Source organism: Equus quagga, chromosome 3 (genome assembly GCF_021613505.1).
Source record: "Equus quagga isolate Etosha38 chromosome 3, UCLA_HA_Equagga_1.0, whole genome shotgun sequence".
Lineage (NCBI taxonomy): Eukaryota > Metazoa > Chordata > Mammalia > Perissodactyla > Equidae > Equus > Equus quagga.
This window is the reverse complement of record NC_060269.1, coordinates 114,145,485-114,285,916: the sequence shown is the minus strand read 5'-3', so window position 1 is coordinate 114,285,916 and position 140,432 is coordinate 114,145,485. Positions and strand designations below refer to the sequence as shown.

Below are 140,432 nucleotides of genomic sequence, written 5' to 3'. Positions count from 1 at the left end.
CAGCTTATCCTCCTTTTCTTCTTTCTTTTTTCTTTTTTGTTTGGACCCTTTTAGTTGCAAAGATGGGAAAACTCTAACTAAAATTGCCCTTAGCAAAATGGAGAACTTGATTGGCTTCTAACACTGAAGAGTTGAGGCATCGTGGGATTTCAGGTCTCAAATGACATCACGGGAGTCAGGTCCATGTCTTGGCTGGACTTTCGCCCATGTTGACCTTGGTGTCAGGCAGGCCCTCGTTAGAAAGGTGAAGGCCAGCAGAGCAGCCAGTCTAATCTTCACAGCTTGCATTCAGCAACATAGAAGGTCCTCACTGCCTGGTCCCTTCAGCTCAGAGTGGGCCTGATCGGGTGGGAGGTCCTGTCTGAACCAGCCATAGTGGCTGGAGGTAGGAAGGGGGTGCGGGGTTGCTCCAATAGGCTGGATATTAGTCAAAGATCAACACAACAAGCTGAGACTGTGGTCAACTCCATCCATCTCAACTGTAGGGACTGAGAATAATGGGAGAGGGAATAATACTTCCAAAGACACAGGAGGGACCGTCTCCCCAAGAACGGTGAATAAGTGCAGGACTGGCGAAGAGAACCAGTATTCACATTACCCCACAACACGAACCTCTTAATTCAGAATAATAAGTGAAGAGAGACTGGGCAGGCAGAGGGGACCAGGAGACCAACTAGATATAGGTTGGATACTCAACCAACCCAAGATTGTCTTGTTCTAAGTACTGATCGGTCCAAGTATTGAATCTACTGTCTGCTTCTCCGGTTATCTTCATCGTGTCACAAGTTGGAATTCTTACAAATTCTTCAGAAAGCTCCTCCTTACAATGAGTACACAGTTTTACTACATTATTGTTTAAATGTTGAAAAGGGTTTCTTGTTTTCTCCCTCATTGCATTTTGGCTTTTCATAGTATGCAATTTTGTGGTATTTATAATCATTATGTACTTTGTTTTGCGAGAATGCATTTTGTCATAAAAGCTTTTCACACAACCAGAGGAACGATCGGCTTCACCATCAACATCCCAGCACAACCTGTTTTTTTCCCCCTGAGAAATCTTAAATAAGTTGCAAAACTCAGATGTATAGCAACGTAAAAAGAAAACTGAAACCAATTTGATTCTCTTAATCGAGAAATAATTAATTTGTGCATGACAATATTAGAAACTGTGAAAAAGACTCCATGTATTCCACTCCCTTTCCCTTTTACAAAGTTGCCATTTGAATCTAGCTTTGTTTGTGATATAATAACGTAGAGCTTATGCACAAAGTGAGACTAAACTAACGCAAAGACTTTTCTTATGAATAGGAAAAAATGAATGTTTTTTTAATTTAGAGGAAACTATTTAAAATGCAATTTTTGGAAAATATAATAAAGTCAAATATAAATATTGTGAACAGATGTTTCTCAAGAAGCTTCTGAAGTGAATAGTCACCATCTGGAGCCATTTACAATGAGAAGAAGGTAAGCATGCACCTGTTCCTTTCTTTAAAAAGATGTAATCTCTGTACCAAATTATAAACAAGTATCACAGTTTCCATAAAAAATGCAATATTTAATTTGCCAAACTGTTTAGAAAAATATTGATAAGAATGTGGATGGCTTAGAAAAGTGTGCTTCTAAAAGGCTGAGTGTGTTTTCAGATTTCTTTGCTTACTTGTAATTTTTTTTTAAAGATTGGCACCTGGGCTAACAACTGTTGCCAATCTTTTTTTTCTGCTTTATTTCCCCAACCCCGCCCTGTATACAGTTGTACATCCTAGTTGCAGGTCCTTCTAGTTGTGGGATATGGGACGCCGCCTCAACGTGGCCTGATGAACGGTGCCATGTCCACTCCCAGGATCCGAACCCTGGGCCGCCGCAGCGGAGCACGCGAACTTAACCACTCAGCCACGGAGCCAGCCCCCAACTTACTTGTAATTTTTTAAAGATAAAACTCTCCAAAGAGTTTTGGGTGCTTGTTCTATGTTTTTAAAGACATGCACAGGGCTGGCCCCGTGGCCATGTGGTTAAGTTCCCGTGCTCCACTTTGGCGGGAGGGCTTTCGCTGGTTCGGATCCCAGCTGCAGACACGGAACCACTCTTCAGGCCATGCTGACGCGGTGTCCCACACAGCACAACCAGAGGCACTCACAACTAGAATGTACAACTACATACTGGGGGGCTTTGGAGAGAAGAAGAAGAAGAAAAGAAAAGAAGACTGGCAACAGATGTTAGCTCAGGTGCAAAAAAAGACATGCACAAAACCTGAATGGACAGTACCACTGCCGCTGCCACCACCATCACCCGAGGTGTCTATTTGTCCATTATGACATTTTAGATACTCCATAATTTGAATTGAATCTATAATTTTTGCAACCTTGATAGATTGATTGCATTAGTGGCTCCAGTTAATGGTCTCCTGTGTCCACATCCTTTGTTATAGGGTATTGCAGCAATTTGCATCAAGGAGTAGAGTCTTTTCCCCCATCCTTTGCATCAGGGCTGAACTTGTGACTTGCTTTTGCCAACAGAATGCAGGAGAAGGGACAGCATGCTGGTGCAAGCCTAGACCGCGAGAGACTTTGCACACTTCCATTTTCTCTCATGGAACCCTGCCACAGCCATGGAAATAAGCTTGGGCTAGCCTGCTGGGGGATGAGAGACCTCCAGGACAAGAGCCATCCCTGCGAAGGCCATCCTGAAGCAGCTTGCAGCCTGCCGGCTCCCCAGTGTGTGAGGGAGCCAGCCAAGACCAGCAGAGTGGCCTGCATCCTTAGCCTTTTGCCTATAGCAGGAGAGTTTTGATTTCTCAATGACTAATGATGACGGGGTGATGCAAGTTGCTAAAGGACTTTGAGAAGTTTTGGCTGCTGTCCTTTTACCTCCTTGAGCTCTAGGGAGGTGGGTACAGCGGTGGGCACGCAGGTCACAAGAGAAGATGCTGGGGTTTACAGGTTGGTCTTGATGTGCTGGTTGGAGGCTCCAAGTAAACGAAATGAAGAAAACACACTGAGTGTAGGGAGATGGTTAACTTACTGAAGAGGATAATCTGTTTTCAATAATTTTAACGTTTTTAAGTATAATTACAAATGAGGCTAACCTCTGTTGAAATCCATCCTTCAAGTGAATTGTCCTTGGTTTAATAGTTTATCCACATGCTATATGTTCTTTTAAAATATTTAATTAATTCATTTATAAGTTAATTCTATGTTTCCTGGCTCATTAATCTTAATTAGAGTAGTTTTACTATATTTGAATTAATTGGGCTGTATTAACTCCATTAGAAGATTGACCTGATAGCCACTGAAGCTGAATTTCAAAAATAAGGCAGTCAAAGGTCATTTTTCATATTTGTGATGATCACTTATTGGTTACGTCTCTGGTATCCATCTTCTGCTTTTCCCTATATCTTTACTCCAAATTCCAGGGATGGACTCTGCTTGGCTTATGTCCCATGACCACTTGTCTTGCTTCTGGGTGAAGCACAACATAAGTAAAGCCAATATGGTACAAGGAAATCTTTGCTGGACTTCTGATGTGGAGAAGCTTGATTGTTCCCCTGCATCGTGTGAGATCTGGAATTACAGAAGTCATTTTTCTATAAGGAGAGGAGATTCTTCACTCTCCACAAAATGGAGCCTAAGGGTGAAGCCATACTATAGAAAGCAGAAAAGAGAGATACCAAAGAAGGGGCCCTTGGAAACCTTGTTTGAGCTGCTGGATACAGCCTTGCCTGAAGTTAACATTGCCTCCAAACTTTTCATTGCTGTGATTGAAAAATCCCTGTTATTATTTGAGTCAAATTGAGTTGTTTTCTTCACTTGCCACTGAAAGATCACTGACTGATGCAAACTCTATCTCTTATTTCCTAGTTTTGCTTCAAGCACCCTAATTCAGGCTCTCTTTCTTCTTGTCTTGACTATTGCAATAACCTCTTAACTACATGCCCTACTTCTGGTCCACGCTGCTCTGTTGTATACTTTGTCCCTGGGTTAATATCTCTTAACCAAAGCTATGATCACATGCCCGTGCTCGAAAACCTTCAGTGGTTCCCCCGTGCCTACTGCATCCAAAACAAACATATCTTTTTGACACCTCAGGCCTGCCTCAGTATGCCCCAGCCGCTCTCCTTAGGGCTTCCTGTGACCTCCATTGCATGTTGGTAAGGACAGAAGATATTTTCCACTCTTTCTTATTCGGCAGCTCAGTAGCGTTTACCATTGTCGACTGCTCTCTCCCACGGCGCTCTCTTCCCCAGTTTCTGTGATCCAGCACTGTCGTCTTTTAGTCAACTCCTTCTCCACCACTTAAGCATAAACGTTGGAGTCTGCCCAGCTTGTGTTGTAGGGTTCTTGCTCCTCTCAGTCCACACACGTCTGCTGGGCATCTCATCCACGCCCACGACTTAAAATTCCTTTTAGATGCCAATAACTCCTAAATCTAAGCCTGCAACTGGGACTTCTCCTCTAAGTTCCAGACACCAACATCCACCTGCCCCTTGGACATCTTCTTCTCAGACTTGTCACCTTGTCCTCAAACCTGCCCTTCCTCCAGGGTTCCCTACTGCCACGAGCGGTTACCACCATCTATCTAGGTGCTCAACCCGGGAATTTGGAAATTATCCTTGGCTCTTCCATCTCCCTAATCCTTCAAATCGAATGGAACACCAAATCCTGTCAGTTCTACATGCTAAACATCTCTTGACTTTGTCACCTCTCTCTGGTCCGTACTGTCACCCTCTAGTGCAAGACAGAATCCCCTGTCTCCTGGACTCCTGCAGGAGGCTCCTACCCAGATGCCTGCTTCCGCTCTGGCCTCCTTTCTTTCCCTTCTCCACCTGAGCATTATCTTTTAAACATACAAGATATGATCATGTCGCCCCCTTTTTACAACCTCTGAATGACTTCTCAATGCTCAGAATCAAGTCCAAATTCTTACAATGGCCCAGGAGGCAGGGTGAGCAGCACCCGCCTACCTTGCCATTGAGGGGCCTTCTCCCTTTCGCTGTGCTCACCGTGCTCTTCTTGGTCCTTAGGCTGCACCGGGGCTGTTTTCTCTGCTAGTGATATTCTCGTCCTCCTTTCTGCCATCCAAACCCAAGGGCACCAGTACAAGTATTCTTCCCTGATGCCCCCAGCTTGTCAGCAAACCTCTCCCCACACTGTCTCTCACTGCACTTCCCTTTCTCTAAGGCTCCTCACGGTTGTGACGACCTGTCCAATGCCTGCCTGCTCTCCTGGACCTTAAGCTCCATGAAGGTGGGGACTGTGTTTTGTTATCATTGCCTCTAAACTTTATTTTCTATTGGAAAAAAATCCTTTCTTCCATTGAAAGAAAATAAAATCCAGAAATTACCTTTGGGTGTTTAACTAAAAATAAAAGTGAACAATTTTTTTAAAATTTCATGTTTACATAAACACAAAGAATTCAAAATAAGTTTAGGGGGCCAGCCCCATGGCTGAGTGGTTCAGTTCATGCGCTCTCCTCGGAGGACCAGGGTCTCACTGGTTTGGATCACTGGTGCGGACATGGCACCGCTCATCGGGTCATGCTGGGGAGCCGACCCACATAGCACAACCAGAGGCACTCACAACTAGAATATACAACTATGTACTGGGGGGCTTTGGGGAGAAGAAGAAAAAAAACAAGATTGGCAACAAATGTTAACTCAGGGCCAATCTTAAAAAAAAACACAAGAAATAAGTTTAAAAGGAAGGTAAGTGTTTTGCATAAAATAAATTTGTATATATTTTCTTAAAATATATTCCCAGCTTGGGGCTGGTCCCATGGCCAAGTGGTTAAGTTCGCACGCTCCACTGCAGGCGGCCCAGTTTTTCGTTGGTTCGAATCCTGGGCGCGGACATGGCACTGCTCATCAAACCATGCTGAGGCAGCGTCCCACATGCCACAACTAGAAGGACCCACAGCTAAGAATATACAACTATGTACCGGAGGGGCTTTGGGGAGAAAAAGGAAAAAATGAAATCTTTAAAAAAAAAAAATATTCCCAGCTTGTAAAATAAAGTAGTGTATACAGATGCCCTTTTAAAAGAATATTTAAAACACATTATTTAAATAAGTCTCTTACAAGACAATACATTTGGAAAAGAAAAGAAGTAAAAACTCTCAAATACATTTCTATTTTTGTAACTATTTGTTACAATGGAGGGAATTGCTGCCAAAAAAAGTTAGATAGGTGATGTAAATAGAGAGGCAATCGCTAACCACAATGTTACAAGCTAAAAATTTGAATTATAAACGTTGACTGATTGTTATTACATGTGTTTCTTTTGATAAGATCCTTTTAAATGTAGTCTAAATTTTAGTTTAATGCACTTGAAAATAAAATTTATGCCACTTATCAAAAGAAAATGTGGGCTGATCCTTAGTTCAGCCTTTGTATTTGGGGTAAATGAGTCAGAACCTTCCAGCACCTCAGCTTTTCTTAGATGGTAAAGTAAGATTCTTGGAAATCTTTATTAACTCTTTCTAGCTGCATGAGCATTGTTCAAAAAACTACCGTTTGAGGGGCCGACCCCGTGGCTGTGTGGTTAAGTTCACGTGCTCAGCTTCGGCGGCCCAGGGTTTCACCGGTTCGGATCCTGGGCACAGACATGGCACCACTCATCAGGCCATGCTGAGGTGGCGTCCCACATGCCACAACTAGAAGGACCCACAACTAAAAGTATATAACTATGTACCGGGGGCTTTGGGAGAAAAAAAAGGAAAACTAAAATCCTAAAAAAAAGCTACCGTTTGAAAGCTGCGCTAATAGAGAGGAGGGGAGAGCCCAGAACTCGTAAGGGATTTCATCTTCCTGATTCACTCAGTAAACAGTAATAACCCTCGTCAGTCAGTTATCAGAGCTTTAGGATCTATGTCAAATACAGATGGTCAGGTTTTTCTTTAATTAGCACATTATAGTGGCATTTAAGTTAAAAAATATACTAAACATAATTTTAGATATTTTATGATTTTAATGATAATAATTGAGACTGACAAATAAAAATGGCAAGCAATAGGATATATTGGAGAATATGTAGAAGCCATTTGGTGTAAACCTAATTCGGCCTGACCTTGTCTTTCCAAAAGGGCCTGACTGTGGCTGTTGAGCATGCTTTGTATATCTGCTTTAGACATTCCCTATGGCACGAACAAAGGCCCTCGAGACAAAGGTGCAACTTCCCTCCCCCTCCCAACATTGGCATTCCCTTAAGGATTAAGCATCTTTCCTTAGGCTAGGAACTGATTGCTGCACTCACCTGTGACCACCCAGCTTGAGACAATAGACTTGCCTCCTGCTACGCCCTCTGAGAAAGCAGACCCACTACCTGCTGTGTCCATCAAGTGCTGTGCTGACAGGGCAATCTTGTGACTATTGTGGGAGAGACATTTCAATCATATGTGAAACGTCCTGTTTGAGGGTATATAACCACTCTGTATACCTCACTTCCTTGGTGCCCTTTCTTAGGCCCCGGGCCATGGTCCTCAGATTTCAGCTCAGAATAAACTCTCCCAAATTTTCATTTATAGATTGGTTATGGATTATTTTCCTCGACAAAACCATTCAGAGAAATATGCTAAGTTCCCTGTGTACATTATCTTGTTTAATCCTCTCAACAATATTATGTGATAGGTACTATTATTCTCTATTCCCTTTATACAGTGGAGGAAACTGAGGCTCAGAGAGGGTTAGTAACTTGCCCACAGTCACACAGCTAGGGGGAGCTAGAATTACAAGCCATATTTTCTGACTCCAAAACCAGTAGATCTAGCCAATGACGTACTACCACTTGTCAGATTGTGAATTTGTACATTACTCTTCTGGTAAGGCATGGCAATTATGATACCAGCTTCTGATTACGAAATAATGAAAAGTTTAATGCTATATTTCATTTTTCTAATTTCCAACAGGAAATATTTTTCCTCACAAATAAAAAGTTTTAGCAATCAGAAACATTTCTTTCTCCCAGGAAATAAGAGGACTTCTCTTATCTCAGGACAATTGATGGCAATCAGTATCGGTTTGATTTCCAAACACTTCTGTTTTAAAATAATTTAAGTTCTGTTTGTGCAGATGAGCCCTGCCCACCTCCCTATCATCATGAGGTCCGATATCCTGGAAGTCAGGCATCAGTCTGATGGGAAGAGCTGCGCAGAAGACAGCTGGGATCCGCCCCAGGGAAGGTGAACTAGATACACACATCAGATATAGGGAAATTTTCCAGAAAAGTAAATGCAGCTTGAGCACAGGATTGAGAAGTCTACAGCCCAATTCATCACAACAACTGTTGAGTACCTACCATGTGCCAGGTGCTATCCTCCCCACTTTTGTCTGGTTTTCCATCTATTTGCTGCCTGTGCCCCTCCCCCCACCCCCATGCTTCCTGTGCTGGTTGGAGTTGGGGCTCTACTGAAACATGCACAAGTCTCACTTTTTCCCTGCCTGTACCCAAAGACACAGCATTAGGCTCCTACTGGCAGCGCAAAGCAAAGCAGACAGGCCAGTCCCTAAGCCCAGGTCTGGATAGCAGGGCCATTAAATGGGTTTACATTACACACACACATCCCCCGCCTCCACCTCTATGCCTGCCTGGCCCTAGGCTGTTATCACCCCAGATTATGGCTCAGGACAGAAGTGGAGGGGGTGAGTGAGGGAAGAGATATTCACAGGCTAGAGAGGGCCAGCGAAAAATTCCTATAGCAGATAAGAGAAACAACACAAGCAAAGAGTGCTTGGGAATGTATGACCTGCCAGCCCAAGCAAGGTAATATTATTGCATTTCACAGATGAGGAAACCGAGACTCAAGAGAGGTTGGGACATCCATGGTCACAAAAGTAGGGCAGAACTGGGATCCCAAGTCTGAAATGTCTGACTTCAATCCAACACTCTTTCTATTGCAGAGCTGTCGGCCGAAGGCGAGCATGGAGACTGGAATCCAGGAACTCAGTGCCTGCCAGAGTCCCAGGATTAGGCAGCTGCAAGCCAGCACCCCGCGGGCTGTGATGAGCATGAGTCACTGCCCTCTGCCTCTCAGGAGACTATAGTCTCACTTCCTCTGGGGCCCTGAGTCCCGTAGTTATTCCTACCCTTGGTTGCATTTTTCAATCTCTTCTTCTCACTTACTAACAGGCTTAAGTTTTCTTTATCTTGAAAAAAAGATCAAAAACCTTTCCTTGACCTTGTTATGCCTTCAAGCACCCACCTTATCTTTCTACTCTTTGTTGTCCCACCTCTTAAAAGGGAGGGAGGAATGGGGAGTTACTGCTTAATGGGTATAGAGTTTCGGTTTTACAAGATGAGAAGAGTTATGGAGATGGACCATGGTGATGGTTGACGTTATGAACACATTTAATACCACTAAACTGTACACTTAAAAATGGTTAAGGTGGTAAATTTTATGTTACGTGTATTTTACCAAAATTTAAAAAGTTGGAAAAGCAGTGGTCTGCACCACCCATCACCCCTGGGCTGAACAGCTGCCCTGGTTCATTGGGACAGAGGGGTTTCCCAGGAGACAGGACTTTCAATGCTAAGTCTGAGGCAGTCCTAGGCAGACCAGGACAGCTGGGGACCACGGCACCTGCCTCCTTCATTCCTCACTCTGAGCTGTGCTCAGATTTAACCTTAGGAATCTGCCTTTCTCCTTCTCCATCCACTGAAACGGACACTAACAGCTAATCCTACAGCCTTGTTTTAGTTCTGCATCATTTGACTGGCTAATTTCTCCTTCTTGAAATTCCATTTTTTCTTTCTTTATCCTCAGTAGCCCACAGCTTTATGATTTCCTTTCTCCTAGCGGCTCCTTCTCTGTTTCCTTCACCGACTCCTCCTTCTACTACCAAATTTTGGCGTCAGACCACTTGAAGTCAGGCAGCTCTGGGTTCAAGTTCTCGTCCTTATTTGTGGAGCTCCGTGAGCATGACACATTATTGAATCCCCCTGAATCTCAGCTTTCTCCTCTGTAATATAGAGTTACAGCGTACTTACAGTGGACCGTAAGGATTGGGAAAAGAGTGTTTAGAACATTTAAGGTAGTTCTTGGCAGAATGTAAGCCCCCAGTAAAAAGAAGTTACTGTTATTACTTCATCGTCTCTTAGAACTCCAACATTCGTTTCTATGCAGCTCACTACACTGCAGCCTTAAGTACTCTCTCCAGTTCCATGACTGCACTCCAATTGCTACCTTTGTCAGGCTGTCCTACATCTCTGTCAATTCAAATATTAGAGACCAAAGCCATCATCTTCTCCTCAAGCCAACTCTAAGACACGGGTCTCTTCCTGTTTCCAGGAGTCCCAGGGATCCAGGTTCAAACACTCCTGGCTGTCTTTGACTTACCCTTCTCTCTCCTCATCCACGTCGTCAGTTCCGCATCTGATTAATTCTGTGTGCGGCACGGTTCTCAAGTGTTCCTCCTCTCCTTTTGATTCCCAGCATACTGCGGGGCCCCCGCCTCCCATCTCAGAGCTTCATTAGCTCCGCCTGGACTATTTCAGGAGCCTCTTAACTGACTCCTCACCCCATCAAGATCTTCTGCACCTGCTTCTGGCTGAATACCTTTCCCAATGCAAAACTCTGAAAGACCTTCAGCATCAGATAAAGTACAAACTCTTTAGTGCCACTTTCAAGGCTAAAGGTGCAAGCCTTTCTAAAATGGCTCCATAAACTGATAAGCCTACATCATTGGCTTAATAAATGTTTTTTGACTATTCAGATTCCAGCAAGTTCCAGAAGAAATACTGCCATTGTTTCCTCAATATGCTCTAATCAGGATTTTGTTCCCACCTTTCCAAAACATTGCCCTTTTCAAGGTCACTGATGACCCCACACTACCAAATCCTATAATCACTTTTCTGTGAATTTCTTGTTACCCTACCTCTTGGCTCTAGGGTTTGTCCTTCTTTACACACTCCCTCTCTTTTGCCACAAGGAATGATTCCAAGGTCTTTGGCCTGAGCAACCAGAAGAATGGAGGCCCGAATATGGGAAATGAGTGGAAATATAGAATGGTGGCTGGAGGGCTGGCCTGGTGGCACAGCAGTTAAATTCACACGTTCTGCTTTGGCGGCCCAGGGTTTGCTGGTTTAGGTCACAGATTCGGACCTACACACCGCTTGTCAAGACATGTTGTGGCAGGCCTCCCATATATAAAGTAGAGGAAGATGGGCACAGATGTTAGCACAGGGCCAGTCTTCCTCAAAAAAAAAAATAAAAAGAATGATGGCTGGAAAGTGGGTTGCTTGACTGAGACTGTGGAAGGATGCATAATAAAAGATTATAGGATGGCAAGATCTGCAGATGGCCATGGCAGTGAGTGACTGAGGTAGATGTTGATGCAAAATAATGAATAACCATTCTGTAGCTGAGAGAGAGAAGGTGAGTTTTACTCGAGTCAGGGTGAGGATTGTAACCCAGGAAGGCAGTTTCCACAAAGGAAGTGTTCTGGAGAAGGATGGTTTTCAGTAGTCTCGTAGCTTTTTAGAACAAAGAACATACATTAAACATGCCAAGGATACACATCTATCAAAGTTTCCAAGAGGTACTCAGTTGCAAATTAGCCAGTCAACATAACCCCGATGTCACGAAAGGACTAGTAAGAGGTGTTACCCATGGGGCATAGGAAGGGAAGGATGCATTTTTATCTTAAGAAAGTGCGTTCTTTAATAGATATAGCAGATGTACAATTTTTTTTTTTTTTTGAGGAAGATTAGCCCTGAGCTAACATCTGCTGCCAATCCTCCTCTTTTTGCCGAGGAAGATTGGCCCTGAGCTAACATCTGTGCCCATCTTCCTCTACTTTATACGTGGGATGCCTACCACAGCATGGCTTGCCAAGCGGTGCCATGTCTGCACCCAGGATCCGAACTGGCGAATCCCGGGCCACCGAGAAGCGGAACGTGTGCACTTAACTGCTGTGCCACCGGGCTGGCCCTACAATGTATGTTTGATAGGCCGTTGTCAGGCTTCTTTAGTTCAAGCTGAATCAGTTTTGAACCCAAATAGTTATCCTATATACCTCAATACATGAAAATCTCTTGTCATAGGGTAGAGACAGAATTATTACAGATGAATAGATTGAGAAAATGAGAGGCCAGGATATTGGGAGGAATATTGTAGATATTGAAATCAGCAAGTACTGTGACAGCACCACATAAAACCCTCAACATGAGTATAGTCAGTTAAATTGGGGAGGAAACATTTTGTAGAGACACCCTGAAAGGAGTGTTTAGACTAGAGCATTACTCTTAGGAGATATTCCCATGTTGCATGGTCTAGATCAGAGATCAGCAAGCTTTTGCTGTAAAGGACTGGGTACTAAATACTTTAGCCTTGTGGTTAACACAATCTCAGTTGCAACAGCTCAACTCTGCCACTGCAGCACCAAACAGCTGTAGACAATACATAATACATAGACAATACATAGACAATATGTAAATGAATGAGCAAGGCTATGTTCCAATAAAACTTTATTTATAAAAACAAGGGGAAGGCTGGATTTGGTTCACAAGCCATAGTGCCCTGACCCCTGGTCTAGATCAGTGCTGCCCAACAGAAATACAATTGCAGCCACAAATGCAAGCCCCATATGTAATTTCGAATTTTCTGGTAGCTTCACTAAAAATGTAAGAATCATACAAAGTTAATTTTAGTACTATATTTTATTTAACCTAATATATCCCAAATATCATTATTTCTGCATGTAATAAACATTAAAAAATATTGAGTTATTTTACATTCTTTTTTTCAAAAAAGTCTTCGTTTGAAGACTGAGTCTTCTAAATCTCACATATTTGCGGCACATCTCAGTTCACATTAGCCATGTCTCAAGTGACCAATAGTCACAAGTGGCTAGTGGTTACTGTACTGGACAGCGCAAATTTAGACTTTTTTCTAGCTTACTTAAGATCTCAAACTAAATGAAAAACAGGGAGAACTTTACTAAATTTGTATTGAACCATTTGCTTTCAGTCTCTAAAGCCTGTTCTTTTTCGGTAGTAAGATATTTTTTGCTTTTGGCAAAATCATGTTGGTTTTGATGGAGTATCAGTTAAGGCAGGCTATGACATGCTTTAATAACGAGCAGCCCTTGCCACTTAACATCAGCAAACATAATGTGTTATAACGTAGCTTAACATAACCAAGCTCTTAGGGAAGTGTTCAGTGTGGGTCAGTCATCCCAGGAGTCAGGCTGATGGAGGCTCCATCCTGACGCATGATTCAGGTCTCAGGGACAGGAAAGGGGCTGTTACTCTTAATTTCCTTACTCTTAAAATCCTCAGTTTGAAAGTGTAACCTGTTACCTTTCCTCACATTTCATTGACCAAAGCAAGTCACATGGTCACTCCTGACTTCAACGATGCCAGAAAGTGAAATCTTTCCTTGTGCTTAGAAGGCCAGGAATTTGTGTAATTAATCCTAATATCTGTCGCAATTTGGCAACCTGTGGACTTCCCAAATACCCAACGCTGAGTCACCATGTACCGGGTGACTACTCTCTGCCAGGCACTGTTGCTTTAATGTTTATGACTTCGGAAGCGGAGCAGGGGTTCATTGACTAAACAACACATCATTAGTTTGATGAAAATGTGGAAATTTTGTGCCATATTGCCAGAATAGTCATGTTCCTCTAGGATGGAGCATTCTGAGGTAGATTTCCTTTCAAGTTGCAGCACTGGGAACCAGTAAGATGCCAACGGAATCTGAAACAGAAGTCAATTTAACTTTCTTTTATATACCTGGTATGTAAAACACACACATTGGAAAACTAGGGTAGGAACTTTTCAATAAATAATGCTGGGATAATCGATTATCCAAATGGTGGGGCGGGAGGAGATTCCCACATCACACCATATTCAAATATCAGTTCTGGGTAGATTAAGGACAAAAGCAAAACTCTAAAACTTTTGGGAGAAAATATCTCTGTAAGTCCAAGGTTGGGAAGAATTTATCAAGACATAAAACGCACAAACCACTTATGCATTACTTTATTTAACCATTCATTTAACAAAGATTTATTGAGAATCTACTAGATGCCAGGCACTGATCCAGGCACTGGGAACAAGCAGAGGGTAAGACAGACACAATTCCTCCTCCCAGAGAACTTACAGTCTAGTGGAACCATGGAGGCCAAGGGTGATACATTTAATTATATGAAAGTGAAAAATCTTCTAAAGACAAAACATGTCATCAACAAAATGACAGTACAGACCACAGGCTGGGAGAAGATATTTGCAATGCACGTCACCAAAAAGGATTACTATCTGGAATGTATAATCAAAAAGAAAAAGACAGCCAACCCAATAAAAAAATGAGCAAAAGATATAGAAAAGGAAAGCTGAATGGTCGATAAACATGAAGATATTTTCAGCATCATTCATAAGGAGGGAAATGCAAATTACACAATTGCAAGAGTAACAAAAATGGTGTGTATTACAATACCATGTGTTAGCCAGGTTATGGACCATTGGGACTGATTATGAAAGGCTAGGGAGAGCTCAAATAAATGTTACTATTTTAGAGAGCAATCTGGCAATTTATATTTAAAGCTAAAAATATTCTTACCTTCCCTCCCAGTAATTCTACCTCTTGGTGCACACCCCAGTGAGAATCTTGCACACGTGCTCAAGAGCAGAGGCAGGGGGCTGGCCCCGTGGCCGAGTGGTTGAGTTGGTGCGCTCCACTTCGTTGGCCCAGGGTTTTGCCGGTTTGGATCCTGGGCGCGGACATGGCACCGCTCATCAAGCCACACTGAGGCGGCGTCCCACATGCCACAACTAGAAGGACCCACAACTAAAAATATACAACTGTGTATTTGGGGGCTTTGGGGAGAAAAAGGAAAAATAAAATCTTAAGAAAAAAAAGGAGCACAGGCAAAGTTTATTGTAGCATTGTTTGTGACTGTGAAGAAATGAAAATAATTTAAATATCCACCAATAGGAAATTAAACAAATAAATATGTTGTAATATATTCATGCTATGAAGTACCATTTAGCAATTAAAATGAATGACCTTGAGCTGTCTGCATCAAAATGGGTAAATTTCAAAAAGACAATTTTGAGTAAAAAAAACAAAACTGAAAACAGAAGCAAACACCATGATATGATGATTTAAGATGATACCATGTTATAAAGTTTTAAAACTTGCAAAACAATACCATATCTTGTTTCTGAATATAAACCAGATTACAAAAGGATAAAAACATACTTGTGAATGAAAATATTAAATCTCAGGGGGAGAGGAGACAAGGGAAATGGAAAAAGAGAGGGATCTGCAATTAATTACTATTTCAAAACAATCAGAATGTTACAGAAAAAAGTTGAAATTATAATATCAACTTTTTAAATTTAAATCATTTGAGAATAAGTGGCATGACAATGCCAATCAGATTCAAATACTTCAGTATGTATTTTCTATAAACAAGAACATTTTCCTACATAACCACAATACAATCATCAAAATGATGACATTACTAATGACATTGCTACCGGCTTATCTTCAGACCCCATCCAAGTTTTGTCATTTATATCAAAAGGATTTGATTCAGAATCAAGCATTCCATTTAGCTGTCCTGTCTCTTTAATCTGCTCCATTACGGAACAGTTCCTCAGTCTTTTGTTGACTTTTATGACCCGTTGCTTTTGAAGATTACAAGTGGGCTATTTTGTAGAATGTTCTTCAGTTTGGGTTTTTCTGATATTTCCTCGTAATTAGGTTCATGTTGCACATCTTTGGCAGGAATATCACAAAAGTGATGCTGTGTTCTTCTTATCGTATATCAGATGGCAAAAACTTCAATTTTTCTCGTTACTAATGATGCTCATTTTGATCAGGTGATTACTGTGATGTCTGCCAGCCTTCCCCACTGTAAAGGTGCTCTCTTCTCCTTTATAATTAAGAACTATGTAAATATTCCTTTCCTCTTCAAACTTTCAATTTATTCATTTATTTATTTACATCTGTATGAGCTCATGATTCCTATTTTATTAAATAGGTTATAATTTGTTACTATTATTATTTAATTTTATGTTCAAATCATGTTCATATTGACTGTTGGGAGCCCATGCAAGCTCACTTCTGTGTCCTTCGACAGGTCCTCATCACTGTTGGAGCACTTTCTTCATTTCTGGCACAAGATGTTCCAGGCTCACCTTGCACTTTCTTAGTCTTAGCTCTGGAATCAGCCAGTTCTCCAAGGAGCCCCCCTTCCTTTCAGTGGAGAACAGTATTTAGAAGTCAAGATCTGAGCACCAGGTGTGCTCCTTGTTATTGGAGTGTCACTATTTTCAGAAGACAGAGCTAGGGAATATACTTATATACATGTCTATATTTTTTGTTGATCTATATACATGGAAAACCATATGTTTTCACCAACGTATCTAATTCCAGTCCAACACCACAAAATTTATTCTAGTTTTCTTCCTTTCCATAGAAATCTGGCTCCTTATCATATTTATTCCTCTGATCAATTCCCTGGAGTACAGCTCCTCTCTCGCCTCTTCCATCACCCTTTCCCCCATTCAGAAGCCTTCCTCTCATGTTTGGACTCTGACTCCCCGTGCCAGAGGCTGCCCCTCTGCGTGGACACCCTCCTCACCCGTCCTGGGCTCTGACACTCCATAGCCTCCCCTTCACATCGGTGTCCAATGTGACTATTGAGCTCATGCTTTACTTCCCCATGCTGGGCCCATGTGGCGCCTCACTTCCCAATCATGGAGGTTTACCATGCTCTCTCCACCTAAAAGGAAAGAGGAAGAGATGAGAAGGGAGGGTCTGGGAGGGGAAGAAATGGGACGAGAGGGAAGGGGATGAGAGGGGAAGGGAAGAAAAGAAAAGGAAAGGAAAAAGGAACAGCAATGTGTAATATTTTCTCCTTAAAAAAAGGCAAAGGCAAATATGATGAAATATCAGATTTGACAGAGCTTGGGTAATTAACAGGTATATAAGTGTTTTTGATAGTATCCTCTGTGGTTTGCTTTTCAATCTATATGTGGTAAAGTTTTTTTCTTTTTAAATCTCCAATCCATCACAGCCTGATATCTTTGTAAATACAATAAAAATGAATATCTAGAAAAATAAAATAAAAAACCAAAGACATATAAAATATAGGCCCCCTAATTTTTATTATTAGATTCGACAGACATAAGGTGACTCTGTGAACGTTTCTAAATGCATTCTCTCAATCTCTGCACCCTTCTCACTGCTGACCAGAACAACAGTTGTGTGCACCACCAGCCATTCCTGGACCACGGTTTGCGTAGCATCGCGGTCCAGACTTTTTCATGCTTGACATATGACATTAAAAAATAAAATTAGGGGCCGGCCCAGTGGCACAGCGGTTAAAGTTCACACATTCTGCTTCTCGGCAGCCCAGGGTTCGCTGGTTTGGATCCTGGGTGCAGACATGGCACTGCTTGGCATGCCATGCTGTGCTAGGCGTCCCACACATAAAGTGGAGGAAGATGGGCACAAACGTTAGCTCAGGGCCAGGCTTCCTCAGCAAAAAAGAGAAGAACTGGCAGTAGTTAGCTTAGGGCTAATCTTCCTCAAAAAAAATTTAAAAAAATAAAATAAAAATGAGATTAACAAATATAATAAAACAAGGGGCCCAACTCCTACTTTGAACAGTCACAAGTGTGCTCTTGAATTTGTGGGGGTCTGGGTGAGGGCTTCACATTACCTTTGCAGGCATTCATTCCACTGTCAAAACATCTCCCCAAAATGATGGTGTTTGGGGGCCGGTAAGGCTGCTCTGAACTTGACTTCCCGGAATCTAGGGAGGAAAGGTGGAAAGGAGAGAGAAGGTCAGGAGAATGAAATGGCAGCATGGCGGCAGACAGATCCATTAGAAAGTCTCTTACAAAACTGGAGAACTTCTGCGTGGGGAGGAAGTGGGCAAGTACTTGTAAAGGGATTACATGAGAGAAACTGCATCTGTGTTTCTGGAGCTTTCCTAGACGTGGCTGTGTCCTTCCCAGTCGTGTTTCCAGTTCCTGAGTCTGAGTCACTGGGTGAGTGCCGGCGGCCACTCTGAAAACCCGCCTTTGGCTCCGAGGTCTGCAGGCAGGCCAGCTCCCTGGGAGTCTTGTCTCCTGTCATCCGTGTGGAGATTCAACAGTCCCTGTTGTTTCTGGGACCCTTGTAAACAAAATCCCTGTGGAAAAGGAAAGATAAGGAACAGATGTGATCATCACAATCTGAAAAACAAAACAGAGCAAAACGAAAATCCAAGGGGACTGCAGTGGATTTCTCCACTGGCCAACGTGGATAGGACTCAAGTCAGGTTTCTGCCGAGTTGGACTTCTTGGCACAGGCACTCTGCGTGGGCAGTGAGCGGCCCCGGCTCAGGAGGAATGGGGCTCTCTTCAGCGTTTCCTTTGAAGGTATATGTTTTTAGAGCAGCCATTTCGATTTGAAAATGTGTCTGGTTAATGCCCTCTCCCCAGAGCCTCAAGCACCATTTCTTTGAGTGTGAGTTTCCCAGCAAAACATTTACTAGATTTTTTTTGTTTTTGAGTACATTTAACTTAGAATTTTCTATAATGGTTGCAAGTGTTTTGTTTTTTTTTTTTTTAAATGAACTCTTTAGGGCAACCATGTGGAAAATATTATTTTTCATATTGCCTCTGCTAGAAGAGTTCAGATTGCATTTTTCTTCAGGCAAATGGTGTAAGCCTGCTACGGGGGCTGACAAGCCACCTTGAGAGGTGGCCCTGAGAATTTCCTGGAGGCCAGGGTGAACCCTGGACACAACTGCCAGGTGGTCTGAGAACAGGGTGTTCAGAAGCCAACTCTCAGCATGCTGCGTCTGGAATGGTTTCTCAACCCATTCCTCAGAGCAATGCTGCTTGTTCTACGAGACTGTTTTCTTTCCAATGTATGAACTGGGATTTTTGGCTGCATGTGCTCATTAAGAAAACCCATGTCACTTGTCACAAGTGTAAAAAGAACGTTTCAAATGTTCCTGGAAAACTTTCAGCTGGTTCACATCCATGCCTAGGTCCTTCCTACAATTTTCCCTATTGCTCCCCTCCCAAGATGTCGAGCAGTTATTTCTGAAGCAGAATGATTGCAATGTTTCAGCCAGGCCGACTGGCTGTGCGTAGGTAATGGATGAAGTCATTGAGGTGGATGACTAACCGACATTGTAAAGTTCTTTAGGGATGGGGCGGGGGGTTCCTGGGCTGGGTTTCTGTTAGTGTGGCCAGGAAATAAGATTTATAACAACCCATCAAGGATTTAATACCCTTTTGTGGACATGCTCCCAATGGAGCTTATTAAATACAGAGGCTTATTCTAAAGCAAAGAAACTTGGTGGGTGTAAAAGGAGAGGGGGAAAAAACCTAGCCTTTGTTTCCAAACATTTATTCAGGACAAGATTTTTCTTAATGAAACTCCATTCAGATGTTATTTTTTTCTGATGCTGTTTGAGCCTATTTACTCTAATTTCTAATTACAACAGAAAATGTCTGATGAGCTCCTTCTGCATTTGTAGCCAACAAGGCTACGAACACCCACAACTGAGGACTTTGAAACTGTTCCATGGTCTTTAGGATGTTTTTATCTGTTTTTGTCTCTTCCTTCTGTATTTATTTTGTGAAAGAAGCTTAGCACTGGTACTAAGGCAATGGCACAGAGGATACTAACCTGAGGGGATCAAGATGTATTAACTTGCATTAAAAATAACAGGACTCTGGGCCATCCCCGTGGCATAGTGATTATGTTTATGAGGTCCGCTTCGGTGGCCCAGGGTTTGCAGGTTTGGATCCTGGGTGCAGACTTACACACTGCTCATCAAGCTGTGCCATGGCAGTGTCCCACGTACAAAATATAGGAAGATTAGCAGAGAGCTCAGGGCCAATCTTCCTCACCAAAAAAAAAATAACATGACTCTTAAAAGAATGAAAAGACAAGCCACAGACTACGAGAAATCCTTTGCAAAACACATATTTCATAAAGGATTTGTATCCAAAATACACAAAGAAATTTTAAAACTTAGCAATAAAGAAACACATAATCCAATTTAAAAATGGGCACAAGATCTGAACAGACACCCACCAAGGAGGATAAGCAGATGAAATAAGCACATGAAAAGGTGCTTAACGTGGGGGCTGGCCCAGTGGTGCAGTGGTTAAGTTTGTGGACTTCTCTGGTTCAGATCCTGAGCACAGACCTACCCACTGCTTATCAAGCCATGCTGTGGTAGGCATCCCACATATAAAGTAGAGGAAGATGGGCACAGATGTTAGCTCAGGGCCAATCTTCCTCAAAAAAAAAAAAAGAAAAGAAAAGAAAGGAAGAAAAGAAAAGGTGCTCAACATCTATGCCATTAGGGAGTTGAAAATTAAAACAACAACAAGATACCACTATAAGCTTCTTGGAATGGTGAAAATCTAAAACACTGACAACACCAAATGCTAGTGAGGATGTGGAGCAACAGAAACTCTCCCTCACTGCTGGTGGGAACGAAAAATGGTGCAGCCACTTCGGAAGACCATTTGGCAGCTTCTTGTAAAACTAAACATGGTCTTACCATACGGTCCAGCAAACATGCTCCCGGACGTTTACCCAAATGAAAACTTACATCCACACAGAAACCTGCACACAGATATTTACAGCAGCTTCATTCATAATTGCCCAAAATTGGAAACAACCAAGATATCTTTTGAGAGGCGAATGGATAAACAAACTGTGGTATATCACACAATGAAATATTATTCAGTGGTGAAAAGAAGTGAGCTATCAACTCATGAAAAGACATGGGGGAAGCTTGAGAGTATATTTCTAAGTGAAAGTAGTCGGTCTATAAAGGCTACATACTTTATGATTTCAACTACTATATGACAGTCTGGTAAAGGGAAACTATGGAAACAGTAAAAAGATCAGTAGTTGCCAGGGGGTGGAGGAAGAAGGGAGAGATGAGTAGATGAAGCACAGAGGATTTTTAGGGCAGCGAAACTGTTCTGTATGACACCAAAATGGTGGATGCATGACAGCGTACATTTGCCAAAACTCGTAGCACTGTGTGACACAAAGAGTGAATCCTAATAAAAACTGTGGCCTTTATTAATAATAATATATCAATATTGGTTCATCAGTTATAACAAATGTACAACATTAATGCAAAATGTTAATGATAGGACAATCTTGTGCATATGTGGGAGGATTGCATGGGAGGTCTCTGTATTATCTGCTCAATTTTTCGGTAAAACCTAAAGCTGTTCTGAAAAGTAAAGTCTATTAATTAAAAAACAACAACAACAGGAGTCAAAACGGTCAGTTTTCATCACAAAGGAAAACTCTGTTCTGCTACATCTCATTTCCATGCTCATTCCTTGAGGGCCCTTGTCCATCTTGTTCACGACTATCCCCATGGCGCATAGTAGGTGCCCAATAAAGACAGCTGAATGAATACACTCACCAAGGTTTAGCCAATAAAACTCTCCTCCATTGTCTTTGTGTTCTGTTTGAACAGATAAACCTTGACCAAATGCAAACCACTGCAATAACAGTCAATAAGAATGGAATGTTCACTGTGTGTCAGGCATTTTTCTAGAGACTTGACATGCAGTAATTCATTTATTCCTCACAACAGCCTTATGAAATAGGTACTTGTCCTACAGGATGAGGAAACTGGGCCACAAAGAGTTTAAGTAATTGGCTCCAGGTTGTTGAACCAATAAATGATAGAGCCAGGATTTGAACCCAGCAAGTCTAGCTCCAGAGGTCACACTCTTTTGACAGCTCTGTTAAGATAGGAGCTGTGGGAATAAGGGGATGTATCAACAAATAATCTCCTCCCTTAAGGAGATTTCAATGCATGAGGACAGCTAGTCACGAAGACTGTAAACGATAATAGAGGCTGACCTCTCTCCTTTGGAATGTGCAGGCAGGCCCGGCCCTAACTGGCACACGTCAGGCTGAAGGTTTGTTCATCTATGTCCTGGGCTCAGTTTTCCCATTACACATCTTCATAGTCACATTCAAGAGCTACTGGCCATTCGACATTCAACAGTAAGCTACGGCCATTACCTACTAACGGCGTCTGCTGTGTTTGTCTCCTCCCGGTTAGACTCAGGCCTCTTGAGGTCAGGGATAACTTCTTTTACTTCTCTCTGTACCTGCATGGTAGATGGTTAATCAATACATTTGGATTCATTAACTGTTGGAAGAAGAAGCAGCAAGAGGATAAATTTAAGTCTAGTTTTCAATAAAAATTGAGCTCAAAAGTTATTGTGCATGTTTGCTTGTTTTTAAGGACTTTTGGTAGCAAATTTCCTCTTCATTTACATCTGATTAACTGTGATAGTCATCCTGTGTGATGTTAGCCATGTCTCTGATGACCTATTAGAGGGCAAATTGCTGAAGTAAACCATTAACATACAGGCAGAGAGGAGCTCATCTTTGGATCCCAGAGTTTATAGGTCAAGGGTCAGAAGTCACCAGACCTAGGGAGGGGGTCAGTCTTTAGGGAATTGGAAATCTGTGTTTTAACCTGATATGGTCACAGACTGTGTGACTGGGACAGATAATTTAACTTCTCTGAGCCTCAATTTTCCCATCCATCACATGAAGCTAATTCTGCCCGTCCTGCCTACTGCACAGGGTTTTTCTAGCCACCGAGGTGCTGGTGAGTGAAAGATCAGGATATTATATAACCTGAAAAAGGGAAGGTGGTGGGAAATGATAGTGATGAAATATTTTGTGAATCATTTTATTATATTCTGCATCAGAGGCTTATTTTTCGAAACAGGGCAGCATAAAAACACTTTTGTTTGCTGTTTTAGAATATGTAAGAGCTTCTAGAAGAGAGTTTTGATCATCTAGGTCAAGGACTGCTGAAGGATGCTAAGTGAATGCTCTCTTTTCTCTCTTAATAAATTGCCCTCTGATGGGCTTGAAATATTCGCAATCATTCCACTGTTGTGGACTTGTACCGTTGTAGTGAGAACCGAGGGCACGCTTGCTCCTAACGGCAATGATTTTAATAGTATGTCTCCCACTGGGGGAAAATGTTTAAACAAGGACAGAATCAGCATCCCATAACTTTCCAACCAGTTGATTCAAGGCCAAAAAAATACCAACAGCAAATAAGTCTTGATAAATCACCCATTTCTATTTCATATTTGTTGACAGCCATTAGAGCAGTTTACCGTCACTGGCACGCAACAGAAACAACTACTAGATTACCCAAAACAATTTTTTCTCCAAGGAGGCTCAATGCATCTCTAACAGAATTTTAAAGATACACTTTGATGCCATCCTGACTGCTCTTACCTCTGGAACCAGAAATCAGCATATAAGGGAAAGCTTTGAGAGCTAGAGCAAGGATAAATCAGGAGGCGTGAGAATGGGTGAAGCGAAGATAAGAGCCCCTTGCCAACTCATGCTTTCCACCATTACCTCCCATGGATACTGCTACTGGATCCTACCTGAAGGTATGAGGGCAACGGGGCAGAGAGCTCATCTATGAGCTCAACCATTACCATTCCCGCTTCCCATCCCCAGGGAAGAAGGAAGCAGAACACCCTTGACAGAAGCACCATAGGCAAAATCCACCAGCAGGTAGACTGCTGAGAACTGTCAGTCTCAAGGGACACTAGATTGGTCCTTTCCCCACTGCCTCCTCAGCAAGGAGGGGTGGCACCAAAGGTCACCAGAGAAGGAAGCCTTACAAGTAAGAAGTATTCCAATGTTGACAAATGCCCACTGTCACGAAATGAGCAGAAGCCCAGGTGGAGGTTGAGCTTACGTGTGTGTATGTGTGTTTCCAGTTTAAGCAGCGAGGCTTCAGAAAACCACTTTTCAGTTCTGAGGAGACACTTCAGCCCTTGGAAGACAGTTTGTCAGAGACAATTTAATTGTCTGAGCATGTGGACTCAGTGAGATGGGAGGGTAGGAAGTGACAGATGTTTTGGGGGAAGGAGGCGTTTCTGTGAGGTTGCAACTGCCTGACACCAAGCTCTGGGATCATTCTGCAGCCAGGACTATAGAGAGAGGGAAGAACTGCAGTGGGGACAGTGCCCAGGGCAGCAGCTGGAATAGGGGACCTGTCCAGGACCAAGTTCTGGGGGCCCTGACCCAGGCAAGACACCATTGCAGAATGGGCCACCATTCATCTTTGAGCCTTCGATTAGTTCCTTCAAGGCAGCCCAGACCCATGCTGGGCACTTGTGGCCTCAGAGACATTTAACGAGAAGGGGCAGGGGGCTGGAGAGGGTGGCAGCTGTTTGAGACCAGGTTACTCAATCTTTCCAGGTCTCATCTTCATCATTTGTAAAATAAAATAATAATAATTTCTACCTAATAACCTGTTGGGTAGGGGAAAGGTGAAATAAACAGCATGTGTAAAGCATTTAGCACGGTGTCTCACACACAGTAAGAGTTCCATAAAGGCTGGTTATTATTGTTTCACATGAGACTTATTCGCATATATGCAACTCACTCCCATTTAATTCTAAGTCCCTTGGGGGCAGAGTCTGAGTTTATTCATCTTTGTCTTTTTTTAGGAACTGAGAGCTCCTTTAAGGTAGGGACCTTTTCCTATTCTTCTAGATTTTTCTTCCTAGCAAAGGGCTTGGCCCCTGGTAAACAATGTAGAAACTATGTTTGATGAATGAATGAATGAGTGAATGAAGGAATGAAAACCATACTAAAGTGAAGAGAATGGAAACCTGAGAAAGGAGTGTGATTCGGGTGCCTGTTATTTTTGTTTGAAATTAATTCTCAGGTCTTCTCTGCTGAGATCTTGGCTGACATACATTTGCTGGGGTTGACTGGATTATATAATTGCTGTTTTCTGCCTCTAACTACTGTGATTATGACTCAAGTAGTGGATACATTTACGGTGCTATGTAAATAATAATTATTTTAATTATGGTTTGACCTGTACAATATATTCTAACAACATGGCTGACTGTGCATTTGTGTGTGTGCATTCTCGAGAGTGGTGGAGAAATCTCCTATTATGAAGGTACAAAGGAATCTCCCCTCAATGCACATGGTAATTTTAGAATTATAACGTGGAGAAGTACAATACCACTGTAATTATAGCAAGTTTGCAGAAAGAAATGGCTTTAAAGTAGTATAGAATCTAAGTGTATTATATTTAGATAATATAAAATGTAACTTTTTGACAATATTTTATTTTTGCCGGGAAAATGGGTAATGGTAATTTTTCAGGCTTCCTATAAGAGTATGAAAGTGCCTTGGAGAGTTAAGTGTGACTTAAGCAATAAAATTTGTGTAACATGCTTAGCCAAGTGCCTACCATGTAATGAGTGCTCAGCAAGCATTCGGTGTCATCGCGCAGCAACAGCGTGTGTCTAAGTAAGCATCTGACGTAAAGGATGCACTCTATGCATTTTTAAAGTGACCTGCATGAGGAATTCAAATTTGGTCCACCTGGCACCTGGGTGACCCTTATCCATGACAGCAAATGTTATTTTTTGTACTTGAAATGCACAAGGGACCATTTTAGACACTGGAGAGGGTGGGGAATAGTTGGAGCCTATGGGTAGGACACAAAGATGAACACCACGGAACCCGCTCCTAAGGAACTTACCATGAAGTGCAAGAGATAAGACACTCACAGAGCAATAATAGAACCCTCGCTGAGCTCTGACTACGTGCCAGCACTGTCCTAAGAGCTTTACTCACGCTAACTCATTTAGTCTTCATACAGAAGAGGAAACTGAGACACATGATGGTTAAGTAAGGTGTCACAGATAGTAAGCAGTAGATGAGATTCCAATCCTGGCTATGCGAGCCCAGAGTCGACACTCCTGACCTCTATGTTAAACTGCGCCTCTAAAGGTGTGCAAGTAGCAGTAACACAAGTGCAACCTGTAGAAAGGAGTACGAAAGCCCATGTGGGAACATTCCAGGCAAGAGGTTAGGAAGGCTTCTCTGAAGACTGTCATTTGAGTTGAATTTTAAAAGACTGGGGGAAAGAATGCCAACCAAGAGAGAAGAGCTTCCTAGAGCCTTTGACTGACAGCACCTCCCCACCCCCGCAATCCAGTCTGGAGTAAACTCCTCCCCTGGGCTCCTACATCAACTAAAGCCCCCTATTGTAGCCCTTAGCACATTTGACTGCAATTGCCTGTTTACCTGGTTTTTTTCCCCCATTAAACATAAGCTCTTTGAGGCCAGAGCCCAGCCTGGACATCTTTGTATCCTGAGCACCCAGGAGACCCTCAAGGCTTTACTGATAGGATCTACCAGCAATTATTTTTTCCTGAAGTTAGATACTTTACCCAATAAAATGTCTACATTAAATTTCAAATACCACATGCTCTATGGAAATGCAGGTTTATATGGTGCTAAGATACATTGAACACACAGCTCATTATTTGAAACATACTTTTGTGGCTAAATCAGTAGGATTATTGGAACCAAAGTAAACCTTTTAAATGCACACGCCATGGAGGATGAATGCCTCCCAATTATCTGGAAAGTTAATATGGCATTTCAAATGAAAATGGCAATAAATCTGGCTCTTGTTCTCATTTGAATACTTGGTACTTTTCTATTCTGCTCACACACGGAGGATGCTTCCCCTCTCTAGTCCAGTAGGAAAGATATAGTAACGGTTGTCAGATGGGTGCTATTTGATGGAATAGACAATAGAAGGAAATCAGGTCAGCACAAGAGAGGCTGAACATATTTAAGAAAAGAACAAAATTACCAACTTACAATTAATGTATTCTCAAATTTCTTGCCAAGAACACTATTTCTCACATTATCAAATTCTGTCCCTATTGTTACTGAAATGTGAGAATATTTGAAGCATATTCTTTCTCACACTGAATTTACTGGCTTTAGGATCTGAGCTGATCCTTACCAATCTAAATAATGAGGTAAACTGAGGCAAGCCCAAATGACCAGAAATTGAGTTCATTCAGGAATAGCAGAAGAATTGCAGTTCCAGAAATGCACACTCTAGTAAGCTATAGGCGAGTCTGTAGGGGGTTTGGAGTGAGCTATATTTATGGGTAAAGAGTGCAAAGTCCAACCAGAGTGGAAGCGGTAAGTGTATTAGCTTGAGGGTGGGGAGAGACTCTTGGCGGATGTTCATCGGTCAGGAGATAAGTCTCGGTCTTCTGTAACTCAGGCATTTATGGGAACTCAGTTTCTCAGATCTTAAATTCCATTCTCCTGAGGGTGCACGCTGAGATTCTCCATTACATAACCTCCAGTTCCATTTTATTTTATTTTTTAAGATTGGCACCTGCGCTAACCACTGTTACTAATCTTTTCTTCTTCTTCTTCTCCCCAAAGCCCCCCAGTACATAGTTGTGTATTCTAGTTGTAGGTCCCTCTGGTTGTGCTATGTGGGACGCAGCCTCAGCATGGCTCGATGAGTGGTGCCATGTCCTTGTGAAATTAACCATTCAGCCACAGGGCCGGCCCCCTCCAGTTCCATTTTAAACTTTTTGTTTGTTTGAGGAAGATTATCCCTGAGCTAACATCTGCTGTCAATCCTCCTCTTTTTGGGGAGAAAGACTGGCCCTGAGTTCATATCCGTGCCCATCTTCCTCTACTTTATATGTGGGACACCTACCACAGCATGGCTTGCTAAGTGGTGCCATGTCTGCACCTGGGATTCAAACTGGCAAACCTCGGGCCGCTGAAGCAGAATGTGCACACTTAACCGCTGTGCCACTGGGCCGGCCCCTCCAGTTCCATTTTAGAATGAAATGCTTTCACATTCCTAAAGCCTAAACCACTCCCTAGGAATAATTTCACCCTTAGAAAAGGGCATGCCTTCTTGAAGACACGGGTGCTTCCTGGGGATATGAAGGGCTATTTGATTTTTTTTTTTTAAAGTATTTCCAGGAATACCCAAACCTTCCCCCAAGGACGAACTCCTTTCCCCCTTCTTTAGGAAACCTCTTTGGATTAACCCCAACTCTGATTTTTCCTGAGATTCCTTGCTCATGAACAAGCCCTGGGCTACTTGTCTGAGTGTTTCTGGTTCATCCCTCAGGCCCACTCCACGTCCACTTTTGGCCATGTTTTTTCTGCGCACCCAGGCATAGCCTCCTTCTTTCAGTGGATGTCAAAACTCCACACTCAAAGATAATATAAGCATTATTTTACTCATAGTCTGAAATAGACTGGATCCATTCACTTGTTCTTTCAATAAACATTTGATGAGTGCCCAGTACATGCCAAGCACTGTGTGCCAGGCACAGAAGCTAGAGAGGTTCCCTGTCTTCATGAACTTTATAGTTTAATGGGAGAGACCAACAGAAAGGAAATAGATAAATATGTAACCACAAACTGTGGGAGTGCTATGTGATTGGTTCTGTGAAGGGAAGAACGGGAGGGAGTGGTCAGGGGCCTCCTGAGGACAGACTCTCCATCTGAGATCTGAAGGGTAGGAAGGAAGCTTGTGAAGAGGGTGAGAGAAAGAGTGGGATGGCTTGAAGTCTTCCAGGCTGAGGGAGAGCTGTGTGCAGGCCCAGAGTAGGAAAGAGATTGATAGAGTTGAAGAAGGAAAGGCCAGGGTAGAAAGAGGGAAAGAGAGTGATATGGGGGTGACACTGGAGAGGTAGGCATGGCCACATTTAAGAGTCAGTCTGGATTTTGTTTTAAATTCAATGAGAAGGCATTAAAGGTCATTTAGTAGGTAGTGACATTGATTAGATTTATGAAAGAGCACACTGCTCATAAGAATGGCTAAAATTAAAAAGACAGATAAACATCAAGAGTTGGCAAGGATACAAAACAAATGGAAAGCTCATACATTGCTAACGAGAGCATAAATTGGTACAAGGACTTGGGAAATTGGCAGTATCTACTAAAGTACCCACACCCCATGACCCAGCAGTTCCACTCTGAGGTATATTCCCAACAGAAATGCGTACATAGGGTCACCAAAAGTCAGGCACGAGATTGTTCATGGCAGTATTAGTCTTGATAGCTAAAAACTGGAAACTACTCAAGTATCCATCAACAGTAGAGAGGGTAAATAAATTGTGGTGAATTCATGCAATGGAATACTTCCCAGAAATGAGAATAAACAAACTACAACTACAAGCAAGAACATGGGTGAATTTCATTAACAGAATGTTGAGTGAAAGGAGCCAGACACAGAAGAGGACACACTGTATGATTCCATTTACATAAAGTTTTAAAGCAGCTTCAAACCAATCTTGGTGTTGGAAGCTGGGATGGAAGGGACACTCAGAAAGGGGGTAGGGTGGAAGGAGTGTGAGGAGATTTTTGAGATACTGTTGTGTTCATTTTATGGAAAATTGCTGTTATACATTTTATGTAAAATCACTGAGTTACACACTATGGTTTGTGTTCTTTTTGTATACATGTTATATTTCAATAACATATTTAACTTGCATAAAACATAAGAGTTTATATCTTAAAATAAAAGGCACAAATAGATGTAGATAAGCAATTGGAAGGTGATTCCTGGTGAGAGGAATCTCTTGGGACTGAGTGGATGCCATGGAGACATAGAGGAATGGACAGAGTTGAGATACCCTTGGAAGGTAAAATAAAACAAATTCACTAATGGCCTCAATATGGGGCATAAGCGGGAATGAAGGACAAAGTAAACGCCTAGATTTGGTATTTGGGCAACTGGGTGCATGGTGGTGTCATTACCTGAGATGGGAGAGACTAGGGGAGAATCAAGTTTGGGTGAAAATCCATAGTTTGTGAATCAAGACTTGCTACCACCTCTCTAGCGCAAGGTTGATCCGGGGGAAAAGGAGAAGGTCAGTATGACTCAGGACTCCTAGGCCTTGCCGGTCCTGAAATGGCCTCTCTGGACAGAAGAAGGGGGAACATTTCCATTCACAATGAGATTTTCTCTTCCTAGGATTCCATAGTCTCTCTTTGAATTCCTTTTCACTCCCTTAGCTTTGAATTCTAACAAGCAAACTCCAGCCACCAGAAAGTCAGCACAGATAACCTTATATTCCTCTCTCTTGGCTAGGAAGTAGAAAATTCCCATCTCTTCCCCTTAGGTCATAGATAGAAGCAATTAAAGAAATCACTTTCACTCGGAAAAAAAGGAAAGAACTCCAATACCAATCAGAGAACACAAATGGGAAGGAAAAGTAAAAGAGTGTTTCCTGAGCGTTTTCTAGGTTCTGACCGAGACAACAGTCTGCTGCGAGAGCTGCATGCTGGAGCTGCTGGGTGCAGGTAGAGATGTCCAGGGCAATCCTAGAGAGGCAGTCAGGGACCCTTTATGGTGGGCTTTGTAGCTGTGCCAAGGATTCTGGAAGCTGATCTTATAGTCATTCGGGGACCATTGAAGAGCTTTAAGTGATGGTCAGATTTGCATTTTGGATGGACCACTCTGGCAGTATTGTGGAGAGTGATAAGAAGGGGAGAAGATTACAGTTGGGCAAAACGGTGAGGAGGCTGTAACCATTCTGCAGGAGAGATACTGAGGACTTGAAATCAGGCCCTGGAGGCAAGAAGAAAGGAAAGGAAAATAAGGTGCCAAGGAAGATTTGGGAGGTCAATCTGGAGGTCTCAGGGACTAACAGATTCAGATGGGGAACGAGATGGGCTAGTCAAAAATAATGTCGAGATTGGAGGGACCATTGGAATTGTGATATCAATAACTGAGAGAATACAGGACAAGGAGCAGGTTTAGAGTAGCTTGAATTGGATCAATTGTATCCTGACCTGATGAAAGCCAAAATCCTGCTTCCCGAAAAAATCCTTATGGTTCAGGCCATATCTGAGCCCTATCCCCAGTCATGAAATCACCAACTGCCTGCATTTGTTCATATGCTAATGGTTTGTTTCCTAATGACTAGACTTTAAACTTTTGGAAAATAGCTTTCTATCTCTTGTAATTTCTGTGATGTCTCTTCCTGGTCATCTAGCGCTCAGCCTTGCACATAGAAGTATTCAATATGCCTTTTGAGTTTAGTGGCATTTATATAGTGTGAACCATAATAATAGAAAAAAGGCACAGGAGCAGAAAAACCTACCTCACTCAGATTAAAGGAGGAAAAGCACATTTTACTTCTGAGTTTCTTGATTAGCAATTCTATTCCCATTATGTCCACATGAATTATTTCTAATTGCAAAGAGCATGAGGATGGTTGTGGGGAGACCCTTGCTGGAAGCCAGGAGGGTCCCCGTTCTTTCTCTATCTGAGAATGACGCTTGGATACATCAGCAACCTCTCCCGTTCAGTTTCTGTGTCTTCAGGTGGTGATGAACCCCTACGCTTTCAGCCCGTGGCTGTGAAGGGCATCAGATAAGCTTGCATATTCAGAAATGCTTTTGGAAGGAATAAAATGGCTTGGGAGTATGGGGTCATCTAAAATGGGACAGAAAAACTGAAATTAAAGTGACCTGTACTTCCAGTGGTCTGTCTGGATTTTGAAAGTTCAAGATAATTGAAGCATTTATTTTTGCCCAACTTTCAGGTAATATGTAGATCCAGCGGACGTTTCTCCTCTGGATGGTATATGTGACTGCAATATAAGGATGAGCTATTTATCGTGCAGCTTTAGAATGAAGCTTGCAACAGCCATGGAGAGGGCTGTGCATTTCAACCAGTCTTCTCGGCATATGACTGTGCTCAAAGACCCAGCACCCATCGCACAAGCTCTTCCTCTGTCATCCAGGTGAGGTGGGGGCAGGGAACTCTTGACTGGACAATTCCACTTTCTCAGGTTTTGTTGGTGGCTGGAGGGAAAGCAAACAGCACTCAGACAGGCCGATAAGATAACCACTATCTCAAGTGCGGAGCCTGCGGTTCTAAATTGTCTTTTATTTGGAAATACATCCAATCTCATTTAAATCCCAGGACAAAACTCAAATATTGAAGGGCATAGCTATAGACAATTCATTTATTAAGTGTGCAGAATAAATATATGACATGAATTTCTACCTGCAATAACAGACTAGTTTAGTAAGCTTGGTATTAGGTTAAACCATATGAATTGCTGACTTTCAACTGTTTTTGGACCTACAGAAACTGCAGTTACATATGGCAGAGTTGTCGAATCTAATCCACATTCTGTCACTGGCAAATTCAGGTGACCCACAGGAATCTTTGACAGGATTTCTCTTAGCCATTCTTTACTTTTTGTGTGTGTGATAGACTGGTGTGTCTCTAATTGTCTCAAGGGGTATTAAAATATATCCTAGATCAAATTTACTTTCACGTGTTTTTCAAATAAAATCATGCATTGCACCTTTATTTAGTAGAATATGGGTTAGTGGTAGAGAATTAAATGTGAAGACCGGACGTCATCACAATCATGCTTGATTTCCACAAGGTTGGGAATAGGTATTAGATCTGAATGATCAAGATTCTTCTTAAAGATGCGCGCATGTGTCACTCAAATGTTGTGTCTGTTGTACCATGACTTAACCATAAAAACATGAGTCTTTTAGTTGGATAAATCACTGGTTCAATTGGCCTTAATGTTCTCGAGTGGACATAAAGGGGCCGACCCACAGTAATAACATCAGGTTTTCACAGGGCTGCCATGGAAAATTATTTGATGAGAAATATTTTCCATGATGCCTGCTGATTTTAGGGTGCGATTTTAGTGGGAGAGCCTCAGAACGTTAAATCTTGTAGCTCCACCATGCAGCACAGTCTGTCAAAATACTGTTTTTGTGGTAATAAAGGTAAAATTTACTACAACATTCCTTACCAGCAGCTAAGATTTTTGTTTTAATGTTTGGAATTCCAGCAATTGATGCAGACCGAACATTATGAGGCACTGATAGTCGTTACAGGAGCCAATTTTGGCCATTTTAATTTGAGTTGAACTTAAGTTCAGGTCTTGAGTTCTCTCTTTGAAGTCCCTGGGGCCTGTTGGATTCAAATCTGCTCTAGAGGTTCCTGCAAAGCAGGGCAGCCGGTCCCAGGCCCTGATGGAGCGCATGGCCTCCCTCCCCACTCCGGCCTGGATGCCTTGGCTCCAGCCGGTCCCTCTGCCACGAACTCCTCTCCCACCTTTCTCCCCTGGTTATTTCTACTCACTTTTCAAGTCTTAGTCTAGACACTGCCCCTGGAAGCCTTTCCCAACCTCTGAGGTTTGGTAAAGCACCCCAATTCTGTGCTTTCATGGCTTTATATTTGTACCTCTATGTTATCACTGACCTTTTTATGATGAAATTACCTGTCTACCCAGCACACAGCCTGACAGTTGATTGAGGCTGGAAACTGGCTGTAGTTTTAATTGCATCCTGCGCCCTCCTGCACTGCCCATCGCACTGACACACAAACCTTAGCGTTCTAAGGATGACTCCAGACACAGAGCTTCAAGTGGAACCTGAGGCTTGTTGAGAGCTGGACTGGAACTGAACCAGTTTCTAGGGGTGGCTGGGGAGTCTTAGGGAAGGGAGGGGCCCTGACCTGGTTCCTCTCCAGAACATTTGGGAACACTTGGCTTCGTTTCAGGCGCTAATTGTGGACTCGCCCACGGTGGACTTGGGTTCTGAGCTGGCCTCTCGCGCCCTCTAGTGGTTTAAAATCACAGCGGGGCAGAGATGCAACTCACCAGACAGGTCAGGTTTTCTCCAAGGAGGAACTGGCATTAATCATTTAGACATCCACCACTCAGTGAAGTAATTTCATAAATACACTTAGGGAGAAATAAAATAATTAACCAAATGCACACACGGAAAGGAACTTGGAACATCTTGTGGTATCCTTGAAGAGCCTTGGGTTCCTTATTTTGTAGTGCAAACTCTAATAGGCTGTATGCACCCTGCGGACAATTGAAAATGCGCCTTAATCAAAAGCAGTTACTCTGTCATTGTCAGCCTGTGAAACATTAGCTCAGGACGCTGGATGACAGCACACGTTCCTCTTATCTCCTCAAGACGACTCCACCCCCCAGGATGACAGAAGAACTAGATTTGGGGATGTTGGGAGTTTCGGTTACATTCAAATTTCATGATAGCCAATCCCAGAGGACCTGAATTGTCCCTTTTGAACAAGGACAGTTCCTCAGTTGAGTGTGTTCCATCATTTCGTGATTCAGTATCAGAAAATTACAGTTACTTTCGGGCACTAAAAACTGTCATTTCCAGAAACAGGAGAGTGCATTTTGCTATCTTTGCAACTACCCAAGACATGCACTTCTTGTGGGACCTAACTTTCTGAATGACTCAAAAATAATAGCAGAATATAGCTACTTTCCTCAGAATTGTACACAGCTTTAAGTATCACCTCCTCTAGGAAGATTCCTCAAGGCCCTGGACCAGCTCTGGCTTCCCAGGACAGCCTCTCACAGCACCAGATGACAGCAGAGCACTTGTCACCCCAGCCATTTAATCTGGGTTTGTTTTCCGTCTGTCTCCCCCACCAGCAGCTAAGCCCCCTAGTGCAGTGGTCTTGTTTGTTTCTCCACCACAGCTTCCCAGAGTCTAGCACACAGCCTGGCAATGGGTGCTGAATAAACATTGTCGACTGCCTGACACACCCTGTGGGGTAGATGCTGAGGGGGCAGGCCACAGAGGGAAGTTGCTTTTGACTCATTTTAGAGCTATGAGGGACCCCTTCATTCAAATTATGAGCAGAAGAATTGTACGATTACAGACCCAGTGATAGCTGGGTTGGAGAGTTAAGATTAGCACCCAGATACCAACGCACATCTGTAGCTGCATTAGAGCTGAGGGAGGAGAAACTCAGAGTTCTCTCGTGAAGTTCCTGACTCAATCAGGAATCATCATCTCCTCGCCTCATGGGGCTGCATTTTCCGGCCAAGGGCTGGGGGGAAGTTGGCCTAAACTCTGTGGATGGTTTATCAGCTGGATGGTTTTATTACTTTAAAATGTGGCTGTGAAGTTTACCTTTCTGAAGGTTTTTAAATTTTCTTTTTTAAGCATTAAAAATTAAACAGGAAGGTAAATACGTTGAGGATCTGGTAACAGCAAAGAGAGAAGGCCAGAAGTGTGTGGACAATAAATATAATGAAGGGTAAGAACAAGAACATACTGAAGAAAGAAAATATGAGACCAGGAGGAAGGATATGGAAAAGAGAACTAATGTGCACTTTCTTTTCTCTCCTTCAGATTTCCTTTTGTGTCACGGACTATCCAAAGACAAATTAAGTCTAACGAGCAGCATGTCTGAATCGAGGGTTGTAAAACACACACACACTCAGAATCCCACAGGAACATCGTAAATGTGAGCACGTCAGTAGAGAGACATCCAGTCTCGGTAGGCTTAATGGGGATGTCACACAGCTGTGTATGTGTTTTCAGCCCTGCTGTCCCCAGACAGTTTTCATTTGTGAGCGAGGGTGGTTGTGTTTGTAGTTAGAATGAGCAAACTCTTTTTCACTTTATGAGTTAGAATCAAGCTTGGCTGTAAGTAACAGAAAAATTCAAAATAAGAGGCTTAAGGAGATAGAGTTTTATTTCTCCTACATTTTCAAGAAGATAGTAAGTAGTTTATCAGCATTTGTTTGGAGCTTCACGGGTCAGGAATCTTCCGTTTTTTTGCACCATCGTGCATGGTTTTCATTTTCAAGGTTACCTCACAGTCTCAGATGGCTGCTGAAGCTCCAGTCATACATCTGCTTTCCATCCAGCAAAAAGATTGAGAAGGATGTGCCCTTTACTATTAAGGACACTTCTTGGTAATTGGACCCACAACTTCCGCTTACATCCCATTGGCCAGAACTTTCCTTCATGACCACATCTAGCTGCAAGAAAGACTATGAAAGGAAGATTTTGTCCTAGGAAGCAAAAAAATCAGAGGCTCAATTACAGAGAAGGAAGGTAGAAGGATTACTGGAGGACAGTATGCAATCTTTGTCACTGGAATCATACATATTGTCCCTGAATGTGAGCCCTGCCTCAGTCTCTCCAGGGCATGGTGAGGGCTGGGAGCGGGGATAGAGAGCTAGTACTGAGTATCCTTGAGACCAGGATGTGGCTTCACCCCTGCTTGGGTCGCTGGGTGATCTGAAATCCAAATGTGGATACAAATGCATATTCGAGAGTATGAATAAGGGAAAAAATAATCTAGTATTATAATATAATCAGATAATCATATAATAATTAAAGTTCTCATGTTTTCATAGAACGTTCATAATCACTCATAAAGACTCATAAAGTCATCAGATATGTCTGGCCACAATTTATACTGCTGAATTTAGATGTTAAGTGTAGACAGCTCTTTAAATTCAACCAACTCCCATTGTGTGGATTCAGAGACAATAGCTGAATATGTAGGAGATAAAGCTCCTGACTCTTCTTTCTCAGCATCTTCTCTGCCCGCAGGAAATGCTGGAGTTACCCAAGATTCTGTTCTGGATTTTCTCCTCATTTTAATCCTCCTCTTCCTGAGCTTTTCCAAATGTATCATGTTTAAGACTGTGCTCATCAATTTCTTTCCCAAATCTATTCCTATTGTTTCTCAACTGACTAAATGGCATCAGCTAGGGCCCAAGCCACGGACCCTACTCTCCCTCACAGCTCACAGTCAATCAGGAGTGCTGTGCAGTCTACTTCCTTCTCTCTGATTCTCTCGCTTTCTCCAAACCCCCTCCCATCAGCCCGGGCCCAGGGAAGCATCCTCTCTTGCTAGATTACAGCAGTAGCTCCCTGCCTCCTGGAACCATCCAGACTGATCTTGCCTAGAATTCAACTCTGCTCTAGTCCTGCCCCTCCTTAAACCAGTCTTAGTCCTTCCACAGAATTCAGTCCAGACCCTTACATGGCCTGCAAGACCTCCATGATCTGGCCTCCTTCTTGCTTCTGCCCATCTGGACCTTTCCAGGTTCCAGCCATTTCAGACTTTTTTCACTTCTTCTGATGACCTCGTGCTCTCTCTCACCTCCAAGCCCATGCTCGTGAGATTTTTCCCCAACTAGATTCTTATTCCTCTTAGGCTTGCAGAGATGTCCCTTCCCTCTGAGAGGTCCTCTCTGATCCCCAGGTTGGGGTTAGGCTCCTCCGCTGTGCTCTGTCATCACTCTGTACCTCTAACACTTGCTGATAGCACTATAGGAAACTTTATGATTGATTGATCGTTCGCTCAACCAATCTATAAACCCTGTGCAGGCAGCACTGCATGCTTGGCACTTGGCACAGAGTCTTGGGCGTGTGAGGCTCAGTAAGTATTTATTGTCTGGAACTGGATCAAGACAAGCTCCTTCCTGCCCAGCCTGGAGGTCCCAGTTGTGCACATTTCGGAGGGTTGGGGGAGGTCCTGTGGCCCACGATTCAAGACTTTGCCTGGTCTGCCTTCTCCAGCAATCTTCATCACAGTCTCATGAAGAAATGAGTGCAGTCTGGACGGGTGCTCCCTCAGTACTCAGCAGTGAGACTGCAATGGGGGAAACCCTGGTGGTTAGCTGAGAGCGAGAGTCTTCTAGCAAGTTCCTTGAAGTCAAGGACCACATCCATTCTGTCTACTACTGTTCCCTAATACCTAGTACTGAGCCAGACTCAAGGCAGATGCTCCACGAATGTTTCTAGAATCAATGAATCAACTCTCCAAAGCTGAGGAGAAACTCTGGCCCCTGCCCTAAGTTTTTGATGAATTAAAAAATGGAGGCAGAAACTCTTCCAAAACCAAGGTTGGGGGCAAGTCTGTGTGGAGGAAGGTGGCTGTGTGTGAGATGTATGGGACACCTTGCCCTACCAAGGGCATCCTCTCGAAGTCAGGGCGTCTGGTGCACAACCCCAGTGAGATACTCGCAGGGTTCCCTCGCTGGTCCTCGCCCTAGGTTCTCCGAGGCTGAGGCCCTCCTTCCTGGCTTCCTTACAGCCCCCCTGGGTAGTGATGCCAGACCTGTCTTCTGATTTCCATTGCTTTCTCCAATCCTTCCTGCCTGGGGTTCATTTTTTGGGAGGGCCTGAGACATTGAGGGTAATAGCTGGGAACCAAGATGCACCCCATGCACCGTTAATTGACAATATGAAAGAGAAAACTAGACTGGCCTTCACGCGGCTCTTGAGGCCAATTCAAGGGAGCTGGGGATGAGTGTGACAGTGATTGTGCCTGTGGAAAAGCCTGAAGAAGGAAGAGAAAGTGAACATTTATTCAGCTCCTTCCTGGGCTTCATATACATAATCTCATTTAATCTTCACGATCCAGGGACATAATGTAGACATTTGTACAGATGAGGAAACTGAGGCTCAGAGACAGGGCCTGTCTTGACGAGGTCACACAGTAACTGGAACCAGGACATGGTCAGGCAGACCCAGGCAGTGCTGTAGGCAAATTGCTTAACGCCTCTGACTTGGTTTGCTCATCTGTTAAATGGGAGTAATCACGCACAACCCACAGGGTTGTCTCGGGGATTACATAAGATGATATCCTGATTAAATAATGTGGCTCATATTCAGGCTTACGTGCTGTAGTTAACGTAATTGTGGAACCCAGCTTCCGCTGGCTTTCCACTCCACAACACCTTTCTGTTGGAAGCTTTTCTTTCTTTCTTTTTTTTTTTTTGACATCACAGGGCCCTGCTGTACTCCTGGGACTTCCAGAGGACAAGGCCCTTTCTTCAGTCAGGCTGACCTAAACAGAGCAAGCCCTCCCTCCCCTCCCAAGCCACAGCTGTGTGTTGGAAAGCGGGATGGCTGAGGCCCCTAATAGAGAGCAGACCTCCAATCTCGTCATTCCCTCCCCCTCCCCTCACATGGGTTTTCAAATTAAAAGTAACTAAAAGCTAAGGCCTAAAGAGAAGGAGGGGAGTAGGAGGCACAGAAATATCCCCAGACCGAGGAAGCAGTGCAGTCTTGCTCTCTCTCTCTCTTTCTCTCTCTCCCTCCCTCTGTTGGAAAAGGGCATCAAAAAATCCAGACCCTGAGGAGGTCCACCTGGACCACATCTTTGCCAGCTCTGAGAGGTGGAGGCCCACCCGGGCTGGGCTGGGCCACAAAACAGGGCTCACAATCTCTGGTCCTCTGTCAGGTCAGTGAGCAGTCTGCGGGGTTAGAAACCCTTGGAGCGGTTGCAGCTGGTCACCAGTCACAGGGGACTACTTTCCACTTCTCTCTGGAGACGCATCTCTGGAGAGAGAGCCTCAAAGAACCCAGAGTAGACGCAGCACCCTTAGATTCATCCAGCAACAGGGAGGAAGAGGAGGTGTTCCAGGAGTCCTGGAGAGAGAACTGTCACCCTAAGGTACCCACGCGGGTCCGGATGGACCCTTCTGGAGAAGGTTTTCTCCTCCTTTTCCAAGACTTGGGCCTCTTTGCATCCTGAGCGTGCGAAGAGGCTCGAGCCTCTTCCAAACCTCAGCTGGGGCAGACCCGAGGCAAGGGCGGAGTCCTCGCTGGTCTCCGCACACGGGGACCCCAGGTCTGTGCGCCACATCCACAAGCGTCCTCCGAGCCTTCCCCACGAAGGTCCCTTCGCGGGGCGCAGGGAGGGGACTCCTGCAGGCGCGGTCAGGAACTGAAGGGGGTGGGGGAAAGGGCAGTAGCGCCGTTTTCTTTTGCAGACCACCAAAAGGCCCTTCATTTTCAAATCAGGAAGCTAGAAATGCGCCCCCACCCCATCAACTTCTCGCAAGTTTGTTTACATGTGATTTTCACAACTAACGGCTTTGATAACTGCTACAACCATAAGTCTTCTAAAGCAAAAAACCTTCTGAATTCTCCGAGGAAAGTAGAATTGGGGGGTGGTGCTGGAGAGCAGGGGAGGAGTAGAGAAGAAACAAAAAGCCAACTCAGCGGGAACGCCCACCGAAGCCGAAGGTGTGACGCCCGGAGCGGCAGAAGCGGTTACGGAGGAGTGGGGGCCAAGGATCCAGCCCAAGGAGCCAGGCCTCGCGGCGGGGCAGGGGCAGACTTTGTTTGTTTGTTTCAGACCGTTTTGATTCGGTTGTAACAAATTTGCGGGGCCCTCTTTTGGATGGCTGGCTCTACACATCCCTTTATACCCTTGCACCCAATTTTATGTCTCCTGCAGGTCTAGACGCGCGAGGCCACGCCAGAACCGCCGCTTTCCCCAAACGGCCCGGCCCATCCCAATTCCGGAGTTGGACTTCCTTCCCAGAGGGTTGCAGCCGCCCAGACTCCCGGTTTGGGGAGAAAACTCTCATTCTTAACCCCGTGACGATCCCTCAAGGAAAAACATAAGAGGTTGAAAAACTCAAAACCCGAGTGCAGACTGGGATGCTCGCACAGCTGCCCAGGCCGGCAAAGGTCGCTCCTCGGGGCGCACAGGGCAGCCTGGTCCCCCGCAGTGCCCCGGGCAGGAGCCGAGGAAGACGAGAAAAGACCAGGCGGCGCTTCTCGCCCGCTGCTGCTCCGGGACCACCCAGGACCCCGAGCGTCGGGGGAGCAATCTGGAAGGATCTTAGAACAACACGGGAAGAGCGCGGCTCGGCCCGGCCCACCTCCCCCCGACGCCCGGGCTGACTGATGCGCGCAGACCCGACCGCTCTGGAAGCCGGGGACCAGCGGAGGAGGGCGGACAGCACGATTCAAACCCGCCTATGAGCAGCGGGAGGGGCAGGTGGGTGGGGGCGGCGGGGGGCAGGACTCGTTTTAAGGAACGAACCGCCTCTTTTCTAGGGCCTCCAGCCCCGAGGTTGCTCCTGACCACTGGGTTTATTTTGCTTTTGCACGGGAGGCAGATGTTGACCTCTCTCCATCTTTGCTCTGCCCAGACTCGGAGAAATCTTCCCCAACCATTTGCTTCCCTACGCCACCCCCCACCGGTGCGCTTTCCCGGGAGTCAGCTCCCCAGGCCTTTAAACCTTCTGGAATGTCACACATGGAAACCTTTAGCAAATGTTTGTTAATGATCATAACAAAGGCATCATTCAAATTAGGCAGGTAATTACTACCAGAAGGACAACTGGGTGCTCCCTGGCTCATCCATTCCCTCTGCTTTAAACTCGCGAGGAGTTAGGGCCCGAAGACACCCCCGCCCAGCCAGCTCTTCGGGCCCCTTTAAGTGTCTCTGAAATGAACTGTGAAGTTACCATTTGTGGGCGGGGTGCGCTGGGGCCTTGCGTTCGGGAGATCCCAGCGCGACCCGGCTGGCCTTTTCCCGGCAGGAAAGCAGGTCTTCCTGGGTAGGCTCCCTGCCTCGCCTCCTACCCTCTTGGGTACTTGGTATAAAAACTTAGGTCTCACTTGTCTTTATTAACAGCATGAAAGCCAGCATCCGCTTTTTCCTATTATTCCGCATTCTGATTTTTTGGGGGGGTCTTTAGTCCCCGTTCATTATCTACAAACATTACGGTATCCTGTTAGCATTCCGAACAAGGGGCTGTTCATATATTTGCCTTCCATGATTTCCTGAAGGAACATGTGGAAGTAATAGTGAGCAGTGCAGTCGCCCGAACTGAAGATGCACGAGAAGCGGCGCGCAGAAGGGCTGGGGGAATGGGGCCCCTGGCCCAGCCCCAGGCGTCTTCCCAAGCCTGACACCCCAGGAGTCCGTCCCATTTAAGGACAGCATCCCTCGGAGTACTTCTCTGTGACGCTCCCCTGCCGGCTATCCCGTGTCCACCCTCCGGATGACGGAGAAGGTGAAGGCTGTCCGACGTTCAAGTCTCGACCTGGCCGCCCTGGCCATTCTGAGAGTGTGGGGGGTGGGGGTAGGGATAAAGGATGGCCCCCTCCATCCAACAAGAGAATTCAAAATTGGAGAAGGCGGGGAAGGTGAACGCGCTCCCCTCCCCCGCCCTCGCTCAGAAGCCCCACTCCGCCCAGGTCTCGTTCCTGGAGCATCAGCGCCCCCTTTCCTTCGTGAGCAGGATCGCTCTCTCCCGGCGCTGTCTGTGGCCCGGCGCCTGGGACACAGGGTTTGGGGTTCCGCTCTCAACCCCAGGGCAGTGGCAGGGTCTGACCCACGCAGCGCGAAGGAGCGCGGGGAGGGTCAGCGTGCACCCTCCCCCTGAACGCGGAGGTGTCAGGCTTGTGGTAGACGATTCCCCAAACGCCCGAGCCTGAGCCTTTTTGTGTGCGTGACAGAAGCCAGGGCAACCTCGCCCAGATAACCCCGAAAACAAAGGCACAACAAGATAAGTGGTTCCAAGGGAGTAAAGGTCGTTCTGTCGGAGGATGTCCCAAACTTACGCAGACCCTCAATTCTTTTACCCTCTTTCAAAACCTTTACAAAACAAAACCCCCCATCATCTTCATATTGGACTCAACAGTTTGCCTAATCCCATTAAAGGATTAGAAACTACACGGCACTTTTCCCTAAAAAAACCCAGGTTCAAAACGACACCACCGCTTGGAGACCTCTCCCGAAGGCCCCACTTCTAGTTGGGCTAGGAATTTCTACAGAAGGGACACTTTTCAATTCCACATTTATATTCTCTCTGGGCATTAACTGCAATTTTACGTGTTCTTTTTTTTTTTTCCTTTCGAAGAGAATACATAGCAATATAGCAGCGTAGGAAAATATCCTCCATATCAAGAGGCAAACTCATTCTGGAAATGATGGGCAGCTTGTAGTTTCCCCAACCTCTTTCCCGGCAGAGCATCAACACCGCCCCCTTCCACCACCCCCACCCCATCTGGTCTGCTTCTCCCCGCCCCCCAGTTGTTGTCGAAGTCTGGGGGTTGGGGCTGGACCCCCTGATTGCGTAAGAGCAAAAAGCGAAGGCGCAATCTGGAGGCTGGGAGATTCAGAGCGCACAGAGTTCGAGGGAAACTTTTATTTTGAAGAGGCCAAGGGAGGGGGGGGCTTCATTTCCTGACAGCTATTTACTTAGAGCAAATGATTAGTTTTAGAAGGATGGACTATAACATTGAATCAATTACAAAAAGCGGTTTTTGAGCCCATTACAGTTGGAGCTAGAGGGAGAGAAACAGAGGAGGGGACTCCAGGAGAGGACTGGAGGCCGTGGACACACTTTTTACTCCATATGTAGGATTTTCATTGCGAATTGACAGAGAAGGAGAAGGTAAGGGAGGAGAAAAAATGATTTTTGCTTCTAAGACAAGTCCCTGATCAGGCCCTCTGGGCTGGAAGTGAAGTAACTTCACTCAAACTTTGGGCGATGAGAAAAAAAAAATTGGAATTGAATTCTAGCAGTGTGTCTAGAGAGTAATTTATTTTGAATAAACTTCACTTGGAGGGAAGATAACCATAGAGTTCGAAAGTCTAGGGATTTTAAAAAAACACATTTTCCAGACCTATTTTTAAAAGCAGTGTTTTTCTAACAACTCTATGGCCTCCCAAAGAAATTGTTCAGGCTTACATTTTTGAGGTTTCTTTTAGGGTTGGGGGTGGTATTCGTGTATACTGGGACCAGCACCAAGTAATGCTGGGAGTGGGGGCAGAGGTGTTTGCCCTCTTCTTGGCAGTGGGTCCTGGAAGGCGACAGGTTTTTAATGAGTATTTTCATTCCTCGCCCGCGGTTTGGCGGGACAGCGCTGCAGCCGCTGGTGTGGAGCGCGGCTGGAGGACCGGGGGAGGTGGGGAGAGAGGAGCATCGAGTGGGGCGCGGAGGGGGTTGCGGGGAGAGGAGGCGTGAAAGGCTCGGCTGGAGACGGCTGGACCTTGGGTGCCCGCCGGGTGCACATGGCGCCGGCCGAGGGCGCGTAATTACTGGACGGCGCTGCGCCGGGTGCGAGCTGGGGCCAGACGCAGCACAACCGTGGCGGCTGCAAGATAAGCAGACGCGGCGCGGACTTGGGGAGCTCCCTAGTGGTTTGTGGGATCGGGGAAGTGCGAGGGAGAGCGGGCGCCGGCCCCGCAGTGCGCTCGGGTTGCGCGCCCCAGCGCGGGGGCGACGGCGGCGCGGGCGGGCGGGCAGGCAGGCGGTCTGGAGTAATGACAAACACATTTGGCCTCGAGTAAAGAAGTCATCGTCGCCTCGCATTCCAGCAACTGGGATTTGAGGAATTTCGAACTGCGCTCCAAGGGGCCCTCATTGTGCGCTGTGGTCCCCACCCCCACCCGTCTCGGAGCGCCCCCTTCCTCGGTGAAATCATTTCTGCAAAGCCCCGGGGCTCTGCTACTGCCCAGCCCCGGCCGCAGGAAGGAAGGAAGGAAGGTCGCCAGAAAAGTGCTGAACTTCTAGGGGAAGTTAAGGACGATTCGAAACGGAGAAACTTGGTTCCCAGGTGAGAAAGAAAGGTGGAGAGAACCTCCCACACTTCCTCCCTCCAGGCACCCGAGCCCTGGACCCGCCTCGCGTGCCCCTTTCCGCGCGGGGATGCGTGGCACTCGCCGCCTGCGCTCGCCCTGCCTGCTTCATCCTCTCCAGTGCCCCCTTTCTCTATTCCACTCCCTGTGTCGGCCTCCCTGCCCGCTCCCTAGCCGTCTCCTCGCGCCCCTCCTTCCTCCGCCGTCTATCCCCATGGAAATCGGCTTTTACACGTGAGATTAACTTCTCCCGGCAGCGCCAGGGGAGCGGGCGGCGTCCTCTTGGCTCGGAAACTACTGGGATCAGCGGTTCTGTTCGGAAAGGGTCGCGGCCAGCTCTAAGCGAGAGGGAGTGTGGCCCGACCCGAGTGCGGCTGCCCGAGGGGGCCAGGAGCCCCGGCCGCCTGGCCAGGTGTGCGGAGCTGCCAGTGGCCTGGCCTCGCGTCTCTGCTGGGAAGGAATTGCTGGGCTGTCTGTCCGTCCGCTGTCAGTGTCTCCCGCAACCAGAGCGCCGGTCCTGCACTTTGCTCCAGCCCTGGCTAAGACCTCAGGATGTGCAGAAAGAATGCCTGGAAGGACTTGCCACTCACTCCTCCGAGGGTGAGAGGCAAACCTGGGCTGGAGAGGTGGTGTGGATGGCCCTTACCAGGTGCCAACTGCCCCGCGCCAGCCGAGCTGCCTGGAAAAGCCCGGGGCTGGGCAGTGTGGGAAATGGCTTTTTGGCTCCGCAGCTGAATTGCTCAACATTTTGGACCGACTCGCTTCGCCTCTGTCGCTGCCGACCAGAACCAGACAGTCTTTTAGAGCAGAGAGAGCCATCCAGGGCAAACGGGGCACGACAGTCAGCCGCGCAGCTCATCAGACTAACAACTCAGAGCCCAGCGAGACCCCCGGGCGGCTGGAGGGGAGGAAGGGGCGTCCCCGGCGTGCGCACCCCATCCGCTGCCGCGCTGGCTCGGGTTTTTACGTCCACCACACTCCTCCAAACCCCGTCTGACCCGCCCTGTTTTGCGTCCCTTTCCTCTTTTCCTTCACCCTCGGCTTCCTTCTTTCCACAATCCTCACGACACAGGGGGCCCTTCCTCCGCTCCCCGACAAGCGAGGGCCCGACAAGCCTCGCTTTGACGATGCCCTGGTCAGTCCCTGCTTGCACAGTCTTGCTTTTGGTTTGACTCAAGTGTAGCTGGGCTCCAGGATTGGAGTCCCGAGAGCGAAGGGGAAGGCAGAAAGAGGAGGTGGGGGGAGGCACCAGGAGGGAGCCCGTAGCTGACCCTCGGCCCTTGCACCAGACTTTAGACAGACCAAGAGGGACCCGAAGCAGAGCCCCGGCTCCTGGCCCCAGGTCCACTTTCCTCCCGGGGCGCGGGCTGGGAGGGGTGTAGGGGGAGGGGCATCGGGCCGGGCTTTCCAGCTGCAAACGCGTCTGGCGCCGAGGCGGGCCCGTTTTGTGCCTCCTGGGGACCGGCCGTGGGCGGCGCGCAGCGCCGAGACGCGTTCTGGGGACGTGGTGGCCAGCGCCTTCCTGCAGATCCCAGCGGGTGGGACTCCCTCTGGCCTCCGGGGAGCTGCGACAGGGTTACATGTTGCTGATGGAAAAGTGGCAATTCTGGGGGAAAAGCTAAAAGCCTGCTCGGTGACCTAAAGGTGCGGCTCTCGGCGTCCCTCGCGTCCAGCCTCGCGGGGTCCGCGCGCAGCATCAGCCGTCGGGGCTAGAGTTGGGGGAGGTCTTGAGGGCGCGCCCCCCGCGTGGGATGCAGGGTCGGGGCAAATTGCTTTTCCCCACCGCGCGGGCTCTGCCGGTGCTTGTCTTTTGCTGAAGTGGCTCGGCGGCATTTCCTTTTGTTTTAAACTGAACAGTGAGCCAGGGATCAGTTGGAAATGTAGATTGGAGGGGATAAAGAGGACCTCGGACTTGGGGCGCTTCCTTCCCTGCCTGCCGCAGTTTTCCGCTTCCCCGTGAAAGGGGGGCGAAGGGCGCAGGCAGGCGCTAGTGGGCGCTGGGCAGCCACGGCAGAGGCGAGCGTCGGGCAAGCGGGGGGCACCGGGGATGCGGGGTTCTTAAAGCCGAAGGGGCGCCGTCTCGGCTCGCCCGGGCCTTCTCCGCTAGCAGCTGCCCGCGGCTGTGTCGCTTTCGGGCCCATAGGAGGCGCTGGCGCGCGACTGTAACCCTAAACCCCCCCGGCCCCTCTCCCTCCACCCTGCCCGGCCCCTCTCAGGTCTCAGCTGAAAACAATACAAACGCCGAGCGTCGCGCCTGGGGCGCAGCGGCCGCTGCAGCTCTGAGGCCAGGACCGCGGCGGGCAGGGGCGCGTGAACCCCGGAACGGGCGGTCGTCGCCACCACCGCGGAGGGGACCGAACCGCCGGGGGCGTGGAGGCGGCGGGAGGGGGAGCGGCCCGCGCCGTGTTCGTGGGGGTGTGGCGGGGCAGGAGGCCGGACGGGGCAGCGCGGAACCTCCCCGGCGGAGGTGGGCGAGCGGCGGTCCCGGCTGCGCTGTCGGGGACCCGGAGGCTGAGCGGCAGGCGGGCGAGCCAGCGAGCGAGCCGGGTAAGATGCGCGGGGCGGCCGCGCCCTCTAGCGGGCTCCCGGGGCGCGGTCCCCTCTCCGCCAGCCTCGGGCGGTCGGCGCCGCTGAGGAGCGCAGCGCAGAGACCTGGGGGGCTCAGAGCCACTCACCTGGGTCACCTTCCCCTCTTCGGGAGACCTCGAATAGACGCCTCGCAGGCACTGTGTGGGCCCAAGGGGCGCTGGGTGGGCGAGAGGGGGGCGGAGGTCCCCGGGTTTGGGGATGAGAGAGGGGGTGTCATAACCATTAGATGTGGGAGAAGCGGAGGAGGAGGAGGTTGGAGGGTCCCGGGCGCTGTCGGAGGAGGAGTGGCCGACTTTTGTTTCCAAGCCCCTCGCACGATCTCCTGCGGCGCAGGCGGCCTCTTGCTGTTTGTTTGTTTACGACCCTGCCTTATTGTGCAACGGGAACAGTCGTTTCCAATCAGCCCGCGGTTCTCGGGCTGCGCAGCCGTCGCGGCCCCCGCCGGGCGGGTTTACGAGGGGTGACAATGGTGTGCGAACAGATTGGGCAGCGCGGCCGGGCAGCGGCGTCGCGGCCCCCACCCGGCGCGGCCCAGGTGGTCTCCCTCCTCCGAGTGGGCGGAAGCTCCGAGAGGGGCAGAACCCTGAGCCCCCCCAGCCTCCTCTTGAGCGGCTTTTCCTGCTAACCTGCGGCCTGGAATGGCAGCGTCGCTTTCCTGGCTCCCGAGGCCCCGCTGCCCCAGCGGATCCGCTCCCAGAGAAGATGGTGATGGTGATGGCGATGGTGTCTGTCCCTCACCGAATTCTCCTGGGGCCCCGCGGAGAGAGAGTTAAGCATTTTCGGCAGCAGTTTCCCTATTCCTGCTTCCATTCTGCGAGCTTTGAACTGAGGTCACCACGAAGCCTAAAAGTACAATCCAAGAAAGGAAGAGATTGGAAGTTAAGATTTGGGACATAAATTTTTAGCACAGAACTTCTGCGGCGTTGCGTCCCCGCAAACTCTGGGTCCCAGGTCCTCAGGCCAACACTGCCATCTGCTGGTCATACCTGAGAACTGCAACTACCCTCTGCGGGGAATGGGTCGCGGCGTCAGGAAGATGCGGTTTTTCGCCAGCTAGGACCAAGTGACAGATGTTGACTGGTGTTCTTTTCCTATGAAGCTGCGAGAATCATTTATTTTTGTGGACTTTCGTGTAGTCTTTCGCGTTAGTTGTTAATCCTTTGCATTTATGTAATGAGCAAAGCGCTGATCTACCACATCCGATTATTTCTGAGGGTACTTGCATTTCCCTTTATGACTGAAGTCCCAGTGTCAGGGGCTTGGTGATCTGGAACTCAAGTCTACTAAAAGCTGCTGCACCTAAGGTTGTCCCATTAGGAGCCACACCAGTTTGGTGACAATTAAAAGAAGTGTCACTTTAGTCTCCCATGGTTAAATATCTGGTGCGGGGAGAGCAGAAGGGTTTATGAGCTCAGATTGTCCCATAAAATGCTCCCGTGTAAAAATACTCCAGCCCCCACCCATCACTGGAATGTCTAATGGAGCTCAGGGAGCTCAAAATAACAGAACAGGCTCTGGTGGGGTGCAGATCCTGGTAAACACAGCCCCGGTGAAGTTGCCACCAGTGTAGACCAGCATTTGGGTCCCCTGGGCTGAAGTTACGAGACTGAGGAGAACATTTGTCACAGGGAAAAAAACAGGATATGTAATTTTCACAGTTAGAATTAACTTAGGAGAGCTGAAATTAACTGACCCTCGGAAATCTGAATCCTGGAGTCATCAGTGGCTTTGGGACTGTGAGAGAGTCTCGTGTGGCCTTTAATCATGCCAGGGTGGGGTGAAATTCAATATTCAGTGGCTGTGCAGCAGGATGCATTGTGCGGTTGGTGATCGGGGAGCTGGCTCTCTGGGTTCATGCGAAGAATGTTGTGCTCTTACATCTGGAAATTGCTCTCGTGTCGCTTGCTCTCTGTTTACTGTCTAGCATGTTGTCTTCGATGATAGAGTCACGATTAATGGCTCTTCACTTCTGTTTGCAGGCACAGAGATGGCAACCTGTTAGTGGCTGCAAACAGATTTGTTTCTCTGTTTATGTGACTGTATCTTGTGGTTCAACTTAAAGTAGTCCTGATAGCTACGCCAGGCCGTCACGGAATCCGAGTTCAGATCTGCTTCTCCACTGTGCAAGTGATGCAGAGCAAGTCGAATGGCCTCTGGGGCCTGACTTTCCCAGTAGGTAGAAGTTGAAGTAGCCACTCTGAGGTCCCTCTCATCTGAAACATCTTAGGAGGCTGCAGAAAAAAGAGTCTGTATGAAAACCAATAGCTGCAGTTTCTGAAGCACTTGCCATGAAGCTATGTAATGTAGTCTTTACAACATTGTGGTGAGGCAGGCCAGGACGTCAGGCGTTATTGGTCCTGATTTACAGAAGAAGAGACTGAGGTTCAGAGAGGTGGACTTGTCAGATATGAGATCAGAGCCCAGTCCGATGCCATGTTCATCATATCTTTTGAGAGAAGGACAAGAGAATGGGGGACAGAACCACAAGTCACTTGCCTGAGGGTGGACGTGGCAGAGATCTCTTCCCCCTTTGTGTCTCTGACTTGTGGCAGTGCTTTCTGAGTTGTGATTATAGAGGAAGTCCAACACAGATTGGCATGAGAGAAATGATGATTTTTTTTTAGAAAGCTTTGGATGAAGTCCATCGTTCCTCCGTGCAAAGTGGTTTGTTCTTGCTGACTCATGAAGTGCCGTGTGTCTCTGAATTTGTAACCTCAGTGACTTATATTTGCACATCTGATTTTTGGATAAGCTCCAGGATTGGGGTTCCTGATTAAGGATGAGCTTTTACTCCTAGAGGAGAAAAGAGCTGGGAAATAGCAAGACGGACTCCTAAGAGTCTCTCTACAGGGCCAGTCGGCAGGGAAGCCTCTCTTCTCTCCCATTGTTTTCCATCACCTCCCTGTAGGGCAACACTGCAATTATTCACCAGTAAATTGTCAGAGTTACAGATGAGTAATGACGTGGAACTTCACAAATACGCCTGGATTGCTAGCCAGGGAACCACTCTTATCAGAGAAGGGAGTTTGAAATCTTGAGCAAACACATGCTGATTCTCAGTATTCGCACCATTATCGCTCGCTCTGAGGCCCTGTTTTCATTGCCCACTTTGGATGTCAGTAAATAATCCTTGCTGGCAGTGGGTCCACCATATCTGGATGCACAGAAGGAAATCTGGTGGGGCCCAGCCAGGGCAGAAAACACCTCAGAGCCGGCCCTGTAAGAGCAGCGAGCCCCTCTCTCGAGCTTGGGAACGCTTTAGAGACGTTGTGTTGGCAAACCCTGCTGAAGAAATAAGGGATATAAATGTGATAAAACCCCGGCCATCGAGCTGGCTCTGGAGGGTTCCTTTGAAGTTCGCTAAGTGGATTATCGGTGGGAGGCTGATATTTATATGTACAAACACACAGGCCCTTACTGCTAATTGTGGTAAATCAGGCTGGCCAGCCTGGCTCTGGGGCCTGCTGTGCCCGTCACCACAGCGGTGGGGATACCCTGCATCCCGGGCACATGCCAGGATCTGCAGAAGCCGCCAGCCAGCCAGCATTGTGCAAAATACATTTGCGTTCACAGCACTGCAATTGTGCTCCTCTCACTATGCTGAGCAGAGAAGGAAAACAGGGCCCCAATTTGCATTAGGAAATAGTTTGGCGGGGGGGACAGGGGAGCACACACACAAGGCTGAAACACTGACCTTCTCTTGAGAGAGACCATATGGTGGATTGGAGAGAGCAATGGCTTTTGCCTCACACAGACTTCGGGTTAGAATCCTGGCTTAACCACCAGCTGTGTGACTTTGGGTCATTTGCTAAACCTCTCTGAGCCTCAACTGGCATTTCTTAAAATCAAATATGTCACAGTTTTATTATTAATAAACATGGCATACACGTGAAAACTTTGGCTTAGTAAATATTGGTTTCTCATTCCTGTCTTGGAGAAAACAGAATTATCATTGTGTCCTGTCCAACCCACCCGCTGCCTGGTTACCAGCATTCCATCTTACACTCTGCCTTTCTTCCTCCTCCGTTTTCCTGGTAGAATTCATTGAAGCGGAAAGCTGATTTCTGCAAGCAGGGCGCCTTGCCACCTGAAAGCGACATTACGTGATCAGGCTCCACCAGGCACTAGTGGGCTGTTATCTACTGGATCCTCTCCAACCAAAAAAAAAAAAAAAAAAGGGAAAAAAATGAGGGCTAAACACAGGCACACATTAAATTCCTCCCTTTTTGTTTTGTTTTTTCGACAGTTTACTCAAGAATCATGTACACACAACTTAGTTTCCAAAGTCAGAGAGGGAACACGTTAAGTCTCACGAACTCATTCCATTGCATGAGTTGGGCCTTTGAACAACTCAGGGATCCAGTACGTCCAGGCCAATGCTTACGTGATTTTTTATGGGTTATCTTAAAGCTTGTGCCCCTGCCTGGGCCCCTCAGTGGGGCCTCTTCAATTAAAACTTGGGTGCTGGGCGGCCCCAACACCCACAAGCCGCTTTACAGTTCCTTTTCCTTGACTTCGGTAAGATGAGTTTATCAGTGAGCTCAGTGGGCCTTTGCAGTCTGCCATTGAATGGGAGCCTGTGGTCTCCCTTTGGAAACTCAGGAATGGAGTCACACTTTCCTCTTCCCTGTCCTCTCCCTTCTTCACTTTCTCTACTGCTCTTCCTTCCATGCCTGTGCCCTGGGCTTTCCGGCCTTGGCCTCGATTAACCAGATTGTGAATGCAGCAGGTCCTAGGAGAAAGTGGCTAGGAGTCCAGGCCTGAGCCTGGGATGGGCCTACAGATCACAGAGTGACATCCTTTAAGTGACCTTCATCAGTGGGACTTGCAAAAACTTTAGATTAAAATGGCTCTTAAATATTAAGATGTTTGTTGCATGGTGCCAGCCCGGTGGTGTAGTGGTTAAGTTCGTGTACTTCGGCAGCCCAGGGTTTGTAGGTTCAGATCCCGAGAGTGGACCTAGCACTGCTCTCAATTCAAGCTGTGGTGGCATCCCACATAAAATAGAGGAAGCCTGGCATGGCTGTTAGCTCAGCAACAGTCTTCTGTAAGCAAAAAGAGGAGGATTGGCAACAGATGTTAGCTCAGGGCCAATCTTCCTCACCAAAAAAAAGAGATATTTGTTGTAGCCAAGCATCTTTTCCAAAGGTTGTAGAAGATGTGACCTTCATGTACTTTCTGTAGCAAGACGCGAAGCAAATGACAACACATTTTGAGCAAAAACAGCTCAAGTTTGGAAGTTGAGTAAATACATATGTTTATTTGTTTTTCACATTCTTAATTTAAATGGTTTAAAAGGAACAATCCTTCTGTACTCTTGGACACATTCCAGGACAATAAAGTGAGACTTTGGAATTTGCAAGCTGCATGCAATCAAAAAGGGTTTCAGCTTCAGATGGCTCCTGTCATGATCTTGGGGGCTATTCAGGGCATCTGATTCTTTCTTCTTAGGCATCTTACTGTTTTAACTATGAATCTTAAACTGGGATTTTTTTTTTTTTTGAAGTTCATAGCTAAAGATTTTTTTTAAATTGAGTTCATAATAGTTTACATCAATGTGAAATTTCACTTGTACATTATTTCTTGTCTCTCACCGCATAGGTGCTCCCTTCGCCTCCTGTGCCCATGCCCCACTCCCCCTCCCCTGGTAACCACTGAACTGTTTTCTTTGTCCATGTGTTTGTTAAACCGGTATGTTTTGGACTACAGTGATGCTATCAACATTCCCATAGTGCAAGCACACAGAGGACTAGGCTCCCAGGTGTTTTACTGGCTAACACTGTTTCTTTTTGACTTTTGACTTTTGCAGTTTTCCAGAACTATGGGGACTTGCCATCGGGCACTCCTGGTCTTAGGCTGTCTCCTCACAGGTATGGGTCCCAGTCCTGTCTGAACTTGTTGTCCTGGGGGAAGCCTGATCTTCTAAGTTCTGTGTTCGGGGGGCATATACTGCATATACCATCCAAAAGAGTGAAGAGAAGTAGACAATTATAGGCTATTATCTAAAGTGACCACAATCCTTCAGTTCCCTTTGCACTAATTCCATTTCAAAAAGAATGCTTTCTAGGGGCCAGCCCCATGGCCAAGTAGTTAAGTTCGTGCGCTCCGCTGCAGCGGCCCAGTGTTTCGCTGGTTCAGATCCTGGGTGCGGACATGACACTGCTCATCAAGCCATGCTGAGGCGGCCCTCCCCATGCCACAACTGGAAGGACCCACAGCGAAGAATATACAACCATGTACCGGGGGGCTTTGGGGAGAAAAAGAAAAAAAAAAAAAAAAAAGAATGCTTTCCAGTGGCAGTTTTAGTAGATACATAATCCTGGCGTTGGAATGTTGTTCGAAATAATAGTCTAAATTCACCCACTCCCCTCTTCCGCTGTCTAGGACTTGGGTTTCCCGTAGAGGTGGGTCAGAGAAATTCAAGAATGTCCAAAGGAAATAAATCATGGAGAATTCTCTTCTAGGAACTCATACCTGTCTTGTCATACCTGTCTTAAATGGAAGATGCTTAAATTGCTGAAAAATCTGAGAGCCACCTGTTCCCTTGGAATCTGACTGGTAGAATGTTTGACTCCTGGGGGAATATTACTCTCTCTCTTCCACCAGGCGGAGGCCACTGGGGCCATTTGTTGAGCTACTTACTGGGCATTGCAGACGTTACCATGAAACCAATGTTTTTCTAGTCTGAGGAGTTAACTTAAGCCTGTTAGTGTCTGCAGGTCTTATCCACATGGCTACGGTAGAATTGAGCGAGGTCAGTGATTTAGTAGTTCTAAACCCCGCTAAATATACCCCATCTACAAGATGATCGTGACCCAGATGCGCTCACAACTTGTCTCTTAACACGCTGCAGGAAGCACAGTGGGCACACGCTGAAGTCGGGTGGGATTCCCACATTGGGCTCCGGGGGAGATTAGAAACCGTAAATGAATAATTAATGAAGTCCCCATATCTGTTCTGTCGGTTTTACAGGCAGGGGAAGCCACACTGCAATTTTCGGTTCTAAGATGAACTTTCAGGTTTCCACTCTAGGGTTTTAGTTATTCTTACTTTTGAATGAAAATCCACAGCGTGCAGCTTGGGTTTCTGGAAGTCATTAGAGAGAAGGCATGCCAGGGCGTCGTAAGAAAGGGAAGATGTGTAATTCCTGAGCACAAATCTGCTTTGTGCTTTGTTCGATCTGCCTCCCTGCCCCTGTTCTCAGCCCATTTCTAGCTGAGGGAGATCTCTGCAGGGAATGTGGACAGTAAAGAAGCCATGTGGACTTGAGCTTATGCTGTCTTGGGATATTTTATAGTCACCCATAAGAGTCTAAAATCTGGAATTGGAATTAAACGCCCTCCATCCATTTGAACGTTTGGAGGGGTGGCTCTCGGGGGCTTGGGCGGGGGGTGCTGTTGAGGCCTCTGGAGCCTTTGCTGCCCTCAGCAGATGCGGTGGCTGTTATAATGGGGTGCCTTTCATGGGCTTCCAGGCTAACGGATTTTTGCGTAGAAATGGCCATTGTTCGTATAAGCTGCTGCTGTCGCTTCCCTCAGTTCTCTGGGTGAGCCCGTCCCTTCTGGCGGCATCCTATTCAGAGTGTGTTTCCTTTTACAGGGCCCAGCCTAAGCTTCTGCCAGCTTTCATTACCCTCCATCCTCCCAAATGAAGATGAAAAGGTTGTGCAGCTGAACTCATCCTTTTCTCTGAGATGCTTTGGGGAGAGCGAAGTGAGCTGGCAGTACCCCATGTCTGAAGAAGAGAACCCTAACGTGGAAATCAGAAACGAGGAAAACAACAGTGGCCTTTTTGTGACGGTGCTGGAAGTGGTCAGTGCCTCAGCAGCCCACACGGGATTGTACACTTGCTATTACAACCACACGCAGACAGAAGAAAGCGAGATCGAAGGCAGGCGCATTTACATCTATGTGCCAGGTGAGCTGGCGGCGTCCCCTGGACCAAGCTCCTTGTTGTCCTGTCTCTGCTGTTAACTGTGTTAAAGTTTTTTAAAGATATAAAAATAATAAATACTTATTGGAGAAAAATCTGAAAAATTCAGCAGAAGACACAAAATTAATTCCAGATCATTTATATTGTCATTATCAAGAAATTCACTATTAACATTTTGGGACTGTATTAAGTTTTGAAAATCATTTTCATTATGGCCTGTCTTTTATTGGCATTGTGCAAAAAATCTGAAATGCGCTAATTTCTGTTCAGTTCAGTCAAGTTCAACAAATACTTCCTGTGCATTTACTGTGTGTCAGGCACTGCTAAGTGGTGGGGACATAAAAATTCATTAGGTAGGCCCTCTCTTGGAGTTGCTTATAGTTCATTATAATGGCTTCTAAATAACCATGCTGTTTTTCAGAGTTCGATAAGACATATATTTACTCCTGATGAATTGGAAGGGATTTTTTTGTTTTGTTTTAATTAAAAGTTAGGGGGAAGTCCCATACTAATGATGTTGTCTCCTTTCTTCTGAGAAGCAGATGCCAAGATAGGAGTAAGATGGGGTTAGACGTGCAAGGGTTTTATTAGGGGAGAGGCTTAGGAGAGAAAATGGGAGGGACCCAGCAGAGGCTGGGAGACCCATCTGAATGCGTGGTATGTATGATCATGAGTGAAGGAGAGCGGGAAGGAGAGCTGGCACATGAGGCCTAGAGCTCTGTGTAAAGAAGGCCTGGGAATCATCCAGCCTAAGGAGCCCCCGTTCCCCACTGTCATTGGCTGGAAGCATCCCTGGAGGGCGTGGCCTTGGGTTGTGATGGATTTCAGAGCCGCCCCTGGAGTTGGAGGGATGTGTGGTGTTTCTCATAGCAGCCACCCTGGCTGACTAGGCGTAGTCCTCACCTTGGGATGCGTATGGTCTACCGCCCACCTCACATTCCCTGTGTGCTCTTTTGTAATGATCTGTCTCTGTCTCTGTACCTGTATCTCTATCTGTATCTGTATATATTGGCTTCTACCAGGGACAGTTGTTAAAAGAAGGCCCATGATGTTATTTAAACATTGCGTAGACAGTGCATGGTGGTGGGGAAGACTTGCATTTTGAAGGAAGCCCTGGCTGATGTGTTATGGATTTCAAACTCTCTATTTTAACCTGAAATGAACTCGCAGCTTTATTTGCTGGAAGCTTTGCTAACAGAGTTCAAGAATTTGGAACTTGAAACACAAATTCAAGTAATGACAATTTTAGGATGTGGATAGATGAATTAAAGCGAGCTACAGCTAGAGGACTTGGTTTAAAACAAATAAACATATACAAACCATTCACAACTGTCTCCATGCTTGTTGTCTTGGCAGAGATGGAGGAAGGGGATTTCTGAAGTGGGTCTTCCTGCCTCTCCGCCTTTTCTTTTCAAGCTTTTCTCATTGGGTCCTCGTCTTGCTAGACCCTCCTTGCTTTCATGACACTGATCTAGATGAACTTTTCTTCCTAACAATAAAGAGTTTTTTTTCAAAAGGGTGGATATTTAGAATGTCACCTCAACTTCATTCACACATCAATGTCCCCCTGCTGTGAAGAAAATGGTAGGAACGTGGGTTTGTTGAGGTGCATGAGTCTTGGAGTTTGGATCCTCCAAGATTGTCGGAAAATTCTTGTTCCTCCCTTCCCCCAGCACAGACACCATCCGAGCAGGCCCTGCACTGTTGTCACACAGTCCGTCTTTCTATTTGCAAGAATGGAGAGGGAGGGGCCCTTTCTGAAACTGACGCTTAAGACTGTCAGTATTTCTTACCAGAGTAGCTTAAGGAGCTGGTTTTCTTTTGAAAAGGAAATTCTCAGAAAATTATAAATTTTATTTATTACTTGAGAGATTATTTTTCAGTAGCTAGGTTTCTGTACTACTTTTCAATAACACTGACTATAGGCCATAGGAATTTTAGAAAGAAGTATTTCATAATTTAAACATTATGAATTTTTCTCTCTTTTTGAACAGAGTTGCTTATTTTATTGGCCATTTTTTGTTTTTAATAGTTGTTTAAATGTTGATTTCAGTTCCTGGCTAATATTTATATTTATCATCAGTATTTTTTATTAGGGTGCAGGCAATTTGGTATTGTTCATACTTTAAATTACCTTCCAGCTGTGATAATGACTAATGTCAGTGGAGTGATGCCGCTGGATACATGTGTGAAGGTAAAATTCATACCTAATGTGATCAGTGACAGTGGGCTAATTTTTCTGCATATATTCGTAGAGGTGAAATTAATGCCTCATATGTTTTTCTTTCTCTTTTAAACCACAGACCCTGATGTGGCCTTCGTACCTCTAGGAATGACAGACTATTTAGTCATCGTGGAGGATGATGATTCTGCCATCATCCCTTGTCGAACGACTGATCCTGAGACTCCAGTGACCTTACTCAGCAGTGATGGGGTGGTACTCGCCTCCTACGACAGCAGACAGGGCTTTAACGGAACCTTCAGCGTTGGGCCCTACATCTGCGAGGCCACCGTCAAAGGGAAGAAGTTTCGGACCATTCCATTTAATGTTTATGCTTTAAAAGGTACTTGCACCCTTTCCCTCCTTCTTTAAATAAGAGTTACAAGCAAAGTAATCAGATGCAGGTAGGATTTTTTTTTTAATCGTAGTCCCTGGTGATGGAGACCCTGAACCTTTGGGGATTCCAGACCCCACCTGTACCATGCACTGTTGGGCTGCCCTCTGTGGCAACAGTAATATGAAGCTTAGCATGACGAAAGGCAAACGCTTTCTCACCCCTGTAAGATTTCGTATTTCATCAGTTGACTTCAAAATACTGTAAGGAATTCTTTTCTTGCATAAGCCTCTTATTGTTTTACTCACATTCCTGACTACAGAGGCCCTAAAAACAAACACACACCTGTGGAGGTTGGACGCCTTGTTTAACTTCAGTAACTTAAGAAAACTGATTTCGATTTGAAGAAAAGCTTGTAGTTGTAGACTTCTTCCCTTTGATGTCAGCGGTTAATGTGAATGAGAAAATATAATCTGTGTTTAGGTCAGCAGATTTTTTGAACAGTTCCATGAAGGTATGGCAGCAGCCGAGTATGCCCTTAACTCTCATTAAGGGTTTCTTTATGCCAGGCACTGTGCTAGGTTCTAGAAAAGTGCTGAGAATAACTGAGGAGCAGAGTGGGAGAGAAGAGGAGAATAAATGACGGGGGAGGAGCAGAGTACCTGGAGGAGTGATGGTCTCGAAAGGTTCGTTGATTAAATGAACAAATATGTCGGTAAGGTGATTGCGAACAAAGATAGCCATAATCAACCCAAATACTCAGGAGTGTGGTGTTCTGTTTAATTGGAATTTATTTTTACTGTTATTATTTTTTTGTGTGTGTATGTTATCTTGTATTGTAACTAAATGCCAAATTATGTATGCCAACACAAAATCAAGGCTTCTGAGATTTTCAAAATTTGATCTTGATCAAAGTGGTTTGCAAATTATTTTTCAGTAGTTTTCTTTAAAAAAAAACAAAAACAAAAAGCTGAACCTGTAAGATCCTAACTATACTATGGATATTTAGGTCCTTGTGTTTGTTCTTTGCTTAATAGCAACATCAGAACTTGATCTAGAGATGGAAGCTCTTAAGACTGTGTATAAGTCGGGGGAAACGATTGTGGTCACCTGCGCCGTCTTTAACAACGAGGTGGTTGACCTTCAGTGGACTTACCCTGGAGAAGTGGTAGGTACCCTCAAGTCTCCTTGTGGCATGGAGTGGAGCACAGCAGGGTTCAAAAGACCAGCCACTGATGGGCGCATCACCGAGCTTCCCATCTCTACAAGAAGCACATTTGACTAGATGACTTTATGGCCCTTTGAGCAGTGGGAGAGTTTGCGGTGACAAAAGCTGGACCAGGACCTTCAGAATGCATGAACATTGTACACTGAGCCTTCTTTTTCATAAGTCAGAAAGAAATAGGAAGTGTCTATGGCCACAAGATAACAACAAAAAAAATTAGAAAACCAAAAAACTAATGGGTTTTAAAATTTTCTAATTGCTGAGAGTCATTAGTTCTCATTCTTTTGGCTCCCATGCCTTTGGGTTTTGAGGCATTTGATAATGTTGATTGCCTGCCCCCCTTCCATTTCTGCTTCGTTGTCACCCAGGACACTTCTGCCTCCTCCCTTCCTGGTCTTTCTTTGCATGGCTCACGTTCAGTGAATCATTCAGCAAAGACTGAGTGATGTTTGCTAAATCCCAAGCACTCTGCTAGAAGCTGGCCCGTGCACAGAAGGAGGAAGAAGATGGGAGGAGTGGAGATGGAATTGGGGAAAGGGGGCCACATGGCATCTCTGGTCACTGGGGATTTACACTGGGGATTTCTCATTCATTCTGATGCATTATGGTAGGTATATAAAAGAACCAAGTGTGAAAGGCTGTGATGGACCAATGCAGAAGTGATTCACAATGCTTTATACAGCAGCCTCAGGGGGAACAAAAACCATATATATATATTTTTCTCTTCACTCCTGATTTGTAAATAACAGCTCCCTGCTCTTTTTGGCATTTGATGGCTTTTCTTCTTTTATCTGTTTCTCTCCCACATACTTTTGCTGCCTCTTTCTTTCTCTCTGGGGCATCTAATTGGAAGTTGGGCATTTTCAAATATTGCCTTATGAGCCTCATTCATAGTCCAATATATGTACGTTTCCCTGAAATATGAAGCTATTTGATTTTTTTGTTTATACTCGATTGCTTTTAATCCTTAAAACATAAACATTTCTTTTTACTTATTTATTTATTTTTTCCTTTGCTGAGGAAGATTCGCCCTGAGCTAATATCTGCTGCCAATCTTCCTCTTTTTGTATGTGAGCTGCTGCCATAGCATGGCCACCGACAGACGAGTGGTGTAGGTCTGCGCCCAGAAACTGAACCCGGGCCGCTGGAGTGGAGTGCGCTGAACTTAACCACTAGGCCACTGGGGCTGGTCCTTCATTCACTGAAGATCAATTTTTTTACCCCCAAACCAAAGTACATGCTATTTGGCCCAAAAGTCTATAATCAAAGGATCATTTTATATAACACATTTTTTTGTCTAATAATAAAAGTAATGCAGGTTTATTGTTGTAACTTTATAAAGTTTAGAGAAACAGAGGAAAAGCCATTTCCCAGAGCATCACTGTTAATATTTTAGAGAGATAAATCCTTTAAATACTTTGTATACATAGATAAATGTAATAATTAATAGGTATCATACTGTAAATAGTACTTTGTTATATCCTTTTTCCTTTGGCAGTATTGCACAAACCCTTTGCTATGTTATTAAACATCCTTTTAAAACATTTTCTAAGGAACTGGCTTAAAAAAATTTTTTTTTTATTAGACTTTGTTTTTTAGAGTAGTTTCAGGTTCACAGCAGAATTGAGCGGAAGGTACAGGGATTTCCCGTTAGCCCCTGCCCTCCTGCATGGACAGCCTCCCCCATTAGCAACATCCCCACAGGTGGTACGTTTGTTGCCATCGAGGAACCTGGAGTGGTTCATCGTCGTCACCCACGGTCCATAGTTTAACGAGGGTCACTCTTCAGAGCCAGCTTTTTAAAGTCACTTTTCCTCCCTTCTGCTGTAGAAAGGCAAAGGCATCACAATGCTGGAGGAAATCAAGGTCCCGTCCATCAAATTGGTGTACACCCTGAGCGTCCCCGAGGCCACGGTGAAAGACAGTGGAGATTACGAATGTGCTGCCCGCCAGGCCACCAGGGAGGTCAAAGAAATGAAGAAAGTCACCATTTCTGTCCACGGTACAGTCTGCTTTCTGAAATGTCAGTTGTCCGTACTGCTCGGGATCCGCTGTGCGGGAATCATTATTTAATGGAAACTCTTCCCTGTGCAGAGAAAGGCTTCATTGAAATCAAACCCAACTTCAGCCGGCTGGAAGCCGTTGACCTGCATGAGGTCAAACATTTTGTGGTGGATGTGCAGGCCTACCCGCCTCCTAGGATATCCTGGCTGAAGGACAACCTGACTCTGATCGAAAATCTCACTGAGATCACCACTGACATAGAAAAGATCCAGGAAATAAGGTAAAGAAACAGCGTTCCCTAGTCTCCTTTTCTTTTTATTGTTTATCCCTAGATAGACTGTGGTTTGTGTGTGTCTTACATCCCAACCCAAGAGTCAGACTAGAAAACTGAGCATCTGAGAAAGGAGATACTTCAAATCAAGCACCTTTCATGATAACATTGCAGTGTGGTAATAGTATGTTGGTAAGTAGTTAACGATGAAATAAGAAGAAAGAAGAAGTGAAAATCTCTGCTCCCAGTGAAAGACAGGTTCCTGGATCCAGCCAGGGGTGGAGGAAAGAAAGTAAAATCTGGACCCACTTGGATTGAATATATATATTCCGTGATAGCCATCATCCATATTGCAAGTAGACATGCATGGCGATTCCACTGGCAAGTCAATTATCACATGAACCCACTTGAAAGAAAACTTCATTGGCTTAACTTGAAACATTTGCGCTAGTGAGGCCTCCACAGGAAATAAGAGTGGCGTCTGGTTAAATTTGGTTAGGAGAGAACGTACAGTGAGTAGCTGGGACCCCTGCCCTTTTAGTGGACGGTAGGCTGCTCTCATCTCTTAACTAGTGCTGGAGTTCTGGGTCAGTTGCCCTCAGCCTCAGTTTCCTCATCTATAACGTAGGGTTAATCACACCTATGTCCTTCAAGGCAGGGGTTTGGGTCAGATGCCGTTCTGAGGACTCTTGAAGTTTTGAGCTCTGATTAGAATCCAAGAGCAGAAGGGACATCTTGAAGGGCCCGGCTAATCCAGCCCTGCGTCCTTGACAGACAGCATCCCTGAGAGACAAAAGCCAGTCCTCTATGTCAAGGCTTCAGGGAAGAGGAGACAGAACCTCTCTCGTCAGTTCACTTCACCTCAGGATTTGCTTTCTTCTTTCTGAACTAAATTCCACGTGTCATTGAGAAGCGGCGTCTGAGAAAATGGAATTTTACAACCTCTGTAGAACAGTGATAGAAAAAGAAGTGGAATACTGAAGCTGGAGGGCTTTCTGATGACGCGAAATGAAGGTGCACTGAGGTGGGTTGTGCCGAACTTTCCACCAGGCTGTGAGGCCAGAGAGGAGCAGGGTGATCCTGGCACAGTCCACTCTTCAAACGCTTGTGTGAGCGCTGTCGGCAAGCTATAATCATTAGTAACGACAGCACAAGGCTCGCCAAGTGAGTGGTTCAGGAGGGCGGCCTGTGAAGTGTTTCGAGTCCCTCCAGCAGATAGTCCTCTAGCTCCCATTATGGGCCGGGGAACAGAAGGATGACCACAATGGCTCGGGGATGTGGCTTCCTGGAGTGTAGAACTAGTGGATCCTCCGGCTTTCTTGGCTGAACGAGTGTAGAAAATGAACGCCAGAGGATCGTGTTAATAATCAGCACCTGGTGTGCCTGAGGAACTCCAGTCCTGAAGCCGGTCAGTGTGGGGCAGCCGGACAAGACCAGCCCAGCATGCTCTCCTCCCAGGTCCTAGTGCCTGGTGTCTTGGGCTAGAAGACTGCGTTTGCCGGGCACTTTTGAGCCTATGAAATGCTTTCACATGTGTAATTTCACTTAGTTAATTCTCAGGATGACTGTGTGCTATGCATGCTGTTATCCAATGCTACAAATAAGGAAACTGAGGCACGGAGAGTTTCACTGGTGCCCAAGGTTCTCTCACTCCGTGCCCAGGGCTCCTCCTCTCCACTCCAGCTTCTTTTCCACACTGTGATGTTTCATAAAGAAGGACAATGGAATGGACAAATATTTCGGTGATGCGCACACACACACACAGACACACACATGTGTGGCCAAATGTCATTGTCAATACGTATAAGAAATCTTTTGCGGAAACTTCCCTTTAATAAAGTATGAAGAAATATACTTTTCTAATTTATTTTTTTTCACTAGCTTATGGAATCCCGTGCTTTAAAAACATATACAGAAGGTACATTTTCAGAAGCCTCACTCCATTCCTGTCCCCGTCTGTCCAGGTCACCTCTCCTCCTCACCCACAGGGAAATACTTCCATTGGTTTCATTAGGTTCTTATGAAACCTTCCAGAATTTCTTTAAGCGAATACAAGCAGGTAGAAATGTTATATCCTGGTGGTCTTTCCATATCAATACACAGACAGTGTCCTTGTTCTTTCTTCCAATGATGTTCCATTGTTTGGCTGGACCATCTAAATGATGGATATTTAGGGGAAGCAAGTATTTTTTAAAAAGATAAAAATCAAGGGTTTAAAAAAATGGCAAGTTGGGATGTGTTTATTCCCATTCAGGAGCCAGGCCTGACCACCGCTGATTGTTCCTGTAACCCCTAAGTCATTGCTCATCTGAAAATGTCTGGTCTTCTGTTTAAGAATTCAGTGTCTACAACCCGGACCTTCACCATGTAGAAAGTGACATATCAAAAATCCCAGAAAAGCGATGATACAGACAAGAAAAAAAGATATTTTTATTTTTTACAAAACTAAAGTTTAAGTTGAATATGGTAATTGCTTAAACGTTTGGAATTTATTTGGCTACTACTTGCTGAAACAAAGTTCTCTTCTCTTCAGGTACCGAAGCAAATTAAAGCTGATCCGTGCAAAGGAAGAAGACAGTGGTCATTATACTATTGTAGTTCAAAATGAAGATGATGTAAAGAGCTATACCTTTGAACTCTTAACTCAAGGTATGTGAGGGCGGTATTAAGATACTGCTAGCTCAGTGAGTGAGTGTCTCCCAAGGAAAGCCTGGCACTTTTCTCCCAGGTCATTGGAGGGAAAAGCAACACTTTTCATGAGAAGCAGAGACTGGAGATGTCACAGGTCAGGGATAACTTTGTTGGACTTGTGAATTCGCATGATTCTGGGAGGTTCCAGGCTACTCTAGAATAGTCTGACTGGGAATTCCTAGGCTCCAACAACTTCCTTACCATCTGCTTCTCAGTCTGGCACCTTTATTTCTGGGAAGAGTGAAATGATGCTTTTTGGTCCAGATGAGTTTAGATTGTTCCAGAGAGTTTTGGGCTTTTTGCTTAGCTTCTCTTGAAGACGTTCATTGCACAATGGCCTTACTAGAAGGGAGTGCCCAAGTCTGTTTACACTCAGGGTCAGCACCTATTTGCTGAGTACCTGCCACGTGCCAGGTACTGTCTCAGGTGGGCTCATTTGACCCTCACAGTAAATCTGTGATATAGGGATTAGTGTATTTCTAACTTATTTGATGATGGATTAAAAAACATCTTTAAAACCTAATAATATCCCACAGATGCACTGTGGTAAATGATGCTGTAGATTACACTTTAGCTGAATCTGTTAGTTGAATCCCAAGCCATAATATAATTAAGAGTCTCCTTGCTTTTCAAGCCAAATAACCACAGGGGCTGTTTGCTTTCCTACTCCAGATTTGAAACACCACAGGGCACAGATCCCAAAACACTGAAGCTGTGAAAATGCTCTTAACCAAATGGGTCTGTCCAAACTGGAGTGTGATTATGCGCCCAACTCATTTCAGCTGTCTCTCGGGTGGTTACTTGATTTGTGGGTTCGAGTGCCACATAAGGCAGTTCTGAGCTCATATTCCACTTTGTAGTTCCTGGAAGGGTGGGGACACGGACCACTCAATTCCGACTTCTTTCCACCTCTTGCAGTTCCCTCATCTATTCTGGACTTGGTCGACGACCACCATGGCTCTACCGGGGGTCAGACTGTGAGATGCACAGCTGAAGGGACCCCTCTTCCTGACATTGAGTGGATGATTTGCAAGGATATTAAGAAGTATGGAAACCAGATGTTCCTTTTTCATTTGTGGTCAGAATGTTTCTTCCTTGACGCAAAGCACCTCAAATGCATTTTGTTTCTTTTACTGGCCCTTTTTTGTTTTTGTAATTCTTATTTGGCCTAAGTCTCACAAACTACAAGATAGGGTTCCGAACATGGACCTTGTGTGTGTGTGTGCCTGCACGCGCACACGTGTACTTGTGTGTACATGAATACTTGTAAGGAGAAGGTCCATGACTTTTATCAGATTTTCAAAGGGTCTCTAATCTGAAAAGAAGATGAACTTAAAAAACTGCTGCTGTAAGGGGATTTCTACTACCCCGGCCCACATTTTCACCTCCCATTTCTTATATGGTGAACTTTGTTTGCTGGCTAGAATGGCATGTGAACATAAATGAAAATACTGCCCATGTGACTGCTCACTACCTCATTTGCCTACCTGCTTTATTGGTGGCAGTTAACTCATCAGTTCCTCCTTCGTCTCCCATTCCTCAACCTTCTCAAATGGGCACATGAGCGACGTGTTCTCACTTCCGCCCATGGCAACTGTGTTCAGAATCCTCGATTGCTTCCCCCAAAGGCTGAGACTCCTAGACCTACCCCCTCCGAGGGCTAAGGGACCGGACTTGGATCTTGACTGGAGTCGGAATCTAGGTCTCATAGCTCAGTCAGGGGATTGCTCCAACCCAAGTGACACCTTAGGGGCTCTTCAGAGTGTGGGCGGAGAGAAGGGAGGGCCCCAAGACTTTTTGAAGGGGTGGGAAACTGGGATAAACATTCTTGAAATTGAGCTGTTCAGTTTGCTTATGGTTCAAGGCTTAGGATTGGTAGTTCCATTAGATTGAACTTGTTTATCTCTGCCTCACCTTCATAAACAGTTAATTTTCCAGTTATCTACCTGTAGGTTATTCTCTCCTGGGTGTGTGCAAACTAGTTTTAATGTTAACATGCACATAAAATAAGAAAATCAACCTGTAGCATCCCCAAACGTAGACGAGGTCAGAACTGCTTGCCGTCCTAGATCATTCTCACTGCCCCACTCGCCTCCATTACTCCCATTAATTGGCTCTATATTTATGTCCTTTTTCTCTCCAGATGTAATAATGAAACTTCGTGGACGATTTTGGCTAACAACATCTCAAACATCATCACGGAGGTCCACCCCCGAGACAGGAGTACTGTGGAGGGCCGAGTGACGTTTGCCAAAGTGGAGGAGACCATTGCCGTTCGGTGTCTGGCTAAGAATCTCCTTGGGGCTGAGAACCGAGAGCTGAAGCTGGTGGCTCCCAGTGAGTTGCTCCTCAGTCATCAGCTGAGCCCTTTCTTCCTCAGGCAGGACTTTGAATCCTAGATGGGGTCCGATAGGAATGAAGGTCCCAAGGCAGAAATTCAGCTTTGAGTACTCTTGAAGGGCCTCCTCTGGGCACCTGTGTGGGAGCCCTTTCTTTCAGATTCAGATTCAAAACTGCATCTTGCAGAGGCCCCTGGGTACTTTGCTTGTCCAACAGTGTAGCTACCCAGTCTCTTAGTGTGAGCATGTGGAGGGAGAATGAGGAAGGAGGATCTTCTGCCTTGTTGCTCCTTGCAACAGTTGAGACAGGTTGAATTCTTAAAATAAATAAATAAATAATGAAGCTGAAACAATGTAAACAAAATGCAGCCTTTCAAAATAAACTGAAGTTTTGGAACTTCCAGGAGCTCTCAATCTTGTTTATCAGTCTTTGTATTCCAATTCACATTCTGTCTGGGAGATTAATGTTGGAGCACCTTTGGAAAAAGTATTGTGTTCCCAATGGAATTTTGTCCCTTTCTCATCTAAGGGAAGAGTTGCAGTGATTTCATGGGTGTGGATAATTGAGAGATGGTATTGCCCGTCCCTAAAATGCACCAGGCAGCCCTCATGCTTCGCCCCATCTCTTAGTGAGAGATTTCTGGCCCAGAAACAGCCACCCTGCCTTCCTGCCCTCCTGCGTGTTCATGCGAATTCTCCACTGTGCCTTTCTCTCGTCCTCTAGCTCTACGTTCTGAACTCACAGTGGCAGCTGCGGTCCTGGTGCTGTTGGTGATTGTGATCATCTCACTTATTGTCCTGGTTGTCATTTGGAAGCAGGTAGATATTTTCTAAAAGAACTAAAAATCTTTGAAACCAATAAGAACGAGAAGAATAGCAACGTAATTCAGTGCTTAGCACAGAGAAGGAGCTCAGTAATTGTATGTTGAGTGAGTGTTGTTGGATCCTACTGTATCCAGTGGCTTTGCTGCTGCAGTTAAGCTCTGGTGCATTGCAACTTTGGGGATTCACCAGTTCCCTGTCCTGGTCGTTTATAGAAACCGAGGTACGAAATTCGTTGGAGGGTCATTGAATCAATCAGCCCTGATGGACATGAATATATTTATGTGGACCCGATGCAGCTGCCTTATGACTCGAGATGGGAGTTTCCAAGAGATGGCCTCGTGCTTGGTAAGCTCCTCCCGGGTGGTCTCGCAAGGCTCCCTTTTGATTTGTACACAACTTTACTCTATAGGCCTGGGGAGGAACAGGGACCTGAGCTGGTGATGAGTGAGAGCGAGGGAATAGAAATTGGCTTCCAGAAATACTTTTCTGTCTTGAAAATGAGTTCACTGAATCACTGCAATGATTTTTTTTTAATCTCATTCTATAGCAAATTATAGTTAAAGAAAATTTTACAAAGGGAGAAGAGAATTTGAGGCGGGCTGCCACTTCCAATTTGCTTTGGAAATGACACAAATTGAAAAGGAGGTGAATTTCTGTGACTGAAAAGAACAGATGAGAAATGCATGAGGATAACCACAAAATATATTTTTATCCAGTACATTCTGAAGATGTATGATACTTCTTTAGAATATATATGTTTAGAATATAGAATATAAAAATATAGGTGCATTTTAAAGCAAAAACACGTAAAAATAATCAAGCCAACTTATGACACGCTTTTCAAATATTTCAATCTTGGGCTGAGACCAAGTACATAAACTTTAGTCCAGGGGATTTTTTTCTTTTTTAAATCACATCCTGAATGAATGGAGACAGGACAAAGACAAATGAAAGTTAGAGCTATGAATATTCTAACGGTATGTACTTTGCAGGATGCCAAAGGCGGTTTTTAATTATCCGCTTGTCTCATTCCAAAAACAGCAAGGTTAGGTCTTGTAGAGAGTTACTTAAACTGAAATCAAACAAGACACCTGAGCTGCTCCCAATTTCAAATACTTATACCTGGGGACTAAGCTTTCTTTATTATATTTTGCCCCGATTTACCAAAAGGAATGAGGCGCTTAGGGAAGTTAAAAAGCAATAAAATATGGGGAAAAAAAGGGCAACATCCCTAATCTGCCAAGAGGCATTTCTGTGTCTTGCTGCTCCTGTGTATTCGCAGGTTGCTATGGAAGCAACTCCTTTCCAGGTACGGTTTCCAGCAGTGCAGACAGGCAGTCAGAGGCAGTGTTGGCTGTTCGTGTCCCCTGTGAGCTGAGTCTGCCCTTGACTTGGCTCTCCATGGTGAGACTGACCACTATGGGAAATGTTCCTTTAGACTGTTAGCTTTTTGAGAATGGCGGCCACAGCTTCCATTTCTTTTTGTCTCTCCCAACATGTAGCAAAGGGCTGTGCTTCCAGGGCGTGTTGAGTCTTTGCTGTTTCTGCTCTCCCTGACAAATAGACAGTGAGGACACCAGCTGGAAGTTTATTTCATCACTCCTTGGAATCAGGGATATCTCGAATACTGAAGTATTTCCAGTGGATAAGGATTTACTGATGCAAAAGATGCCCCTGTTTGCATGTGGAAAACAGAAGGGTAGAGACCCAGGGGGTTTGGGCAAGAGCCACAGAAAGCAAGTACAAGGAGCCCACGGTCTAGCTCAGCACGCGAACTGGTAGACAGAGTGCTCACACCGGGGAGGGCTGCACCCTCCTTTCCCCCCCGTCTGTTTTCCTTTCCCTTGCAAATGTTATTTGACAAAAGCAATTATACTAATTTCCTTCCCTGTGGGCTCAATTCTGGTTTTGACATGATGACTTGGAGGAATCATTATGCTTACACTGTACAGGAAAAACACCGCCCAGCTGTGCACCCCCGATGCTGGTAAATAAAGCTGCTGAGACGCCTGACTTCTGTGTATGTTAATGGTTCTGGTTGCCCACAGGTCGTATCCTGGGATCTGGTGCATTTGGGAAAGTGGTCGAAGGAACCGCTTATGGATTAAGCCGGTCCCAACCTGTCATGAAAGTAGCTGTGAAGATGCTAAAACGTAAGTGCCCCTTCCTGGGGATTTTTTGAACATGGAGCTATTAAGTGAATTGCTCAAAATCACACAGCCAGTAAATGCCAAATTTAACTAGATCTTGCTTCTCTTGAGTCTAGGTTTTATGTGTATTTAGACTCTTTCATCCATTAAGTTTATGTAGCTTGTTCTTGTTGCCTGTATGTTGGAAAACCAAGAATTGTTATTTGTAGTGATGTCTTTTTATCCTAAAGACTAGAGATTAGTCGTGAGAGTATCTGTTTCTCTTTTAGACTCTTTTCAAATAGAATGATAATCCAGTCACTGGATTAGCCAGGTTTTGGCTTTTTCTAGGAAGTAGGTAGCTCAGTTGAGCTGATATGTGATTTATTTCTTCAACAGCCACAGCCAGATCTAGTGAAAAACAAGCTCTCATGTCGGAACTGAAGATAATGACTCACCTGGGGCCGCATTTAAACATTGTGAACTTGCTGGGAGCCTGTACCAAGTCAGGTAGGCTTATTGACCTGGGAGTGAGGGTTGCCTGTGGTTGTGAAAACTGCTGAACCAGGCTTTTTAAACCCCTGCTCTCTACCTCTAAAGATGCCAGCAAATAGAAGTCCCTTGAATGGAGTTGACTGGATTCCACTGAACTGATGGAAGCTCATTGTTTTTGAGCAACATCTCTTGCCACTGCAAACATAGCCATTCATGGCTTTTCTCTTCTTCATTTTCATACTCATCTCCTAACGGGTTTTGGTCTCCACAGGCCCAATTTACATCATCACAGAGTACTGCTTCTATGGGGATTTGGTCAACTATTTGCATAAGAATAGGGACAGCTTCCTGAGCCACCACCCAGAGAAGCCAAAGAAAGAGCTGGACATCTTTGGATTGACCCCTGCTGATGAAAGCACACGGAGGTGGGTGCAGAGCGATGTTGCTGTGAATCGTGGTCTTACGAGCCTCACCAGTGAGGAGAACGCTTGTCCTGAGAGAGGCCACACCTGCAGATTCGGTGCCAGGATGTAGCAAGACTTAGAGTCCAGTTACCCTGCCCCTTCATCCCTGAGATACATGATGCCTGCTGGCGTTTGGACTGGGCTGTCACTCGGGGAGCCTTGCTGATAGGTTTGAATGAGAGCGAGAGTTGGAATCATTCTGGGAGCCATTCTGCTGTTGATGTGTGGTTCACTTAGGACCTATAAAATGCAGCTCTGACCAGGGATGCCTCGGAGCTTGTATCTTGTGAGAAAGTGTCTGAGCATCTCTAAGCTTGATATGCTGGTCCTTGCTGAACCTGGGCCTGTAAATTAAGCCAATGATAGTGATCCCCACTGTAGAAACCTGTCAGTGGCTATAAAGATCTCTGTAGATAGGAAGTTCTGTAACATCAGAAAGTCCAATGAGTTCCTTCATATTAAGTTACTTGATGGCCACCAAATGGGTGCTAAATGGGTGCTAAATTTATTGAGTAGCAGGAATTGTCTGCCCAGGCTGCATGTCACGTAGCACAGGTTCATGGCCTGTGAATTGAAAAACAGAAAGAATAAAGATGGACTTAATGTAATGTAATTTTCAAACTTTAAATGTAATAGACATAAAATTTTATAAGCCTCTGGGAGCCCCACTGTCTTGGATTTGGCTCTTCAGGATGTCTATGCTCCTGCTGAAGATGTGCAGGACACTGACACTGAAAGCAAACAGGTAAATAAATAATAATAATGTTAGGCAGCTAACATTTGTGGCGCCCCTGTGCCAGGTACCATTCCAAATATCCCCCGAGTCTTTCCCATCTTTGTAAATGGGATTCATTCTACATCCTCAGAGAGTGCTTCCTTAGCCCCCAGATTGGGTCGTTTTCCTTGTCTGCTGTCAAAACCTTTCTTCCTTCACAGCACACCTGAGTTGAGATGCTTGTTGATTAGTGCTCATCTCCCCAGCAAGCCTACCCCACGTGAAGGGTGTGGGTTGGTTTTGCTTTTGCTCACCCCTGTTGCCCCGCACACTGTAGGCACCTGGTCATCATCTGCTGGATGTTGAATGACTACTCCAGAGGGGGACCCCTGGTAAGGGTTCTTTTTCTGTTTTTACAGTTATGTTATTTTATCTTTTGAAAACAATGGTGACTACATGGACATGAAGCAAGCTGATACCACACAGTATGTCCCCATGCTGGAGAGGAAAGAGGTTTCTAAATATTCGGACATCCAGAGGTCGCTGTATGATCGCCCAGCCTCATATAAGAAGAAAGCTATGTTAGGTAAAAGTCTGTGCTCGCTCTTTGGGTGTTGTGATCTTCCAGTGGTTTACTGTGATGTGTAAAATACTCAGAAGAAAGTGAGAAGCGTGGTAAGTACAACTACCAGTCTGCATGGTCCCTAAAGGCAGGTCTGCACAACCAAGTCTGTGACATGTTTTCACAGGTTTGTAGCCTGTGTGTTGAAAAGAAGAAAAAGAAGAAAGAGACTTCATATAATGAATTTTTCAGACTATAATGTAGTCATTGTAAAGAATTAGTTATTCTGATAGAATGATCTTTCTTTCTTTTTTGGTGTTAACGTTATGTTTTTCTTTAGTTAATGAGAGTGTGGTGATAGCTGGTGTTTTTTCCCTCGGTGCCCTTATTTGGCAAAATTAAGATTTGGCAATCTTATATTGGTTCCTAATATTATTTTTTAAATTTAGTTTTATATCTCTGATATCTATGAGTTCAATAGACCCTGCTTTTAGCTTTGCCAGTATCCAATTTGTGATAGAAACTGGAAAGCAGATGATTTGAGGTTTTATTTTCTGACAGGGGCATTGAGTGTTTCTACTGGATGTTGTTTGAAGGAAGATCCGTCTGTTTGCAAAGCAGATGAGCATGTGGCAGGGTTGAATTGATTGATAAACTCCGGGGAGCCTAGCTGATGCCCAGACCAGATGGAATGTCCCACATCTGCTGGGAGGTGGCCCCTCCAGGGTTCTAGCCTCATCACAGGCTTGGAGGGGGAACGGGAGGGTGCCTACTAATGAGTCTGATGTTGACTTGTCCCTGCTCTTGTATTATTGGGTGTGAGCCCTCCCTTTGGTCACTGCAAAAAAATGTTGAACTGCTATAGAAATTGTTTTGGAAATCACTAATGCGCTCTGAATGCTTTCAAGGTTCTTAAGTGAAAGGTACAATCCATTAAAAAAAAGAATGTGCTTGTTTTGCAAAGCTCAGTACGCATTAATATTTTCCACTGCTGCAGTTCCAAGTTCCACGCACTTCCCATTGCCAAGTGGGTAAGCTTCCAGGCCCTTTTTAAAGATTAGCCAATGAGAGTTGTCGGAACCAGTGCTTCCTCTCCCCTCCCGTGTTGTTAAAAATAGTTTACATTGCTTCCCAGGCTGGACCTGGCTCCGGACTGCAGGGGAAGCTGATTCATGCACAGCCCAGGCCTGCTGGCAGGCAGACTGCTGCTTTCTGGCCTTCCCCTCGCTGGCTGGAAAAATGTGAATGGCTGCAGCTACTCTTGACTTGCCTGAAAATTTTCAAAAAGAACTGAGAACTGCTGGCCTGGGTTGCCTTCTTCCTCGAAAACCCTGGGACCCTTCCAGATGGGACTAACCGGGGAAAGTGGACACATTAGAAACAAAGGGAACTAAACACAAAGTCATTGGCACTGATCTTTAAGATTGCTACCTCAGGTCTGACTGGTGGGTGATTTTATTCACAAAATAAGTCAGCTACGAGGAAGGTGGCTTTAAAAAGAAAAAAAGCAATTCCTGGAAGCTACTTTTTCAAAGGGCCCTCATGTACATTCATCATGGAAGATTTTAGTGTGTGTGTGTAGTTTAAAGGTGGCTGAAGTGATTTGCTAACTAAAAAATTTGCAAGGCAAACAACAAAATATGTGTGAGACCCCGGTAGGTTGGTTCTTATGGAGATATATGTTTTTTAACCAGATATGTGTTTCTGCTGATACATTTCTTTTTTAAGATGGAAGCTTTGCATAGTTTAGATACCCACCTGTGTGGTCTAGAAATTGTATAAAAAATAATTTAGATATGTTTTTTGGACAAGCCTCAGTAGCCTGACAAGTGGCCCAGCCCTACGAGAGTGTCACAGGGGGTGATGTTTCATGGGATTCACTGGGACCAACACACTTAATTCCTTTTCTGCAGACTCAGAAGTCAAAAACCTCCTTTCGGATGATAACTCAGAAGGCCTAACTTTGCTGGATTTGTTGAGCTTCACTTATCAAGTTGCCCGAGGAATGGAGTTTTTGGCTTCAAAGAATGTAAGTGTGTTCAAGATCTTAGATCTGGGCCACAGATCTCAGAGTGAGGTTTGCGTGGAAGGTAGATCTTGGAAGACCAGTAGCAACGGCTGCTTCTCTCTTTCCTCTTCTCCAAAGCAGAGCAGGGAGGTGGACATCCTCTGGTGTCTACTTTTCTCCAGAGCTTTCTCCCTCTTGGGAGTGGTTGGGATGAGAGCCTGGGGGAGGTGAGCTCTTTGTACCAGGACAGCCTCACTGAGGTGTGCCAGGCAGCTCCGTGTGCTATCACGAAGTGGCCCCCGGCAGGGGTGATGCTGTCTGGAGGCAGGTAGATTGACCCTGACATTGTTTCTTCTCTTTCTGGGCAGTGTGTCCACCGGGACCTGGCTGCTCGCAACGTCCTCCTGGCACAAGGGAAAATTGTGAAGATCTGTGACTTTGGCCTGGCCAGAGACATCATGCATGATTCCAACTACGTGTCCAAAGGCAGCGTATGTGCTCTCTCCCCTCATTTGGCATTGTCACGCTCCCTCGCTCGAATCTCTGAAGTCAGGTGTTGCTTCTAGCCACTTGGTGCCCATATTTTTAACATCGAGTCCATGAGACTCATGAATGGGCTTCAGGGGGTCAGTGTGAAGCACAGACTCTGTGGCCAGACTGCCTGGGTGTGAGCACCAGCTCCAGCTCTCACCAGTGTGGGATTTGTGGCAAGTTACTTAACCATTCTGTGCCTCGGTTTCCCTATTTGTAGCTGGGAAGTGATAACAGTACCTATCTCCTGGGTTGCCATGGGATAATAAATCAGTGAAATCATGTAAAATGCTTAGGACAGTGCCTGGCACAAAAAGCACCCAATAAGTGTTGACTATTAATATGTAAATTGTTTGGTGTGTGTCCATACGTGCATTTCCAAGGAGGGCATCTCTAATTTACCGAATTTTCAAAAGGTGTCTCTGACCTCTAAAAATGTTAAAAACATTTGAGTTAATATATCTTGGAAGCATAATTTCCTTAAAGATAGCCATTCTTCCTTATACCTGAGCCTTTCTCCCCACCTCTTCCACCTCTAGGCAGATAAAGTCACTTGGGCTACATCTGCCCTCTTTTGGTACCATTCTAACCACCCCACTGCACTGGTCCTGAGACACCTATGGGGTTGCTGCATCTGCCTAGAGAAGGATGCTGACCTGTGTCCATGCTCTGTGTGTTTCATGTACTGTGTGGCCATGACCTGTAGCTTCAGGCACTCTGAACAAACCAATGGACTTTGGTGGTGCCAATTTCTCACCCGTCCGTAAAGGTTATGAATCTCCGTTATCTCCTTAGCCATCTCAGAGGACCGAAGGCGCAGCTCCTTTATGTGTCTGCTTCAGTTTACTGTTTCCCCTGAAGGTTGGACCAGCCTCGCAAAAGAGGCTGCAGAATTATCATACTGTCGCGCTCTTTGTAGTGGTAGGAAATGACCACTTCTTAAAGTTCAAAAACGTAACTGACTTTCAGATCACTGGATCTGTTTCTTAGTTTTATTCTTAGGAACACCTGAAAAGAGAGGACAGGTCCATTCAGGGCTCACACTTTTGGGTCGAAATTCAGGGTTAGATATTTTTGGATGTTATTCCTTTGGAGGACATAGAGGCAACATCGCCCATTCATCACTCGTCAGATATTTATCGGGCACCCACTAGGATGCCAGGCCCTCCTCTGCATGCTGAGAGTACAGCGGTGAACAACACACACAGGAAACGCTTGTGTGGGGCAAGGCTATCACTGCAAGTTGTTACTAGGCCTGAGAGAACCCCGTCCCACTTCTGCTGCTGTGGATCCTGGTGTGTCCGCTGGGTTTAATGTCCTCCCTCCCTCCCCGCAGACCTTTCTCCCTGTGAAGTGGATGGCTCCTGAGAGCATCTTCGACAACCTCTACACCACGCTGAGTGACGTCTGGTCTTACGGCATTCTGCTCTGGGAGATCTTTTCTCTTGGTATGGGCCTGACATCTCTGCTTGTCTGGGTTGTTCTGGAAGAGCACTGGAAGGGAAACACTGTGTTTTTCCAAGCTCCAGGAATGTAAACAATGTGAAAATACCCGGTGTGACGCAAGTGTGCTGCAGCCGATTTATGTCACACATTGTACTCTCGTGATGTCTGGGGTGTGCCCATGCGGACTGAGATGGGGGTCTTGGGGGGCTGTGCCCTCACCCCTAGCCTTTGCCCTCCCTCTCCTTTGGGCTATGCTAGAGTGACTTTCTCCCACTGGAAATGCTCCTGTTGACATCCACACACCAGCTGCTCTTTCATCTTGGACTTTGGGTTAATGGGTTCACCAGTGCAGAGCTGCCCACCCCCTCACCTTATGGTGATCACGCTCACGTGAAACTAGTGTGGGGAAGAAAAGGGCGTGACTCTCCTTCCTGGTCATCATTCTGGAGGAGAGAAAGCTCCCATTCATTCATTCATTCATTCAGTCAGTCACCAGGTACTAAACAACACAGGTGCCCCATGCTGCCAGGCGAGGGCCCGAAGAGAGGGGTGAATTAGGACCCTGACCTGCAGACAGTTCATCTGGGGAGATGAGACTTACATACTTAGTGATACACTGTGTGGTCCTAATTTAAAATTGTAGCGGGAGTCCAGAGGAAGGAGAAAGGAGTCCTGGACTAGTTTTGGAAGGCTTTAGAGAGGAAACTAAACTTGACTTGGCTTTGACCATAAAAATGTGAACTATTTCATGAATTTACTGTCATCCTGATGTGATAGTGAAGGTCCTCCCTGCCTGGTCTCCTTTTTCTGTCCTAGCTCTCTCTCCATGGATGTCACATGGGTCAGCCCAGTGTGTGCCTTCACTGAGTCTCACACTCCCTTAAGAGCAGAGAATTATCTAGACATTTCAGACCCCAACTTTGACTTTTGCTTTAATTGTTTGAGCATTTCTGGTGAAAATGACTCTTTTGGCCTCTGATTCAGAATTTCTCTTGCTTTTCTCTTTTGGTTTGTATGTGTAGATCCAATTGTCAGAAACATTGAAAAACGCTTCTATCTTTTTCTAAAGACGTAGAATTTTTGCCTAGGGTGCCTGGTCTTGACCAACTTAGAAGTCCTGGTTAAATTTAAGATCTGGGCAGGCTGTGAAATCAAGAGGATGATAACACTTAGTTTCCAAGAAAAAATCACTACTTCAGGGTGGGGATCCACAAACGTTTTCTAAAGGTGCTGTATGACCCCAAGTGTTTCCATGGTGTCCCACACACGTTAATCCTGGGGGTTTTCTTCTTTGGCTTCCAGGTGGCACACCCTACCCTGGCATGATGGTGGATTCTACTTTCTACAATAAGATCAAGAGTGGGTACCGGATGGCCAAGCCTGACCATGCCACCAGTGAAGTGTGAGCCCCTCCCCATCCCGTGGGGCTTATGGTTATGCCCAGTGGGTCTGTGGTAGTTGGGGGTGGGGGTCCCCTGACGCTCCTCCCTGCACCCACTCTGAGTTGTGCTCTTCTCCAGCTATGAGATCATGGTGAAGTGCTGGAACAGTGAGCCGGAGAAGAGGCCCTCCTTTTACCACCTGAGTGAGATCGTGGAGAATCTGCTGCCTGGACAATATAAAAAGGTTTGTCTGGGCCTCTTAAGATGGGTGGAAAGGAATGGACAAAGAGAGAAGATAGTAGCTGGTAGTTAAGCCAGTGAGAAGCATTGTTCAACACTGTTTTAAAAGAACATTTTCAAAGGAGGATAAAGATTGTGTGATCCAGTGGCCGGGCTTCACGGAGGGCCCCGCGGGCCCCTGGTAGTGATGATGAATGAAAACCCTCCCCTGCCCGCAGGGCTCCCGTTTCATCTGAAGTGTGCAACACCTGGAAGCACTTTAGTCTCCAGATGTTTGAGTATCTGAAGCGACTGTGCAGTTGGAAGTCTCAGGGCATCCACAGCCATTAAATCTCTAATTTGAATGCCCTTAAATCCATGCAAAATTGGCTTTTACCAGCTGACTGGAAGGAACAACCTCAGCTGTTATCTGTGGCTCCAGCTGGTTTTTTTGTGGAATAGGAAGCATTGTTCAAAGGAAACAAATGTAATTTCATGGAACCAAGCAGGATATGTTAATGAATGAAACAACTTCCTGTGGAGATGCTGAGAAGGAAGCCCAGATGCACTTGTATAATAAACTCAACTTCTTAGATTCAGGTTCTTCACTGTGTAGACATTTCATCCTTATTGCTTCTCTTTCTTCTCAAGGAGGAACAGGGCTAGGAGGTTGCACGCTGAAGTGGAACTTAAATACTTTTGTCCGTTGATTATCTCACTGCCCATTACAAGTCCATACGTGAGGCAGTGAGGAGGCAGGAGGAAATTAACTGTAGGTCAGTCACAGATACTCTGGTTGGTGAAGATGTGTTGATGGGAAGAGACTAGAACTATTGTTGGAAATGCAGACCTTTTTAGATCAAAGGTCTCTAAGTTTTGAGTTCGATTTCTCCAATGTTTAAGGATCAGGAAGGCTTCAGGTGTGCTGTTCCCAGTGGAAGTCCTTGTCATCTCTTATCGGGGCCCATCCAAGCCCTGGAGAGATGGTGTGATGGGGGCCGGAGGGTCGGTGCTAGTCCCAGAGCAGGGAGTGTGTATGTATGGGGCACAGCTGTAGCTACTGACTTGGAGAAGGGGCTCTTGGTATCTTAAGATCTACCAGCAGGAGATCTCTGCCTTTGGTGGTCCTTTTTTCATGTTCCACATCTCTAGGAACAGTTGACATCTGACACACCCTCAGGTGTCTAAATCCCATATCTGTGAGGTAGTTTGAAAACACAGACAGTTAAAAAATAGTAAGTTCTGAGCACCTGTATTCTTTTTTGCAGTTTGGTCAATAATGCTTGATTAACTATGTGACATGAACGTTTGCAGAGTTATGAAAGGATTCACCTGGACTTCCTGAAGAGCGATCATCCCGCCGTGGCACGCATGCGCGTGGACTCTGACAACGCCTACATTGGCGTCACCTACAAAAATGAGGAAGACAAGCTGAAGGACTGGGAGGGTGGCCTCGACGAGCAGAGGTTGAGTGCGGACAGTGGCTACATCATCCCTCTGCCGGACATCGACCCTGTTCCGGAGGAGGAAGACCTGGGCAAGAGGAACAGACACAGGTAGGTGTGGGCACAACCTCAGCTTCCCATGGTGCTCACCTGTGCCTCCCCCAGCACCCCAAAGGAGAGGGGCCATGGCTGCAGACAATGAGGCTCCCCTGGTGATGGATCTGTTCTAGGGGAGTGGGCAGACCAATCCCCAAGGGGTCAGTTCAGTTTTGAAAATGCTTCCCAGATGATTCTATTATGTGCCCCCTGGGCCTGAGGGAGGTGTAGGGTGGGGAGGGACATGCTTCCCTGGTGAAGAATCTTTGACCTCAGATAAGTCCTCAGATAATTTGATCAAACTGACAGAGCAGCTGTGGTTGAGATAATAGAAGCCTCTCTTGCTGTTTTCTTAGTCAGTCATCAAACTGAGGAGAAAGTTGAGAGAGAGGCTGGACCGGGCTATTTGATGCTACCTCAGTGGTTCTTCACCTTAGCTGCAAGCTGGAATCACCTGGGGAGATTTAAAAACTACTGATCTACAAACTTTACCCAGACCCACGAATTAGAATCTCGGGGAGTGGGGCCCAAGCGCTCCCTGGCTGATTTGTTCTTTCTTTCTTTTTAACTTTGTATTGTGGAAGTTTTCTAACATGCACAATTCAAGAAGTATAGTGAACTGTCAGGCAATGTGTCACTCAGTTTCAGTGTTTATGAATTCATGGCTGATCTGCATGCATGATCACATCTACTCCTCCTCCCCTGCCCGCTCTAGATTATTTTGAAGCAATCCTAGACGTCATATCCTTTCATCCATGGACATTCCAGTGTATATCTCTAAAAGATAAGGGCTCTATTTTAAAAATAGCTACAGTTAAAAAGTTATTAAAAATGTCTACAATACCATTATCTCACCCTCAAAAATGACAATAAATCATTAAAAGCATCAGATATCCAGTCAGTGTTCAAGTTTCCATGATTCTCTCACAAATATTATTTTACATTTGGTTTCTTCTATTCAAGACCCAAATAAGAGTCACATGTTGCATTTGGTTGATAGGTCTCTCTAAGTTCGTCATGCCTCTTTTTTGCCCTCTTACGTGTTATTTGTGAAGAACCCAGAGTGTCTGCCTCTAGAATTCCCACATTCAGAATTTTGCTGGTTGCATCTCGTAGTGTGGTTTATCACATGCTTCTGTCTCCTGTATTTGTCGTAAACTGGTAGTTGGTCTAGAGGCTTGATCTGACTCAGTTTGGATTTTTGGCAGGCGTGCTTCAGAGATGGTGTTGTGTACTTCCATCAGGAGGTCCCTACTCTTGTCTTTTTGTGACATTGACAATCACTGGTGATCATTATCTAGATGTGTTAATTTATTACCCAGGTGTTGCTAATGCACAGCCAAGACTAGAACCATTGGTTTACGTGGTCCAGATGGAGACCATGCCCCAATTCCCTGCTCTCTGCATAGCCTTGAAACAGAGGCAGGAGAAGGTGATAGGTTTAAGGTCCCCTGGTTCAAGGTCCAGGTTCAAGGTCCAAGTTGCTTATGAGTCTCTTATTTTCCCTCTTTGTCTAGGATGTTGTTTTCTCTTCTTCTTCAGTTGTTCAGTTGACTACATACAATTATTTAGGCACGTTGCATTATTATTTTGGAGGCTTAGAGCTGTGACCTCTCTCAACCAATTTAGGTGTAAGGTATAGACAGCCTTTATTTGTATGCACCAGGTAATTTTAAAAGTACAAGGATTTTTTTGTTTTTGTTTTTTGGGGATGTGTTATGAGATTTGGAGATAGGGCAAAGTGGCCTGTATGACTTACCTATCTAATTATCCTTTGCTCAGGACAGTTTATAAAATATGCTTATATTCCTTATGCAACAGTCTTTCTCCAAGTTTGGGGATCTGTGGTAGAACTGCATGGGGATGGGAGAAGGCTGAGCAGTGGTCTCCGAGCGCTCAAGCCCACATCTGCCATCCATTTGGTTTCTTTGTATTTGTGGGCTCTGAATAATATTTCAGTTGTGAAAAAGAGTTCTGCTTCTAAATAAAGTTAGAAAGTCACATTGGGATAAATAACATAAGAAGGGTCCTCAGAACTTTTCTAGGGGTACACAAGGCTGGAGTGCAGAATTTGATACATCTTCCACAGAGAGAACAATTTTAGTTGATAGGTAGTTGTTGTATTAGAGGAAGAGAACTCCTGAAAGGGTGGTACGTCTGATCTTTGACTTGTAAAAGGTATGTCCCAAATGACTACACCAGGTCAGGGGGGACTGTGGCCCCGACAGGCGGGCTGAGCATGGTGAGTGTCGTAGCTTGGGCCGCTGCCATAACACAAGACCACAGACTGGGGGCACTAAATGATAGAAAATTATTGTCTCACAGTTCTGGAAGCTGGAAGCCCAAGATCAAGGGGTTGGCAGGTTTGGTTTCTCTAGTGCCTCTGTCCTGGCTTGCAGATGGCCGCCTCCCTGCTGTGTCCTCACACGGCTTTTTTCTGTGTGTGCATCCCTGGTGTCTCTTCCTCTTCTTATAAAGATATCAGTCCTATGGGATTAGGGACCCGTTTTAGTGACTTCATTTAACCTTAATTACCTCCTTAATGGCCATATCTCTGAATATAGTCCCATTGGAGTTTAGGGCCTCAGCTTATGAATTTGGGGGTGGGGGCACAGTTCAGCTCATAAAAGTGAGGGGAAGCCTGGAGCTGGGATGCTCTGGGTCTAGGCAGGCTAGGAGGAGTCGGCATGGTGGTCCAGAGGAGCCCTCTCCTCAGCCTCAGGTTGCTTGGTCTTGGGAGAGGACTAGGCGTGAGGAAGGCGGGGCCTTGCTGTAGAGGGCTTGGTGGTGCCAGGTCAGAACCTATCAGAAGCCAAGCTCCAGGCTACAAGGTGGGCACTGTGGCTCAGGAACCAGAAGTAGGCCCAGTCATCAGCTGTAGGACCCACTGCGAATCCTGACAAGCAGCAAGGATGATCTGGTGCTCGTCTCGGTGGAAGTCAGCTTCTTCTGTACCCACACCCCTGTCTTTTCTCTATGAGATGGACTGACAGAGAGAGAAGTATGCCAGGCCCAGGAGGTGAGTGCCAGGGGGACTGACTCTACTGTAGGACTCAGCTGTAGAACTCGCCCCCAAGGAGAGGACCAGCAGTTCAAATCACAGCATCCAAGGAAGTGTCATAAACGCAGGTCCTAGCTGGGTTGGGGTCAATATCCAATGGTTGACTCAGGCCTCCAGCCATTGGCCAGGACCCCAAGAACCAGGTCTGGCCTCCTGGGGAGAGGGGCTCTTAGGACTAGACAGTTCTCAAGAGGAGCCAAGGGGCCGGCCCTGTGGCCAAGTGGTTAAGTCGAGTGCTCCACTTTGGCGGCCCAGCATTTTGCTGGTTCGGATCCTGGGCACGGACATGGCACCGCTCATCAGGTCACACTGAGGTGGCATCCCACATGCCACAACTAGAAGGACCCACAACTAAAATATACAACTATGTACTGGGGGGGCGATTTGGGGAGAAAAATCAGAAAAAAAAAAGAGGAGCCAAGTGGACTAGGGTTCACAAGGAGGCTCCATGACCAGGGTGTAAGTCAGGGGTAGAGTGGAATACAAACCAGGAACTCAGGCAAAAGCTCCATCACAGGGAAGGGCCGAGTCTGTGGGGTTGTGAAGGGAAACCTCAGTTCAGTAGCCCTGTAGGTTCTAAGAGCTCTCTGAGCCACAGGGGCCTTGGGGTGGGTGGCAGCAGGCTGTTTCCTGTAGGCTTCTACTTGGCCGGGTTCAGTCCTCTGCTTGGAAACTGAATGGAGAGGAGGAGAGAAAGGCTGAGGAATCAGGCCTGGCCTGATAGGCAGGAAACAACTGCAAGGGCTGAGAGCCCCTGTTTGGTATGTGGGCACAAGATTCCTTCCTCTGGCTGGCCAGCCAACAGTGTAGTTTATGTGCTATGTATATAGCCCAGTGCTACAGCCTCATAGTGAGGAGGAGAAGCATAGTCCTGCCTGTCAGCAGATGATGCTCTGCTTGGAGCAAAAAGATATACATAAAAATGTAGCACTCGAGCCAGCCCTGGTGGCCTAGTGGCTAAGTTCAGTGTGCTCCGCTTTGGTGGCCCAGGTTCGGTTCCCGAGTGCAGAACCACACCACATGTCTGTCAGTAGCCGTGCTGTGGTGGCAGCTCACATAGAAGAACTAGAAGGACCTACAAATAGAATATACAACTATATACTGGGGCTTTGGGGAGAAGGAAAAGAGAGAGGAAGTTTGGCAAGAAATGTTAGCTTGAATGTTTCTCAGCAAAAAAAAAAAATGTATCAGTACAAGGCAAGATAACAATAAGACAGTAGGAGTTCAGAGAAGGTAGAAGACACAGGGAGTTGTGACAGGCTAGAGACTTTCGGGAAGATTATGTTCCAAAAATTTTTGTGAAAAATTTTAAGTATTGAGAAAAATTGAGAGAATACATCTACCATGTAGATTGAGCAGTTGTCACATTTGCTGTAAGATATAATGGGTGTATCACTCACACACACACACTCTCATACTTTTTTTTCCTTACTAAATCATTTGAAACTCCAGCACACATTTTGTTGGAATAAGGATACTCCCCTTCATAACCATAATAGCATGATCACACGTAAGCAAATGAACAACTATCCCCTGACATCATCTAATATCCAGGCCCTATTTAAATTCAGGTAAGAGTTTGAATAATAATAGCTAACATTTATTGAGCTCTTATTATGTTCTAGGCGCTGTGCTCAGTGCTTTATGGTTCTTACCTTATTGAATCACCCTGACAGACAGGAAAATTGTCAAGCATTACTGTCATTCCATTTTATAGAGTTCATGGGGTTCAGTGACTTGTGTGAAGTCCCACAGCTAGTAAGTGGTGGACCATTTCAGACCTAAGGCTTTCTGACTCTAGAATGCACCTTCTCAGCCACTAGTCTAGTAAGTAAGGAGTCTTCACATGCCCTTTTGATCGGGCATTGCTGATTTTCTCTCCCATTAGGATTCAGTAGGGAAAGTAGAGATTGTTGCAGCCTGTTAGCAACTTCGATGAAAAATTTGGCAGAAGAGAAGGAAAGCTGAAGTGTGGAGATGACCTGTGGATCTGGGTTTTCCATGTGGACCTCTGCAGTGCAACGGATGATGAGTAGCTGTCTGACTTGGTGGCAGAATCTTGCCCAACTAAGTAGACTGAATTTGAAAGCCAAAGGATCTTACAGGAAGAGCTCCTTTGCCTTTGGGGGGCCACCTTAGAAACGCCACCGTGGTCTAGTTGGTCTGTGCGTGGGCCATAAGCTTTCCTATTCTCTCCCTCCTCCAGCTCGCAGACCTCTGAAGAGAGTGCCATCGAGACAGGTTCCAGCAGTTCTACCTTCATTAAGAGAGAGGATGAGACCATTGAGGACATCGACATGATGGACGACATTGGCATAGACTCCTCAGACCTGGTGGAGGACAGCTTCCTGTAACTGGCAGATTCAGGGGGTACCTTCCACCTCTGGAGCCACCTTGGATCCTTTCATGAAAACCACTTTACTGCAGTGCAGAGTTTCAGAGGAGGACTTGGATGACGTGTAAAGAGAAGTTCCCAGCCAAGGGCCTCAGGGAGCCTTCTAAATACGAATGGATGAGATATTTTGGAGTGAACTTTTTCAGCACTGTCTCTTGGCGGTGCTTTAGTAGCATCTCAGCGGTGTGTGAAGTTTGGAAGTAGACGGACAAGGAAATAATAGGCCGTGGAAGACGAACTTTGTGTTTCAAGGGCATTGGTAAGATTCCAACATACACATTTTTTACTGCAACAAAACTCCAGCATTGTAATTATGTAAATAACTCTAACCAAGGGCGTGTTTAGATTTGTATTAACTGTCTTCTCTGGACTTCTGAAAGACCACTCAACCCATCCATGTACTTCCCGCTTGAAACCTGGTGTCAGCTGCTGTTGAAATTTTTTATGAAGTACATGCAAAACCACTTTTGAACCTTAAAAGGTACTGGTACTATAGCATTTTCCTTTTTTTTTAGTGTTAAAGGATAAAAGATAACAATTAACCGAACTCATTTGATAGATTTGGGTCATTTAGAAGCCCAGCAACTCATTTTTATACTATAATCTATGTTTATAATAATACTACTGTTATCAGTAATGCTAAATGTATAATATGTAACACGTTTTCCCTACAGAGAAAGCACAATTTTTAAAAATCCTTACTAAGTAGGTGACAAGTTTGACAGTTTTTGACATTTATATTAAATAACATATGTTTCTCTATAAAATATGGTAATAGCTTTAGTGGATTAAATTTAGTTGAACATAGAGAACAAAGTAAAAGTAGTGTCTTCCAGGAAGTCAGAATTTTTAACTGTGTACTGAGTAGGTTCCCTAGTCCCTTGTACTAAACAATCAACTGCCCTCTGAAGTAATGGGATTCGAAAAGCAAACCAACCCCCTAAATCCTAAACGTTCTCAATAGAAAGGCAGGCCTATGCCTAACAGGACTTCTCATGTTGTTACCAATGGAAAATATGGTCATCAGCAGAAAGACTGGATTTGCAGAGGTTTTTTCATGCCTAGTGAGAACTTTGGTGGGCCCCAACATACATAGTTTTTAAATTCTACAAGCCCTACAAGAGTTGGAAGGATGCCCTGCACATCAGCTGCCTTCCTTCATCTCTTACCCCAAAGAGGAGTAGTTTGAAACCCTGAGACTATAAAGGCATTGTTTAGTGGAGGCTGTGTGTGCGTGAGCCTGGATCCTTGGTTCCCAAATGTAACTGGCAACCAGATTCCCCAGATCCTAGGTCCCCATCCCAAAGATTCCGAATCATTAGGTCTGGTGGGGAGCAGAAACCTATGTTTTTATAAACTCCCTGCCTGTTCTGATCAGCCAGGTTTGGGAAACACCAGCTTGGGTTACAGGAAGTTGCCATGGGAAAAAAATAATTTGAAATGTGGAACTGGGCTGGAAGTCAACCATATAGGAAACCTACCATTTGAATCCTTGGCGCTGGGTCAGTGACATTTAACGCTATCTATCTAGCAATTGCTACCCTTAATTGAACTTTCCAGTCTTAGCTGAGGCTGGGAAAGCTAAATCTTGGTTTGGCAGGTCTTCTAAAAGTAAAGACACTGCTTCTCTCTGAATGGGGGAACTGAACTTGCCCTCCTCCCCCGGAAAAGGCATGAACACAAAGGATGCACTTCTGTGTGCTGAGTCTCTGTGTAACCAGGTCAATCTTTGGGTGAAAAAAATTTAAAAGTTTTACTGAAATTTTGGTGTTAATGGGAGGACAAATTGTTGCATCCATCTAAACTGTCACGCTGGTTGGTGTGAGCTCATTGGCATTCTTTGCAGTATGGCTTAAAATTGCTGACACCATATGAATGAAACATGGGCATGATTACTGCAATCACTGTATGTGCTCCTGGCAGGTGATGCTCTGGAAGATGGAGAAGCAATAACAAGGTACTTGACTACCTACTGGTGTAATCTCAATGCAAGCCCCGAATTTCTTATCCATGTTTTTCATAGTAAGTGTGAAGACTGAGCCAGATTGGCCAATTAAAAAAGAAAACCTGACTAGGTTCTGTAGAACCAATTAGACTTGAAATACATATGTGTTTCTAGAATCACAGCTCGAGCATTCTATTTACCACTCACTCTCCCATGTACAGCCTTCTTTTCTTGGTGCTTTGCATTTTGATGTTCTTTTGAGTCTTGTGTGACATCATGAGGCTGGATGAAAATTCTCAGACCAGCAGGTTCCAGTCCTAATGAATGCCCCCACCTGAGTTTGTATGTGACTGCATTTTTTTTTCTTTTGGAGGTGAGGAAGATTGGCCCTGAGCCGACATCTGTGCCAATCTTCCTCTGTTTTGTATGTGGGATGCCACCACAGCATGGCTTGCTGAGCGGTGTGTAGGTCCACGCCCAGGATCCGAACCAGCGAACCTTGGGCAAAGCAGAGCATGCAAACTTAACCACTATGCCACCAGGTGGCCCCTGCATTTTTTTTTAAACAGTGTTTTCAATGCATCACAGATTCGTTTCGTTTTTGGCCTCCTGCAAAGCCCCCGGATGAAAATTTGCCAATCCTTCCTGCTTTCTATTTTTATGAAGACAATCAAAGCTGGCCTGAGAAACCCAATTTGTGACTTTTTAAATGATCAATGATGTCCTTAAAAATGTGGTCTGCCAATCTGTACAAAGTGGTCCTATTTTTGTGAAGAGGGACGTAAGATAAAATGATGTTATACATCAATGTGTATATATGTATTTCTATATAGACTTGGAGAATACTGCCAAAACGTTTATGACAAGCTGTATCACTGCCTTTGTTTATATTTTTTTAACTGTGATATTCCCCACAGGCACATTAACTGTTGCACTTTTGAATGTCCAAAATTTATATTTTAGAAATAATAAAGAGAAAACTACGTAAGTGTTCCCAAAACAGTGGTGTGGTAAATGTGTGAGAAGAACTAACTCGATAGGAAGGGTCTACGATACAAAATGTATTACAAATACTCCTGTTCGTGTTTTTGTTTTAAAACGTGTAAATGAAGATCTTTATATTTCAATAAATGAGATATATATATATAATTTAAAGTTATGCTAAGGTTCCAGGATTTTTGTCTTTAGTTGGATCGTATAGATTAAAGCAATCCTATTCAATTTATTTTGTTAGCAGCATTCCAGGAGGACTCTGTCTTATTTATTTGAGCTAGTTCGTTTTCAGACCCAGCATTTGACTTAAAGGATGACTGGCTCTTGGCTCATCTTTGATCCTATCATTTAGTTTGTTTGTTATAATAGCGTTTTATTGTGTGGTGTTTTTCTCCCCTTCAGAAGACATACGAGACTGCATTTACTCTGGACAGCACTCAAACATTGTAGAAGTTCCTAAAATAAAAGGTTAAACGCCTTTTCCACCATCTCTTCTTCTTTGCTGCCCCTGTCCCATTTCCCAGAGGCTGCACTGCAGCATTTAGTGTGTGTTCTTTTATCCTTTCGGCCCCCTCTCTGTGCATCCGCTTATATGCATATACACACATCTCTATTTTTACTTCATATTTTACCTAAATGGGATTGTACTTTATGTAATGCTTTGTAATGTACTTTTTCTTTTCTTTTTTTTAAATATTTTTTGGGGAGGAAGGGTGAGGAAGATTGGCTCTAAGCCAACATCTGTTCCCAATCTTCCTCTTTTTGCTTGAGGATGATTGTCCCTGAGCTGACGTCTTTGCCAATCTCCCTCTATTTTGTACGTGGGATGCCACCACAGCATGACTTGCTCAGGGGAGTATAGGTCTGCTCCCAGAATCCGAACCTGTGAACCCCAGGCTGCTGAAGCGGAGCATACGAACTTAACCACTATGCTACCAGGCCAGCCCCTAGACTTTATTTTTTAGATCAGTTTTAGTTTCGCAGCAAGATTGAGTGGAAGGTACAGAGATTTCCCATCTATCCTCTGCCCCTACACATGTACAGCCTCCCCCATTATCACCATCCCCTGCAGAGTGGTACGTCTGTTATAACTGATGAACCTACGAGGACACATCGTTATCACCAGAGTCCACAGTGCTCTTTTCTTTTAATGCTATGTTTTAGAGATCTCTGTGAGAAGTATATATGGATAGACCTCCCTTCCTTTTCATCAGCTGTGTATTCTCTCATTATGTTAGTGTACTATAATTTATGGAATCACGTTCCTATAGATGCATTTATAGTTTCCAATTCTTTGCTGTTAAAGGACTTCATGAACATCCTTGCATACATATCCTAGTGCACACGTAGTTTTGTTAGGATAGATTCCTAGAAATAAAATTGCTAGGCCAAAGGGTGTCCAGACATAAATTGATATGGAGCCCAAGCCTGCAGATATGATCGTCATAGGAAATTCTTGAATATCTGCACACGAATCACCTGCTTTGCAGGTTATCTGCAGCTACCCAGGGTTTCCTCTGCCTCACCTGCTAACTGTGATGCGATATGTGTGGGAGGATGTGGGTTTTGTGTTCTGAAGCATGCTGAATCAAATGACTTTAGGAATGAAAAAGAAAATCATACAACTCGCCTTGTTTTCAACTCATCCATAGTGGAAATTTGTTATGTTGTTAATAGTCGAATAATTGGAATGTAGCACCCTATTCCAATGTAACTCCTATTACCCAAACTTAAACAGCCTGCATATCAAAGCACACCTCCCTGGCGTTCAACGGAAGGAGCTCGCAGGTTGGGGATCAGCTCCGCCTCAGTCCCAGCCCAGGAAGGAGACAGATCATCGAGAACAGCAACCTGCCGATTAAACAACAGATGCTTAATCTAGCATCCAGGCCGTGCTGCAAGCCTGTGAGAGATCTCTTTGTCCTCCTTTTAATGTATAATTCTACCTCTTAATACTCCGCAGACAATTATGCCTACTTTATCTCATCATGACAATAAAAAAATGACTTATACTACTGGAGGGTTTTAAAACTTTTTCAAAGATCCTTTTCACATTTACTTATTTTGGTTTTTACAATAGTCTCCCTTTGAGACAGGGAAGACATTTTATAGACGAGGAAACCAAGTGACTTTTAAAAAGCACACAACTGAGTAATGAGAGCACTGGGATGAAAAATTCCAAGTCTACTAATTCCAATGCTGTTTACAACAGAGCATGGAAAATCAAGAGAGACTGGGAAATGTCAGTGTTCAGAAGTAGGTCGCTTTGCTTCTTGAGATATTTCAAAAGACAAGTGATGGACTAGTCGGCCTGTAGAACTATTTGACGCATTTGTAATAAGAACAATTTCTTTTCAGGCTATAGTACAATAGTTCTGATAATGGATATTGTGATTTTAATAGCTATGTGCTTCATAAAATGCAGCTCAGGAAAATGGCTTAGAATATATGAATCCATCATAAACGAGCAATTTTCCCTGGGATAAACAGGGCAATAGAAATGCTTCATTATCTCCGACTCCAAATACATATAAGGATTAAGCCCAACCACATTGTTGTGGGAAAATTAATATACTGTGTTTATAACAGACACTCCTGCAATTAAAATACATGTGAAAATACATATGCGGCCTTAATTAGCACATTCTGTTCCACCCGGGTACATAAATAGCACCTGTGTCCTAAGGAATAATAAATGCATCCTCCAAAATATATTCATACATGGGTAACGTTCCTATCACCCACATTTTAGTCTACATATAAAGAGATGGAGACATCAAGGACACATGGTCTCGCATGGCATGGGGAGCATATTTGCTCCCTGTTTCTGGTGTATAGACTAATTGGAATTTTAAAAAGATTTGCCACATTATCCTGGCAGATGGTATTTTGCTTTATTATTATTCATGGGTATTAATGACTTCCCTTTGGAGCATGTGTATCCTGTCTATTTTGAATTTCATTACATTTCATGCTGACTGCTCCAAACAGAATCGGATCCAGTATTTTCTGTGTAGTGCTTGAGCTGCAGATCGTTTGGGTGGTCAAAGTTTTAGACTTGATTTAAGGAATTAAGTAAGTCTTCGAAATGGAGAAAACCTTTTTCTTCTCTGTCCTGAGTATTCCATCATATTTCTCATTTTGTTCAGCTTGCTATCCCGCAGGGCTGCGTGTAATATCTGGTGTGTATGAAGGCAATTCCAGAGTGGATGCCTCTTTTTGTTAACCTGAGATTATTCAACATCCTTTCTTTCTTTCTGGAAAGGTTGGGATTTGGTTTCCTAATGGAGAAAATGCACGAGAACATGAGGCAATGACCTTGGCACAGAAAGTCATTTTTTAATTATTCCTTCAACAAATATTTTGTACAGAACAGCCTCTTCTTTGTTTACTGGATCTCCAGAATGCTTAAGCCTAAGTGAGGCAGCTGGCAGAGTTGATTTCAACCAGCTAATTACCTGAGGGGAACATTACGTCACAGAGCAAAGCAGCACAGAGCAGAAAATTGTGGTAGATGGAGGCCACAGTCCTTACTTGGGAATCACAAAAAGCCAGAGGAGTAGGATATAGAGCACCGCTTACTGGAGCCTCCTGATGAAACGAAAACTTTTCTGCACCAGAGGACACAAAGTGTTGTTGGAACATTTGAGAATGGGGAGCAATGGCTGGAGTGGCCAGAGCTGGTGCCCTTGCTTCCTGCAGCCCCTGTCCTTGCTTGATTCTAGACACTTCCATGGCTGCTGTAACATCCATCCTCCCAAACTTTTATTCTTCTATTCTTCAATGTTGTTGAGCTAGGCACTGTTTTAGGCACTGGGATTCAGAAATTAATCCAACAGACAGGATCTCTACGTCCTGGAAGATAGATTTTCTCTCTAGAGCAGAGGGAAGAATTGTTTCATGTGCAGCATAATGAAGACAATGTCTCTTTCTGAGACAAAGGTTGGTCTGATTTGCTTGAAGCCTATTATAAAAGACTGGTGTTTCCTAAGCTTAGGGTTCTTCAGCTGTGACACAAACTCATTGCCTGTGTAGCATCTACCCAGGCCATTTTGCATTGCCCCCACAGGGCTTGGGGGACAAGAACTGATATAAACATAAAGTTCATGCTGTTTACTGTACCGTGAGCAGTAAAGTCCTTTGTTTCTGACCTGGGAGTCTTGGCAGCATCCATGAACCTAGCAGGCTAACTTGTTAACTTGCAAGGAGGATGAACTCTCAGACCCTTCGTGGTTTTTGACACTAACTCAGCACAGTACCAGTCGAGTAAGATCTCTCTTATCTCCTTACTTCTTCCCCAAATGATACGCTCCTTAACCCTGGAGGGATCAGAGGCAACCGAGTGAGTAGAGAAGGAATGAAAAAGCTCTAGCTGGGGAAAATAGAGGAGAAGTTGACCATATTCATCTCTTTACTCCTGCAGCCTCTCCCTCTTCAGTAGGTCCAAGGTGGGGAAATAGAAATGAAAACTTCATGTGGAGTTCAGAGTTTATGGTTACTATACTGGAGGAAATAGAGAATGTTTTATTATTTAAGCGTGACAAGAAATGTCCACAGGTTGATTCTAAATTTCATCCAAATGGAAAGGAAGAATGAACTCTATAGAGTAGGTGTGTAGAATTATGGGACAATAATTAATTGAGATTATTTTCTATTGTTATGCATGTTCAATCCAACACTATATCTTAATTCTTCAGAAAACAGGATGGGAAAAATGGCAATTCCCCACTCCTAGCAAGAATCATGTTGAGGATATTTTGGTGCTGCCATCCAGCTCTTGTCATAAGTCCTTTTCAACCAGGAGTGAGACTGTGGTGATGGTAGAGTCTCAGGGAGGTGGATGTTGAGGTGACATTGTCACCATAGGGTAAGGTGGTGACACTCTAGTTGTGATTTTGGAAACAAGAATCCTTCCAAACTGAAATATAAGTGATCTTTGGCACACTTTTCTAAGAAGATGCTTATTTAGTCATCGTTCAACAACCCTTTCCCATGGATTATGTTAAATCCAAGGGATGGTAATATCACTAATGTTCAGTGACCATTGTGGTAAGTCGAATTATACCTCAGAACTATCTTCCTCCTCCTCTCTTTTGTAGGAGAAGTAGACAGTCTCACCTCATTAATGTTGGACTTGGCCACGTGACTCTCTTTGACTACCAGGATGTTAACAGACACAATACAGTAGATATTTGAAATTTGCTTGTGTTGAAGGACTTACACTCTTCACTCTTAACAATATTGAGTATTCCAGTCTGTGAACATGGTATATCTCCCCATTTACTTAGGTCTTCTTTATTTTATCTCAGTAATATTTTGTAGATTTTAGGATACTTACTCTTTTTATGCTTTTTTTTGTGTGTGTGAGGAAGATTGGCCCTGAGCTAACATCTGTGCCAATCTTTCTCTATTTTGTATGTGGAATGCCACCACAGCATGGCTTGTGGAGTGGTATGTAGGTCTGCACCCAAGATTTGAATGCACAAACCCCAGGCCACTGAAGCAAAGCATGTGAACTTAACCACTATGCAACCAGGCCTGGCCCTGTTTTGTAAGTTTATTTCTAAATATTTCATTTTTTTGATGCTATTTTAAATGGCATTTTTTTCCATTGCTTAGTATATAGAAATGCAATTGGCCTTATTTTCTGCAATCCTGTAGATTCCTTAGGATCATTTTTACAAAAACAATGATGTTATCTTTAAGTAAAGATAATTTTACTTCTTCCTTCCCAATTCGGATGCCTTTTTATTTTATCGAGGTCATAATGATTTACAGCATTGTGTAATTTCAGGTGTACATTACAATTTATGAGTTTCTGTATAGACTGCATCATGTTCACCACCAATAGTCTATTTTTTTTTTTGAGGAAGATTAGCCCTGAGCTAACATCTGCTGCCAATCCTCCTCTTTTTGCTGAGGAAGACTGGCCCTGAGCTAACATCCGTGCCCATCTTCCTCTACTTTATGTATGGGATGCCTGCCACAGCATGGTTTGCCAAGCAGTGCCATGTCCGCACCCAGGATCTGAACCAGTGAACCCTGGGCCGCCAAAGCGGAATGTGTGAACTTAACCACTATGCCACCGGGCTGGCCCCACCAATAGTCTAATTTTTATCTGTCACCATATATAAGTGCCCCTTTATCCCTTTTACCCACCTCCCATCCCCCTTCCCCTCTAGTAACCACTAATCTATTCTCTTTATCCATGTGTTTGTTTATCTTCCACATATGAGTGAAATCATGTGGTGTTTGTCTTTCTCTATCTGACTTAATTCGCTTAACATCATACCCTAATGGTCCATCCATGTTGTCACAAATGGGATGATTTTGTCTTTTTTAGTGGCTGTGTAGTATTCCATTGTATATATATACCTTGTCTTCTTTATCTGTTCATCTGTAGAAGGGCACTTGGCTTGCTTCCACATCTTGGCTATTGTGAATAATGCTGCAATGAACATAGGGGTGCATAAATCTCTTTGGATCATTGATTTTAAGTTCTTTGGATAAATACCTAGTAGTGAGATAGCTGGATCATTTGGTATTTCTATTTTTAATTTTTTGAGAAATCTCCATACTGTTTTCCATAGTGGCTGTACCAGTTTGCATTCTCATGTCTTTAGGTATTTTTAAATTTCTCCTTTGATTTCTTCACAGATCCAGTAACTGTTCAGTAGCAGTTGCTTGGTGTCCACATATTGATGACTTTTCTAGCTTTTTCTTATAGTTGATTTCTAGTTTCATAGCATTGTTGTCAGAAAAGATGCTTTATATGATTTCAATCTTCTTAAACTTATTGAGGCTTGCCTTGTTTCCCAACATATGATCTGTCTTTGAGAATGTTCCATCTGCACTTGAGAAGAATGTGTATTCTGCTGTTTTTAGATGGCGTGCTCTCTATATATCTGTTACATCCATCTGCTCAAGTGTTTCATTTAAGTCCACTGTTTCCTTGTTGATTTTCTGTCTGGATGGTCTATCCATTGATGTAAGTGGGGTGTTGAGGTCCCCTTCTATTATTGTGTTGCTGTTAATTTCTTCCTTTAGGTCTGTTAATAGTTGTTTTATGTACTTTGGTGCTCCTGTGTTAGGTGCATATATATTCATAAGTGTTATGTCCTCTTAGTGGAGAGTCCCTTTTATCATTATATACTGTCTCTCTTTGTCACTCATTGTCTTTTTTATCTTGAAGTTTGCTTTGTCTGATATAAGTATGGCAACACCTGCTTTCTTTTGTTGGCCATTTGCTTGGAGTATCGTCTTCCATCCCTTCACTCTGAGCCTACGTTTGTCTTTAGAGCTGTGTTTCCTGGAGGCAGCATATTGCAGGGTTTTGTTTTCTAATCCATCCAGCTACTCTGTGTCTTTTGATTGGAGAATTCAATCAAATCATTTACATTTAGAGTGATTATTGATATCTGAGGGCTTAATACTTCCATTATCTCATATTTTCTGGTTGTTCTATATTTCCATTGTTTCTCTTCCCTTGTATTTCTGACTGCCATTTCAGTTTTGGTGGTTTTCTGTGGTGGTTTTCTCTTTATTTTTGAATTGTGGCTCTGCTCTGATTTTTTGTTTAGTGGTTTCCATGAGGTTTGTATAAAAGATCTTGTAGATGAGATAGTCCATTTTCTGATAGCCTCTTATCTCCATTAGCCTAAGTAGGTTCCATCCCTTTTCTCTCTTTATTATTGTTGTCACAAATTATTCTGTTTTGAGTTGTGCATCTGTGTCTAGAGTGAAGTGTTTATAGCTATTTTTGATGCTTTCCTTCCCTTTACCTTTTATGTTATAAATTAAGTGTTTGCTAAGCTGTTCTGATAGAGAGCTGCAGTTTTCTGATTTTTTTGTGTCTATTTATCTCCTTGCTTAAAGCTTTATAGAACTTTGTCTTTTTGTTTCAGGTATGAATGCTTCCTTTATCATTTATTGTAAGGGAGGTCTAGTGGTGATGAACTCCCTCAGCTTTTGTTTACCTTGGAAAGCTTTTATTTCTCCACTGTATCTGAAGGATAGCTTTGCTAGATAGAGTATTCTTGGATAACAGTTTCATCTTTCTGTATTTTGAAAATATCATTACATTCTCTCCTAGCCTGTAAGGTTTCTGCTGAGAAATCTGCTGAAAGCATGATAGGGGTTTCTTTGTAGATTATTTTCTTCTGCCTTGCTGCCCTTAGTGTTTTTTTCTTCGTTGTTGACTTTTACCAGTTTCTATCATATGCTTTGGAGAAGGTCTTTTTCCCTTGATGTAATTAGGAGTTTTATTGACTTCATATACTTGTAAGTCTAACTCCTTCCCCAGGTTTGGGAAGTTCTACCTATTATTTCTTTGAACAAGCTCTCTGCTCATTTCTCCCTCACTTTTCCCTCTGGAATACCTATAATCCTTATGTTGCTTTTCCTAATTGAAGTGAATATTTCTCAAAGAATTCCTTTATTTTTTTAAAATCTTAGTTCTCTCTCCTCCTCTACCTAAAGCATTTCTATACTTCTATCCTCTAAATCACTAATTCTGTCCCCTATAATGTCAGCTCTATTTTTTAAGGATTCTAGATTATTTTTTATCTCATTGATTGTGTTCTTCATATCCAGAATTTCTGGGTTTTTTTTTTATAGTTTAAATGTTTGTGGTGAAGTATTCCCTCTGCTCATTAATTTTATTCCTGAGCTCATTGAACTGTCTTTCTGGGTTTTCCTGTAACTCACTGAGTTTTTTATGACAGCTATTTTGCATTCCCTGTCATTTGGATTGTAAATTTCTGTGGTTTCAGGGTTGGTTTCTGGAGACTTGTCATTTTTTGTCTGCTCTGAATTGTTACTGTAGTTTTTCATAGTGTTTGATGAACTAATCCTTTGCTGGTGCTTTTATGGTAGCAGATTCCACCTGCTACAGCTGAGGGGAAGCGGGAGCTGTGTTTCTGATCCCACCCCATCTGCTGGAAGTTGTGCAGGTATGATGTGTGCTCCTGTAGGCTGGGATAGCATTTGCACATGCTGGATTGCTGCCACCTCAGCTTATATTTGCACTGGCTGCTGTGCTTGGTGGGTGGGGCTTTGTTGGGGAGTCTGAGCTGGGGCCACTTGTTAGGGCTGCGGCGGTGTGGTGGACATTCCTGCCAGCAGAGAAAGCATTCATGTGTGCATGCAGCCTGCTGCCTCCTCTTCTTAGTGTTGTGCTGAGGAGTGTTCCCACTGGCAGGGCCGTGGTGCTACAGTGGGTGTTCCTGCTGGCTGGGATAGCATTCACCTGCAGTCCGGGCTATCCCTGCCTCCTCTTTTTTTAATGCAAATTTTTAATTTTTTTTTGGTGAGGAAAATTGGCCCTGAGCTAACATCTGTTATCAATCTTCCTCTTTTTGCTTGAGGAAGATTGTTGCTGAACTAACATCTGTGCCAATCTTCCTCTATTTTTTGTATGTGGGATGCTGCCACAGCATGGCTTGGTGAGTGGTGTGTTGGTCCATGCCCAAGATCCAAACCTGTGAATCCTGGGCTGCTGAAGTGGAGTGCGTGGACTCAACCACTACACCACCAGACCAGTACCTCCCTGTCTCCTCTTAGAGTGGTGCCAGCCATTGTGTGAAGACCCATGACCCAGCTTGTTACTGCTGGGAAGTTGTGGGGGAGTGCTCATCTATCTCCACTGCTTCCAGGGGACTCAGTCTATCCACCTTCAGGTATATAGCTGTACGGGTCTCGGGCATCCTGTTGTGCTGTGTGGGTATCCTCCACTGGTCAGTGAATGTCTATTTAGTTGTAATTCAGAGGGAGAGAGATAAAGAGAACAGCTCACTCTGCCATGTTGCTGATGTCACTCCCCCAATTTGGATGCCTTTTATTTCTTTTACTTATCCTATGGCACTGGCTAGGAATTTCAGTACAAAGTTGAATGGAAATGGTGAAAGCGGCATCCTCACTTTGTTCCTGACCTTAGGGGGACGTATTCAGTCTTTAACCATTAAGTATGATGTTAGCTGTAGGCTTTCGTAGGTAACCTTTATCAGGTTAAGGAAATTTCCATCTTTTCCTAGTTTGGTGAGGATTTTTATCTGGAATGGATGCTGGGTTTTGTAAAAATCTTTTTTCTGCATCTATTGAGAATATCATATAGTTTTTCTTTTTTCATTTTTTAATATGGTGAATAATACTGACTGATTTCCAAACACTAAGCAATCTTGCATTCCTGGGTTGAAATCCTCTTAGATTTATTTTCCTCTTCATATATTGCTGGATTCAATTTACTAGTGTTTTGTTAAGGATTTTATAATCTATATTCATGATAGATATTCACCTGTAGTTTCCCACTCCTGTCATGTCTTTGCCTTGGTTTAGTAGCAAGGTAATAATTGCCTCCTAGAGTAAGTTGGGACATGTTTCCTCTTCTTCCGTTTTCTGGAAGAGTTTGTGTAGAATTGGAATTATTTCTCCTTAAATGTTTGCTATAATTCACCATTGAAGCCACCTGGGCCTGGAAATTTCTTTGGAAGGTTATAAATTATGAATTCAATTTCCTTAATAGATATAGTGATATTCAGGTTATCTATTTATTTTTTGAGTGAGCTGGGTAGTTTTGGTTTTTGAAGGAATTTGTCCATATCAATTATGAATGTGTTAGCAAAAGTTATTGAATTTACTAGCATAAAGTTGCTCACATTCCTTATTATTCTTTAATATTGTAAGATCTGTAGTGTTGTCTCCTCATTTATTCATGATATTAATAATTTGGCATTCTCTCTTTTTTTATTCATGATGTTGACTAGAAATCTGTCAATTTTAGTGATAGTTTCAAAGAATTAGCTTTTGGTTTCATTGTCTATTCTCTGTTGTTTGTCTCATTTCTATTTCATTGATTCCTATTCTTATCTTTATCATTTCTTTCCTTTTTTTCTCTAGTTTCTTAAGTTAGAAACTTAGATAATTTATTTGGGAACTTAATACTTTCCAATAAAAGGATTTAATGCTAGAAGTTTCTCTTTAAGCATTATTTTAGATGCATCCTACAATTTTTGATAAAATGCAGTATGATTTATAATTCAAAGTATTATAAGAGTACAGAGAGAATATCCTTTAATCAGGCTTGGGGATGTGGCAGAGAATCATTTGAGTTGTGCTTTGAAGGATTCTTTTTTTCGACGCAGAGTGGAAGGTAGGTGCATTCTAAGCCAAAAGAACAATAAGCCAAGATTCGTGAGTTGACCTTTTCTTTATAAAGTGTGCTCATGAATGTTTAACAGAACATCTCTTTGAAAGGCAGGGACAGAGCCAGTCATTCCCATAAACCAAAAGTGAGGATGGGCTGAAAGGTTGTTTGGCTCTTGAAGTCATCCTCTTAGCTGATACCATTTCAAATAAAAATGGTATTGGTCTGGTATAGAGTCAAAAAAAGGACTATCATGTCTCAAATTCTTGGGTATTGATCAGAATAAAGGCAAAATGAAGTTCAAATGGAAGCAATAGGGCAGTGGTCTGGTTACAACTCTTAGATATGGGTACAAAGTCATTAAGATACTTTCAGTTATCAGAGAGATATTACCTTGGAGGCTCCCACTTCTCATCTGCTTCAATAGCTGTGAGATCCCTGTCTCTGCATAATTTCTTACCCTCTGCAGCAGATATTATAGATTGACTCACTCAATCTAAACATTGTTTTTATTGCTTTTTTAAAATACAAATGTTGGAAAGCAAAATACTCAAATTCCCTTGCAGCTAGAATTTGGCCATGTGACATGATTATAGTCAGTAAGATGTAGGTGCAAGTTCTGGGGAGGACTTCCCTATTGCATTAAAGAAAGCAAAGCCTTGAGAAAAAGTCTTTTCTCTTTCTCACTTTGTCCTTCCAATTCTTCCTACCTGGAACTTGAAGAAACTGCCTGGAGTTGCAGCAGCCATCTTTTGACCATGAAATTAAAAGCTGAACACTAAAAATGGCAGTCCAGGAGACAAAGACAAGCTTCTTGATGACATTCTTGCACAGGTGCATTAGCCCTGAGCTATCTACCTCCAGATTCATTTTCCATCGTGTGCAGGAAATGCATTCATAAGTGGTGCAACCTTTTTGTAACAAACTAAAAAGTTATACGAGGATATCTGTAATTCCAATCTTTAATATACTTTCTTCACTAGGCTTCCACGACATCAACCTCTCTTGGTTTTCCTCCTGCCCTACGGGTTGCTTTTTCTCAGTCTCATTGCAGATCCTTCTCTTCTCCTGGCCTCTGTTTATGTTGGGGTGCCCCCCCATAAAAAGGTCTGAGTCTTTGAACCTCACTTTTGGGAGTCTCATCTAACCTCTTGGCTGTAAATACCATCTATATGCTGGCAACTCCTGAATGCATATTTCCAACCCAATCTTCTCTCCTAAACCACAGATTCATGTGTCCAGCCCTACTCATCTTCACTGGATGTCAAATACTTGACCTCTTAACTTCAAACTTTGACTCCTACTTCTTCCCTCAAGCTTGATCCACCCTCCGTCTCCCTCATCTCAGCTGATGGCAACTCTAATCTTCCAATTGCTTTATGCCCTAAAACTTGGAGTCATCCTTGACAATTCTTTTTCTCTTTCTCACACTCTAAATCTAATCTGTCAAGACTTTGGTTCTACCTTAAGCATATCCAAAATGTATTTAGAATCTGACCACTTCTTACTTCCTCCATTGCTACCACCCTGGGCCAAGCAACATCACCTTTCACCTGGATTGCCACAGTAGCTTCCTAAAAAGTCTACCTGGCTTTGCTCTTTCCCCTCCCCACAACAGGCTATTTTCAATACAGCAGCCAGACTGATCCTTTGAAAATGGATCAGACTGTGGTCGCTCCTTTACTCAAAACCCTACAATGGCTCTCCATTTGACTCAGAGTAAAACACAAAGTGTGTAAAATAGCTGTCAAGGACCTTCAAGATCTGGCCTCTGTCACATCTCTAACTTCTTCGCCTGTTCTCTCCTTTGCTTACTCCCTTCCAATCTCAATGGTCTCATTGCTGTTTCTAGAACACAACAAAGACACACCCATGTTATGGCCTTTGAACTGGCTGTTCCCTTTGCCTGGAATGCTCTTTTTCTAGCTATGTTGGATAATTCCCTCACTTCCTTCACATGTCTACTCAATTTCACCTTTTCCATGAGGCGGACCCTAACTGCCCTATTTAATATTGACATTGGCACCATCCACCACCCCATCCCCATGCTTCTTCCCCTCCTCCCAGCACTTCCTATCCCACTTGCCCTGCTCTACTTTCTCTTTTTTCCCCACTTTTAACCTTCTTACTTACTGTATAGTTTATCAATGTGCTCGTTGTTATTTTCTGTCTCCTCTGCTAGAATGTAAGCCACATGATGACAGGATTAGTGTCTTCACTAATATATCCCCACTGCCTACAATAGTGCCTGATCCAGAGCAAGTACTCAGTAAATATTTGTTGCAGGATTGAATGAATCACCCATCCATGGAGGGAGGAGTTCCAGGTGCTTATGGGGAACAGACTAATTGAGAAAGCAACACTCAAGTCTCTGGCCACTCTGGAGGCCAAACTCAATGTTGACCCCAAGCTCCTGCTCACGTCCATCAATCCAAAATTTCTCCTACGTAATGGCTGTGCTCTTCTCTAGTGAAAAAAGGGACAACAGTCCTGATAGTGAATGTATGGGAGTTTCTTGCAGGGATACATCTGAAAAGTGCTGCAAAGTGTTTAAATAGAGCTTCTCTTGAATCCAGAATAATCACTCTGTTGAATGCACTCATGTGCCATCATAACATCCCTTTCAGACTTATGGGAAGAATTATGCTTCTTGTTTTAAATAAAACCCAGAGTTTTGCTGGCAACCTATCCAAGCCTGTAGTGAGGCAAAAAGAAGAAGAGCTAGAGGCAGAGGAATTTCTTGTCCTGAGCATTACTGGAATTTAGTACATGGGTGGTCTTGGGTGGTGGCTGTTTTCGTAAGAAATACACTTGTGTATTTGGAGAACTTGAGGTGAATTTCTCAGAAACGCTGACTTTTACCTCACTGAGATTGAGAATTTGTTCCACTTCTGGTATGAATAAGCCAACATTGTTTAGTCTCAATTCCTCTTCAAATTCAGGACTCTGGTTAGGTTTCGATGGGGGCTACTTGGCAAAGAACCCAGTCTGTCCACAGAGGCATGCTTCAGCGTGGAGTAGAGCACACAATCGTCTGCATTATGACTATGCTATGGCTGAGGGCTAGCCACTTGATAGAGCTCCTCTATGTTAACGATGCTAGAATGGAAATTCTTTATCCTTATAGCTCTACTGTAGGGTGGGGGCCAGGGGCACTCAAAGAGTTGAGAATCCCAAGGGCATCCTTAAATTTTGTGCCCTGGGCATGTAACTTGCCTCAACCAGGTCATGGTCGTGCTGTAATCTGTTCTCATTCTGAATCAAGTGGAGTTGGCCTTAAATGCTCCAGGAAATCTAGAATTCCCTCGTGCTGAGTTCCTTTAAATAGAGTCACCATCTTGATTCTGATAGTCTCTGACTGGTCTTGGACAAGGCTTTCCTGGTTAGCATCTTCAAACTATGGAGGGCTTTCTGTGGAAACTCTGTTATTTCTTAGAATAACAATAATACCATTTTGAAACTGGAAAAGGCCATTTTCCGTCTATTTGCCCCTCTTTTCTCCCACAGATTGTGTTCCTTTTCTTCCCCAAATATCATTCATTCCATTTTTGTTGCTAAATCATGTGTTTAGAACAATAATAATTAAGAATCTGGTGGGAAGTTTTTATAAACTCTCAATTAAGTTTAAACAGAAGCTTAATGGTCAAGTTCTGTTTAGTTGGACTCCTGAAAAGTTCTAACTAGAACGATTCTAAATCTAGTCATTTTTATACATTCAAAGAGTCCTTTTAACTGATTTTTCTTTTTCAATGCAGAGTTTTGTATATGATGTTGCATTAGGGAAGACCAACCAATGCAGCTCCTTGTAGCTCTATATTTGTAGCTTTGGTCAGATCACATAAATTTACCCAGGTGATGATAAGAAACTGCACCTGCACAGGGATGATGCTCCGTGAATACAATTCATTGACTATATTGTCAGAAAAAAATCGAAAGTTGATTTTTCTGGGAAAAGGCCCTATCAGATCAGATTCTTGAAGGCTAATGATAAGAACGAACACGCTTATAGTATGCAAAGACTGTTATCACATATCTTAATTAAGCCTCATGACAATCACATGAAGTAACTCTTATTATTATTATTCCCATATTTCAGATGAGCAAAAGAAAGTTCAAAGAAAGTAGTAACAAGCTTAGAATTATAAAGGTGGGGATGAGGTTTGCGACCAGGTCTTACCTTATAAAGGGGACTGAGTGATGACACAGAGAGGTTAATGCCATCGAAAGGACATTTTTATTACTTACATTTCCTGAGAGAAGAGGGCACACCATGCCATACAGGGCCATATGGGGAAGCACCAGAGTCACTCAGGAGGCAGAAGGAAAAGGGAAAAGTGTAGGTACAGCCTTACTGAGATTTTTGCTGGAAAGGCAAGGTGGGGCAGGGTAAGCAGTGCAGGATTGGCTAGTTTGAATAATTCCAGCAGGCTCTGGGGCTTACGGGCTGTCCCTAGATGTCTGGTGTCTGGCCTCGCGTTGATTTAGACAGGGGAAATACTGACGATGTGTGAGAGATCGATAAAGGAGGCGGTTGGGGCCATAGGCTTGGGATTGGTTGGATAGTTTGTGATATGACTTTTGTGCACCTGAGAAAGCTGGATTTTGGGGGAGATGTTAACAACTTTGGTTATTAGTTTGGCCCTGTGATTAATGGATGCCAAATAGATGAAAACAGAATCTTAGAAAACACAGTTAGAACAAAATGGCATCAGGGCAGGAGCCTGAATCCAGAAGCAAAGCTCTTTCCATGAAACCGTCTAAACCCCTCACTAAATTCTCCTTCTTCCAGTCTCCACATCCCTTACCCCTCTGCAAACTTCCTAAGTTTGTAACACCAGTTGTTGACACGACCAGCCACTCGCTTGCTTTAGTTAGAAACCTTAGCCATCTGCTGTGTCCTTCAAGTCTACTCCCAGATATCTCTTCAATTTGTCCTCTTCTTTCTTTCTGCCTATTACTCTTGCCTTTGGTCAGACAGTCTCGACTTCTTAGTCTCCTAATCCTAAACCCACATCCAGCCCAGCTTCATCCTGTTTTCAGAATGATCTTTTGTAAATGATGGATTTGACTACATCACTTTGCTTACATCCTACATGCATCCCTATGTCCTTCAAATTTCTCAGCAGAATATAAAGAATCTTTCACAATTCGACCCTTGCTCATCTCCTAGCTGAACGTCCTACAAAACTATGATACTGTGTCCATCTACTTACCTGAGCCACAGTCATAGGGCTGGTACATAGTAGGATCTTATTAAACGTTTGGAGAATGAAGAGAGACAGATAGAGATAGAAATAGAGAGATGGAGAGAGAGAAAGGGAGGTGGAGAAAGAGAGAGAGACAGAAAGAGACATTTTTCTTCTTTTTCTTTTTGTGAGGAAGATTGGCTCTGAGATAACATCCGTTGCCAATCCTCCTCTTTTTGCTCGAGGAAGATTGTCGCTGAGCTAACATCTGTGCCAATCTTCCTCTATTTTGTATGTGGGACACCGCCATAGTGTGGCTCGATGAGTGGTGTGCAGGTCTGCACCCGGGATCTGAACTTGTGAACTCTGGGCCACCGAAGTGGAGCATACAAACTTAACCACTATGTCACTGGTCTGGCCCTGAGACTGAGATTTTTAACCAAATTGGTTCTCTTAAAGAATTGAGTTTCACTGTGTGCAGGAAATGGACTCATTGCTAGTTTTATTTTGGTTACTGTTGACTTTTTCTTATAAGCTCTGTTAGATTCTTGTGCCTAGGACAGGGGTTCTAATGCCTTCAAGGTAGCAGTTTCTTATAGTTCCAATCTCTTACAGCTAAGAGTGGGGCTGGAATAGAGGCACTGGACTGCAGATTGTTTTAAGTACCACAAGGGGTTGCTAGACAGCAACAGAAGCTCTAAAAAAACTTTAAAATTTTCCCTTTTGGCCACATCCTCATTTCCTTAGTCTTGGTGGGAAGTAAGGTGTTTTCGTCCATTTGGGGTTATATTTACTGGGGTTATATTATAGCTCTGCTGTGGGTTACACATGTTTGTCTGCTTGTAATAATTTTCTTTATCCCAGTCCATTAAAGTGCTTCATCTGTCTTCTCTGCCATTTGGAGGGACTCCAAACATGCTTTCCTATTCCTCAACTTCTTGTACGCAATCAAAATCAATATGGTTTTCAGAGGAAAGGAATAAGACGGGCTCATGTATCTACCGTGGGACCAGCTAGCACATCAAGCATCCTTGTGTCAATTGCTACAGGATGCCTCTTTGGGTGAATAAATTGCAAGAAGTGCCACCGCTTCCAGGCTGACCTGGCCTGCTCCCAGGGTAGTCTTTGGGAGCTAAGCTCAGGCTGCATTTCAGCCCTCACTTGGTCAGGCAACCTGGAGAGAGAATTCTAGAAGTGCACTAAAGGAAACTGAGTATAATATGAAGTGCATATATATATTTAGAAATTCTTTTCTGGAAATTTTGTGAGGGAACTTTGTATAGAATGTGTGTGCACCCTATACAACTTAGACACTTGTGCTTTCTAAATTGTCTGAAATATTCTAAACTTTGCAATTATTCAATTATACGTGTTAGATCTTAACCACAACGAGCACTATTTTTGTATTCTTTTCTGTAGGTGGAATTAGCATTCCCTTGTAATTCAAAGATACTCGATTGCTAATAGACTCCCAAGTGGAGGTATTTGAGATGATCTTTGGCTATTGCATTTCTACTTCAAGACATTGCAAGAAACGTGGAAATTACCCCTGATAATATATGAAAGAACATTTTGTTCCTTCCTGCACCAGCCTAACTTGTGTTGTTATTCTTTCCTGTGCATTCCTACACCATCTCTTTCTTGAATTCACTGTCTTGTCTCATTATCACGAGTGGTTTATCAGTTACATTAGGTTTGACTGCAGAAATCACAAAATCCAAATATCAGCAGCTTATACAATATAGAGATTCATTTTTTATTTCACATCGAAGAAGCCTAGAGGTCACCTAGGCTGGTGTGGTAGCTCCACACTCATCAGAGACCCAGAATTATCTTTCTATCCATTCTCCCAGCCTTTGTGTGTGGCTTCTATCTTCAAGATTACCTCACGGTCTAAGACAGCCACTGGGAGCCCCAGCCATCAGGCCCAAGTTCCAGGGAGAAAATAAAGGAAGGTAAAAAGGTACATGACTCCACGCTGAGTCAGCCCTCTTAGAAGTCTCATTCAGCAGCTTCCATTTCTATCCCATTAGCCATCCCTATCTACAAAGGATGCTGGGAAATGTAGTTTTCTAGCTGGACACACTGAAACTCTTGACAATACAGGAGTCTGTTAATAAGGCAGAAGGGAGAATAGAGATGGGATAGGCAACTAGTAGCCTCTACCACATCTGAGAATTCAATACTCTGAAGCCCAGGGGAGTACAAAATGAAATTAGAAAACAAAATGCAAAAGGAATTATCAGACGGAGAGTTGCTGCGTTGTCTTCATAAGGTCACTGAATGCCTATCTATTCTGTTCAGTGGCTGTTAGACAGAGTCCCTCAGCTTCTCTTATCTTGAACTCAACTAGCCTCATTTGCCATTAATATGTTCTCTATTTCCAGTGCTGTCTTCTGTTCTGGGATCCAGACTTACGTAGCCAATTACTGACTTGATAGTTCCTCCCAGAGGACACACAGGACCCTCAAATTCAAGAGGTTCCCAAATGAGCCCAGAGACCTGCTCCTCCACTAGTGTGCATGCACCAGCTGCTCAAGCCCCAGACCTGGACGTCATCCCTGACTCCTTCTCCTGGCTCCTTACACTCTCTAAGTTCTGCTTCCTAAGTCACTCTGAATCCTGCCCCCACTGCATCTCCACGACCACCACCAAGGTCAAGCCACATCACCTCTCAGCTGGACAGCCGCCACAGCCTCTTGACCAGTCTAACCCCGTCTACTCTTCCCTCCCTCCAATCGGTGCTCCACACAGCCGCCAGAGAAATTATTATTTTTTACAAAACACAAACCTGATTATGTCACTCCATAACTTCCTGCCAATCAACAGCTTCTGATTGCCCTTAGGGAAAAGTCCAATTCAATAACAAGGACTAAAAGGCCCTGAGTGGTCTGGCCCCTGCCCACATCACTTTGTATCATTCTCCCCTTCACTCTGGCCCAGCCACAATGCTTTCACTAATGAGCTCAGTTCTTTCCCGTCTCAGGCCTGGGCATGCAACAATTCTGGCTGCCTTGAATGCTCTTTCCGCAGATCCCCACCTCTTCGCTTAGTGAATTGCCATGCATTCTTTGACATATCCGATTCATGCACCCCGAACCCGGCCAGATTGCTGTCAGTTCCCAAAGCTCATGTGCTTGTCCTTTGAAGCATTCATCAGCTTTCTAATTCCCTGCTCAGTTGTAAGTTCCTTGAAAGCAAGCCCTCTCTGTCTAGTTCCTTTCTGTATCCCCCATGGCTGGCACAGCACTTAGCACATATTCATTCAATGACACAATCCTTTATTCATTTACTCAGAAACATATGTTGAATCCCTGTCCTCATTTACTGTTCAGTGGTGGGGAAAGACTTAGTAAAATAAGTATCCAATAGTTACTTCATAAGAGTTCTGATCAGGGCTGTAAGAAGAAAGGTGGTGTTATGAACGTCATAAAAGGGGGTCTGACCCTGTCTTGGGAGGACGAGGAGAAGAATGGAAAGTGAGTTTTCTATCAAGGATGCAAACAGGAATGTTTTTCCATCTCAACTCTAACCTTCATCTCCATCCCCACCCCTAGTCTTTCACTGGACCAACAAACATAAACCCAGTGTGAGACAAGCTCAGTTGAAACATTTTTTAACCCATTCGTTACCATAGTGCTGTCTTCTTGGAGCTTCTGATTTCAGAAAAATAATTCAGGAATTTGTCTGCTGCTGATTCCTCTGCCTCACCCTGTACCATTTTTATGCCCATTTTCCTATCCTCAGACTCTATCTGCCATCTTAGGCTGGTTCTGCTCTTGTTAGAACCTGTGTAGAGCAAGGTTCCATATACCAAGCTAAACATGTCCCCTATTCACCATTTCCTAGGCTCCTGAATTGGGTCAACATGGATAAATAAGGCTGTGGCCCTTATGAACTTACAGGCTGTGATGGCCCCAGGATAATGAGCAAGAGGGGCTTAGATGGCAAGGGAGCTGGAAGGGGGCTTAGGGGACCAATCTTAAAGCTCTCTTTATGTTAATAAAAATAGAAGTTTCTAAAAATGCTTTTATTTAAGCTTATATAAAATTGAAAGAATATATAGATAATGAAAGAATAAGAACACCAAGGAGGGATTGAGGTCACCTCTGATGAAGATTATGGGGTGGTTAACCACCAACTAACTCTCCTCCCCACCAGCCATCCTTTAACATCAGCCATTGCTTACAACCCATTGACACTTTCAAGATGCATTGAGACTTTGCTGGTGACCAACCACTGCTGTGTCTTAGAGAGTCAGCCCATGAGCAATGATCAAGTTCCTGGCTGGAATTTGGAGGTCAGAGACTCCATTTTGTGAGCCTTAATCTTTGGACATCTAGGTTTCTCTTGGGCAAAACTACACCTCCCTTATCTACAAGGTAAGGATTTCATGTGAAATATTTGGGCAGGGGGCTGGGCGGAGCCCACCCAGACCCAGGCCCAGGCTTCTTACCTGAGTAGGTGGGTGATCCTCAAGAAAGGAAGACCTGTGGAGAATTCTTTCCTTCCTGTCCAAAAGAGCAAGTTGGCCACAAGGGGGAAGCATCACACAAAGATAGTGCTCTGGCCGGACCTGCTCTTTGTTCTGGCTTTTCTATTGTCATCCACAAAAGGAGGGCAGGTGAGGCCCACCGCAGGCGACTGTTGTTCAGCTGTGACCATGTCCGCCTGTGGTCCATGCCTCTGACCATGCCCGCCTGTGGTCCAATGGCTGTGCAGCCATGGACACTCAATGAATAGTAATTAACATTGATGAATATTCAGGATTTAATTCATTAATGAAACTAAGTAAATCACTGAAAAAGATAAGTATAGATGGCAAATTCTTAGGTTCCAAAAAATCATATGTTGAAAAGCGGGAATCAGAAACTTGGGTTCCAATACTGGCCCTGCGATGCACTCACTAGTCGTGTGCTTTTAGGCAAGTCTCCTAGCCTCATCTTTCATATGGTCCCATAGTCTCCTTCTGTCCATATTACAGGGCTAGTGCGAGGATGAAGCAAGAGAGTATGGGCAAAGGTACTTAGAAAAATGGTAAAGCAGGATTGGAAATTTACTAGCACTCATTTATATGAGCAAAGAAAATGTAGCTCGTTACCAGTGCGATCTTTCTGCGGTGGGTAGTGTGTGTGCATGTGTGTGTGTGACTCAATTTGGTGCAACTCAGTTTAAATCTTAGCTCAATTTAATCATTTAAACCATCTCATCAGACTAAGGTGCCAACCGTCCTGGTTCACCAGGACTTTCTCAGTTTTAAAACTCAAAGTCCCATGCCTGGGAATCCCCCTCCATCCCAGGGAAATCAGGACTCAGGCTCAACCCAAGTCTGCTTGGGGCCATTGCTCAGGCTTTCCAATTCCTCTTGCTCCCCTCTCTTCTCCAAAAAGGCCCTGGTGTAATGGGGAAAGCCTTGGTCACCTGACTCAGAGCAGTGAAGAGGAGCCCAGGTCTTTGGATTCTCAGGGAATTCTCTGGATCCTGTCTACCTCTCTTGAGGGTAATAGGATTGGGCAGCTTCAGAGACTGCCTGGGCTTCCACTCTGGCTCTTGTTTGGAGCCTTTGATCTCAAAGTCTCTGCCTACTCCATCCTCTCAGCTTTGCCCTCAGACCAGGTCACCAGCACTTGATGACCCTGCAGGATCTCCCTCTAGGCTTGGGCATTTCTGAGTCATCTGCTCACCATGGGGAGGACTTGGGGAACCAGAAGGGATGCTTAGGCTCATGTGATTATTCACCTCTACTACACGTCCATCACTGCCCTTGTTGTATTAGAAGTGGTAGCATGAGGTGTGGGCTTTTCCCAGAGGCTTGAAACCTCCCCATAGAGTGCCAGGGGAAGCGTGCACTAGCCCTGATGTTTTCAGTCTTCCTCACTCATATCTAGGTATTCATGACTGCCTGTGGTAGGCAGAGCTCTAAGATGACTCCAGGATTCCCCGCCCTTGGTGTACTCACACCTTCTCCTAGTGTTTAATAGAACATTAATCAAGGTGCTGCCGTGAAGGGATTTTGCAGATCAGTTGGCTTTAAGAGAAGGAGATTACCCAGGTGGGCAAGACCTAATCACATGAGCCCTTTGATCAGGTCTGGAGGTCCGAGACAGAGAAGTCAACGAGATTGGAAGTGTGAGACAGTCTATGGAGGAGGACACTGGGCAAGGTGCTGGGGGCAGCCTGTATTGCTGAGAGTCATCCCTGAGTGACAGCTAGCAAGACAGTGGGACTCCAGTCCTACAATTGCAAGGAAAGGAATTCTGCTAAAACCTGAGTGAGCTTTGAAGTAGATCTTTCTCTAGTTGATTCTCCAGATAGAAACATAGCCGGCCGACACCTTGACTTCTGCTTCATGAGACCCTGAGCTGAAGACCCAGCTAGAACTTGCTGGACTCCTGACCCATGGAAACTGCTAGAGAATAAATTTGTGTTGTTTTAAGCCACCAAGTTGGTGGTAATTTGTTAGATGGCGTAGAAAACAAACACAACGCTCCTGCTTAGGGTAAGGACCCCAAGATGGGCACCCTTATGTCTTCCTTCCTTTTCAACCCTTTTCTCCCTTCTCCCCCCTACAATTCTCCCCTTGGAAGGGGCAGGTTTTTCTTCCCCTAGAATACCCAGCCCTGTGGGAAGGGCCATCTTCTCTAAGGACTATCATCTCTACGGTTCTACTTCTTTACAGTTCCTTCTACAGTTCTACGAACCAATGATCTGAAACTTCCAGGCATGAAATGACTCCTGCTTTGGATGTTCTAGAACGATTTGGAACTGAAGACAACCAAGGACCAATGTGGTGGTTTGCCATCCCCCAAATATTATCCCCCTTACATGCTACAAAGATGCAAATATTAGATATGACTAGAGTAAATGCTGAAAAGCTGATGGCTTTTCTCAACAGTGAGCCAAACAATTTTTACTGCTTACCATTTTCTGAATAGTCTTCAACCCTTTTCGGAGTGGCTGGTTCTTTATTTTCTCTTCCAAATTAATTTATTTCACAAATATGTCTCAACTCCATGATATGGTCAGTGCTATTGTGGCTTGAAACACGTGGTGGCAACACAGATTTGGTGTTATATTTTAAAAATTTGTGCCTGTTACTAGAGGGCACTTGGCAATGTGTTATCGTCTATTAGAAGTCACAGAATCAAACTAGTGCTTTATGCTGGAGGGTCAGTTTTATTCAGAGATTGAGAGAATAAGCTAAGTGCTTTTTCTATGTAATTTAAAACATTTGTAATATTTAAAAGAAACAGTGATCAGTTTTGGAGGAGAATGGAACATACATGTGAATCTTCGACAAAACTAGTGATTTCAAAGAATTTATAGGCTTGTTTTAGGCTGTGATGGAGAACTCTGGGGCTACACAACCATTCTCTTCTGCCACCGGCAACCCATTGGGAGATGGTTTTAGAAGACCATTGCTGGGGCCAGCCCTGTGGCCAAGTGGTTAAGTTCATGCGCTCCACTTCAGCGGCCCAGGGTTTCTCTGGTTCAGATCCTGGGCGTGGATGTGGCACTGCTCATCAAGCCGTGCTGAGGCAGCATCTCACACAGCAGAACTAGAAGAACCTACAACCAGAATATACAACTTTGTACTGGGGAGCTTTGGAGAGAAGAAGAAAGAAAAAAAGAAAATTGGCAACAGATGTTAGCTCAGGTGCCAATCTTTAAAAAAAAAAAAGAAGACCATTGCCCAACCATAGGGAGAAAATGGAAGATGGAGGGAGAAAGGAGGAGGCCACCTAGGTATTTATGGAAAGAATGAGGGATTGGTGGTGGTGGGGTTCACTGCCATGGAAGGAGTCCTGGAGACCAGGGGCTGGCTGGGTTAAAGTCATAGAATCATAGCACATTTGAACAGCAAGCTTTAGTTATCGATTAGTTTTTAGATGTGTAAATAGTACTATGCTTTCTTTTTAAGGGTACATTATTTCCAAATATTCCAGCAGAGGCACATTCCCTCAGGGAGGATCACAAATTTTACAGTCGAAATGCAAAGAGAAATAAAGAGTCAAAGTTGAGGTTCTGATGGCCAAAACAGATGCCTGATGCCCGTTTCAGCAATAGTAGTTGGGAAAGCCACATGTTGAATTGCAAGAGCCAGGCACTTGAGGGAATAAAATAACATATTTTTCCAAATTCCAAAAGCTTTTCTTTAAATATTCAGTACTACAGCTTGGAGGACTGAGTATAATTTTTTCCTATAAATTAAAAAGTTAGACGAATGTAGGATACGACAAATTCAATTTCCTACCACACAGGAAGGCGATCTCAAACTTTCTCAATGAGGAGGTGGAGTTTGTGGGGAGAGGAGAGAGAGAGCAAGATAAAGCAAAGGAGCCCGGGAGAAGGTAGGCAGTGGACACTCCGCAGGCAGGTCTGAGGGTGAGAAGAGAAGAGGAAGTTTCTACCCCCTATCCTGTGGGGAGGGAGCTTGTCAAACATCTATTGCCTATACAACAAAAGGATTAAATTAAATCTTTAAGTTCTGTCAGATCTTCCAGGTCTGAAATTCGATGATTCTAAATCTTCTTATGCAGATTGGGTGGATATTTTAAAAATCCAGATTATCAGCTTTGCTGGAATTTTCTGAGTTTCTTCTGATTGTGAAATATTTGTCATTTGGGGTTATAGGAACTACACAGAGGTGTGAGGTAGGGATCAGGATTCCTCCACTCACAACTCCCTTTTCTATCATGAATTGAGGTGTGGGTTGTCAGCTTCAGAAGATAACCTCTGTGGACCTCTAGGAGAACTTGGAGTCCCATGAGCCTTTGGATTTTCTTCTTTGTGCTTGGAGAGTACAGGAAACAACACAGTGACCAATGGAAAAAAATCCCAGTGAGAAGACCTACAGGAACTGTTGATCAGTTGCTCATCTTATCTCTTATCTTCTTAAAAGAGCTGAGGGCCAGCCCTGATGGCATAGTGGTTAAAGTTTGGCATGCTCTACTTTGGCAGCCGGGGTTCAGTTCCCAGGTGTGGGGCCACACCACATGACTGTCAGTAGCCATGCTGCGGTGACAGCTCACATAAAAAGAGGAAGATTGGCAACAGATGTTAGCTCAGGGTAAATCTTTCCCAGGAAAAATATAAAAAGTAAAAGTAAAAGAGCTGAGATATAGTTTATATACCAGACAATCCACCCACTTTTTTTTTTTTTAAGATTTTATTTTTCCTTTTTCTCCCAAAGCCCCCTGGTACATAGTTGTGTATTTTCAGTTGTGGGTCCTTCTAGTTGTGGCATGTGGGATGCCACCTCAGCATGGGTTGACAAGCAGTGCCATGTCTACACCTAGGATCTGAACTGGCAAAACCCTGCTCTGCCAAAGCAGAGCACGCAAACTTAACCACTCGGCCATGGGGCTGGCTCCAATCCATCCATTGAAGGTGTACAATTTGATGGTTGTTAGTATGTTCACAGATATGTCCAGCCATCAGCACAATTTTAGAACATTTTCATTACTCCAAAAAGGAGCCCCATATGCCTTACCTGTCATCCCCCTTTCTTCCCAGGACTCTGTTCCCTCAGCCCCGGCAACCGCTGATCTGCTTTTTGTCTCTATAGATTTCCCTGGTCTGGACATTTTATATTTACAGAATCATACAATATGTGGTCTTTTGTGATTGGCTTCTTATCATAATGTTTTCAAGGTTCATCCACGTTGTAGTGTGTATCAGAACTTTGTTCCTTTTTATGACCAAATAATATTCCATTGTATTTATATGCCACATTTGTTTGTCCATTTGTCAGACAATGGACATTTGGATTGTTTCCACCTATACTTCATTTTGTGTGTCCTATAGTGCCTGGGGTTTTACTACTGGAGCCTAACAATGAGACCTATCTCCCTTTCCTGAAAACATAGGTAGACTAAGAAAACCTGGTCTATCTTGGATTCAGACAAATCAATTGCTATATGTAGTGAGGTGATGCCAAAGGGAGAGGCGGTGGCTTGGAAAGGCCATTGTAGTGTTGTGTCAAGATGGCGTCCAGGACAGAACTTGGTAGAGGTCCAGGTTCTCGTGTTCCCTCAGATGTGATCAAGCTTGGGAAACCTGACTCACATTTACCCAACTTATTGGAAACCCTAACCCAAACCAGCAAACCAACTAATAAGTCAGGAAGCTAATTTATGAATTTACAATGTCTCCAAACAGACCTGGAGTCAGGAGTTGACTGGTTTATGTATGATCTCCTTATAGGAACGTCTACGTGTGAAGTCAGACTGCTGTGAGCAGGTTGCCTTGTGAGTAATCCCACAGGCATAGGGCACAGGATAACTTTAAAGGATAGACATTTAAGCCACAATAGCTGGACACACTTTGGAACGTGTCTGATAAGCATTCTTCTGGTCAGGACACCCTGTTTCTCAATAGTGCTGGATGAACCCTGACCAACTCTTACTATTTTCACCATCTCCTTCTCATTCCAAGTTGACCACTGGCTTTCTATGTACACTGAGATTTTATAATATAATTACTTAGAAAAGTAACCTTCAAACATTTTTTTATTGTGCACCCCTATGATTAAAACTTTTTGAGTGCTAACTCCACATAAATTTATTTATAAATTATACATATGTACTCCTAATAATTTATGCATTAAAATGAGTGAACATTTATTCATTTCTCTAAATTAAACTTAATCTAAATTGAAATGTTAATATTTTTTTCCTATACCAAGAATTGTCTTGTCTTCTCCATTTAAAGAATACCATTTTAGAACTTTTTGTTTTTGCATTAACCCATCCCAGATCTAAAGTTACACTTTAGTCATCTGATCTTTTAGTTGGGTTTACTCTCATTTGTACCAGCCTTGTAAATCCACCTATTAAAGTAGTTTGTTTAGATAAGATCAGAAGGGCTATTTCATCTGTTTTATACTGATTCCATTATTTCAGTTTTAGCTAAGGTGACATTTTCTGTTCATTCCCTTAGATTCCAGGGGCCAGCCTACTGGAGTCTTCTAAGCACAGAATACAATCTTGCAGGGGACCTAATGTTCTGTACTTGGGCTTCTCTGAGAAGAGAAATGGTGGGAGATGAATGTCTGGGGGGTCCCTCCTAGTAGGAGTGTGGGTTAATGGTGCCAAGATGGTGAAATTTGGCTTACTAATAGAACTTGAGAATTGGCAAGAATCATTGAGAGGAAAGATTATCAGTGGTTAGCTTCTTGGAGGTGTGGACTGGGCTCTGCCTGCCTAACTATGCTCCCTAATGTATTGCTTGGACTGTAGAGATGCTCAGAGGAACCGAAGCCAAGCTGGATTACCAGAACAGGGACCATGATGGTTCCAGAAAATTCTTCGGTCATAATTGAGTGACACTAGTAAATTAAGATTTGGGTACCCTAGAGACAACATTTTGGGCTCAAAATAAAGGATGAGCTGGCTTCCAGATGGAAAGGAACCTGCTTCCTGAGAGACCAGGCTTGCTAAAAGAGAGAATTCTGTCGTTGGACTATGTCAGTGGTTCTTGACATTGTTTGCAAATTAGAATCACCTGAGGAGCTGTTAAAATTACTGATGCCTGAGTCTCACCCCCTAGAGATTCTGATTTCATTTGTCCAGACTGAGGCTTGGCCACTGGATTTTTTTCCCCAAATCCAGATGATTCTAATGTGCAGCCAAGGTTGGGAACCATTGGATGAGAGGGTAGAAGCGTGGAGTGACCTACACTCTTACAAGAGGAACCTTAGAGGAAAGAGGAGGGACCTGGAGCAGCCTAAGCAATCCTAGAAGTTTGAACTGCAGGGCCATCCGTGACCGCGTTTGTCAGGCTCCCATAGACACTGTGACGAGGGGATTTGGAAAGAGAAGGAAAAGGGAAAGGCTGGGATTTCTAAAGCACCTCAGCGAGGTGGCCATGGAAGTGGGTCATGGAAACTTCTATTTGGAGGCTGCCATTGGTCTTGGTTAAAATAGTAACTGTGACTCAGTGACGCCTTTGCAAGCAGAGTGCAGGAAGGAGAGAAGGTGCTCTGTACATGGCGGCTCTTGTTGGATTGTCTTCTTTCTCATTCCCCTCTGGGCCTCTCTGCACAGGGTATACCCTAACCCAACACCTTACTTCTCTTCAATTCTGCCATTTTCCAGGCATGGTAAGGAAGGCAAGAGAAAGGCTTCCTTTGACCTAGAAATATCTTGGAGAATCTGGTCTGTGCTCTGCGGGTAGGCATGAGTATGCGTATTCTGGAGTTGTGTTTTCTGAAGTGTGTTCCTTAGACCTGGTTCCTGCAGATGTTCTTCTCTGTGTCCATGCATGCTTGGGAAATGCCGCGAGCTTCAGCACCCTTGTTGAGATTCACACTGCCCCTTACTAGAGAAAATACTCTGAGATCTCCCACAAAAAGAAACCTGTTTGTTTTTCTTTAACCCTCTGTTCCGACTCATCTGGCCATGGAATTGTTTTTTTCTGCTTAGCACATTAACATCTTGCCTCTTTCTCATGACACACTTTTGGGAAAATGCCCCAGAAATTACAATCGGTGGCTTCATTCACAAAGGACAAAGAAGGCAGCTGCATCCTGCACACATGAAATGGGGCAAGAACCCCAGTTGGGCCCTGTCCTCTTACTGCACTCCTGCCCTTTTCCAACCCCTCCACTACCTCCTTCCTGTTGCTATAGCAATGCCCCTGGAGAGTTAGGACCAGGCTGTCTATTTCTTTCCTACACCCCTCCTCCCCAGCCCCTTGTCTGTCTAAAAGAGCACTGAACATGCAATAGGTGATGTTTTGACACTGATTGATGGAGAGTTTTGGGGGTCCATTTGGACCCTCTGCAGGTGGGCTGGGGAGGAGGAGAAGACATCCCATGGTTTGTGTCTGTATACTCGGTAGAAGAGCCGGGCAAGAGGGTGGGAGAGTGCAGGTCTGGGAGCTCACACAGCCTTGGCATTGCCTGTTTTTTTTAATGCTATGATCGCGAATATTTCACAAATTAGGAATGGTGAAGGGCACATCGAAAAAAGAAAACATTTTGATTTCCTGGTATGTTTGGTTCAGGGGTGAATTTTTCTTTCAGTAAAATTTCCCGTCATGTTGCTTGCTATGATGTTGTTTTTGTAATAAATAATTTTCTTTTAAGTTTGAGAAGAAAAGGATGTCCTACTTTCTCCTCTGTCTCTAACTGGTGACCATATTTTCAAAGCCCCAAACCAGGACACACAGCCTGATAGGATATTAGAAATAGGGGGTTTGATGGGACAGAGTATTTGAAATGGAGGTGCTGGTCTGAGAAAACCTAGCCTCCTAGATGCTGTGCAGCATCAATTCTAAATTACAGAGACAATGACGCCAATTTTGGTATCCATTGGTGAAACCTGGGTACCCGTATATTTTCTAAATTGATATCTACACTTAAAAAATTTAAGTATTGCTGCAAAGTCAAGAGCAGCCTTCCCAGAGGGAAAAGAAAAAACAGAAATTCTATTCAGTGTCTAAGTGCATGAAAGACTTGGTTATTTCCAACCTGCTCTGCTTCCCCAGCCCAGGCTCAGGCGCTCGATGAATGAAAGGTTTGTGGGCATCTGCTTGATGCAAACCAAGTGCCTGGGAAGGCCTCACACTACTGGTTCTGTCTCCCAGCCGGCTGAGACAGCTTCCCAGGCTCTGAGAGTCCCAATGCTTAAAGCGTGAGTGATGGTGGAGGATTATAATTTAAATCAGCTGGTTCTTACTTTATTAAGTGTGAAAAAAGGCGGGTGATTAGGAGTGTGTGCACATGTTTGTGTGATGGGCTGACATTTGTGGAGTATCTGCTATGTGCTGAGAACTTTATTTATATATCTGTAATGTATATAAATTGAACTATATCTATATAGAGATAGATATCTGAAATAGGTATATAGGTATATATGTGGTATTTATGTATATTTGATATATAAAATGGATATATAAAAAATTGTATTGTGCCTATATATAGAAATGGATATATATAAATTGATATGTATCTATATAGAGACATAAATATGTCTATAAATAGATACATATCAATTTTTATATATACCATTATATAAATAGCAGATACATAGCTATATCTATTTCAGATATATATCTGAATATACATCAATATATATCTGAATATTTATCAATATATGTATCATTGTATATTAATATACCTATATCTATCTATCTATACATCACTTTATTTTTAAAGCTTTGTTTTAATCCTGATAACGGAATGGAGGCTGAATGTGGGTAAATAAAAAAGCTTGCCTAGGGTCGCACAGTGATTAGGCAGTGGGGTCCTATTCCCAGCCCAGGCCTGTCTGACTCTGAAGTGTTCTTTCCACTGCACCCTGTTTTCTACCATTTCAACTTCTAGAAATTTATGGATCACGGCAGGAACGAGAGGCTGCAGACATGGGTCAACCGACAATGCAGTGATCCTATTCCCCACCTGAAATTTCCACTTGAAATCCCAATTTCCTGCCACCACCTCCTATCCTTGTGCCATCTTTTTTAGGCCTCATGCATTGAAGCTGTTCTTTGACCCCAGCTGTGTCTTCCAATCCATCGACCCCTCTCCTGTCCCGTCGGATTTCCCCTGTCTTCCCTTTATCCCTCTTTATAGATCTTGTCTTGCAAATATGGCCAACTCCTGTTAGCTCCCTGTCCTTCCTGTCTCACAAATTCTGGAAAAACCCAGACCAAACCACCTGCCTACTCTGTACCTGCTCCAGCACTGGGGAAGGAAGGATTCAGGAGAAAATCTCATTAATTGGTATCATTTCAAATACGTTCATTTCAATGACGTTCAATAATCTCAACACTGCCCAGTAATCATACTGTGTCTTTCTAGCCAACTTACTCTCTCTCGTTCCACAACCTCCTGACCTCCCCATTTCTCCAGTCCCTCTTCACTCTGGGCTAATGACCTAGCTTTACACTTCACAGAGAAAGTAGATCCTATGCAAGACGAGTGCCACCCTCTTCCCACCGCCAAACCCACACACCTCACCGATCTGCACTTCCCTCACATGGCTGGCAATCTACCACTGTCAACTGAGCCAGGGCAGAGGACTGGGGGCCTCAGTTTTTCTCCATGGGGCCCTCTCCATGGGGCTGGGTACCAAGGGCAGCTCCTAAGAGAGAAGGCTACCTGGAGGCTGCATTACTTTTTATGACCTACCTCAAAAGCCACACACCATCTTTCCCAACGTGCTCTGTTGGTTAAGGCAGTCACCAAGACCTGCCCGGGCAGAGGGAGGGAATATGGACTGCACCACTTGATGGAGGAGTGGCAGATTATGGGGCAGCATGTGGGGCAGCCTTACTGTCCTGACTGTTTTTGAAAAATACAGTCTCCCACAAGTTACTGTTTTTCTTTGTAGTCATCATTTAGGGTCTTAGGTTCAAGTTTCACCCACCTCCTTAAATTAGGTGCCCCAGATAAACAGTCAAGGCACTTCCTCTCCTTCTTTGTGGCTCTCATCATAATTTTACATTATACAATTATTTCTGAGAATATTTTTTTCCCATCTGTTGTTCTTTGTCTGTCCCTAGCATAGACTGAAAGCTTCTTGAGCACAGGACCATGCTTTTCTTATTCATCACTGATCTGCAGTACTGATCTCAGTACCCGGCATGTAACCACGTGTGCTAAATAAACACTCACCAAGTGAATAATCTAATGAATGTTGAAGAAAATCTGCCTCCTCCTCACCCCCTAAACAACATGAATTCGAGTGGCATTTGGTCATGAGTTCAGCTTGAACTCACATGTTAAGTGACTGCAAATGGAAAGGAATGGAACACCACTGCAGTAATGACTTTGTAAGTGGCTGCAAACCTTCTGATGTTGGTTCCACTGTTGTTGGTAGATGCTCAACACAGGAAACCACAGAATCAAGTAGATAGTTCTCCAAAGAGGTTCTCTTTAAATCAGAGGGAAGTTTCATGTGAGAGGATGTTGGCCTAAACAGCCTGGTTATTACCCATAGGCCTGAGGTAGTAACCTTCAGCCAGAAAGGAGCTGGTAATAGCATTGGAAGAAGAACTCCTCTCCCTGAGTTTTTAAACTGCCCACCTTCAGTCAGAGACTTTGGACATCATGTCAAAGAATTATTACTAATTCATTCAAACTCAGAACCCCAAACTGTTAGAGAATGAATTGGTGTAGTTTTTAGCGGATGAGATGAAGGCAGGCACTGGTGGATTGGGGAAGCTGGAGAAGGGGAATCTGGTGGGTGGTGGGTAGTGGACTAGTATTGATTAAGGACAAGTGTCTTGCCAGATGCTTTACGCACATTATTTCATCTAAACCTGGCCATGGTCCTGTGAGGTAGGGAGTGGCATCCCCATGTGAAAGACGAGGAGACTGAAAGGTTAAATACTTGACCAAAGTGTCACAGCTCACAAGAGCAAGTGTTAGGATTCCTTCCCCTGCTTGCAAGTTGCCTGCGCATTTTCTACAGTAGCAAACTTGCAGGGTCAATCAGGAGGCGTCAACAAGCCTTTACTGTGGGGGTCTCAGGAACACTAAACACCGAGCAAGTGGTGGCCCGACATGGACCACACATGCTTCCTCCACTTGTTGGTAGGGGTGTGATATGGGCCCAACTCTTCCGAATCTTGAAGTTACAAGAATCCAGGGATGCCAGTGGCAGAATAAATTAGTATGATAGGTCTGAATGTCAATTTTCCAAAATGTAGCAAAAGCCTCAAAAATCTTCTCATCCTATGACTTATCTTATGATTCTCCAAGGAGATCAGAGATGACCAGAATTATGCATGAGGATAGTCATTGTAGTGGTATCTACAAAAAAGGGAAGGAAGGAAGAAAAGGAGGGAGGGATGGAAGAAGGAAGAAAGAAAGGAACAAATAAAACCCACTCAAGAAGTTAAAAACTGTAGTGTTTTTGTACCATGGGATATTATGCAGCGTTACAAATCACTCTTTGGAAAAATATGTGATGATAGAGAAATGAAACTGGTATATATAAAGTGAAAAAACCAGCATGTATTGTTATTCAAGCTTGGATACTTCCTTCTTCCCTTGCTGCCCCACAGTAGAGCTAAGATATGGCTGTAGCATTTTTCTGGCCCTTATTGCAGGTTTAGGGAAAACAAAAGAGATAGAAAGTGATGTGAACCAGATAGGCCAGCCTGTGAATTAGCTTATTCCAGTTTGGCTGTGACTCCAGAGATACCATTTTCTCTGACCTTGGTCATGGGCAGGGGGCATGTTTCAGCCTCTGATAGGAGAGTGCCTTCATGAATGAGAAATAGAAGGGTCTCCTGCCTGCCTGGCTAGGGCCCACATCCAAGGATTATCCTCTTGTCTGCCTACCCATCGCTTCCTGCATGATCCATACAGGGAGCAGGCACCTCTTTCAGAGAAGACCACAGTACTGTAGATGGGGGATGCCAATGGACAGACAAATGGTATCAGAATAGAGACCTGAAATGTAAAGCCTCTTTTTTATATATAACAACATCAAATTCTTATTTCCTAAGGTCATTGGGAGAAAGCAGAAAATCAAACAAATTAAAACTATGACATGAAAGGCTGGGAGTGGTGGATTGTGTTGATTTCTGAAAGAATGGCTAGTTAGCTCAAAGTAATGAATAATTAGTGGAACTTCAATGTCCTGCCTCAAGAGTCTAGACTAGTGCTGTTCAATAGAAATATAACGAGAACCACAAATATGAGCCACATGTGTAACTTTAAATTTTCTAGTGGCCACATTAAAAACGTGAAAAGGGACAGGTGAAATTAATTTTAATAATACGTAATTTAACTCAATATATCTAAAATATTATCATTTTAGTATATAATAAATTATTCATGCGATATTTTACATTCTCTTTTTTTGGTATCAAGCCTCAGAAATCTGATGTGTCTCTTACACTTACAGTGTATCTCACTTCCAACTAACCGCATTTCAAGTGCTTGATAGTCCCATGGGGCTGGTGGACAGCAGGTCCAGACCCTTAAATAAACGTAACTAGTGGTTGTAAGGATGAAAAAAATGGAAGCTATCCAAATATTTGACCATGCTGGATTGGCTTAAGAAACAATAGTCCATCTGTACAATGGAATCTTATGTAGTTATTAAAAATAATGTTGTAAAGGAGTATTAATTGATATAAATGATATTATGGATATATATTACTGAAAAAGCAGATTATCAAATAGTATTTTTGGTATTACTTCTCTAAATGGTGTATGCATGTATGTATGTATCTGGCAGACCCCGTATCTCCTCCACCTCTTTCTATTCCCTTACCTGCTTTATTTTTTCCATAGCTTAAATCATTCAATTATATAACGTAGGATGTGATAAATCTGCCCGTTCATTTGTTCAATTTCTGCCTCCCCCCAGAAGACAGAAAATCTGTTATGTGTAAAATATTGTTCCAGGCCCTGGGATTAAGTACTGAACCAAAACTTAAAATATGTCCCTGCTTTCCTGTGGCTTAATTTTTAGTGGAAGGAGACTGAAAATAAACTAATGAATGAGCTGATCTGCTATATCATATATCACATCCTTCCATAGTGTATCATCTCATAAATCATTTAATGAGAAAAACAATTCAGAAAAACAGAAGATGTAAGGGAACAGAGAGCAATGGGAAGGAGGTGGGTTCTCTCTTTTTTTTTTGCTCAGGGAGATTAGCCCTGAGCTAACATCTGTGCCAGTCTTCTTCCACTTTATATGTGGGTCACTGCCACAGCACAGCTGGCGAGCGGTGTAGGTCCACGCCTGGCATCTGAACCCATGAACCCAGGCCACTGAAGAAGAGCGTGCTGAACTTAACCTCTACACCATGGGGCCAGACTCAAGGGTCTCTTCTTTTAAGTAGGGTACTGAGGCAAGATTTTGCTGCTGATACTTGAACAGAGATTTGAATGGAGTGAAGGAGCAAGGCATGCAGGTGTTTGAGGAAAGAAAATTCCAGGCAGAGAGAACAGTAAGTATAAGGACATTTACTGAAATGGAGAAGTGCTTGGAGAGGGCCAAGGACTAGGATGTAGGAATCAAGATTTCAGTTTGGCCACTGAAAGGTTGAGCTGCCTACAAAGGCATGGTTTTAAAAAGTATCAACCAGTGTCTGACAGACACTGGCCAGTCAGAAAGGATTCTCAAGTATTCAAAGGTGATGTCACTTATGAACAAATGGTAAAATCATACTGGAGCATGCCAGTGAGTGCCAGCTCTGCCTATTGGATGTCCAAGTGGAAATATGTGATCCTGGAGTTTAGGAGTTTAGGAGAGGGTCAGGGCTGGAAATGAGATGTGGGCGGGAGCCACATACAGAAGGTAATTTAAGGCTGTGGGATTGATGAGATCGCCAAGTGAGTGGGTGTAGAAACAGACAAGTGGAAATGTTGAGCACTGAGCCAATGTTAAGGATTGGGAGAGCCAATGTTAAGGTGAGAAGTGGCCATTGAGGTAAGAGTAAAAGCAAGAGAAGGTGGTGTCCTAGAAGCCAAAGGAAGAATGTGTTTCAAAGAGAGAGCGATCTATAGTGACAAATGCTGTTATAGGGTTAAGAAGGACACTGAGGACTGATCATTGGATTGCAACTGTGGAGGTCATTGGTCTCAACAAGAACAGGTTTAGCCAAGTTGCAGAATGCAAGCCTGCTTGGAATGAGTTCAAGAGACAATGGGAGCCAGAGAGTCTAAACAACTCTGAAGTTGGTGTGCTATAAAGGGGAGCAGAAAGTGGGGCTGGAGGGAGAAAGGGAGGTGGGAGCAACATAGGTATGCTCATTATTTGTTTCTTCCTTCTGGATGGGATAAATTACAGTATGTTTGTTTACTGGTGGAAGTGATCTGGCACGGGGGGAATAATTGACAAGAAGCTAATTGCAGAGCACGTCTTTGAGTAGGTGAAAGGATATTGGATGGCATGCAGAAAGGAGGCTGTGGCGGGAGGAAAACAGACGGTTCATCCTATGCAGCAGAGAAGGCAGAGCATGTGCACACAGATGTGGGGTTGGTAGACTTGGTGGGGAGAATGTAGAAGTTCTCTTCCTATTGCTTTAACTTGCTCAGTGAAATACAAAGCAAGATCATTATATCTGGAAGGAGCCACTCCAAGATGCTTCAAGTGTTTCTCTCTGAGAAGTGGAATTATGGGAATTTTAAATGATCTTCTTTTTGCTCTTGTAGTTTTGATTTCTCTCTAACAAGTGTGTAATATTATGTATTTTTTCTTAGTAATAGGTGACGTCTCAAAGTGCCCTACTTTTCTGCAGCTCTTAAAGGGGATCTTAACCAGTCCTGCCACTTACCAGTTGTATGTCCTCTAACTAGTTACATTTCGTTGTGTCTTGGTTTCTTTATTAGTAAAATGGGGACGATAATGTCTGTGCTATTTAATCCACTGGATTGGAAGAGTATTAAGTGAGAAAATGTATGCAAAAATAATTTGAAAAGAGTCCGCATGGCACAGATATAAAATGTTCTTGTTGTGGTTATTTCTGTCTTGGGAGGGAAGTATGAGGCAGGGTGGGATCTAAGAATAGGCTGGAATCATCAGTTCACCTCTCACGAGCTACTAAATAGTTTTAAGAGCAAAAACTACTTTTCTGATTCAGACAGTGCTGTATCCTTTTACCAAACTTCCGATTAAGATGAAAAGCTTTGTGCCCAACTCTGGAAAACAAAATTTGAAACGTTTCTTTTGCTGTTACATTAAGTTAGCTTTATTATTTGACACTCTAAGTTAAAATGTTTCCTACTGAGCCAAGTTTTCTTCTTCTCTTCAGATACATTAATTGTGACATTTACCAAAATTTTTGCATTCGTATTCAAAACCACTCAGAGAATATATAGCAATGATTATTCTTTTGTTATTTTAAAAAATTACTGTGATTGCATTGTTAGATATGCTTCAGCACATGGGCCCCGCTGGCTTGTCATCATTAGACACATTCATAGAAATCTACTAAATAAAAAAAAAATCACAAGATGAGGATACAACCACTTATTTAAGGCACTTTGTGTGAATTGAGTAATGATAGTGGAGTCACATAACTCTTCCTCAAGTGTAATTCTGAATTGCTTTTGTGTTTGTTGGCATTTGAATATTTCATTGTCAGTTTCAAGGATTATAAAATGGAAAGACAATACTGAGTTTTTCCTGTTGTGCAATGTGTATACTATTGAAGATAAGTGCTCATTAATCTTTGCTTTCAACTTATTTACATCCCCTCCTTTTTTTATTGTATGACAGTATAACCCTAGGATTAAAGAACACTTTGAAAAATGAGAAAAACACAACCAACTCGTCATCTGAATATAACTATTTTCCCTCTTGTGCATTCTTGGTCCATCCTTGTCCTTTCGCGTACGCAGCTTCGCGTGGTTGCAATCATAGTAGGTGTACAATTTTGAATAGGAATTTTTGGAGTTGCATTTAGAAGAGTGTGTTTTTCAGGTATAGAATAATTGCCTGGGTTATGTTTCTATCTTTTGTCAAAACTTGATTGTCTCGGAAAAACCCTGAGATCAGGAGACCTTGCAGGGCAGAGAACCCTCTGAGTGGGGGGTGGGGAGCAAGGTCTGTTGTGGTGGCTGATGTCTTCTCACATGGTCCTTGATTAAAATTTTGAGAATTTTTGGGCTTCTATTTTGATGAAAATCCTATGACATACACTGAGGACAATTTTCAACAATGAAATATATTTCGCAATTGCTGTCACTTATTTCACATACCATCAAGTTTCAAGTTTGTAGTAGGTTGATTGCAAATGTGGCCCCAATTTTTCACCCCTCCTTGTACCCATACCCTTTGCAACATGATTTTGCTGCTATTCCCATTAAGAGAGAGAATCTCTTTCCCCACTTCTGGAATCTGAGCTGGTTATGCTTTGGCTAATGGAATGGCCAGCAGAAATGATGGAGTACCAGTTCTGGGCTTAGGATTCAGAGACTGTGTGCACAGCCATAGCAGCCTGGGCTAGCCTGATGGAGGCTGAGAGACTGTGTGGATTAGGGCCAAGTCAGCCCCATGGAGGCCAGCTCCCAGCAACCACCAGCTGACACAGGTGAGCCCAGTCAAGATGAGCTGAGCCAGCCCAGGTGAGCAGAACTGCCCAGCTGAGAAATCATCTGTGGTTGCTATTTGAAGCCACTAAATTGTGACCGATTTATTGTACAGCATTATGTTGGTAATATGTCACTGATAATAAAATTCTATCACATTTTGACATTTTGGGCAATGCTAATTTTTCCCCGTGGGTTTCTATTGTAACAATACATTGCAGAGTTGGAGTTGGGGGGAACATGTGCCTTGTTCCCATTGCCATCATCCGTCTTCCATGACACGACAAAGAGTTGCAGAGATGGTAGATTGACTGAGGAGTAGTTTGAATCCCCACTGAATGCTTGAGCTCAGACCGTCTACCTTAGGGCTTTCCTGCTGCTTTCTTCAATGGGGTGAGTGTGAAGTAGGACTGCTTTTATTTTATTTTTTCCCTTTTTTTACCCAATCTATCAAGCCTATAATCTCTTCTCAACAGATTTTCAAGTGAGCAGGAAACTGGAAAAGATAAATGAAAGTCCGAGTGGTGCTGTTGAAGGAGAAAGGGTCTCTATAGATGGTAACATCTAATTAACGTCAGATTCAGGCCAGGACCCTGGTAACAGAAGTGCCCAGTTCACAAGGAACTAACAAAGCCACCTGAAGTTTAAGCAATTCATCCTTCTGTAGGGGAGTTGCTGCTGCTGTTATTTATTTTCATTCTAATTTTAAATGATTTAGGATCTGTATGCACCTTTATTTCAGATGTAGTATTCCTCAGGGCAGTATGTGTATAATAACTTCCTCGTAGGACATGACGTTGTCCCATGGGCTCAGGTATCTCACAGGTCAGGTGAGTTCCCAGAGAGAGAAACAGCAAACAGCAAATGGCAAGAATAGCATCAGCCAGTCTTGTCCTCTGTATGGCACTGAGCTCCCGATTTCGTTGTTAATGTGCTCTGATGAGGACGTTGATTAAGTTATTCAAAGAAGACGGAGGATGGACTAAATCTGCTCTTCTTCCATCTCTAAACGTCCACTTTATGTGTTCCACTGGAAAAACATGGACACAATTATTTTTAGAAAATTGCAAATTACAGAAAAATAGAAGGGAGAAAAGTAGACCCTCGTAATCCTATGGACAGTTTTGGAGTATTTATTTCCAGTCTTTGAAATTTTTTTCTCTGTATAATTGGAAATGCAAATAAATAAAAAAACAGAAGACACTCATATAAAACCTAAATAAGGGTAAGAGCAAAGTCAGCAAGTCAAGGGGATTTGAACATCAGGTACATGGTCACTTCCTCCTCTAAGAATGAGGGTGGTCATGGTGTCACAGGGTGGGTGGTGGGGAGACAGAGTGAGGTTGTGGGCAGACAGGCTTAGGTCAGGACCTGGCAGAGAGCAAAAGTCACTATTCATAACCATAAACAGAGCAGACATCAATCTGGAGCTTCGTAAGTGCCGGGCACCATTCTAATCATTTTCTGTATGTTAACTCGCTTAAACTTTCCAACAGCCCTGTGAGTAAGGTGTTATTATTATCCTCATTTACAAGGAGGAAATGTTAAGTCACTTGCTCAAGGGTGGAGCTGGGATTCAAATTCACACTGTCTGTTTAGGGTGTCCTTGCTTTTAACCGCTATGTGATTACTTTATTATTTTCTTTATTATAATTATTAATCTGGACTCCAACAGGCACCTTGATCATGCAGAAGGAGCCTATTTGGCCCAGGAGTGGGGAATTTCACCTCGTCATTGCAATCATTTATTGGCTTAAAAGCATGTTCCTTTGAAACTGAAATCTGAGTGTCATCTATCATCATTCATTTGTGTTACTGCCTATCACTTTTCTTCTTTTCACTTTTCTTTCAGAACACAATAAATTATATTCAAATGGCAGCCATGGAGGAAACTTTCCTTCCCTTCCTCATCAACAAAGCTGATCGATGGGCGCTGAAGCCCCATGGAAGCAGCATCTGTTGTAACTCAAGGATCCCTACTCGAGCTGAGGATGAAATTAACAGACGCAGAACAGTTTGCAGCTCAGCATTTGTTCAAGTCTGGCACATGCACACATCATTAGCAACTATATTTGAGAACCAAGATCAAGGAGGTGAGGAGGAGAGTGGATCTGATTGAAGGGATATTCAAGAAAGAAGAAATTCAGAGCATTTAGGTAAAGCTTCATAGCTAAAATAAATGAACTGGAGAGCAGAGCAAATAGCCAGGTACATTTCGGAGTTGTCGACAGACAATCTGGATAATTTTGCCTCTGCAACTTCCAAAACAAAGTCATTGCATGCAGTGAATTCCCCAGAGTGGCTGCCTCTTTTACTTGGTTCTGTGGGCTGTCTCTCTATTAATGTGAAGGCTTCATGAGGGCAAAGATTTTGCTGTCCCGTTAGCTACTGTAATCTGGGCTTACTGTAGATAAAATTAAATATTCATGGAATAAGTCAATGTATACTTGCTCAAAGCTTGCCTTGACCTGAGCTAAGCAGATAAGGTCTGAGGTGTTCAGCAGGAATCAAAAGTGATAAGCATACTGGAAGAATGGTATCATCTAACTAAAACTGATTATTAATTACGGCGAATGGAATCAATGATGAAATATTAGCAGAATGCCCCTTGCGTGCCCACCATTACTGTAGGCAATGGAAGGAGATACAATAGAAGCACAATCACAACGAAAGTGACTATCTGCCTAAGGCGTGCTATTGGCCCAGCACATTCTAAGCTTGTTACTCACATTCGCATGTTCAGTTCTCTCAACACCCACTAAGGGGTAGGTAGGTAGGTTCAAGTGTGATCACTCCCATTTGATGTACAAGGCAACTGGTGCCAGGTCAATTTAATAACTTGCCCAGGGTCCTACAGTAAATGGTAGACCTGGGATTCCCTCTGTCATGCTCTTTACTGTCATTCTCTGTGGTCCTGGCCCTCTAGGAATTTATCCTTCATTTGAAGACATAAAAGGAACACATACAAAGCAGATAACAAGTAAATCTTAAACTCCGTAGCCCTGGCAACGAAAGGGAGAGAGTAAGTATAGATTGGAGTTTTGACACAGAGCTCCTGGAAGGAGGCTATACCAGATGTGTCTTGAATTCCATCCCTGGTTTGCTTGTATGCCTCTCTCTCCATCCTCCCATCTACTCGTCCACTCACCCTCCTGTACACTCATCTAACGTTTTTTGAGCTCCAATTACGTGCCAGGCCCTGAGCACTGAAGCAGTGGTTTTGTGTGGAAGTAGTCATATTTTAGCTGTCTGAGCCTCATGCCTGAGAGGGCTAAAATGAGTCCCCATGCACACTGGGACAGTGGGTCTTCCTAGGGAGGACAGCTGGGTGCTGTCTGTCAAGACTGAGAACGCTCATACCTGTGATACAGAAATCCCACCTCCTGGAGCTTACCCAGGGTGAAGGTGCACAAGCTTGGTCTCTGCAGCACTGTTGGTAACAAAGTATTAGAAGTGGCTGCATGTTCATCAAAAGGGACCTGCTTAAATAAAACATGATACTGTACCACAGGATGGCTAGAGTTAACACGTACGTATGGAATATTTGAAAGTTGTTAAGAGAGTAGATCCTAAGAGTTCTCATCACAAGGAAAAAATCATTTTTTCTTTTTCGTTTGTATCTATTTGAGACAATGGATGGTAACTAAACTTATGGTGGTAATCATTTCATGATATATGTAAGTCAAGTCATTGTGCTGTACACCTTAAACTTATCCAATACTGTAAGTCAATTGTATCTCAATTGTTTTTATACTGGAAGTTTAAAAGTTTTATACTGGAAGAATGAAATAAATCATGATAGTACACCAGTAAGAGATTACTAAGCAGCTGTAAAAAGGAGTGAAGAGCTGAGATGAGGCTATCTGTAAGATGTTTAAGTGAAAAGAACCAAGAGCATATATAGCATAGGCTACCATTTGGGTAAAAGGTTGGAAATATAAAAAAATGATAAAAACATAAAAAATTATAAAAAATATCTACAAATATTTGGTATGCAGGATATCTATGAATATCTCTGGAAGGATACACCAGGCACTGAGAGCGTTAGCGGCTCTCAGGGGAGGGAGTGGGTCATGGATCAGCAAGAGGAGCACGAGGGATTTTCACTGACATCCTTTTGTATGTTTTGAATTTTGAAACTTGGAAATGTATTGTTTATATTCCCCTCCAAATTTTGTTTTTAAAAAAATTCATGCGCCCAGACCCAGGTGTTAGTGGTATAACTATGAGAGCTGGAGTTTTAATTTTGGTCCCCCAAATCTCTCAAGGCATCTAGAAGGGAATCCTGTGTGCCAGGATGGTTGACAATCTGAACCCACCTCTGCCTGACTCGCACCTGAAGTCCTGTGACGTTTGGTTTCCAACCTTTGATGGCCCAGATACTCTCCCCAGTGTGCTCTTCCTCTTTCTTAGCCAGAAGGCTTCTCCCCAGACCTTGTGTTAGCAATTTGGAAGAGGGTAGTCAGGGTGGGCCTCCCTGAGAAGGTGACATTTGAGCAAGGCTTGATGTCGGTGAGGGAATGAGCCCTAAGCATATCTGGGGGAAGGGAATTCCAGAAAGATGACATAGCAAGTTCAAAGAGGTGTGTTTGGCCTGGTGGCAGATGTGCCTTGAATGGAGCAAACAAAAGGGAGAGAAGAGACAAAGACAAGGGGGTAATTGGTGGTTTGTGTGGGGGTGAGGGAGGTGTGGATTGTGGAGGGCCTTTCACCTCCTTCCTCGAGATTCTACATCCAGACACCCTGCTGTTTGTGGACTCTGATCTCATGTTTCAGTTCTGGTAACTGGCCACTGCATGGTTCCCGAGACTCAGCACCTGCCCTACGCTCAGATCTAGTTTTGATGTTCTAGCCTCATGCCCTGTCTCCGTAACCAGCGCAGTGACCTGGTCTGTCCCAGCTGCCACCAGGGAATGGAGACCTGCATTCCGGTCTGTGCTAGAGAGTCCTGCCGGTTCAGTCCCCACAGGGACTGCAGACACCACAAAGAGGAGAGACAGGGGCAGGGAGTCCAGAAACTCATCTTCAACCCTTGTGCTATGTTGGTCTTTCTGGTGTTTCTCAAATGGGACACCTTTACCTCAGGTACCTTTGGACTCGTGACTCCTCGTCCTCAGAACACTCCTCCCCAGCCTTGTGTGACTCGTTCCCTTGTTTCATGCAGATGGAACATTCCTCAAATGTCCTCCTCAGAGGCTTCCCTGATCTCCCGCTCTAAGACAGCTACCTCCTAGCCGCCCATCCCCTTACCCGCCTGATTGTCTTCACCTCATATATGGGCATGTTGCTATCTCTCTCTGCTTGAATGCGAGCTTGGGGAGAGTAAGGAATTTATCTAGAATCCTAACACCTGTGGGCCTGTGTCTATGAATGAATCTGGTTCCAGATTTTGGACCCCCAAGTCAACTCTGTCCCACTGGAGAACCAGAGTCTGCCCATGGTGGAATGGAGAGTCCAGGAATTAGGAGGCATGTGTGGTTGGATAGAATAACATTATAGATAGGAACTCCAGAAACACCACTCTCTAACTCTCTTCCCTATCCTTTAGCAGAAGACCGCAGAAACAAGGAGGGCAGCATTGCCAACATTTTACAGGACTAAAATACAGGGTCCTTCTACCTGCTCAGAATCATACTTCTCTTGATCTTAGCAGAGCTTTAAGCAACTGTGAAGTGCTCGTAATTTTAAGGGTCATAGTTATCATGAGGTGGCAGTCTTCTTTTCTTCTTACTGATTCTTCATTCTAGAGAAGCAGCTTTGACACTAGTAGACTGGGGTTCAAATTATCGCTGACACTTGACATTTGCTGACACTGTGCAAATCGAGCCTTCTGAGCCTATTTCCTCATCTAAGACAGGCTGAGGGGAGTGGGAACGGGGGATAATATCTACCTCCTACTGTTGGCAGGATACAAAGTATGCAGTACAGTCTTTGGTTCATAGTAAGTGCTTAATTAACGTTCAATCCTTTCCTCCTTCCTCCGTATCTCCCACCAAGAAAGCTCTTTTCCATGTACTTAGTGGTCCAAGAAGCTAATACTTGCCTGTCAACTGTGAGGACTGTGAAAATGCTGCACATGATATTTGAGTTCTTCATCATTCATTGTACCTTTGATGTTCAATGTCCTGGTCACAGGTCTAATATCTGTAAGAGCTGATCAGTTAAATTTTTTTTGATGTTGGAGTCACACTACATTTTAGTCAGTCTTTTCACAAACGATAGGTGTGTTAGGGTATAGGCTCAGCTGCTATAACAAAAATACCCCCAAATTCAGCAGCTTAAATATGATAGGAGCTTGGTCTTTCTTACATAACAATCTAGAAATAGGTGATAGGTCTAGGTTAGTGGCTCTGAGCTAGGAGGGCATCCAGAGACCCAGGTTCCTTCTTTCTTGTTTCTCTGCTATTCTGTAGGGTGGTGGTTTCGTCCACATGATCAAAGCTAGAGCAACACCAGTCCACCCACATTCCAATCTGAGGGAAAGAGGAGGGAGAAGAAGTTCATAGCTAGTCATTTCCTTTTAGGGAATTTTCACTCCAGTTGTTTTGGCTCAAACTTAGTCATATGGCCATGTCTGCTTGGGAAATTTATTTCCTATCTCCGTGGCCATAGGCTCTGCTAAAACTTGGTAACTGAGTAAAGGCTCTAACCATAGGCTGTACCTAAAACTTGGGGTCTATTACTAAAAGGAAGAAGAGGAGAGTGGTTATGGGGGGATAGGAGTCTCCTCAACACACCTGGTCTGAAGGGAACCAAATGACACTATGGCTGGCTGGCTTGGGCCAGCCCATGACCATGGGAGAAAAGCAATCACTGACAGGTGCTAGAGCCTCCTTTTAAACTCCAGATAGTGAGTTTTAAGTAAATAACTAGTACACACCTTTTCTCCTCCCATTTAAAAAATGGATGTCATCCAACAAAACCAAAGGTAAATAATGTTCTTCCCATACTGTATTTTTAACAGTTTCATACCATTCTGATCAGTCCAGGTTGCTTTAGAACTCATCTGAAGTTTTTTTGAAACTCAGGACCACAGTTTTACCTCAACTCATGAGAGTTTTTGTGACCCTTGACGATCATTAGGGTCAGTTCAGAAACTCAAAGCTGGTGTGGCCCATGTGCTCCTTTGGTGGTGTCTGTGGTTGTGCTGGAAGCTTTGTGGTCACAGGCTAAGGGTCTTCACTGGGCTACCAGGGCTTGTAACCTGTACCTTCCGTTATCTCAGCATCCATGCTTCAGTTTCCATTTCCACTCATAAGGGCCAGAAGAAGCAGAATGCCACAGGGAGAGAATCACTCTTAGCAATGATTGTTAAGTTCTCTGCCAATGTCAACTGCAGCTACACAGTGATAAATTCACCCCTAGGACCCTAGACTGAGCTGAAATAAACACAGCAGGTAGTAAAATTAGCTCACATTTGTATTCCCATGATAGAGTTGAAAGAACAATTTTATATCCATCCTCTCCTTTGGTCCTCTCATTTGAGGTGGATGATTGCTGTTCTTTCCAGTTTACAGACAAAGAAACTGAGATGCAAGGAGATTATGTGTATTATTCAAGGACACATGGATGGGATGTGGTTCTCTGATGCCTCCACATCCCACAGTATTAAGTGAGATCTATTTTAAAAATTACGTTAGGACACGTTTGTTAAATGAATGGGTAAGTATTGATAAAAAGTGTGGTCATGTCACAAAACTTTGGACCCTGGTCATAATAGTAAAGAGAACCCTTGTGGGCAGTTCAATTAATTTTCCACTTCCCCCTTCTTTGTACATCAGGCTCACGATGATATTGGCACTACGGAACAGTGTTCTTTGGGTAACTTCTCACATTTCTTGGCCACTTTCTGGTTTATAAAGCAGGCTGACATATATCAGCAGGCCTGTAAGCTAATCAAGGGTGGAGCCTGAGTCTTACTTCCTTTTGTAGTCACTGCAGTGTCTTGCATGTAGAAGGTGCCTTCTAAACTTTATGGGATGAATGCTCTTATGTGGTCCTCAGGACAGCTCAGGAAGGTAAGCAGGGCAGATGGTCTCCCCATGGAACAGGCCTGGAGGCTGAGGCTCTGGGAGGCTGAGTGACAAGTTTCATGTCACAGAGCTGAGATGCAGTGCTGTAGGGAGCAGGACAATGGTTTCCAGGTTTCCTACTTAGGGTTTCTTGCATGGTCCCACACCCTACTCAGCCCTTCAGCTACCAGATTTTTGAATCCAAAGCACTCACTCATAGGAACTCGAAGGTCCATGTAAGTGTCATTTTCCTCTCTGAAGAAGGCTAAGTCTTTTCTTCAGGGAATAAATTCAGAACCTGAGACAATTGGTCTGGTTCTTGCTCTCTCTCAGTAAACGCAAAAATGCATCCTTTAAAAAATGCAGTTCCTGCTCTTGAAAATAAAAGTGTGTTTTCTTCCCCTGCATCCTTGCTTCAGAGAATTGGTTGCAGGTCTCTTTTATCACTTGTCTTTTCTGAAAAGTTAACAGGACCAGGAAATCTTCCTTCAGAGTCCCTAAGGCCTGACCTTGTCCTTTGTCCCCGAAACTTAAGCCTCTTTCTCTTTCCACAATTGGACTGAGGTAAATTCTAAACTTCTTTGGAGATGACCTCCTGTTTTGATTCCCATTGACCCTGAGATTCACTACCCCACTCTTTGCTCCTCAGACCTGAACCTCTTGTTCAATTCTCTCTCTTGATAAATGGCACTATTTATAAGTAAAACTCCCAGGGGTCACCCTCTCTTCCTCTTATGACAGGCAGACTGTAGAGTGGCCCCCAAAGATCTTCACCTCCTGTTGTCCACACTCTTGTGTAATCCCCTCCCTTGAGTGTGGACAGGATCTGTGATTTGCTTCTAACTGCTAGAACATGACAAAAGAGATGGGATGGCACTGCTGTGGTTAGCATCCATAAGATTGTGATTTTGGTCTTGCTAGAAGACTTTCTCTCTCACTGACTTTGATAAAGCAAGCTGCTATGTTGGGGAGACCCTCATGGCAAGGAACTGAGGGTGAGGAATGGAGCTGGCAAGGAATCGAAACCCTCAATCCAACTTAATTCTGCCAGTAACCACGTGAGCTTAGAAGTGGATCCTTCTCCAGTTGAGCCTCTGGGTGAGATCCCAGCCCTGGCTGACAGCCTGATTGCAGCCTAATGAGATACTAAGAAACAGAAGTCTCCACTAAGCCATGCCTGGATTCCTTACCCACAGAAATTGCAAGATGATAAGTGTGTGTTGTTTTGAAGTCACTACTTTTGTGGTAACTTGTTACACAGCAATAAATAACTCCACCAATAATATACTCCACCAATCTAATGGGCCACCAAGTTCTATTGATTCTACCTGTCAGAGAGCTCTGGATTCTCTATGTTCTTCTACACTCTACTGCCTCTGCTTTGTGTCCATCCTCATCAGCCCTTGTTAGGATCAAACAATTGCCTTTTGTATCAGTCAGGGTCCCAGCAACAGCTGGAAGGCACTCTCAGTGGGTTTAACTGAAAAGTGATGTGGACAGGGTTAGAGGCACCCAGGGGCTGGCAATCGCAGAAAGCCGTGATCATCCCAGACTTAAGAGGGCAAGGGGAGTGAAGGTGATACCAGAGATTGAGGAAAGTTGGAATGGAAAAGGGGTTGTCTGGCCAGAGCGGTGGCTTTAGGTAGAGAAAGAACCCAGCTGTTGCCAGAACTGTGGGAAGGCAAGGAGGAAAAGGTGCATAAGTACCCCAACCTCTCTCTGCTCTGTCCTCCAATGTCTTGCTACATCTCCATTGGGCAAACTCATGCAGAAGCCAGATGGGTCTTCTGTCCTTCGACTGGGATTTACACCAGGGGCTCTCCTGGTTCTGAGGCCTTCTGGTTTGGACTCGATGACACCACTGGCTTTCCTCGGTCTCCAGCTCGCAGATGGCAGATTGTGGGACTTCTCAGCTCCCATAATTGTGTGAGTCAATTTCTTATGATAAATCTCAATATATATACATATATATATATATATATACACACATACACACACACACACACATCTATACGTATATAGTATATATTGTCTACATATGCAAAATCTGGGAGGCCTAGCACTGGTGACTTGGTCTCAGTACATATGTTTGCTTGAGCCACTTCCTTTTTCTCTCAGGAGCAGGGCCTTTGGTTTATTTAACTTTTATCCCCAGGGTCTAGCACAACTAGCACCTCAGTAAATGTAGGTTTGAAGGGGGTTTCCTTTGCTACCCAGTGTCTTAGCTTGGATTCTTATTAAAGCAGATCTGAGACAAGACTTGGGTACAGGTATTTTATTTGGGAGGTGATCCCAGGAAGAAGAAGCGAGGGAATAGAGGAGTAAGAGGGGGAGGAGAGGGAAACCAATGAGTTACTGCTGTGGGCAAGTGGGCTCAATCCTGCTGAGGGTCCCCTGAGAAATCCCATAGAGCCATCACAGGGCCATCCACCAGAAAACGGGGGGTGGGGGCGAATCCACCAACTCCCATTTCCTGTTGGTTGAAGGTTTCCCTTCAGAGGAGTTAATTTTCCCGCACTTCTGGGCTGTTCCTGGCCTCTGGGAGCAAGCTCCATGGTGTGAGAAAGCCCTCAGGTCGAGCATTAGAGAAGGCAGGCATCTGAGGTGAAAAGCTGTCAGCAGGCTGAAGCTGTCTACGCAGCTGCAGGTGAGCGCAGGTGGCGCGGGATGTGAGAGTGGGCCAGCAGTGGGGTCTCCTACATCCAGCCTCCTGGATTGGGAGAGGAAAAGAGCATAAAAATCATTGTTTTCCATTTAAAAACACCTGCTCCTGGGGTCAGTCTGCTTCTTTGAGACAGGCTCAGCAAATATTTCTGGAAGGTTACAAGAACACTCAGTATTTTTAGTCATTGGTCTTTTTTCAGTGATTATTAATGACAACTCTTCCTTAAAGAATCCTGCTTTGGACAACAAATTAATTGGCCATATTACCCTTAGAAAGTAGCTGCGAGTGCACCCACCTCCAGAACCATCATTAAGAGCACATGGGTTCTGTGTTCACCTCTGTCCTGAACCAATGGCCAGGACAATGTCTGGGACTGTGGTATGTCGGAAGCTCCTCTCTTCCCCATTGGTACAGGAGAGCTGGGGACTCAAAGGGCCGGGGAGGGGCACCCTCTTCCCACTCAGCAGTCTACAGCCTACCTCCCTCGCTGCCCTTGAAGTGTGTTTGGCTTGTCCTCTTGTCTAGCCTTCAGTCCTCCCTCACTTCCCAGGTTCCGTTCCAAATTCCTCTGGGCCCAGAGGCTGCCCAGATCCCCAGTCAACTGAGATCTTGACCTTCCCATCTTCTTCCAGCCCCTTTTTCCTAGGGCTGGACCCAGCTTCCTGATCTTTCTATCACCTGGACCAGATATGACACATCTTGAATTTTTGCCAAGAAGCCCACTCCATGTCCCACCCCGCCTGGCTCAGACCCTTTGAGTCCTAGCACTACACTGGGCTCGAGTCCACCATGCCCCTGGCCTTGGAGCTGGGTTGGGGGACCCTCTCTGGAAAGGTTTGCCCTCTGCTGTCTCAGTTGCTTGTCTCTTCTTTCCGTTTTGAGCAGGTCCTGGAATTCCTAACATACTCTGTGACCAAGATTGTCTGGATTATAACAAGATTTGGCACAGAGTGTGCTGAAATAAATGAGAAAAAACTGAAGGGACAGAAATTATGAGTTCCATAAGATTCAGTCATCTGTTCACTCATTCATAAATTTACTCAAATATGTTTGAAATATCTAGCAACACAGTTCCAGACTCACAGTGAGCATGTAGTGTTTGTGGGATTGCACAGATAGGGGACAGGTACAACAGTATGTCCCCCAGGGCTTCTGACACCAGGTGGATGAAAGTAGGGGTACATTGACCCAAATTCCTCACCCACTCAACTAAGGGTACAGATTCCCCTCATGGCTCACGACGGATGGAATTTGGTCAGGAAAAGTGCATTGTGTTTAGTGTATCAGCTATATGACCCTAGGGAAAATGATAGTGTTGAGATCTTTTCTGCTCTGGCTTTGAGTTTCCATGAAGCAGGCGATCCTGGCCTCTTTCTGCTCCCTATTACTCCTCCCTCCACCAGCTCCATATCTGGCTGCTCACAGAAAGGACACGTTCAGCCTTGCTCTGTTTTATGTGGCCAGGCCTCTGGAGGTGATTCTGCAATGATCCAGTGCTGCTTGGGACGAGGCGATGAGTTTAATTCTAGAGTGCAGCGTTAGGAAGCCCAAGTCCTAAGCCATGTTCTCCCTTATCGGCCATATTATAATAAAGAACATTTTGATCTCCATTTTCCAGATACCTATGTCTATCAATTAGTTCTCAACCCCAGTGGGAAGCAAGGATGTAGGTTATTGGGCCTCCTCAAAACACCACGTAGTTCCAATTTCATGGGGTTGGTGTGAGGATTAAATGAATCTTTAGGATAGGGCCTGGCACTTAGTGAGAACTCAAAAATGTTAGCTATTGTTTGCAGACAACATGATTTTATATATAGAAAACCCTAAAGAATCCATTGGAAAACTATTGGACATAATCAACAACTGTAGCAATATTTCAGGGTACAAAATCAACTTACAACAATCAGTTGCATTTCTATACTCTAACAATGAACTAACATAAAGAGAACTCAAGAATACAACCCCATTTATAATCCCAACAAAAATAATAAAATATTTAGGAATAAAGTTAACCAAGGAGGTGAAAGACCTATACAATAAAAACTATAAGACATTACTGAAAGAAATCCATGATGACATCAAGAAATGGGAAAATATTCCATGAACATGGATTGGAAGAATAAACATAGTTAAAATGGCCATACTACCTAAAGCAATCTACAGATTCAATGCAATCCCAATCAGAATCCCAATGACATTCGCCATGGAAATAGAACAAAGAATACTAAAATTCATATGGGGCAGCAAAAGACCCCGAATAGCTAAAGCAATCCTGAGAAAAAAAGAACAAAGCTGGAGACATCACAATCTCTGACTCCAAAATATACTGCAAAACCATAGTGATCAAAACGGCATGGTACTGGTACAAAAACAGACACACAGATCAATGAAACAGAATTGAAAGCCCAGAAATAAAACCACACATCTATAGATGGCTAATCTTCAACAAAGGAACTAAGAATATACAATGGAGAAAGGAAAGTCTCTTCAGTAAATGGTATTGGGAAAACTGGACAGCGACATGCAAAAGAATGAATGTAGACCATTATCTTTCGCCATACACAAAAATTTACTCAAAAAGGATCAAAGACTTGAAGGTAAGACCTGAAACCATAAAACTCCTGTAAGAAAATATAGGCAGTACACTCTTTGACATCAGTCTTAGAAGGATCTTTTCAAATACCATGTCTACTCGGAGACGGGAGACAAAAGAAAAGCTAAACAAGTGGAACTTCATCAAACTAAAGAGCTTCTGCAAGGCAAAGGAAACCAGGATCAAAACGAAAAGACAACCCACCAATTGGGAGGAAATACTTGCAAATCATATATCTGACAAGGGGTTAATCTCCATAATATACAAAGAACTCACACAACTCAACAACAACAACAACAAAAACAACCCGGTCAAAAAATGGGAAGAGTATACGAACATACATTTTTACAAAGAAGACATACAGATGGCCAATAGGCACATGAAAAGATGTTCAATGTCACTAATCATCAGGGAAATGCAAATCAAAACTACACCATGATACTACCTTACACCTGTTAGAATGACTATAATCACTAAAACAAAAAATAATAAATGTTGGAGAGGTTGTGGAGAAAAGGGAATCCTCATACGCTGCTGGTGGGAATGCAAACTGGTGGAGCCACTATGGAAAACAGTATGGAGATTTCTCAAAAAGTTAAAAATAGAGGGGCTGGCCCCGTGGCCGAGTGGTTAAGTTCGCGCGCTCTGCTGCAGGCGTCCCAGTGTTTCGTTGGTTCGAATCCTGGGTGCGGACATGGCACTGCTCATCAAACCACGCTGAGGCAGCGTCCCACATACCGCAACTAGAAGGACCCACAACGAAGAATATACAACTATGTACCGGAGGGGCTTTGGGGAGAAAAAGGAAAAAATAAAATCTTTAAAAAAAAAAGAAAATTAAAAATAGAAATATTATATGACTCAGCTATCCCACTACTGGGTATTTATCCAAAGAACTTGAAATCAACAATTCAGAGACTTATGCACCCCTACGTTCACTGCAGCATTATTTACAGTAGCCAAGACGTGGAAGCAACGCAAGTGCCCATCGACTGATGATTGGATAAAGAAAATGTGGTGTATATATACACTGGAATACTACTCAGCCATAAAAACAGACAAATCATCCCATTTGCAACAACATGGATGGATCTTGAGGGTATTACGTTAAGTGAAATAAGCCAGACAGAGAAAGACAAAGACTGTGTGATTTCACTCATATGTGGAATATAAACTAACACACAAAGAGAACAGTTTAGTGGTTACCAGGGGGAAGGGAGTTGGGGAGTGGGCACAAGGGGTGAAAGGGCACATTTATATGGTAATTGACAAATAATAATGTACAACTGAAATTTCACAATGTTGTAAACTACTATGACCTCCATAAAAGTTAGCTATTGTTATTATAATTATATATATTTTATATATTGTTATAATTGTAATAGTAACAGTAACCTGATTCCTCACTACACCTAGGTGAGAAAAAAAAAAGAATACTATTAAGTATGTATTTCAAGCATTGGCAAATAATATTCCAGAGGAGGGAAAGAGAAGTGGGAGGAAAAGCACACAGCAAGGTGGGAATTGGGAGAAAGGAAGTGGGTCCTGTGGGATCGGTCACCAAAATCTAAAGAGAGGCCCAGACTGCTGCCCTGAAAGAAGGCTCGGAACTGGCCTCCGGGTGGAGTCCTGGGCATCCTTGGATGCTGGTCAGCTCCTCTGACAGCAAATCCTGAGAAGAGTCATCATTCTATTGCTGCGAGCAGGAGCGCCACACCCACGGTCCTCTGGAAGGCCAGGAGCAGCGAGGAGTTCAGTCTCTTGCCCTTTTCCCATTTCTTGATGCTGGAGGGAAAATGGAGAGGAAAATGCAGGCCAGAGACTTCACATTATATTAAGTCTGGGGCTGCCTGAGTCTGAGGGGAGGGCCATCAATGAATAGTCCTTTGTTCATTCGAAGACCTGCTGATAGGCAGGTTAATCTATTCTCATTATTTATAATTAAATTACTAATTAAGTAGCTACTATGCATCTACCTCAGCTCACTCTGTTTAATCTGAGTGTTAACTTGCCCAGAGAATATCTCTAGGGAAGATGCCAATAACTCCTTAGGAGCAGATCCTGAACTCAGGATCAACCAGGTTATCCATCAATAGGGGACTGGTTAATCCGTTATGATGTATCCAGGTGATGGAATATTGTGGATCCATTAAAAATGTCATAGGACTATATTTATGGACATGCATGTATGTTCAGAAATAGTAAATGATCTGGCCCTCTGCGTATGGGAGCCATTTTCAGATTTCACCCAGGAAGCTCCTGAGTTTGTGAACCAGCAAAAATGTTCTAGGCAGGGGGCTGGCCCCGTGGCCGAGTGGTTAAGTTCGCGCGCTCCGCTGCAGGCGGCCCACTGTTTCGTTGGTTCGAGTCCTGGGCGCGGACATGGCACTGCTCATCAAACCACGCTGGGGCGGCGTCCCGCATGCCACAGCTAGAAGGACCCACAACAAAGAATATACAACTATGTACTGGGGGGCTTTGGGGAGAAAG

The 140,432-nt window shown here is 44.2% G+C and overlaps 2 protein-coding genes across 5 annotated transcripts; one reads left to right on the top strand and one right to left on the bottom strand.

Annotated features, from left to right (window-relative positions):
• The first annotated feature begins 42,669 nt into the window (after positions 1-42,669).
• Positions 42,670-86,347, top strand: PDGFRA (platelet derived growth factor receptor alpha). 4 transcript variants are annotated; one of them, XM_046655833.1, is made up of 23 exons: positions 42,670-42,836; positions 52,422-52,482; positions 54,212-54,529; positions 56,848-57,108; positions 58,137-58,267; positions 60,155-60,326; positions 60,419-60,608; positions 63,133-63,248; positions 64,209-64,335; positions 65,434-65,627; positions 66,354-66,448; positions 66,667-66,799; positions 68,503-68,607; positions 68,983-69,093; positions 69,350-69,503; positions 70,677-70,843; positions 72,733-72,848; positions 73,196-73,318; positions 74,695-74,806; positions 76,107-76,206; positions 76,325-76,430; positions 77,720-77,961; positions 83,214-86,347. In XM_046655833.1, the coding sequence occupies exons 2-23, from the start codon at positions 52,434-52,436 to the stop codon at positions 83,359-83,361; spliced, it is 3,270 nt and encodes a 1,089-aa protein (XP_046511789.1). In that variant the 5' UTR covers positions 42,670-42,836; positions 52,422-52,433; the 3' UTR covers positions 83,362-86,347. The 4 variants fall into 4 exon arrangements, with proteins under 4 accessions (XP_046511789.1, XP_046511792.1, XP_046511790.1 ...); XM_046655836.1 differs by lacking the exon at positions 42,670-42,836 and adding an exon at positions 43,882-44,001; XM_046655834.1 differs by lacking the exon at positions 42,670-42,836 and adding an exon at positions 45,541-45,667.
• LOC124236833 (translation initiation factor IF-2-like) lies at positions 43,264-46,164 on the bottom strand. Its single transcript, XM_046655771.1, has 5 exons — positions 45,929-46,164; positions 44,958-45,588; positions 44,670-44,798; positions 44,388-44,562; positions 43,264-43,700 (listed from the first exon to the last, which is right to left on the bottom strand). The coding sequence occupies exons 1-5, from the start codon at positions 46,162-46,164 to the stop codon at positions 43,264-43,266; spliced, it is 1,608 nt and encodes a 535-aa protein (XP_046511727.1).
• Positions 86,348-140,432: the final 54,085 nt, after the last annotated feature.

Excerpts from the sequence above, each read along its gene's own strand:
- LOC124236833 (XM_046655771.1), bottom strand. The coding sequence starts at position 46,164 with ATGGGCCCGAAAGCGACACAGCCGCGGGCAGCTGCTAGCGGAGAAGGC. Across the intron at positions 44,563-44,669 it reads CGCGGGGCAGTTGGCACCTG|CCAGGGCTGGAGCAAAGTGC; the intron begins GTAAGGGCCATC and ends CTGAGGTCTTAG. Across the intron at positions 43,701-44,387 it reads CCTCGGGCAGCCGCACTCGG|ACCGCCTGCCTGCCCGCCCG; the intron begins GTCGGGCCACAC and ends TCATTACTCCAG.
- PDGFRA (XM_046655833.1), top strand. The coding sequence starts at position 52,434 with ATGGGGACTTGCCATCGGGCACTCCTGGTCTTAGGCTGTCTCCTCACA. Across the intron at positions 52,483-54,211 it reads CTTAGGCTGTCTCCTCACAG|GGCCCAGCCTAAGCTTCTGC; the intron begins GTATGGGTCCCA and ends TTCCTTTTACAG. Across the intron at positions 70,844-72,732 it reads TAAGAAGAAAGCTATGTTAG|ACTCAGAAGTCAAAAACCTC; the intron begins GTAAAAGTCTGT and ends CCTTTTCTGCAG.